Source organism: Betta splendens, chromosome 14 (genome assembly GCF_900634795.4).
Source record: "Betta splendens chromosome 14, fBetSpl5.4, whole genome shotgun sequence".
Lineage (NCBI taxonomy): Eukaryota > Metazoa > Chordata > Actinopteri > Anabantiformes > Osphronemidae > Betta > Betta splendens.
Genome location: NC_040894.2, coordinates 14,468,427 through 14,612,605, shown reverse-complemented (window position 1 = coordinate 14,612,605; position 144,179 = coordinate 14,468,427). Strand labels below are relative to the sequence as shown.

The 144,179-nt window shown below is 42.8% G+C and overlaps 3 protein-coding genes and 2 long non-coding RNA genes across 5 annotated transcripts; 3 read left to right on the top strand and 2 right to left on the bottom strand.

The window, feature by feature from the left end:
* Positions 1-2,850: 2,850 nt before the first annotated feature.
* sptbn4a (spectrin, beta, non-erythrocytic 4a) lies at positions 2,851-19,771 on the bottom strand. The gene is made up of 20 exons (XM_029173808.3): positions 19,113-19,771; positions 18,751-18,905; positions 13,207-13,470; positions 12,686-12,919; positions 12,512-12,601; positions 12,142-12,420; positions 11,932-12,062; positions 11,598-11,802; positions 11,258-11,503; positions 11,016-11,150; positions 10,641-10,882; positions 9,560-9,698; positions 9,376-9,460; positions 8,908-9,119; positions 7,225-8,606; positions 7,007-7,067; positions 6,650-6,918; positions 6,030-6,200; positions 5,828-5,870; positions 2,851-5,675 (listed from the first exon to the last, which is right to left on the bottom strand). The coding sequence occupies exons 2-20, from the start codon at positions 18,871-18,873 to the stop codon at positions 5,385-5,387; spliced, it is 4,602 nt and encodes a 1,533-aa protein (XP_029029641.1). The 5' UTR covers positions 18,874-18,905; positions 19,113-19,771; the 3' UTR covers positions 2,851-5,384.
* Positions 19,772-34,327: 14,556 nt separating this feature from the next.
* bhlha9 (basic helix-loop-helix family, member a9) lies at positions 34,328-35,597 on the top strand. The gene has a single exon (XM_029173834.3). It carries the CDS (start codon positions 34,474-34,476, stop codon positions 35,320-35,322), a length of 849 nt encoding a protein of 282 aa, XP_029029667.1. The 5' UTR covers positions 34,328-34,473; the 3' UTR covers positions 35,323-35,597.
* A 32,330-nt stretch (positions 35,598-67,927) lies between these two features.
* Positions 67,928-76,583, bottom strand: LOC114869631 (uncharacterized). Its single transcript, XR_003788182.3, has 5 exons — positions 76,349-76,583; positions 76,108-76,251; positions 75,166-75,334; positions 74,985-75,059; positions 67,928-74,877 (listed from the first exon to the last, which is right to left on the bottom strand). It is a non-coding gene; the product is annotated as an uncharacterized LOC114869631 (long non-coding RNA).
* Positions 76,584-76,670: 87 nt separating this feature from the next.
* Positions 76,671-87,210, top strand: wscd1b (WSC domain containing 1b). Its single transcript, XM_029174014.3, has 9 exons — positions 76,671-76,941; positions 78,155-78,773; positions 82,756-82,870; positions 83,762-83,946; positions 84,304-84,425; positions 85,154-85,358; positions 85,734-85,898; positions 85,974-86,174; positions 86,279-87,210. The coding sequence occupies exons 2-9, from the start codon at positions 78,383-78,385 to the stop codon at positions 86,629-86,631; spliced, it is 1,737 nt and encodes a 578-aa protein (XP_029029847.1). The 5' UTR covers positions 76,671-76,941; positions 78,155-78,382; the 3' UTR covers positions 86,632-87,210.
* A 24,097-nt stretch (positions 87,211-111,307) lies between these two features.
* LOC129605120 (uncharacterized) lies at positions 111,308-116,953 on the top strand. The gene is made up of 2 exons (XR_008696654.1): positions 111,308-111,444; positions 115,678-116,953. It is a non-coding gene; the product is annotated as an uncharacterized LOC129605120 (long non-coding RNA).
* Positions 116,954-144,179: the final 27,226 nt, after the last annotated feature.

The following is a 144,179-nucleotide window of genomic DNA, read 5'->3' as shown; positions in this document are numbered from 1 at the left end:
AACACTGGCCACCACAGTCTCAGAACATCCTCAGCATGGAGCTGCAAACGTTTTTGAATTTGAGCCTCCTCAGAAAGTACATTCTGCTCTGAGCCTTCTTTTACACAGCTAAGGAGTTAATTTTCCAGTCCAGGTAATTGTCCAAGTACACTGCCAGGTATTTGTACTCAGTAACGACCTCCCCTTCTTCCTTTTTGAGAGGGGTGATAGCACTCCCAGATTTCCTAAAGTCTATCACCAGCCCCTTTGTTTTACTGATGTTCAGTTGGAGGTGATTCTGTCCACACCAGCCCACAAAGCTGTTCACTACTCCAGAGAACTTGTGGACTCTGAGTTGTACCTGAAGTCAGAGGTGCACAGGGTAAAGAGGAAGGGAGACAGGACTGTCCCCTGTGGAGCACATGTGCTACAGACCACGGTGTCAGACACACAGTTCTGCAGGCAGATGTACTGGTAGTGGTTGGTGAGGTGGTCCATGATCCATGAGATCGGGGGGGGGGGGGGCTCAACTTGTATGTCCTTCAATTTCTCTCCCAGCAGCGCAGGCTGGATGCTGTTGAATGCACAGGAGAAATCAAAGAACGCGATTCCCACTAAGGTGCCAGGCTGGTCCAGGTAGTTGTAGGTGTGATGGAGCAGATGTATGATGGCGTCATCCACTCCTAGTTGTGGTTGATATGCAAACTGGAGGGGGTCAACTGAGGGTTTGACCAGAGAACACTTGGACACCACATAGCTGGGGAGCACAGACTTTCAGCACCCTTGGGCTGATTACATCAGGTCCTTTGTTGGATGAAGCTTGTTCAGCTCCTTTCTCACCTGACCTGCTGTGATTGTGTGTGAGGTGGGGGTGGATGTGTGTAATGTGAAGGGGGGTCTATCATGGGCAGCGGGGGGCTTAGAGGCCCAACCTGTAATCTGTTAAAGAAGTTATTAAGTTCATTGGCCCTGTCCACAGACCCCTCAGTCACTGGCTGCTGGACTCGTAGCCGGTGATGGTCCTTATGCCTCTCTACCTGGTGTTCTGTGTTCCAGTTTCTTTCTGGAAGCCTTCTTCCCCTCCCTAATTTTGACTGAATAAAATGTCAAATCTATAAATAAATTAAAAAATAATTTCACGAATCTATAAAATTGTAACCTCACTGTATTATGCACCACAACAATTTCTGCTGAGACTTAACAGTGCTGGTAATTCTGCTCCTCCTGAAGTCACATGGATGTCACCCTGGACCAGCAGATCCATCCGCAAAGAACTGAGCTGATACTGTGCTGCTTGACATACTATACATTCGCATGTAGGTTTCCTCTGGAAACACTTCAATGTATCGATAATACATCACACTCATGAACAATTGCTTAGGGGCTACACCACAAAAGAAAATGTTCACATTTTGGGTAGGTAGAATTTACTGTATATAGGGGATAGACAAGAATGAAATGTCATGCCTTCATAAGCTAAAAGACAAGCAAGTTCAGAGTTTTTGCCAGTTGAAAAGTGAGACACCAGTGGTTAGATTGTTCGAGGCTTTGTTGACCCCAGTGTGGTTGCTCTGGTTAGCATAGTGAGTAGGAACAGATACCCTGTGTAGGATATCAAACCTGAAATAAAATAGAAACGTGCCTTGACTTTAATACTGGAAACAAGAAGCCATAAACACATACTGATTAACACTGTTTTGCCCACTATCCTAATCAGCAAAGGGGTTTAAAGTAAGTATTTAAGGGATACCTTTTGGTGTATTTTGAATGTGTGAGCCCTTATATAATGAGGGACTCCTATATTGTATCTATCTTTCTACTTCAGTATATACATTTTATTTTATTTATTAATAGCCTTATAAAAAATACTCGTTTCCTCAATTACATGGTGCTTTAAATCTACATACAAAGGAAAAAAGACAATGCCAAAATTAAAGGAGGAACAGATTTTATGAAATCATAGCATCCTTTCCCATTCTTTGTACAGACTCAATTTAATAAACATAATATAAATGCAATGTACAGAACATTCCTAAAAGATATTTCAAGTTTTGAAGAGTTACTGATAAAATAGACCCTGTGTCACCCCTGCTTTAAACTATGCACAGTTTTTACTATGCAAAACAAGCCTTGCATGAACCTTTTTCTGGTGCTTACATGAATAATTCACACATCCACTGTCATTTTATTTAAAAGTACATAGCCTGGGTGAAATTCAGCAGTTTTAGCAGTTGCTGAAGAGGCCTGGAAATTCCAAGTTCTAAGAGTTTCTGCATGTACACAAGCAAACACAACAGATGTGAAGGGTCCAGATGACCAATAGATTCAAACACAGCAGTTTGGAAAACATCAGCCCTAAGGTTTGTCTTCGTCAGTGGCAAAGGCTTGGTTAGCTTGACTATGCTGTATTTATTTATATACTTCACTATATATTCTGTTATGTAACATAACAGCTGATCACATACAGTTCATGCTCATTAGTGCTGCTGCATCAGGACGATGATCATGCTGTCTCTTTTCAGATGATGCCCTCAATTCCGTTTAGGAAAGCTGAATGAGCTGCAGCACCCGTTGGCCTCAAGCTTCAGGAAACTGAGTGGAGAACAAATTGTTGGTGTGTGTGTGTGTGTGTGTGTGTGTGTGTGTGTGTGTGTGTGTGTGTGTGTGTGTGTGTGTGTGTGTGTGTGTGTGTGTGTGTTTGCTTGCATCGATGCATCGATATGAGGACCAAAAAACATGTCCTAACAAAGTGAGTACATTTTGACAGATGTAATGTGTTTTGTGTGTGTGTGCGTGTGTGCGTGTGTGTGTGTGTGTGTGTGTGTGTGTGTGTGTAAGAGAGAGAGACAGACCAGCACGTGTCTACATCAATTCCACATCAAGTTTGCATCGGCAAGTTTGGAGATTTATTTAATGTCATAGCAGCAAGTTGTAATGTAAAGTAACAAAGACATACACACAGCTAAGACCATCAATGAAGGAAAGTACATTTGCACAATATATTGTTTTCTTTTGTCAAGATTTTTGTTGCCAATTTAACTTCGAGTCTTGTTGTCAAAACATAGCGAAGAGAAAAAATCCCTTGCTTCATATAAGTGACGAGCAAACACTTCAAACATACATGGTGATGCGAGCTAAATATCAGCCATGAGCAACCGATCAGAACAATCACAGTCACATGAAAATACTAGAATTCCTATTTCAGTGTTAAAAATGCGTATTGCAACATCAGGCTCAATGTCAGACGAGTTGGATAAAATGTTCTCACAACCAATTCGCTTTCTCTTCTGAATCGCTCCTCCAAACTGCGCATCATGGCACATGTGTAAAGACAAATAATGACGTACAAATAGAGTTAACAGTTGCACGATTACACAGCAGCTCGTGTGTAGCTCGCTTGAAGGCTACAAAGCCCAGCCACTCAAACAGTGCCGCATGTAGAACACGCGAGAATAGAAAGGAAGACTGTTTGTTACAAGTGGAGCTCCACAGGATGGAAAACAGAAAGAAAATGTTCTCACAGAGACTGAGCTGCTCCTGCTTCACCACGTCGCCCTCTTTGTCTTTAATGGAAGCACATTGTCAAAATGGCCACAATTCACTGACAGGGAGGGAAGTTATACTTGTAAAAATTAAACAACACACAAAACAAAGAATGAAGAATTCATCTGTGCTAGCAACTGGGTTATTCAGAGGAGCATGTAGTGAACTGCACACACTATTTTTTTTGTGGGTAATATATAAATTTAGCACACCTCTCACAGGCACACTGACTACTCAATCAGCTAATATTACAACTTAATGGGACTCCTGATCTGATAAGAATAAATATATGCATATAAAAATACAGCAAGTATGTCCTGTTGCTCTCTCCTGGTAAAAGTGTTTAATATAACTACATACTGGTGTACTTATATACACTATGATAATTAATAGTGACTCCTAATTTGCATATATTTTTCACAATATTGTATTGGAGTGATGATTGATTTAATTTGTGGATTAATACAAATGTTTTAATTTTCTATTTCAGTAGTTCAGAGTATGGTTTTATTAGAGCACAGGATTTATTGGTATACATACAAAGGTAGGTATATACAGTTCATGACTGAAACCATGACAGTTTTACATTTGACTTTTGCCTTTGGTGCAGAGATTCCAATCGGTGTTAAACACGACGCAGAGAGGTTTAACTCTCAGCAGAGTTGTTTGAGAGTTTAACATTTTATGGGGCCATCGCAAACTGTGTGGTCATCAAACGTTTCGTAGCTGAAGCCGTTACATTCGTTGAAAGAAAAATGCTTTAAGTACCGTACAAACAGCTGATGGGCCATTTGGCTAATTCCTGTCACCCCCCTCTCATGCTTGCCGTGAATAAAAGTCATCCTACTTAGTCAAACTTACCTCTGGGCTTTAGACATGGAACATGGTAGCAAAATAAATTGTTTTCCTCCATTCACATTGTTATTGCAATTCCAGTACTGCCCAGCAACAAAAAATAAAAGGCAAGTTTAACAGGTACACTAAGACTATTTTCATGCAATGATCTGATTCTGGTCATGTATACAAAGGCATTGTGTCCCATAGGTTTTAGAATGACGCTGACCATCGCCACTTTAAACACACCTTGGAATTAGCGAAGAGGTCTGATGATAGGCTCTTTTCTGTGGATAAATACAATGACAATAGAAAGAAAAAAACTCTAGAAATCTGTATTTATTGGCACCACTGACGACAGGTGTGTAACACTGGCATTCCATTAACGTAGGATGATCAAAAGCTAGTCGTGTGACAGGATTAGATGTAATGGTTTCTATACAGACATGTCCAGTGTCTAAGGTGCACGACTCCCTAAAGTAAGCACGTGAATGTGACAAATCATAAAAGGACTCTGTTGTCTTTCCTTCTCCCCTTCTCTCTTGAGCAACGAGAAGAAATAAAAAAGTATATTGCTTCAAAAACATATGCTCTTTTTTCATAATACTGTGAACATTTCATTTACCACGTTTAGGGTTTGTCTAGATAAATTATCAGTCAGAGATACATACAGAAAGATGCTGTAAATCCAAAAGATTAAACGATCGATGATGGGATGTGACAGTGACTATTGGTACCACTTGTTGGAGTTGTGTCTGTAGGTTCGTCTGTCTGTATGGGTCAACCTCCTACCTACCAGCAGGTGGCACGAAGCAAGCACTGATGTATTACCTGGGTGAAGGGGAGGGGCTGGGAGATTAGTCTGTCACAGTTACAGTAGTCGATCCAAGGACCGTGGCCTCCGAGTCTTCCAGCTCTGTGACTGAGGATCAGCTAGCCTAGCTGCACATGCTCTCCAGCTGTCCCTCCCTCCCACTGCCTCCTACCCCGTTTGTCAGGAAGTAACATGAAATTACAAAGGGGGCTCCTCATTTGCTTCTTCCAGACGTGCTGGAGCCCCCTGCTCCACCTTCCAGCTTATCTGCTATTTCTGACGTGTCTAATTTCTCTGAACCGTCTCCCTTTTCTGACCTTTCCCTTTCTTCCCCTTCAACCAGCTCGGACCTCTCTGACCTCCCGTCCGCATCCCCTTCGGATTTCTCCTTCCTCTCTGAGCGGTCGGGGTCCATGGATGAGGTGCCTGGCTTGTCCCACTTGGCCATGGCCTCGTACTCATCTATACAGGTGGTAATATTTGAAGTCCAAGCCTTCAGGTCGTCCTGCAGAGACAAGTAGAAGACAAGTACTGTGTGTTCTAATTGATGTCAGGGGGCAGTGCAAAGTGGCAGCTAGGATGGACTTTCATCATCAGGCTGAGGTATATTCTAAGGAGAAGTTGTTATGGCTGAATCTCAAACATAAATGTTCTTACCTCATCTTTAGCATGGAAAACAAAGTTGTTTCCATCATTTATTCTGTTGAAAAGATAAAAGAACACACATGGTCAGGAGACATGCCCAGTGTCTTCTAGCCTTCAAGAGATGTTTAAATTTTGCTCTCTTTAATCTGGAGTAGCAGACTCTATTCTCCATCCCTCACAGTCTGTGGAAAGACCAGAGTTAAACAGTTCTTACTGAAGAATAAAGACGTTTTTCTTCTTCTTGTATCCCAACGAGGGATCAAACGAGCAGTTACTAAGCTCCACAGGAGGTTCTCCGTTGTATGTTGTGTTGTGGTTTCTAGCATCCTTGTAGAAGGTGAGCTTCCCCTCTTTCAGCACACAGTATACATTCACCCAGGACTTGCTGAAAAATAAAAATGACATGTCTAGTTGATTTTAATCAGATTACATTTTACACTGTGGTACTGTAACATTTTAACCATTTTAGTAACCACACAGATTTCATTAGATGAAACCACCATTGTATGATCTGGTGTCTGGTGAAATACTATCAAGCTAATGAAGTGAACGTAACAAACATTATAATGTTACTGACCTGCTCTAGAAACACAATCAGTTGTAACTGTTAGATAGCAAAATCTTTAATATCCCTCTCACAATGAAAGTGAAAGTGCAATGAAGTGCAATGAAAATGAAAATACTTCTGTTAGGTCTATTGTATTAACAAGTAAAGAAGAATATAACATCTATCCCTTAGATGTTAGGTATTGCTCTTATTAGATCCCTGTGCATACAGTACTGTACTGATGATCTCTGTACTGAATTCTGTTTGATGCATTACTAAAGTTGCACCTGTTGGGGCTCCTCTGCTGAGCTTCTAGGTCAGAGCTGGTGGCCTTTTTGCGGTAGAGGAAGCCTTCGTTATGGGCAGTGTGAGAAGGCGGCTGAGGTGTTGTGGGAGCACCAGTGGCTGGGGCTGAACGAGAACGTCGCGTCTCCTCAGGTTCTTTTGGACGGGGCCTCCTCCTTGGCTTAGGACGGTCTCTGGCACGTGGACGTCCATCGTAACGAGTCACGGGTGCAGAGAGGCTGCTGGGAGGGCGATAAGGCTCCCCTCTTGCCTGATAAAACCCAGAATTAAATGTAACACAAGGAAAGATGAAATTTGCAAATTGTCATAGTGATATATCCACTTCTGAGCTAACTCACATGTGCTGCCTCTCTCTCCTGGGCCTGTTCTACAATTTCTGCCATTGTAGATCTCTTCTCTCTGCATTGACAACAGATATGAGTCACACAAACAGCTTATACTGTACAACCTTAAAAATAATTAGGATCACACTAGACAATGACGACCAGGCACTAACTGTAAAGGCAACATTTTTAAAGATTACTTGAATTTTACATTGCTATGCCATGGCGCATACCCTGAGCGTTTGTCTGAGCCTTCCTTAGCAGAGCCCTCCAGGTCACTTGAGTCCTGTCTCTGCAGCCTCTGCTTGCCACTCCCTTCCTGTTCACTGGAGGACTGCCTCTCTAGGCGCCTTCGGTAGCGCTCCTGGCGCACTATCATCGGCAACTCATTTAGCCGGGCCTGGATCTCCTGTTCGCTGGACGTCTGTCTACCCAGCTTGTACTCCCTCTCGCGCCTTAGATGGTCCATTTGAGGGTCCGAACGGCTGCCACGGGGATCCCTCTGGAGACGGCCATGAAGGAGCTCCAGTCCAGACTCTGGGCCCATCATGTCGGCCATTGGGATGTCGCCATACTGTTCCCGTTGCATTCGACTAGCTTCCAAGAGGGGGTTTACAGCTTTGTGAATGTGATTGATCCTAGGCTGCATGAAGTCAGCTTTTAGTTGTTGCCATGCATATGCCATTTTAGGGTCTATGATGCCACCACTCTGTGCTAGGTAACCCGAACTTCCCAGACTTCCACTGCTGTAATGATTTTGTGCCAAAAAGCCTGAGCTACCCAACCCCCCACTGCTCTGATAATTCTGTGCTAGGTATCCAGAACTACCCATATTAGGCTGCTGTGCCAAATACCCAGAACTCCCCATATTAGGCTGTTGTGCCAAATACCCAGAACTTCCCATATTAGGCTGTTGTGCCAAATACCCAGAACTACCCATATTAGGCTGTTGCGCCAAAAACCCTGAACCCTCTTCATTAGGTTGCTGTCCCAAGTATCCTAAACTTCCCACATTTTGAGTCTGGGCCAAAAATCCAGAGCTGCTAGTATTCTGTTGCGATGGAAAACCGGTGCTTACCATACTGCCACTTGGCTGTTGAGCTAAATTACCCAAACTTCCTAATCGGCCACTGCTCAAATGGTTTTGCGCACCACTGACACAACCAGCAGTTAATCCAAAGTACCCAGAACTTTCTGCACAGCCAGCAGTTTGATGGTTTATCCCAAAGTATGCAGAGGTTTCTGCTCCCCCACTCTGGGAAGTCATTGCTGAGAAAGCAGAGTCCCTTCCAACTCCAGACACCTGATTGTTCATCCCAAGGTAAGAGGAGCCCATCAACTTGCCACTACACTGCTGTTCCAGTCCTTGGTAGCCCGATCCATTGAGAACCGGGTTGTAACTGGCTAGTGTTGAAAACAATCTCTGGGTTGCAGGGGTGGCACCCAGACCTAGGTTGGTCCGCAGGGGTTTGGGTTGTACATGTGCCTGGACTGTCTGCCTCAAGAAAGACGAGGTAGCACCGGAAGAAACACTGGGAGTCAGACAAGATAATGGGAACATCCTACGACTCGAGAGTGGCGTTGTCTTTTTCTCCTCCTCTTTCTTTTTCTCAGCCTAAGAAAGATATTTAACATATTTAGCACCAGATAGACGTAAAATAATTAAAAGCAGAACTCAAAGGTAGGATGGAGCCAATCAAATGAGGGTCATAACATTTTTTTTACAAACACTATTTTAGGCTTTTCAAAAAATTAACAATTAAAACAGGTAGTGAGAGTTTACAGCATGTACTGAAGCCCATTTCATGCATGTGCCAATGTCTTCCAAGTCGACACAACATCCCACTTCTCCCCCCGTAGCGGCAAAAACTGTTGCACCACCAAACAGATTAAACCTTATCCACAGTCAAACTTACAGCCGAAAGCTGTCGGAGGGAGCTGAAGCGTTCCTTCCAGGTTACAGCCGCCTTGCGGAAGGCCTCATGGCGAAGGATGAGCTGCTCGGCCTCGTCTGTTTGGGCGTGAGCGCCTCCTCCCTCTGGCTGCTTGGAGGTTATCAGTGGCTCCTTGGCCTTTAGCCAGGCTTCTGCCTTCACTGTTTCCTGGGTAAACTGGAAATGTTCCTGCTCTAAAGGTGACAAAAGACAAACAGTACCGTCACCATCACACCACATATCTTCTGCATATAATACATTATTGTCTGCTGTTAAATGCATTGATCATCGCTTGCTTATCTTATTTAAAGTTGCGTTCTGAGTGTGTATGTAATGTTAAATAAAATGATTCATGATATTTTGACTGCATAGAAAAAGCTTTTGCAGACTGGGTCCATTTGATTTTTGATGTGGTTTTGCTCTGCTCTGATCAGTGCATAAGCTACTTACTGCGCTGTAACCTGTCCTGGTGCTGGTCCCATTTTTCAACAAGATCCTTCTGCTTGGACAGAAGGCTGTCCAATTTCTCTTTTATCTGTGGTGACACACAGATTGATTTCATGACTACATCTTAATTAGGTGTCGAATGCTTTTATTGTAGTATTTGTTGGAGTAATTTGAGTATTGGCCTGACCTCTTCTGATGCAGGGTTGCCTGCAGCTATCAGTATCTTGCCAAGATCTGCACACTGCTGTATGGTCTTGCTGCGACCATCTATTTTGCATTTAAGTTCCTGGTGTTGTTTCATCATCATCTCCAGAGCCACCAAATCCCTGAGGATGGATAAAACAGATTATTCAGATAAAATATAGCAACAAATCCTATGAATGGAACCCTGGTAATTAAGCATCATATGCATTATTACAGTAGATTGTTGTTCACAAAATGTGTCTCAGTTTTGATTTAGTTTCAAAAGCAGTTCTTGGTAAGTGACCATTGTTTTCGGCTTCTCAATACATTCTGGGTAATGATTTCAAATGGTTGTTCTCTGTGGAAAAAGAATTTAATCATTTGGGCTTTTTGTTTTGAAATAGAGCAGATAGAGAGCAATAGAGAGAATTAGCAGGGATGAAAGGAATCACAATCAGTGAACACCTTCATTCACCGGCCAATTCAAAATAAGAGCAATCAGAAAGTCTCTTGGACCTTTTCTAAAATTAAAGAAATTAAATGACTGTCTTTAGACTTTAATCTTTTGGAAGGTTATTCAATTAATAGCTTTTTCAGTAGATTTTTATATTTGTTTTACAGCTACAGTATTAGTTCATTGTTTCACAAAAGACACAAACACAGAAATTGTACACTGTATACTGGAAAATCTGAAAAAAAAAACTAGCTAGCTAGTGTTCACTTTAACATCTTAGCTTTAAAATAAGAAAACTATTGCAACCCTACAATAAAATACATGCACATACTGTTTGTTTGGACATCTGTGCCCCATCTCCATAACTGCAACATGTTGATATGTCAACATCTCTAAAGGATTTAAAACCACGTTACAAATGCTGCAGCTTTTTGCACAATGGAGGAGAGAAGGATGGTAAATAATGGCAGCCATTACTGTGTAAAATGATAGCCTGCAGTTACATCATGTGAAAAGCTAAACAGTAATCAATGTCTACAGGGACCACACAAGACCAGAGAATAAACATTTAACACAAAATAAAGCAGATACTGAACTCAGCTTTTATTAATATCTCTGGCTGATGTCTTACCTGGGCTCATCCCATCTTATTTGACCCATGATGCCTTCCATCCACATCAGGTTTTCACGCACCACTGAGAAGAATTGCACCTTGTCGGTTACTGAAGTGACCTGGACACGACTGGCCTCGCAAGAGCTCAGTAGGTCCCTCCATGCCTCCGTCACTTCCTGTTCTTTGACCATGATGGCTTCAGCCTTCTCACCGGCATAGATGGTTCTCAGCTGAGCGGCGTTCTCCTGCAAGTGCCTCACCTGCACCAGGACAGGATAAGGGCAATTACTGAAATAGTCTCATCCCGTTCAAATCAGCATTAGTGCGTGTTTGTGTGGTTGAAATGCCTTTTCAGGCACCTTGTGTTCAGAGAGAAGTCATTACAGTTCGTACCTGTGCAACTAGCAGTTGAAGGGCATGCTCAAAGGAGTGCATGAGTCTCTGCAGGGTCGCTGGATTGGTGATGTTGGCTTGGCATGCCCTCACCTCTGGCAGCTGCTTCATCTTCCCCGTGATCTGAGCCAAGACCTAAAACGCAGGACAGTGGCATCATCGTAAAAATAGAAAGTTTGTCACGGCTGGACTGTCTATCAAACCAAGTATTGCGGTTTATCCCACTGTTGGTTTGGTTGTACCTCTTTGCAGTCAGTAAAGAATTTGTGCAGCTGGTGCGACGCCGCCAGCATCTGCCTTCGCGTCTCCATCAGCTCCAGGAGGTCGGCCCACGATTCGTTCAGGCCGTCCTTCCACTCGGCGATAGTGGCTGCGTCCGAGTGGCCACAGTCAATCATCTCGTTCACCATTTTGTTCACTTGCTCCATGCGCTGCTGACCAATGCTGTTGGTTTCTGAAGCGAACTTGGTGAACTTCTCCTGAAGCACCTGAAACACAAAATACAAATTGGGACTGGCCTCAATTATACACTATGAAAAATTTTTTTGGTTCGTCATTAGCCAAATTGTTTGACGGACTTACCGTGACGTCTCCAAGGTCTTGGCCCAACTCAGTGGAACTGGCCACAGCCTCATGCTCAGTGATCCATTTCTCTAACTCCTCCACCTCTTTGTTTAGCTGATAGAGCCAGTACTGCTGCTCCAACTTGGTCTTTCTGTGCTCCACCATGTCCTTCAGAGACACGTACAGCCGGTCTATGTGGGACTGCTGCTTGGTGATCTGCTCACTATTCAAGACATTCCAACAAGAACTATTACTAAGAACAGACTGTATTTACTACTCAGATTAAACACAGAGCTTCAAAGATTGCCTGTGCTGTGTATATGATAGTGTATATGAGTGAATCATGCCACACCTTTCTGGGTGTCCTACTTCCAGTAGATGCTGGCATTGCTGGGACAACATGCCCACTGTCTCTGCGTATGTTTCCACCGTTTGTTCGAGAGCTAGATGAGCCTTCAGCAACTGCAGAGTGCTCGCCTCATCCTGAAAGATATGAAGCATCATATATTCATGTAGGATTTATTCCCTCTAATGCCTGACTGAGTCTGAGGAATGTCCTTACTGTGCCTCTTTCTTCATTGGCCACATTCAGTTTCTGACCCGAAAGCCAGGATTCTACTTTAGCTGCTTCACTGTAGTACTGCTGAGCCTGCAGTGCCGCGTCCAGCATCACAGACCTCCTCTCTGCCTCCAGCTGCAGAACCTCCCACAGCTGTCTCACATGCCCTGCCCCTTCACGTATGAACTCCACCTCTGGAGTTCTGAGTGAGGCGATGATCCCCGCCCGGTCCAGAACTTCTTCAACACGTGCCCGTCTCCCTGCAAGCTCCCTCTGGAGTGTCTGATGGACCGATTAGTGGTAAGTTCTCAGTCTCAGCAGGTTTAGGCTACAGATCATTCGCCAATACCAAACCATTATAAAAGACCCCTACCTGGTTCTTTTTTGCATGCTGTTGGACGCCTTGGAGGTTATTCCCATAATCTTTACATGAGGCCAGCGGAAGCCTTTCCTGAATCCACAGCTATCAAGTAACAAAGGACAGGTTAATTCAAAATCACCCCTGAAAGAAGTGGGACACAGAAAGAAAAAAGAAAGCATCACTCACTAGCTCATCCTCCAGGTCCTGGGCGACTTGGTGCATCTCTTTGGAAGCCAGTAGGATGCGGCGTCTCTCCTTCAGCGGCTCGATGAGGCGGACGATGCGGGTCTCCACCACACCTGACTGCTCGCCACCTTCCTTTTCACCTGCCATCAGCCCGCGCTGGGGTAAGCAGACTCCCTGCAAGCTGCCCAGCTCTCCCACATCTTTGTAAAAGTCCCCGATCTGAGACTCCATAGCCTGCATGGGAGGGAGGAGGAAGGTCATATTACAGCCACCAACGAACGGACACATCAGCTGTCAGACACATTTTGGGATTACACAATGGGTTGCATCACTTTGTCTTAGGTTTAAGAAGTACACATCCTGTCAAAACAAGACAAATGTTCTTCAAGGAGAGAAATCATCTATTATTTATATAAATACAAATAGACTAATTAAAATTTGATACATTATTAATGTTAGTATAACGTATGAAAGATGGAGAATTTAGTAAAAGCTTGAGTGAGAGCCTGGAAAACACTGGCCTGGAATTTCTGGAGCTGCTCATTGAAGGTGGGCAAATGATGAACCTGCTCCAGCTGAGGGGGCTGCTGCTCCAGATGCGAGAGCTGGTTGTCCAGATCTGAGTAGCTCTTCACCGCCGGCTCGGGCTTGTTGTTTTCAAACAGCTGACGGGCCTTGGCCTTGGTCGTGCTCTCCAGGTCAGCCCAGCACTCCCTGATCTCCTCCAGCTTCTGCTGCACCACTGAGTACAGCTCTGGCTTCTCCTGGATCAGCTCCTGACCTTCCTGTGTTTAGAAAGTGATTTATTAACATTTAAACAGTTAAGATTGATTGAAGTCACGGCTCTCTTGACTGTAAGTCACGATTTATTGTTCCTATTTACAGTACAAACTTTATTTGCTGGTTGAGTGACTTTTTACTCTTGACTTGAGTTACTCTTGACTCATACTCTGCTTTAATGTCAGCCCTAGCTTTAAGGGATGTTTACATGAGCTCAGATGGTTAATACCTTGCTTGGTACTTGGGCGGCAACCATGTTTAAATTTGAGAAAAACAAAAGAATCCAACAAATGTATTGATTTTACTTTTCCTAACGTATTCAATTATTTTTAATTATTTTTTAAATATTGACAAAGAAAATAAATGAGAGAACAAAGGATTGTACACACACCCGAGCACATCACAGCATTCTACACTATAGATATGCCCAATAGTTACTGGGTGGCTAAACTCGGTCGTGTCCCCAAAATGACACGACCGGAGCCCCTGCCTGCACAAAGGCAGGTGTGTGGGCAAACTTTGTCCTCAGGCTGACCTAAAAACCAAGCACGCTAAATCATCAAGGCTCATTTTGTCCGTATCTGTGGAGTCTTGCTTTGCTGGAAGATGCAGACACGTCAAAAATAAATCATTCTCTCAAACAACTAAGATGCTAATTGACCTTTAAAAACAAGCGTATGATAGTGGTTGGTGTATTTACTCACTAGCTTGTATTGTACTGACAACTGTGCCTATGATGGATTGTATCTACTAAATCCTGCCTCTGTCCTTTCTCTTTCACAGGGAGCACTGGACCCATATCCTATGGCTTTCATAATGCAGCGTTGCGTTCCTCCTTTTGGCACAGGCTCACTGCTTAACTGCTGCTAGCACTCACTCGCCCGCTCGCTCGCATCCCTCTCCCCCTTCCTCTCTCTCGCTATCTTTCCTCAGCCATGCTCTCGCTCACATAATGCAGAGCCAGCAGAAAGCAGGTCCCTCTCCGTCTCTGCCTCCCTCCCTCCCCTCGCCTGGCTTTACTGACACACAGCGTGAAGCACAGGGTGAGGGAATCAGAGAGGAGAGGAGAAAGGCAGAGTAAAGAACCCAAACAAAGGTTTGTGGATCTTCTTTGGGCTGTTTGACCCAAAGGGCATCTATGAAGTGAGTTTCGGTCATGCCTGATATTTTCACCGCTGCCACATATGAGTTGTGCTATTATAGCAGCACTGTGTTGCCAGACCCTGCAGACTTTCATGTAGTGCTGATGCAGCATAGTGAAACAGTGGGTGGTATTCCACGGCTCGCTTTAAAGCACTAGCAGAAACAGTTTACTCACACCTACTGTATGAATAAAAGGTAACAAGGCAAAATATGCTGGGATCTGCAGGACAAAACACAAAGCAGTGATGTAGCTCATTAGTGACTCATCTTTCCATCAGGATTTTCACATGATATTTTTGGCATCTTGCATTTATTGAGTTCCTTGAGGTCGGGCAGAGAAGACACAGGAGAAGGTGGAGAGACATCAAAAACAAAACATAGTTGTTATATAAGATGCACTGCAACCATTCAGCCATACCCTCTTCAACCCAAAGCACAATACAAAACAATACTATTAATGTCATTAACAAATAGAGAATATCCAAGTCTTACCTCCACAATATTTACAATTTCTTTGCCCATTTCTTGTTTGAATTGGATAGAAAGCTGTTCATGGACGTACAGTGTGAACACTGTACTGTAATAATATCTTCTGTCCAAAGCCTTTTAGAACATATTCATTGTAAGTGATCAGGTGCAAAAAGGCATCAAATGTGCAAAAACAAAAGTGATTCGTGCTGGAGTTTAGAAGTTAAACAGTAGATTTATATCAAAAGAGATGATTGTGTGTAAATGATAACATAATATTATTAAGGCCTGGTTATATGTAAAGGCATTTTCAGACATAATGCTGCTAGAGTCCAGGAACCTACAAAATATAACCTTTAATGATGTAAACTTTTCTCATTTTTATAACTGTTTCTAAATTGTTGACATGTTTTAAAGAGTCTTTGTATGAAAGCAGGAGCTTCTTTTCTTCCTGTTCTTTTACTCATGCTGTAATGTTCTTGAGCATGCTGGGTAAGGAGGGGGGGGGGGGGGGGGGGGGGGGGTCACAAATCTATCACACAAACCTTTCACTCGCATCCAACACTCAACAACCTGACTGCATGTCTGTGGACTGTGGGAGGAGCCTGGAGAAAAAGCACACATACACAGGAAGAGAAAACTCTTCCTTCTGTGACCACTAACCACTACACCACTGTCATTCCCCCTGTTCTTTATACGTACTTTAAAATTTTGTGAAACTTAATGCCCTTCATCAAACAAATCAAACTTCCTATTCTGCATGAGCTGGTTATTGGATGTTGATGTTGGATGATGAATTTAAACGAACAATAATTCTAAGCTAATAAAAAACAATTGCCATTTTTCATGTCTTTATTTAGCAGTAATTATTAATGGGTAGAAAGGGTAAAGGCATTAGTCGGTGGAGACACTTTTGGCAGAAATATTCCCAAACTGTGCATAGAAGTTTTGGACTTTTCTTCCTTAGAGATCTGCTTTAGTTTTGCCACATGGAGGTCCAGGCAAACAAGCTCTCTTCAGATCATTCTGAAGTAAAATGAAGCCGTCTTCCTTTTTTACTTAGAAACTGGGGCTTTTTGTAGTTGTTTTAGCTCCGCAACCTTTTGCAGAGGAGCAAAGGAAGGCTTTGCGAGTGTGTCCGTGTTGTCTGCCATACAATTATCTTTATAATTTACCACATAATATATAGCTAATTAGAATATAGAAGCCATTAGTGTCGACATAGTGTCCATATCTTAATGTGTAGGTGGTGTGAGCCAGACACGACTGTAGTCTGTCCCTGTGCATCTAAAGCTCTGACCCCTGAGTTCATGGTGAGCCCCAGCACAAGGTCAGCTGTGAGTCCCCTCCCTGTAACAGAGAAGAGCTGAAGGCCTGGCATCATGTGCTGAGCAAGCCCTGAGACAGAACAAAGGACACGCTATAATCTTTTCTCTTTCTGAAGACTGAAATGAGGAAGATTAGAGGATGTCAGTAGGTCTAAATGTGCATTCTACTGGACACGAAAACAGGGCAGCCATCTTCTTCCCGACCCTTTTCTATTTACTCTTTTATCCATTTTTCCTGAAAGGATGTATAAATTTCATTTAAATTTAAGTTCATGTGTCATTCTAGCGACAGAGTTCATCTACAGTAATAAGTGGCTTTAATTATGACAGAGATTAACTGTTTTTCTTCTTTTCCCAAATTAAATCAGTTGATGTGACACTGTACAGGGAACATTTGTATCACTGGCGCTGAGTATATTTGACTTGAGCATGGTACCATATGGTAACCAGTCATTTTATGAACTAAAGTTATTTTACCAGTAAAAGAAATAAATCGTAGGATCACACACTGACAATGACAAGTTCTAACTAGTCCAGTTGATTTTGATACAACACACAATGTTTGATACAAAATACAGAAATACATCTATGTTTGCACTGTGATGTACAAATCCAGATGGTCACTGGAGTCAGCATAGCGTGAGGAACAGTACAGTATTTGGCATCCAACACTAGCATGATAACATAATGAATAAATACTTACATTAAACATGAATGCCATAATAATGCACAATACCAAACCTATAGCAATATTTGATTGTTAACCTTTTCATAAACTAGCATCAGTGCTTTCGTAACAGCACCTCCCATGATCCCACCATGCACAACAAAGTTGGTAACGTTTACCTGGCAGCACTAGCACAGCACGGGTTTTACTGTCGTCCACAACACTAATGACAGCTGCATAGACGCAGCCACTATAGCCCAGAACTTTCACAAGCTGCATGTAGGTACGTAATAATAAACAAGCTGCCATCTGCCGAGAGCACAGGTGTGTCACAGCAAGTTGTGGCAATGCAGCAGATGCAATGTATCAGAAATCATCTTTTAAACCTCCTATCGTGACTCAACTGATTGCAACAATACGTGTGACACATGGGCAGACAATATGGCTCAGGCGGAATCCTTCAATACGTGACATATGGCAGCTGAGCTCGTCTTAATAAGAAGTTACTCTTACTCTTATGAATATTTCATAATCACACACACACTACAAAAACTGATGTGTTACAATCTATACAGTCTAATGAATTTCTAAATGTACTCAAGAGATATAAATAATTAAAACACAAAATATCAATAATACCACTCAGGATATTATTATAAGAGGTAAATACCTCTCGTAGGGTCAAAGAGACATGTCCCCAACACACAGAAATGACTTGTTACTACAGACTAGTACTGCAAATATACATGAGTCTGACTCGTGTAGGCCACATGATTAGCTTCACACATGCGTTCTGCTTGACATTTCGCTGAAGCTCACATGGAATTTGGGGCTGAATTGTAAAGAGCACATTCTGGCCCAACCACATCAATTTCAGTACAATTGTTATGCATCATTCCTCAATTACTATTGAATCTTAAAGCCAGTAAGACTGTTAAAATAGTTTGGAGCTTTACTGTCTATGAAGTACGTAGGATTATGTTCAACAAATGCACACAAACAATGCAGTAAACGTTTAATAATACGTTTCATGCGATGTGAGGTCCCTGTGGCAGAAATGAGAAAAGAACAGAAAAGAACACTGGCTAATTTGCATCTCAAAAGCCCACCTGAGCTTCACTGAAGCAGAGAGGGCACGGAGAACATGTCTGTGTGGATGGGAAATTCCTCCGTCAGGTTGGTGAAGCACGATGGCCAAAATAATAAAAAAAAAAAGTGAACCCAAAAATGTCCTCGTGACGCGAGCTCCCATCAGCACCATGTTACTAACAAATAGCACCGGTGCACACATCCTGTGTTAGGCCTTCGCTGCTGCAACGGGTTACAGTACATGTCTAACTGTGGCATGATAATCTTTATAACTTGGCAGATAAAATCATGTGATCTGATCTGTAAACGCCAAGAACAGCAGTGATGTGAACCTGTAAATAACGCGGCCGCCACAATATAACCTTGAAAATGTAATTCAGTATGTCCCCGAGTGAAGTGATGAAATGAAAGCTGACTGATGACATGCCTCCCACTTTCACCTATTCCGTCCTGCTGGCACCACACCCACATCCAGCACTGTTTCTCAACCATGTGTTCTCTTTGGCAACTTCTCCTCTCTCTGACTCACCTGCTGTGCTCTCTGTCCTCCACACACATCCCTCACCCATGCCCTGCTCAAATGCACTCACCTGTTCTATCTTGGCCAGCCATTCTTTATTCCGGGCCAGCTCGGCCATGAAGGCCTGATGCTTCAGCCACTTCCTGTGCAGCTTTTGAGCCTCATCGCGCGCCGTGTCTCGGGCCATCAGCATCTTCTCTTCTGCCCGCTGTCCCAATCACTCAGCTAGGGGAGACAAAAATAGCCACCATCAGGAGCCCAATGATAGAGCCAGCCCTTTTTCCCCCGTTTCCCACAGGACGTCCTGCCTGCCGCCTCTACACAAGAGCCACCCGCTCTGCTCTGCAGGGGCCTGGGTACCTGTGCTGTCAACACCCACCCCAACCCCCACCAGACGCCGTTTTGTGGGAAAAAAATGATCTAGATAAGCACCTCAGTAGCAGTGGTAGCAATTGAAGCACTCAAGCCCTTCCTTTGGGTTGCCCCTGGGTCCTCATGCCCTACTACTTCATGGGTCTTGCGGTCCTGATGCTGCAGTGCCTGCTAGCCAGTCTCACACAAGGCAAAAACAACCAGCCAAATAGAGGAAATGCGCCAATGACAACACTGGTAAAGAATGACACACACATCCAATAGCCGGCAGAGGATGATCTTCTAGGTCCGAATGTCGATTACAATCCAAACGTCAGCAGAGGTACAGATGTAGCATTGCTAAAGAAGAACCTTGCGGCCGAGGTAAAACCTGAGCATCCACGACACGCCAGTCCCAGGCAATCCGTAGTCCTGTCTAACGATACTGTAGACAGGAGGAGGAGGGAGAGTTGGAGTGGGAGGAGCAGGGTGAATGGGATGCAGAGACAGTGCAGAGGAGGCTGGATAACACAAGCTATCTGCTCTTCAAATGCATCATTCCCATGGCTGAAAAGATGTACACGCAGGTTGGTGTGTGAGCACACATTATACATTATTTTCCCTTCTCAGTTTCCTCTCCTCATGTCCCCGAACAGCTCAGCCGTGGTTGGTGCATGCTGCTGCAGTCCTTGCCTCTCGGCTATGCTCCTGTGTGTGTGTGTGTGTGTGTGTGTGTGTGTGTGTGTGTGCGTGCGCGCTTGTGTGAGCTTGCGTGAGTGTGTGTGCAATCACAATCAGCACTGCAGTGCCGGTGAGGGAGAGAGAGAGAGAGAAGGATGGGAGCGGGGAGGGAGCGAGCAAGAGGAGAGGAGGAGAGAGAGAGACAGGAAGAGCAAATGGAGAATCGCCAAAGCAAAAAGAAGCGAAGAGCGAGTTAAGAGAGGGAAATTATGGTGTTAGTTGTGGTAGTGAGATTGAGAAAGGAAGAGAGCGCCTGCGTCATCCCTCTGTGTCACCAGGGACATTTCCCTGTAACAGAAATGACTGCACTTAGAGTGAGAGCAGGATTTTGGGAAGAGGGAGGAATGATGAGGGCTGTTTTAAAGCAGCTGAACCAGGGGAGACATGTGCACATGGTCCACAATCCGCTGACTAGCTGGGAGCACATGGGAACCTGGTCCTGCATCGAACGCTGTACCTTCACTGACATCACTCTATTAGCTCTCTGTTATACAGACAACTTGAAGTTTTAAAAAAAGGTTGAGTTCTAATTTTTGGCTACATTAGAATTTTTTTTTCCTTTTATACAATGTTCTAGAAAATTCTAATTGAAGCATCATGAACTGAAGTGGAGCTGAATTCCAAACACTGTTGTATCTTTGCAGTTTATTGCCTGATCAGGTACACATCACATCACCCAGCACAAAGGACATGCATGCATTTGAGCTTCAGTATGAGTGCACAAATATGCCACAGAGTGCCGCCAGAGCCTCTCTGGAGAGTGTGACACCCGGGCACCGGCATTCCCCAGTTATCCCACCAGGTGTCACTCATGCACTAAGACTTTGCCTGTTACTGTCAAAACACGTCACAGGCTAAGTATTTTGTGTTTGTGTTTAAGTTCGCAATTGCAACCGGGGTTTAGTTCCGCCCCGTTTGAGGGATCCGGGGTGGGGGTTCTGTGTCACTGTGCCAACAGCGCGTGATTCAGGTTAAACAATATAAAAGATGTATTTATACCGTACCTGAGTTACAGACCACTTGCTTGTGTGTTGCAGTAATTACGAAGGAGGGTTCTCTGTTCACCTCTATTAGTAAGTTGGAGCAGTGGTTTTACCTGTGATTGTTGGTGCCCCTGGGACCAGTTTCCTAAGCCACGTTTTGTAACAAAGAGAGGTCCCTCGGAGCCGGCAGAACCCACTTAGGGAGCAAACACCAACCCCAAGTAAGTCTGATGAGGCAAAGCCCAAAGCCCACAAGTGGACATACCCACATTGATGGGGAAGACCATTTGCTGACTGGAAGCCTGTAGCTGCCGTCCCCCACCCCCCGGCAGGGCGGGAGAGAGTGAGAAGTGTGGGATGTGGGAGATGTCAGGGAGAACCCCCGCTGGCCGACAGCCAGTGTCTCCCTGGCTCTACAGTAGGTGTCTGCTCTGCAGTTCAAATCTGAGTGGGGATCATCAGTACCAGGACCACCAGGCAAAGCAGAGGTTTAGGTGGAGCTAACTGTAAGTCACTCCTCATTGCTTTACTGTATGGGTCAGAGACCACCACCTGCACAACACAGTCTACTGTAGCATTGTTTCACATGTGAACACACCGTGACCAGTAAAACTGTGGCCACACTTCTTTCTTTCTACAGGTTCCAAACCTGGCTGTGCACAGACTTCAGGCGCCGACTCAATGTCCCGGCAAAGCGAGGATCTTGGGATCCCTGATGAGCCCCCAATTATTTTAGGGAAATTGTTAGTTCCCTTTATAAAATAAAGCAGACGCAATCAGTTGAGACCTTCTTCAGGATTTTACTTGCAAGGAGTGAGCAGTTTACAGCAAAGGCAACTTCCTCTCACTGAAGAGAAGACAAGGATTTAGCTCATAATATGTATTGCATTCTGGGAGGTGCATTGTCACAGTACGTGGCAAATATTTCCTGCACAAAGCACGCATTGGGCACATCAGATAAGGATACTCCCACCGGTACTCCCTATTTCTTGCAGCGCAGAAGGGAGAAAACTTCAAAGCTATAGCACAGCTAACAAGGCTTCAGCAAAATATGTTTCAATGATTAAATGCAGCATTTGTCCAACATTTTCCATTTCTGTGGCTGCATTGAGGCAGCCAGGGATTTCCAACCACTGGATGAAAGTACACACTTGGTGTGAAAGGAGCAACAATGTGGATAAACATATGTTGTTCTGGTTTTGTTGTTCCTCATTAGAACCCACCAAGCCAAGCGTCGCCTTCTCCACTAGACGTCTTCTGTGACCATCTCCATGTACCATCACTGCCACACACGCTGTCCGGCGACCATCAACCGCTGCCGTCCTGCTTGTCACATGGCTCCCAGCTCTGTCCTCATGTGTCTCATGTGAAGCACCAGGAGATCACCAAAGTCGAAAGGATGCATTTACAGGAAGGGCATGAATATCAATACAACTCATTGGCTCAAAATGGTGGAATGACTGATCCGAAACCCCCACACGGCACACTCATTGCCCAAGAGCAAGGCTGGCGGAGTCCGGGAGGGCAGAGCCAAGTCCAGCCTCCTCCCGACGGAGGTGATCCGAGGACCCCAGAGTCGTGGCGGACGATGACGGCAGAGACCACGCCATCGTCGCGGCAGGAGGGGACGTTCCCCAGGTGAGCGGCCCCGACGACGCCGGAGCCGAGGAGGACGTCGCCGCAGCAGGCAGCGCCACCCAACCGGCAGGAGGTGACAAGGGCGAGGCCACCAGTACGGCAGACGAACCAGAGACGAGGCCAGATGTGGAGACGAGGCCAGAACCAGAGACGAGGCCGGGACCAGAGATGAGGACAGACGTGGAGACGTGGCCGGAACCGGACCCCCAGGGACCGGTGCAGGCGCGGTCGGAGCCGAGCCACCAGGAGCTGAGACGAGCGTGGTCGGAGCCGAACCACCAGGAGCTGAGACGAGCGTGGCCGGGACCGAGCCACCAGGAGCTGAGACGATCGTGGCCGGGACCGAGCCACCAGGAGCTGAGACGAGCGTGGTCGGAGCCGAGCCACCAGGAGCTGAGACGAGCGTGGTCGGAGCCGAGCCACCAGGAGCTGAGACGAGCGTGGCCGGGACCGAGCCACCAGGAGCTGAGACGAGCGTGGCCGATGCAGATGCGGTTGAAGCCGAGCCGCCAGGAACCGATGCAGATGCGGTCGGAGCCGAGCTGCCAGGAACCGATGCAGATGCGGTCGGAGCCGAGCTGCCAGGAACCGATTTAGATGCGGCCGGGACCGAGCCGCCAGGAACCGATGCAGATGCGGCCGGAGCCGAGCCGCCAGGAACCGATGCAGATGCGGCCGGAGCCGAGCCGCCAGGAACCGATGGAGATGCGGCCGGAGCCGGGCCACCAGGAACCGATGCTGGAGCAGAGACGAACGGGGCCGGAGCCGGGCCACCAGGAACCAATGCTGGAGCAGAGATGAACGTGGCCGGAGCCGGAGCGTCCTCGTGGGAGCCGACAGGAACGGGAACTAGAACGGCATCCTAGTGGGAGCCGACAGGAACGGTAACTAGAACGGCATCCTTGCGGGAGCCGGCAGGAACGGGAACTAGAACGGCATCCTTGCGGGAGCCGACAGGAACAGGAACTAGAACGGCATCCTTGCGGGAGCCGACAGGAACACGAATAGCGTCCTTGCGGGAGCCGACAGGAACGGGAACTAGGCAGAAACTCCATCTGGCGCGACCTCCTCCTGGAGGTCGGCGGGGCCTGCGGCAGAAACTCCAGCTGGCGCGACCTCCTCCTGGAGCCGGCAGGAACGGGAACTAGAACGGCATCCTTGCGGGAGCCGACAGGAACAGGAACTAGAACGGCGTCCTCGCGGGAGCCAACAGGAACAGGAACTGGAACGACCTCTACAGGGCCGACAGGAACTGGAACGACCTCTACGGGGCCGACAGGAACTGGAACGAGAACGGCTTTCTCGCAGGAGCCGACAGGAACAGGAACGAGGACGGCGTCCTCGCAGGAGCCGACAGGAACAGGAACTAGAGCTGGAACGACCGAGTCGGGCCCGCCAAGGGCCAGACAGGTCTCTCCTGGACCAGCGATGGGCAACGCGACCGCCTTCCCAGGACCGACAGGGACAGGGACGGTCTCCTCTCTGGAGCCGGCAGGGCTGCTTGCGGTCTCCTCTCTGGAGCCGGCAGGGCTGCTTGCGGTCTCCTCTCTGGAGTCGGCAGGGCTGCTTGCGGTCTCCTCTCTGGAGCCGGCAGGGCTGCTTGCGACCTTCGCGCTTGTCGGGACGGGCGCTGAACCCGACTGGGCTAGAGACTGTGGGGGGCACGACTGGACTGGAGACTGTGCGGGACACGACTGGACTGGAACCTGAGCGGGGCTAGAGGACGGGGGACCGCACGAGTGCAGGAAATCCTCCCAGCGGAGTAAACATGGGGTTGGGTAGGCTGGTGCAGCCACGACGGTCAGACGGGGCTGGGAAGAGGAAACTGAAACCGGGACCATCGGCGGTGCGACCGGGGCTGACGTAATCCGAGCGGACGGCATGGGAGCTGGTGTGGTGCGGAGCGCGCTGTTTAACTCCCCGAGTCACGTGCACATCCGCTCGTAGAGGCGACGGACACTGGGGCGTTCTAGCACGCTGTCCTCGTCCTCCAAGGTCCACACCGCCACCTCCACGGCGCTTCGCTGGGCCGCCGGGTCGGGCGCCCTCCGATAATCCTCCGCAAGGATCTTAAAATAATTTCGGAGGTTGCTGGGTAAATCGGCACATGAAAGATCCATGGCTTACGGCAAAAACGGGAAAAGCAAAAGAGCGGAGAGAAAAAAAAACGAACTGGGAAATTAACTAGAAGCCGGCTGGGTCCAATTCTGGCCAGATTGTTCTGTCAGAACGTCAAGGCGGCGGACCCACATGCACGGCACGGACAGGCTGGGATATGAATAGCAATAGAAATTTATTCCAACTCGGTGTCGATATCAGGCAGGGTCATACACGGACAGTTCATACAGCGTATACAGGAGCAGGCAGAATCGGTGTCAGGGACAGGCAAGGTTTGTACATGAGAGACTGATTTACAATACCAGATCGTCAGGCGTAGAATCGTGGTCAGGCAGGCAGACAAGGTCGGTAACAGGCCAGAGCAGAAGACCAGGGCTGACAAGGCAGGCAGGGACTAGGCAGGCTCGGAATCAGAGGTCAAAAACAAGATACACGGTGCACGATGGGTCTAGAACAATGAACGCTGAAAACGGTGATAACACGAGCTAACTATCTGGCAACTGGCTATGGTGAATACTGGCGCTTAAATCCACAGGTGAGTAATGACTGATGCAAGACAGGTGTGCGTAACCGGGACGTGAAGCGGGAGCTGACATAATGCGGTAAACAGGAAGTCCTTTCAAACTAAAACAGGAAATGAAGCTGGAGCAAAACATGGGTGACAACAAAGTCCTTTCAAAACAATACCAGAAACAAGAAACCAGATTGTGACAATCCATAAATCAATCTATTAGTAAATTCACACTATAAATTAGAGACTTAAGAGAGCTGAGCTGATCCCTGCAGACTTTGGACAAAGGACAAGTCATATCTGTACATATCTATGCTTATGTGCTGGACAAAGACAGGATAAGGTTTTGCACAGAAATGGGAAGCTTGTTCTGCAGACACATCCTTATTAAACCATGGCATCCACATAAATGTACTGGGCTTCTGCTGAGTAGTTACTGAGCACAATATTACAGTCTGCAGATGTTTGGAAATACTGTAGAGTGAAACACGGTCCATGTCTGCCACCTACAGGGAAAGTGGGGATTATCACCAGCTGGACACTAAGGAATCTGATGAATCTCCTGAATGAATATAAGTCTAAACATGTAACAAAGTTGCAAATCAGTTAAGATTTTATGTAGCCAAAGAGACTAAAGTTAACTTAAGTTAAATCATTACCAGCACATATTAACATGTGTCTTAGATCAGATCTTCTCATCACTATAAGCATATTCTGCTATGACAACAAACACAGACAGTAAACACAGGCAGAAATCTATTTTTTAGAACTGGGTATTTATAGAAACTTCTATAAACCAAAGTACGTGAGTGATTGTGTGATTGCCTGTGTATATACAAGTCCCTGTGATGGACAGGCGACCTCTGCGAAAAACCCTGTCTCTTGTCTGAATGATAGCTGGGAAAGATTCAAGAGAGGACCTGAAGTCTGTTTTTCCTCAAAGCAAAAAAATATTATTTTATTAACTTAAAGTAAGATAAAAAGTAGATGTCGGTCTGTTCAAAATATGGAAAACTACGAAACAAAATATTGCATATATAGAAAAACTGTCGCCTAATAAAGATCTGTGTACCTTTACTGTAAAATTAAACATTTATTAGTATTAAAAAATACCATGTCATACTGTTAAACCTTTATAATTAATAACTTAACTTTGGTGCATAGTTCCAGGCTCAGACCACTTTCCCCCTGATCTACTAGAGGTGTACTATCACCCCACAAAGATTCAGGTATTTTTAACTGTATAGTTTAGGATTTAGCAGTACTTGAAAGTACTATGTCATACTGTAATACAGTCAACTTTGATGATTAATAACCTGACTTTGGTGCATAGTTCCAGGCCCAAACCACTTTCCCCCTGATCTACTAGAGGTGTACTATCACCACACAAAGATCTGTGTATTTTTACTGTATACTTTAGGATTTATTAGTATTCAAAACTACCATGTAATACTGTAACTGTATGGGCTGTATAGTCAACTTTAATGATCAATAACTAGACTTTGGTGCATAGTTCCAGGCCCAGACCACATTCCCCTTGTTCTACTAGAGGTGTACTATCACCACACAAAGATCTGTGTATTTTTACTGTATAGTTTAGGATTTAGCAGTACTTGAAAGTACTATGTCATACTGTAATACAGTCAACTTTGATAATTAATAACTAGACTTTGGTGCATAGTTCCAGGCCCAAACCACTTTCCCCCTGATCTACTAGAGGTGTACTATCACCACACAAAGATCTGTGTATTTTTACTGTATACTTTAGGATTTATTAGTATTCAAAACTACCATGTAATACTGTAACTGTATGGGCTGTATAGTCAACTTTAATGATCAATAACTAGACTTTGGTGCATAGTTCCAGGCCCAGACCACATTCCCCTTGTTCTACTAGAGGTGTACTATCACCACACAAAGATCTGTGTATTTTTACTGTATAGTTTAGGATTTAGCAGTACTTGAAAGTACTATGTCATACTGTAATACAGTCAACTTTGATAATTAATAACTAGACTTTGGTGCATAGTTCCAGGCCCAAACCACTTTCCCCCTGATCTACTAGAGGTGTACTATCACCACACAAAGATCTGTGTATTTTTACTGTATACTTTAGGATTTATTAGTATTCAAAACTACCATGTAATACTGTAACTGTATGGGCTGTATAGTCAACTTTAATGATCAATAACTAGACTTTGGTGCATAGTTCCAGGCCCAGACCACATTCCCCTTGTTCTACTAGAGGTGTACTATCACCACACAAAGATCTGTGTATTTTTACTGTATAGTTTAGGATTTAGCAGTACTTGAAAGTACTATGTCATACTGTAATACAGTCAACTTTGATAATTAATAACTAGACTTTGGTGCATAGTTCCAGGCTCAGACCACTTTCCCCTTCTTCTACTAGAGATGCACTATCACCCCACAAAGATTCGTGCACTTTTACTGTATAGTTTAGGATTTATTAGTATTCAAAACTTCCAGGTCATGCTGTAATACTCTATGGGCCTTATATTCAACTATGATGATGAATAACTTGACTTTAGTGCATAATGCCAGGCCCAGATTATCTCACTTTTCATATAAAAAACTGTAAGTGAGGCTAAGCACACACACATTAAATCCTTTTATTACCATCTGTTAGGACTCCAAAGTGTGACTTTTAATATTGAAACTAAATGTTTAATGTTTAATATAAAGTCATGGAACAGTCAATAACTGAATATTTATGTGTGAAACATACATTACCGTGGTGGAGGAGTTTGTGTGCCTGAATGACCCCGCGAGCTATGTTGTCGGGGGCCAAATGCGGGGGCTGGGCTGAACTGGAGGAAGTGTCCGGAGAGAGGGAAGTTTGGAGTTTGCTTAGACTGTTGCCCCCGCGACCCGCCCCCAGAAAAAGCGGTTGAAAATGGATGGATAGACATAGAAATACAGTTTTGTGCCAAAATGAACAAAACTGTAAGACAAATAGGATATATCCTGTAACTGTTTTATGGTTGAGGAATTATTTACAAAGACAGCAATTCCAGTCCAGTATTCAGCTGTTGCTTTCTTAAGCGTGTTTTTATTTATTAGTAAGCACTGTGCATGAAACCACCTGCAACAGCCATCACACTGTATCTGTAAAAGGGCACATGAATGACCATTTTATAGCACCTGAATGAAATCGTTATTTGTTCTCATCAAACCATTTCCCATGTCTGGAGTTTGTTTTATCAAAGTTATTGCCGTTTCTGTTCTTGCACATTGTAATATCTAGTTTTGAATATTAAAATGTAAATACAAAATGTATATAACCAAATACTCAGGATTAGATTTAATGCAATTATTCTCTCTTCACAGTACAGACTTAAAACAATAAAAAAGAAAGTTACACACTACACTGTTTGTAGTGCAGTACTTATTGGTTTTGTGCTTGACTGTAAGGGCCATATTACAGCATAACATGGTACTACTAAAATCCTAAACTATACAGTAAAAGTACACAGATCTTTGTGGGGCGATAGTACACCTCTAGCAGAACAAGGGGAAAGTGGTCTGGGCCTGGAACTATGCACCAAAGTCTAGTTATTAATCATCAAAGTTGACTATACGACCCATTCAGTAATACAGTATAACCTGGTAGATTTGAATACTAATGAATCCTAAACTATACAGTAAAAATACACGAATCGTTGTGGGGTGATAGTACATTCCTAGTAGAACAAGGGAAAGTGGTCTGAGCCTGGAACTATGCACCAAAGTTAAGTTATTAATTATAAAGGTTTAACAGTATGACATGGTATTTTTAAATACTAATAAATGCTTAATTTTACAGTAAAAGTACACAGATCTTTATTAGGCGACAGTTTTTCTATATATGCAATATTTTGTTTCGTTGTTTTCCATATTTTGAACAGACCGACGTCTCGCTATGAAAAGAGGAAGTCGCGACGAGCGCGTTTTGTGCTCTGCTGTAAAGCGCGTAATACGGGCGCAAGACGTTTTTGAAGCGCGGCTGGCTGAACGACGGATGAACGAACGACGGCTCACTGGACCGCAGTTGTGGCCACTAGGGGGCAACCATTCTACAAACGTTTCCCTGCCCCCAGTAACCTGACAACTGAAAGACATTAAGGTTTGGCAGTGATAGAGAGTTCTGCTTGTTGCTTTATGTAAACACCAAAAGACACAAGGTATTGTCATGTTTAGTTAAAGTGCAAATAAGAATAAATTGTACGGTATTGCAGAACACAGCAGGTGAGTTGGCCTGGGAAACAGGATGTCCATGGTTTGATCACAGCCTCTGCCGCCATATTTTGCCAGTTTGAGCTTAATTTGTGGGTGATTTCTTGATCTGGCATCCTTTTCCCAGGACAAACGTGTCCTAAAAAGCCCCGCCCACCGTGGTTCTACGGTTCCACCAGCGGTGTCTTCATAGTGACGCTGCGGCGCATCGTTGCCAGTTGTGTGGTCAGAGGGCACCGCTTTAACGGCCGTGGTCGTCTGGGAACCAGCCTACAGACACTTAACCTTGACCACATGTTGCGGCTCCGCAAATAGACCCTTTAATGACAACCCAGCATAATAACGGAGTCCTCTTTGACAGGAATGCGCCATGAACACACCGCCGCCGCTCTCTGCACATTTCTTTCTGTCATGAAAACGCATTACATCAGCGCCAGCATTCACACGGAACGACATAAAAGTTGATTTAAGCGAACAGCCGTGATGTCTGCCTGCTCCTCTGTGCAATAAATACACTCGCCTCCGCTTCGAGTCGTGCAGGATCCTGCAGTGAATGTGGAGCAGGTAGGGAGCGCGCTCGCATTCCTACGCGGAGGAAACCGCTCGACATGTTATGACATCAGTACTGTCAGATATGCCACGAAGGTATAAATCACCGAGAGAGAGCAGAGGCTGGAGTAAATGATCCGCTTATGGCTAAATTAGAGAGCACGGGATTTTTAGTGACCCAAACATTATACGTGTTGTTTTTCCCTACATGGCAACCAGCCTGCTTTCATGGCCTGAGCCAAGCAAAACTGTCTCATTAATCAATTAGTTGCCGTGTTTCCTCTGGTGGATAAACACAGGGTTAACATTCAACTACTACTGTGTATAAACCTTCAGCGCACACAACATTGACATATTTATAGACCTTAATCACAATATCCTTTCCTTTATAAGCAACTACTTGACTGTTGTCTTATCACCTCGATTTCAGGTTTTCCGAGGGATAAACCACTGGAAACAGCTTTAATGTAGAATAAAGCTCAACACGCCTCTATGATTAATAGTCCACGGCGTGGCAGATATTGTGTGAATAACACTTTCTATGCTATACGACCCGGGGCACTGTTGCAACTCGACGGCTGCACTTTTATAGCTGCCCTGCTGTGTGAGAGGGATTACGGCAGCCAGCTCCACGTAATTGCCAGTAATCTCAGACTGAATGATTCACAATTATTGTGTCAGTGGGACGCTTTTTCATTTTGTTTTTGACACGTTGGACGACATCTCAGATGCAGACGCTCTCTCAGCGTGTCACAAACCCGATGCGTGTATCGCTCAAGTATGTTCATAGGCCGCGTGTTGACAGACAAGAGCAGCCACTCACATGAAACCCAGCTAGACGTGGGATCGCTGTGACACCTCTGCAGGCTGTTGATAGTTCTGTGAATGCGTCTTCGGAGATTTGATGCCTGGCTTTGATCGCACACCACAGAGGAAAGTGTGACTCACAGAGGTGGTGTCTTATCATCAACAGTGGCGACCTGAAACGAGCGGCCATGACAGACAGCCTGCTGCTTCAGTTCAGTGAAGATGAACGGCTGGACCCACTCTCAGAGCATCAGTATAGTTAACTATTTATTTACATCTTTTATTTGCCATTAGTTTAAAGACAGATCATGACTATTTTTGTAAGCTGAGCACCTCTTGAATGCTCCCATAATGTAATATATGCAGCTCTATATAACACTCTGAAACCCGTTCTACTCTCATTTTACGTTGATACATGTTCTTATACTTTGTTGCACTAGATTTCATAGCATGTGAACATTTCCAAATGGGTTTTTATCTTCTCCTTTTTTATCTTCTTTTTATCTTATCTTAGGTCAGACGTTGGTAACAGTGCAAGGTCTGGTTGGTTCCCTCAGTTGAAAGGAATTTGGTAAATTGTTCTGTCCAGAACAGTAAAAAACTAAGGCAGGAAACCACGGAACTCTGAAAGACGGGTGGGTTCGGGGCAATCTGAGTCTTCCCCACCGGACAGCAGCATTGCAAAATGAATGAGGCGTAATTATGGTCACGAGTGCGTTTCATGTCTTCATGAGTGGGTCTCAAGAAGGTGGATCACTCACAGGGTGGAGCAGTGGGCAATGTCGCCTCACACAATGTCCTGGGTTTGATTCCCGGGGCGGACAGGGTGCCTTTCTGTGTGGAGTTTGCATGTTCTCTTTGTGTTCCCGTGGGTTCTCTGGTTCTCTCCAGCTTTCTCCCAAAATTAGTTGCCCATAGGTGTGAATGGTTGTTTCTCTATGTGATGCCACAGCTGGATTGGCTTCAGCCCCCTGCGACCCCATGTACAGGGTTAAGCGGAATAGAAGATGGATGGATGGATCACTCACAGTGTGAAAGACATACGTGCTTTAACACTGTAAAAGGGAGAGACTGAAATGTCTTGTATTTGGTTGAAGCATTGAATTTGAATTACAGACACTAAACATTGTCATTAAACATAAACTAAACATTTAATTGGTATGAGTGGTTAAGAAATGATGGGTTTGAATGCTGATTAAAAGGTGAGATCATGGGGTAGGACTAGATAAGTCTAACTTCTTCCTACTTCGTTCAAGCATGTACCAGGTCAATTAAAAGCTGAAATGCATTTACTTGTATATGTGCAAACTTATGTGTGTTGGTAGATCAACTGCTTTTTATGTTTAAAAGAATAAAAAATAATAATAATAATAAAAAATTAGCTTCTGCATGTTTTTTAAGTGAGCCTTGCCTTTCTTACTGGTTAGAAGATTGGTAAATGATTTAATCATTAATAGATGAAGGGCTGTAAAGACTGGAGCACAGCAGAGGAGTAGAAGAGCACAGGCCCTGGAGCAGTTCCACCAATCAACCCCAACATTAACACTGTCTGCTGCTTAGAGGGGAACAGGCATTGTCATGGGCTCCTGTGCAGCTTCACCGTCTCAGATGCAGAAAGCTGCAATGACACCTGTCCCTAACCTGCATTAAAATCTCCTCATGCTGATCACACATACAGTACCACATATGTAGAGCAGTGGGAGGGTTGATGCTGTTTAAAAGCAATTTTCTTATTGCAAATAGCAAAGTGTGTGTATGGGTGATAACATGAATCCTTAATGTGACTGATACCGGAGGGACAAAGTAACTGCAGAGTCCTTCATCTGACTGGAGGCTTTTTATTGATGTGAGAAAATTCCATTTCAGACACCAAAAACAAGCATTAACATACCACGGCAAAGCCAAGGTTAGCGAACCTGGACCTTACTCACTTATTATTCCTAACTATCCCCTTGAAAATATACATCTATAACGTTTGGCACTCAGACCTCTAATAACAAACGGTTAACAACCCGTCATTATGGGGGCTTGAGCAGGAGATTTACAAATCTCAGGTTCAGCCGCATTGGACAGGTCCCCCTCGCTGCAAAATGGTTATTCTATCAAGGGCACGGCGAGCTGCAGGTTAAATCTGCTGATTTATTCCTGGCGGCTGATAATTACTGGTGTCTTGTCACCTGTCAAAAATCGAACGGACGGGGAGAGTCCGAGGCTGCAGTCTTCATACTCTTTACACCCAAGCAGTAAATCTGACATGTTTGTGAAGCCGTAAATCACAGATCGTGATAAAGCCTACACTCTCCTTGGAGCGCGGTGGGGGCCGAAGGCGTGTTAAGTAAAGTCAGCTTCACAAACGGACCAATGGTTTAATGCCAACAACAAAGATCGTCAGTGTGTTTGACTGGTTGTTGCTTTAGCTGTAAGAAAATAAATGCATGGAGACGCTGATGTTGTGCACATTGATCGCACCATGCAATGATTCTGACTTAAGGATGCATCAGAAGGAAACACTGTGAACATTTTACAGTATATCATAGTTTGTCAGTGAGAAACATTTGCAGAAAATCAAATGAATGAGTGTTAAACAACTTTATAACTGCAGTGCTTCAGCTTTCAGGTTCTTCAGGCACCAAAGCATGTGTGTTTATTCACAAACCTTTATAATAATCTCCCACACACAATTGTTTCAAAAGTTCCCGGCTCTGAGTCACAGCATATACAACAAAATGAAAAAGGCAGCAAGGAAGCAATGCTTCTCAGTGAACCCCCCAGTTCACGATGTGAGGCCGCTGCACTCGACCAGTGTCCCGCTGTAGCTCAAGCTAAGGTCAGATGTTTCATGTATGCTTTCTGTGTCACGAGGACTCATGGTACCACATGCTCACTAGCAAAAGACCAGGCAAGATCGATGGTCTGAGCAAGCAGCAATTGCAGGTTCTATTTGTAAAGTATTTGCCCTTGCTTTGTTTCGCTCTTTGAAGTCTAAGGCTTCACTCTGCTCCTGTCCTCAGGTGCTGCCCAGGCCTGATTTATGGGGACGGGTTCGAGGGATGCTCCTCTAAATTACATGGCCCTTAAACCTGGGCAGTGACAGAGAGAGGGAGAGAGAAGGGGTGAGAGACAGAATCGCCACTCTAGAAACAGCTACGTACTTACCAGGACAAACGGAGCTGGATAAGAAGCTTCCTCTTTTCCCAGACTTGGGAAAAGGGCAAATGCATAGATTAGCACTCAGATAAACTTGCGTTAACACGTAAATGGACATCACATTGACTAATGAGATGCACACGGGTCACTGTGTGGTTTTGTCAGACAGTTCACACTAGATGACAGTTCTTCATAAAGGATTAAACTGTCAGTGTATTGCATCCTTCACTGAAAATGTAATTACTACTATAGTTTTTAAGAGTTTTCATGCAGCTGGAGTCAGAGAATAAACAAGCATGAGTTGGTGCTTTACTTCCAAAAATAAGTATGTTTTGTTTTGCCTGTCTTGTTACGTTGAAGTAGAGTGTTGACTATTATGTGAGCTCCTTCAGGGGAATGGAAGGAGAGTCAGAGGAGGAGGAGGAGGAGGAGGAGGTGACAGTGCCATTTGCCTGGAGGACACCTATAAACCTGAAGAGAGAGAGAGAGAGAAAGAGAGAGAGTGCACCATTCCTCACAGGTGACTGTACCACGTGACCTGAGCTTTAAAAAGCAGGCCCACCTGGTCTGCAAGGTACAAGCAATCACGAAGCACCAGAGGAGTCAGAGGAGGAGAATATCTGGGCTGTCGGCACAGCGGCAAACACCGACAGCCCCGCGGAAACGGGCCAAGGAGGAACCCAGCACGCAACCCGCGACGCCGAGCGGCAGGATGAGCTGCAGCAGTGTCGCAAGTTCCGAGTTCTCTGAGGAGGAGCTGGACCTGGGTGTGCCGGGCCAGGGTGAGGACGGGAGGAGCCCAAAGCTGTCCTTCCAAGACAGCGAGAGCTGCACCAGCAGCCCGAGCGACCCGGAGGAAAGCCACGGCAAGAAACGAAGCCGACCCGTGCGCTCGAAGGCCCGACGCATGGCCGCCAACGTCCGGGAGCGCAAGCGCATCATGGACTACAACCAGGCCTTCAACGCCCTGCGCGTGGCCCTGAACCACGACCTCAGCGGCAAGCGCCTCTCCAAGATCGCCACGCTCCAGAGGGCCATCAACCGCATCTCTGCTCTGTCAGTGTTCCTCAGCTCCAACCCCGCCGGCAACGCCTGCAGCCACCGCGAGTGCAGCAGGGCTCCCGTGGGGCCGGGGGCGCCGGGAGCCAGGCTGGAGCAGAGCAAGGTGACGGTTCCACGCCTGGAGCACCAGAGCTACGTCCTGTGGCACGCGTCCCTCTCTCATCAGATGCAGCCGCAGCAAGGGCCTTTCGTGCACAGCAGGTCCACAGAACCTCACGTCTACATGGAGACCTCCATGCCCTCATGCCCACCGTCACCACACTACCCCTGTTACCCAAGCGAGGGCCAGGTCTACTTGTCGCACGGACACTGCAGCAGCCCCCTGCGGTACCCGCAGGTGGGAGAGGGCTTCGAGTACCAGCCGGGAATGTGGGCCTCCTGCACTCAGGGACAAATGGACACTTTGGCCGAGTCGCCTCTGGCTCTGGGGCTCCCCTGGCAGGTGAGCTACCTGCAGGAGCCTGAGCACAGCCTCAGCCTGTGCTCTGATATGCAGTGATAGGCCGCTGCTTGTGGACTGTTGGTGCTCCTCTGCTCAGTATTGCAACATTATGTCTAAAGGTTACTTTAGAAAACTGCAAATAATAGAACATGTACAGTATTTTATTCTTAGTGCTATCATTGTCTTGTGTTTTGCAAGTGCTGAGTCATTGGTCTCTGTCTTGTTCATACAGTTTTAATGTGAACTTAGATTTTAACATTTGTATTTATTCCTTTCCATGTCTGTTTCTAAACGTTTTGGAATTTTTCAAATTAAATGTTAAACTAATGTCACTTCTATAATGGTTCCTTCCTGTTCATTTGATGCAAACGCTGCTAAACATGCTTCACAACAGAATGTCTGCTTGTGGTGTGTGTCTGATAACAGCCTCAGGTCACAAGCTTTGCTGTTTTGAGTGTGAGAGAGATGATTGAGGTCCTTCACTCAGTTGAGAAATGTTCTTGCAAGTCCATTCTTGTTATTTTCCTGTGAGAAGAAACGTGCCCCCCCCACACACACACACATGCACACACACACACACACACACACACACACACACGCACACGCACACACACACACACACACTACAATAAAATGCAGGCTCGCAAGAGGGACAACACTTACTGTAAGAGGTTCCTACTATAACAGTTAATGGCTTTTCTGCTTGTTTTCTGTGCTTCAGTAGATTTTGCCTAAAACTGTAAAACTGCTGCTGCAGAAACTGCTCCTTGACATCATTACTAGCGATAGTTTGAAGATCAACAGGTTCTCCGCTTAGCGCTACAAACCCACGTTAGTCAATAACAGCTTTCTCTCCCCTGCTGAGCAGCATGTCATGGAAAACAGCTTAATTATTAGACTATAGCATCGAGCCCATCGACAGATTTATGTGGGCTCAGGAAGGAAGAGTGCGCCCCGTCATCAACATGGTGAAATCCCCTGTCGGCCTTTATTGGCCCGCAGCAGGATTTGGGTGTGTGAGTTTTTTGAACATCCTGGAGGTCGTCCAACACGGGCCTCAAGAAGCTGCTGAAAAGAGTTGGCCCGGGGAGAAGAACTGCAGGCTTAGCAGAGAAGTAAATGATGTGGTACGACACCAATTAGCAGGCAGGAAGCAAAGGGGGTACGGACAAAGAGATGAATGGAGAGGTGGGGTGGAATAATAGGAAGAGGATGATGCAGGTGGCGAGGAGGAGAGACGGAGCTCCTGCACCTTGAGCCTGTCGCTCAGCTCCTGCACAGACGTGAATCACTGGAAAAGCTTGACTCACCAGTGAGAGATAAATGTGGGTGGCAACACTCAGTGACGGCATGTCTCTTTCTCCTCCCTTTCTGGCACAGAAGCAGAGCTGAACCCACAATGCAGCCAGTTTGTCGACTTGTCTGGGATCTAGAGTGAAAGTGGACGGAAAGGTGGATCTATTACTAGTCACCATGGACATAAATGGAGAGAAAATGTCTGTATGGTTTAACAGTTTTTAGAGTATAATGTAATATAGTGATCAAACACTGTATACATTATCATACATACAATATCAATAGACAACAATTAATTTTTAAAATGTAAGCAGTTTTGAAAGAGGTCACAGAGAATATTGTATAAGTATAGAGAATATGCTTAGGCAGCTGACTCAGTCAGAGGAAATGTAAGCAGCCTCACAGTCTCACATCCGGAAATCAAGGCAGAGCAACAAAACTTCCTTTATGATTTGAAAAAAGCGTATATATAAGTTAGGACTGAAGAAAAGTAAAACACAATAAACAGGCAGAAAGGCAGAAAACAATGAACCAAATGACTAGGTACTATGGCTCAACAGTGGGAGAGTGATGGAACTTTGGATGGGGACAGGCCTATGGCCCTATGGGAAAACAAAGCTGAATCCTGGCAGAACCAGGTCAACATGACCAGTTTTATATGTTTTACATTGCGTGACGAACTTGGCTGAACAAGGTTAACATGTCTGTACAAGGTGATCGAGGCTGGAAATGGCTAATACTAGGCCAAACACAACAACTGACAGAAAACATGAAACTGTCATTTCTCCAGAAACGGAACAGGTCAATGGTCCGCAAAGTGTGACTGGCTGGGTGTGGTATATGGCTACAGGTCCATAGGACTAGCTCACGACCAAGTGATTGGGGATAGAGCAGACATGAGGGAGTGGGCGTGGTCCAGACAGGGGGCGTGGCTTATCGAGAGCAAAGCAAAAGAGAGAATGGTGGCCCAGAGATCCTGAGAGGTACAGGTCTGGATGCCCGGGTTTCCCACAAGGCAGCACTGCCTCTTGGTACCACACACAGTACAGTAGGTGTCGCACACATGCTCGTCTGTGGACCACGTCTTTTAGAAACTGACCACTGCTTATTTCTGTCTTTAGGTTTGTCCATTTTTCCTGCCTCCAACAAACTGCTGACGATTTTCTGCATAATATCTACCACCATGAAGAAGCGATTGCTTGAACTTTATCTGTCAGTGTTCGTCATGTTATGCCTGATCAGCATCAAGTGACATTTTGGAGCATGTAGCTTAGCTGCCTCAAAATGCATGACTGAAGTAAAAACGGCAAAGTGTAGACACCATCAGCCTAAACACGGAACAATAAGAAAAGCTTTGTGGCTCGGCCTAAATAAACAAACAGACCAGGACAAAACACTCATCAAGCAAGCTCATTTTGCAATTTGCAAAGAAGTGCCTTACGACAGAGAAAACAACAGATGGCGAGACATACTGTACTGTAAGAAACACTCTCAGTGATTACGCTGCAGAAGACACTCTGCCAATCTGAGCAGCGGCTCGTAAACAGTTTAAAATGCATTGAATCAGCCACAAACCCAACCACGTTACACTGTGGGGTTCATGTTGAACAGTCTGGTCAAAATGAGATCATCCAACTTAGTGAAAACCTCTACCAGGTCAACGGTTTCATGTAGAGGTGTGACTCACTGAGGATTCACCTCACTGGTCTGACATGTGAGCCTGTCAGTGACGAATCCTTTCTCAGACTGTCCCGCCTCCTCGACACCATCCGCTGCCAAGCTGATGGAAAAGAAAACAAGCAAACATCAGGGGAGTGATGCCAGGATGCGGGGTGTGTTTGAGTGATATATGGGGATGCGTCAGCCTGTGGAGCAAAGAGGCACGGGTACGGTGTTCATGCAGAGCACGCAGTCACACAGGCACGATGTTAAACATCCACTTTATTTCCATCTTCTACTCTGAATCTAAACTCTACTGCTAAAATTCCTTGCGGTTACATCAAACTGTACCAACACTGACGCCTGAATTTTCACTGTGTCATTTTGCTGTTTCCAGTGAGGTTCATTTTATGTTTCTCGTCTGTGTTAATGTTTGCTTTGACCTCCGGAGAAAGAAAGCAAACATCGCTGCCCATTTCCCCACAATTAACAGGCTGAACCTCAAAAAAACACGTACTGTACCAGATCGTTTTGCTTTTTTAGGCACTTGTGTGATCTCACTTAACTTTCACACTTGATTACATTATAGTAAAAGTTCCGGATTCTACTTTTACTAGACTTGTATCCCTAAATGAAAATCTCCTGCCTCTTTCTTTCAACAAGTGTTACTTTTGCCCCTTAGTCTTGACAAATCAGACATGCCACTGCTTGTTTTTTTGATTTTCTTTTTATTCAGAGATAAACTTGCAGTGTCACACCTTACCACTAGATGGAACCAAGACAATACAGCTCTGCTGTGTTATACTGTAGCTAGTGAAGGGACCTAAAATGAATCTCTGGATATAACTGGTACTATAGCTGCATCCTATATTGATCCAAATCAGAAGATGTAACACAGAAGAAGAACACTTTTTAATTATAAAGTTCTGGCACTCGGGTACAAACAACGCTTCAGTTTGACAGTTTAGGGTTGCAGAATGTTTAATGTGTCTCTTAAATTTGCAAAGCATCATGTTGACAGTAGGTGATGCAACAGTTGTTCTGTTGTGGGTCTCTTTTTGTGTTAGATCTCTATATGTTGTGTCTTTGGGGTTATTTTGTTCATCTTATCAACAACACCTACCCAGAAGGGTTCCTGATAGAAGATGAAACCTCAACAACATAATAAGAATATAATGACCTGAAAAATGAGGGGAAAGGCTGACAAATGATATTAAGCAAGATTTTCCATGGGTATAGATGATTGCAGATCGCTTTGTTTTCCCAAATAAAAGTAAGGACAAAGTTGAAGGACGAGAGGCAGTTCAAAGTAGAGGTACCTGGATGTGGTGAAGAGGTTGGCGTGACAGAGATGGAGCCAGACAACCTGCTCTGACGATCCTGATGGGCCAGAGGCAATCGGAGAGATATTTACAATTTTTAAGTATTATATAAATGAAAAATAGGATTTCAAAAGGCTGTCTGTTTTTTTTAAAGAAACATAATGCAAAAATGCTCAAACATATACTACTGTATATGTTAGAATTGAATAGAATAGAGAAGAGAACGCAATTTCCCCAAGAAAATCAGTGAGGTATGCCTTTTCTTATTTTATGTAATTATTTCACACAAACATAAAGTTTATGTGTAAAATTTCATTAACTTTATATAATCTTTTATAAAATGACACTCTAACCTGACTGAAAGACTTTACAGTAAATGTCATTTCTTACCTATATTTATTTGATAAAATTACATGGAAAATTTAAATGTAATTAAATTACATAATGTTTTAGGCCTGATTTGTTTTTGGGCGCACTTGGCTTTAATGATTTCAGTAATGAGTGTGGTAGACAGGCTAGGTTACAAAAGGCTGCAAAAATATACAGTTGTGTTTTTTTCTGTTCCTAATTTTTTATTTATTTATTATAAATAACTAATGCAGCTATGAAGAAAAGAATGAAAAGTTTTCCCTAATAATAACATAAAAAAGAGGACGAGTCAACACTTATCATTTGGAATTAAACCTTCATCAAATCTGATTGTGTGACTAGGGAATGATGACATATCTCCACAACCCAATGAGCTAATGAAGCCTAGCCTCTTTGTGCCTTGACATTAAACAAAACGCTGATCGTAAGTTAAGAAAGAAACTATGCAGTTGAGCGCTAGCCCAAGTAACGAAGGGTGACACTATGACAGGATGACACTCGCCTCCCTGTCTGCACTGCATAACCTGCTTGGCTGAAGCTGAGGTCATATAGATGCAGGGATGAGCTGCAGTTTTAATATAGTTTTTTAGATTAGATTTTCTCCATATCCTGCTTCTTCATTTAGTCCAGGCTCTTTATTTAGCATATTAATACAAGCTTTTGCTTTGTGCTTTGGGAAGTTATTTAGCCATTTGCTGATGTGCAGCAGGAAATAGGCAGCGCTGGAAAACTTGATGGCATTTACTATTTTGGCCTGTTATTCACCTGGAAAAGCACTTTGTGTTACAGTTGCTTTATTTATTCGCCGCTGCCAACGTAAAAATGTAAACAACTATTTTGTATTGTCATTCACTCTTGTCTTTATTCTGCACCTTCTCCAGCTTTCCCACTGATTCCTCTTCAAACCCAGCTCTGAGGAAAGTCTGTTCCAATTAGGGCTGCATTCTAAATGCATGGAGCGAGGCTGACAAAAACAACAGTGAAAAAGATCTAGCGTGCCTTTCAAACTGTCTGCAGTCACCCTGGAACAACTTGGCTTGCTCCCAGCCAACGCTGGAACTGCTTACACTGTATAAAATATGTGTTATTCATATCTGTCAGCTGTGTTTGTCACTTGGAATTGGCTGAGGGGACAAAAACAAATCCTAGGAACTGATGGAAACTCGTCAATTTGCCACTTTTTCTCACATGCATGAAATACATTTGCATAGTAAATAGGTGAAGACCTGTTCTTTTCTTTGATAGTGTTTTTTTCAGTGCTCTGGGGTATACCATAAAACACAGCACTGAGCATTTTGCTATGTAGAAATGCTGTATTTCTAGATATTTGCATATTTGAATCTGATCTAGTTGTTCTGGTTGGAAGCTCTTTTGCAAATATGAAGTACAATTGTGCAGCAGTAAAAGAATTTCCCATTCCTAGGATGTGAGACTGTGGGGCTGCTTACATGCTGTTTGGCCAAATCAGCCTGTGCTGTGTTAATTTGTGCAACAGCTGTCTGCTTGAACTCTGGTAACTTGGCTTCAATTGGCATTACTTCTAATGCCACTGAACATAATATGCTGTATAACAAGTATTTAGTGCAATAGTTAAAATATCCAGTTTTTTATCAATCTGTCAATCATCAATCAACCAATAGTTTTTGTTTTTTAGATGCTGACCTGCAAAATAAACCCCAGGCAAGACTCTAGTGCCCTCTGAGCACCAGCCTCCAACAGGCCATTGTTAAAGGCAGATTAGCTGGCGACCTCTTGCTGTATGACTTGAACAGTACATTCAATATAATAATAATTCAATCACCATGGTTATTCGTTTACCTATGCATACAAATCAAAATTTTGAGTCCACTAATGTCACCTGGATGAAATCTGCAGTAATCAGAGTAGTACAAGAAGATGACTGAGAGACTGGCGGCGTTGCCACTCTGGCGTCATGATCCACAAGAAAGCAAGATTTGAGATCTGTCCTAATTAACTACTGTAAAAAAGGTCAAGATGGAAGTTATTCCTCTGGGTGGATGCTGTGGTTTACCTTTAATTGACTTGTGCCCTGACAAAAATTGAAGAACAACACCTTCCATGTGAGAGATGAGACTGTGTTATTATAGTGGTAGCAGGGCACAGCAGAGACATAATTTACTACAGTTTCACTTGTAGGCTTGTAACACACAACCACAACAAAGGCTTTCTGAGAAGCTGTCAGTCATTGGCATTTCCAACAAAGTACTCTCAATCTAATCAATTAGCTGAAATAAAACCATGTCAGAGCCCAGTGTTGCTGCGTATGCATTTTCTTCCCTCTTCATTTTCTTGTAATTATTGAATATTTTGTGAGAAGCCTTTTGCCAGAAACCATCCATTTCTTCTCTACTGTACGTTGCCTTTGGGTTCTACTCATTGGCATGCTGCATGGCACTTAGCCTTAAAACCCTAGTAGGTAGAACCGAGTCTAGGACGTCTAGAACTGGCCGTTTCGTTAATAGATTGAGTCTAAAGAATTGGAAAAAGTAAATTGGTCTATTCAAAGGTTATCTGTTTTCGACCGCCTCTCAGGAATATAAAACGACACCTTGTTAAGTGATTGGACAGGTTCGTTTTGGCAACGATTTTCACCGCTGCACCCTTTTTAATTATTTAATTTTCTCTCCTCCATGGGACAGTGCTCTAATGGATGGATTTTTTATAGCAACAGTGAGTGGGAAGGGCAGTGGGCTTGAGTCAGATGAGAGAAAAATGAGCTGGAAATACAGTGGCCCTGTATCAAATCACAAACAAACAACAAGAAAACACAATGACAATAAGAGAAAACACAACAACATTAACAGGAAACACAACATTAACAGAAAACACAAGAACATTAACAGGAAAGACAATGAAATTAACAGAAAACACAACAACATCAACAGGAAACACAACGACATTTAAAGAACACAACATTTAAACATTACGGAAAAGGTAGGGACCAGTTCTTGTTTCTAAATGGTCACAAGCTAAGTCAGTCTAACTTTCCTTTCTTGTGTTTCCCTGAGAGCTAAAAACGTGGCTATGCTGCGCTAATTAAAATATTATGTGCTGCCATTAATTAAAAATAAAACAATTTAGACTTGTGTCTATGCCAAGTTACCCTGCATTTGGTTGCAGAAAACAATTTTAATAGGAACGGGTACATAAACTGACAAAATAGGAACATACAGTAGTAGTTCAGAAGTCAGCTCTGCCCTGGGCTGTGCTCAAGACAGGAGGTGGGTGACAGAAGGGTCCTTACTGCTCTACCCTTGCTGTGTGAAGGAGATGTTTGCTGCATTTAGACTGTACAATAAGCAATGTTAACTCACCTACCACCTACCTTGTTTTTGCTAATCTACAGCATTATTATGGAAGTTTTTTAGACCCAAAATCCAATTCACAATATATTTGGCAATTGAATATGCAATATCGTCGTTCAATTTGAAAATGCATTTTACATTTTGCAATTCAATATTAAACATGGAAAGTCAATACTCAGTTTAATTTATTAAAAGTATGAATAAAACTTAATAAACTGCATTTCGTATTGTCATGGTTTTTTGTAGTCAGCAGACTGATCTCTTCCCCCGCTTCAGACAGACTGAAGTCGAGGACTCTGCGACCATCACACTCAGGGGTTGAGGCCCCCTTGTGGCGAAAACTTGTAACCATTCCGGCACAATACACCAGCTTGATTGCAGTTAAATGTACTGTATATATGTACTGTAGTTGACAATATCGTCCTTGGCATAGTAAAGTACAACAGGTCAAAAATACATTTTTATCTTCCACACAAGAAGTGCAGGAGAGACCCTGCAGCTCCAGCTGTTTGACTACAGTTGAACATTGTATTTGGCTGTTTTACAGTTGTTATCACTGTCACTTTGACGCAGCCGTCCAGTGAAACAACACATTCTCCTAACAGTTCACACACAGGTCTAAACAGTGGTTCCAATGTCACAGTGACACGCTTTGTTTGCAAAAGGCTCTAACCGTGTAAAAACACTGGAAATATGCAGCAAAAACTAATTTTGCCTTCAAACTTACTTGCAACCAAGTACATGAACACGTCCAATCAGTCATAACACAGTGGACAGCAAAATACAAACCACTGATCTCAGTGTGAATTAGTGCATTGTTGATTGTCATTGGAGCCTGTTGCTATTTTTTGACTTTGTAATTTATGTCAAATTTACCTTTATGCAAAGAAGAAATGCTTTGATTTATTGAATCCATGACATTCATTTTTCAAACTGTGGCAGGAAACTGAAATATTGTAAATATTACAGGAAAGAAAGAAAATGTACATTCAAATCAAATGGAAGATAAGACACAGCCTTAAGTAGCCCTTAATATTTAAATTAGCGCAGCATAGCCACGCTTTTAGCTGGCAGGGAAAAACAGGAAACGAAAGTTAAACTGACTGTGTTTCGTGTTAATGTCGTGTTTTGTGTTAATGTTGTTGTATTTCCTGTTAATGTTGTTGTTTTTATGGTTAATGCCGCTGTGTTTCCTGTTAATGTTGTTGTATTTTCTGTTAATGTTGTTGTGTTTTCTGTTAAGGTTGTTGTGATTTTTGTTAATGTCGTTGTCTTTTTCTCTTATTGTCGTTGTGTTTCGTATTTTTGTTTGTTTGTAATTTGCACTTCAGGGCCACTGTAGGGAAAGAAGGAGTGAAGACATGAGGGAAGGCGCTGCCTTTATGTCCAATTCCACAAACTTAAAGAAAAATACCATTATTGCTTGTTTTTTTAAATTAGTGCATGAGAAAACCAAAAAAGTTGGTTCCTCAGTCACACATTAAGATACAAACCTGTATAAGCCACACTTACTTGGAGTCTGGGGCTTTTTTTGAATGAGGTTTTTTATTTTCTGCCTTTTGCTGCAGAGACTTGCCTTTTAATCAATTCCCCCCTTTCTTTGCCCGAGAAACAGAAAGAAAAGGCAATTACAGCAGAGAGAAAATTTGATAGAAGTGAAGGATTGAAGTCCTGCTGTCAAAGGAAGATGGATTACTTTTGTTCACTTAGGTAAGACAAACACGCTTCATATTTACTGTGAGGTTAAAGAAAATGAAAGGCAAACATAATAACCTGAGTTAAATGCACGGGGCTGTACCCTGAGGTGGATTAATCGATGACTGTGTGAGGTAGAGAACTCAGCAACGCGTTGTAACACACACTGATAATGACACACCACTGCTTTAACCACTTCACTTTCATTGCAGTATTAAGCTAATAATAGCACAAAAGTTAAAAAATAGAAGAAAGAAGAAATGGCTGTATTTACACGTACAGGTAGCAGCAAATTGGGTCAGTGACCTAATGAGTCAATCAACCAACCAAATGTAGGTCACACTAATATTACAGCTAATGCTATGCTTGTGGTGTCATACATTCATAGAGGGTTTATGAATATATAATTAAATATATTTTTAAAACAACAATGGTTGATATATTTGTTCTTTTTGTTTTTTGTTGAGCTCTGTTCTGCATCCATTTCATCCAATTCAAACTCCTACAGCACATTAATATAGATTCAAATTTCATAGTAATACATTTAGGATAAGAAAAAACAATCAAAGTAATAAACAAATTTCTTTTCAGCGTCATTGTTTGTGTTAAAACCATGAAGACAAAGACTATTTACATTACAGTTTGAGCCTCAAGCCTTTTTGCTCTCCCCTCTAGGATCTATACTGCAAAATAACTTCTAATGTATATTACAGTACATTGGCCTTTGTTGGACATAATGTGAGTTGCAACCCCAAAAGATTTCTGATCTCTAATTTATTTTCAATAAGGCTTATTTGAAAATCTTCCCCTTCAGCATCTAAACAATATTATTGCAATATGCAATGTACTGTAATATTCCTGCTTAATTTGAATATATGTTGGTTTAATTGTATTCCACATACAGTACTCAGTAACAAGCCAGTTCACAGTATGTATATAGACTATTTTCTTCATATACACCCTGTTTTTATGATATTTATTACTATTGTAAAATCGCCTCATTTCCATGTTCTTGGTTATTTTTCTGTCTATATATAGTGGTGGTATTTTTTTAGATATATTTTTTTCCACAACTGACATTTTCAAGTATTATTAAGGACAGTTGTTATTAAAAACATTTCTGATGACTTAGGTCGACAAGCAGGAGCAAGGAAACTTTAACAATAGACCTTTTTCACACTGGATGTTTTGACAAATTTTACTGTGACCAGCCCAGGTGGTACTGACGTTGTACATAACCAGTGTCTTCCATTAGACGTTAACCACTGTAACTATTATTAGGGGTGGCAATCCCAGTTATTGTTATTGTTAAGTTATTGTGTGTTTTTCTCTTCCATGTCTTATGAAAGTCTGTTTCTGGACATCTTAAGTCATCAATCATCACATGTGCCTGTTCCAGCATCCTTGTGTTGTGCATCCTGGTTTACTGGGACATGCAAATGGAACAGAGCCATCATTAAAGGAATTAATAGCACCCAGGTACAGTAGCTGTAGTTTGCGAGGTGGAGCAGGTCATTGTTTTAAGGTGCTTTATAAATAAAGCTGAATGATTAGACCCTAGGCTAGGGTGTGGGGTTAATGTACAGTATGAAGAACTACACCTTTAGCTGCACTAACTGCTGGTCTTCATGGGAGAGATGAGCAATGTTAAGCTCCAGTGAGTTTCCCCATAAGGTCACATAAAATGCTGCCATGTCTAACAAAAGTGAAATCACCGGTTCTTCACTCAGTAAAACAGCAACAATCTCTCAAGTGGCTGAACAGTCAGGCCTCAACAATACTTACTGTAATGCGCTATATTTAGCATTTCACAAAGGCGAGATTTCTGGCTTTGTCACTTTAATTTTCACCTCTGTTGTTCTGTAATTGCCTTTGAAAAGTGAACATGCAGCAGAACTAATGTGCTTTACTTGCTTTATGCTATTGAAATGTCAAATTGTTTTCTTGAGAACAACTGAGCTTGGTCAATGATCCAGAAAGACAGCTCTTATGGATTGCTTAATCAAACAACAGCTTCGGGCTTTTATCTGGGAAAGAAATCCAGGATGTTCAAATAAACACCAAGCCTTGTGTCTAAAATGCGGACTTTTTATATGATAGTTGGTGTTAAACCAACACAAATCTAAAAAATATTAGGTATTTTAGAATGTACAAATAAAATTAAAAATGTGCTCATATTGCAGTATAAACAAATAATGTGGCCTGCAGTCACACAACACATTCATCATTATGTGAACACTACTGTAGCTGCTCAACATAATGCCTTGCTGAGCCTGTGATAACAATTAGGCAAGGGGATAATTATGCTGAAACATTACCAGAGCATTGTCCAGCACTCACCCAGAGGGCAATTAGCCCCAAATAACCCTCACATACAGTACATTACTTAAGTGAACAAAATAAAGGCAGATATTCACAAGAGGTCAGAGGTCCGAGCTTAGCCGTGGAGCTATCCACGCAGTATTCACCCCAACCAGCACGTTTGTACAGTCAATAAATTTTAGAACACTTTAAAACCAACAAAATGTTTGGTTTTAAAGTAAAATACTTTGGCAGCGGGTGGCTGAAGTAACTTCTAATGCCTTTATGACGATGTCATTGTTCTTAAAAAAAGTGACGTTTAGAAATGAAGTAAAAGTGGCTCCATCAACTGAACAAAACCTGTATGATAAATTGTCCATGACAAAATAATGAATCGGCGGCTCATTAGGACGAGGACGATTTACTGTGTTATCAGCAGCGCTGCAAGCTTCATCTAGCTCAAAATAGCATATTAACTCACGTCAGCAGAGTGAAACCTTGATCAATGTCTAAAAGGAGAACAAACTGAAACATGGCGAAAGAGTCATTAGCTCCTGTCAAATTACAGTAGCTGAAACAAGATACTGGATAAATTTAAGAATATGTTATATACGTCCGGAAATAACACTGTAGGCTGGTAAGGAAAGTGTTGTTGAGGTGTTGTCAAGCTACTGTAACATGTAACAGCAAGTTACAATTGATTGTCGAATCAGTATCAGCCAGATTTTACAGTTTTTATTGGTCGCTTTTACCTATTTTGGAACCTACCACTTATTTTCATCATCACTATTCCAACAGTGCATCAGCAAATGTACAGTACTGTAGCTAATATGTAAACCTGTTCTCATTGGATTGACACAATTTCCCCTTGTCATGATCCTGGGCTGGCTCCACCAGCCATTCTGTTTCCCTCACCAGGCCACGCCTCTGCTTTGGACCACGCCCACTTCCTCTCCTTCCCTCAGTAAACTCTTGGCAATCAGTTCAATTTCTCACACCTGTGCCTGCCCTCTGCTCCCTTTATACTGTATACCTCCCCAGCCCGCCACTCCGTGCTGGGTCAATGTCATTCCACATCACTCCATGACTACTGGCTGCCCTTGACTTTGTTTATCACGGTCGCTAAGCTTACGAAAAGGGTTTGAGCTCTAGCCATGTTTGTTCATGCCATGCCTTAGCCACGTTGCACATGCTAGCTCTAGCCACGCTGATAGCTTTGCCTTAGCTCGATGTGTTAGCTTTGTTTTGGTTGTGTTTATTAGTCGTTTTGTGCCTCCTGTTCATTTAGAATACATGTTTCGTTGAGTATGTTTCTTGTTTTCACCCTGTTTTATTTAGGTTATGTAGTTGATTAAAAGACCAAAAGAAAAGGGTTCTCCAGTGTAAGCCAGCTCATGGACTGGTTGGACTGCTCCCAGACTGCTGCAGATTCATAGATTTCTCCTCTTTCCGCTGCACTGTTTCATGCCCCACTGCAGCCCCAGTTTACATTGGTTCCACGTCATGCTGCTGCATTGGATCCATGTCCTGCTTGTCCTGACTTCCTTTCCAGGGATCACTGATCTGTTTGGCGAGCTGGAGTCTACCTGCCTTTCGTCATTTGGTCCCACACCTGTTTGTCTGGGTGCAGAGGGTCTGGCACCCACCCCTGCTGCAGTTGTCAATCAGTGCTCAAGCCTCGTCTCATCTGTGCTGTCTGATGCTGGAGCCTATAAAGATTACGTCTTCGCCTCTGTTTCTGTTTTCTGTGGCAGTCCGGAGGGGACCACGCACGCCTCGTGTCCTCGTGGTCCAGAGGGGACCACGCACGTTCGGCCGCCTCGATGGTCCCGCCTCTGATGACGTCGACTGCCATGGTGGGTCCAAGTGGACGGGGAACCTAGTCCACGTTTCCAGGTGACTCCCTGGGAAACAATCCAGTTTCTCAGTGTAAAACATGTTTATCTCTAAACATAAAAATGTGTTTCTTTGTGTTAAATAGTGATTTTACAACTGCGTCAAATGAATCATGGATAAAGAAAATTAGATCATTCGAAGTTACTGATTCTGGTCTCATCTGTGGATGAACAAATTTGCCCTGTGCAGCTTTGAGAAAATTAATTTCGTAGTTGAACAGATGAACAGACTTTATCAGTAGTGACAGAAGTAAAAATACGTTTACTAAATGAGCCAACAAATAAATATGATCATAAGTGCTTAATTACGATTTCCAGCTCAAGGAAAATTCTCTGATGGTGATAGGTGTGACAAGCAACTTTAGGTGCAGTACACATAATGAATGACCCGTACAGTTCATCACTGTTTAAAGTAAACAGTAATGAGAAACTTAGGAATGTCTAGGCAATATCTAATGGCTTTACCGGTTTTATCAGTCGCTTCTAACTGTTTTGCATAACTAGGTTCCAACATCTTTTATCATCACTATTCCAGCAGAGCATCAGACACATGTAGCAAATGTGTAAACCTGCTCTCATTGGATTGACACATTTTCTCCTCCCTTTTGTAAAACAGTTAACGCTGACATTGTTAAAACAGTCTAAACTCTATTGTTTTAGCTTTGTAACCAAAGAGAAACTATTTGTTCCTAACTATTAGTAAACAGTAAGACCAGTATTAACTCATCATAGCACCTGTTCGACACTCCTCAACAAAAATATTTAATTTACTATCAGTCTTTAGACCTCAAAAATGGTACCAGGTTTGTGTTGTTCTTTACCAACATAAATGGAGGAGGTCTAAAGCAGAGAGAGAGTATCAACAGTGGCTGTTTCTCATCCTTCATTAGATTTGACTGTAGTTTAGTTTACATGTATTTCCTGTAATATTTTCAATTTTTCAGTTTTCTGCCACAGTTTGAAAAATGAATGTCATGGATTCAATAAATCAAAGCATTTCTTATTTGCAAAAATATTACTTTACAAGTCAACCAACTGTCTTAATCCAGAAGAAGACATTGCTTCATAAAATCATCTGACCTGGTTATGTGTATAAATCACAGAACAGAGATGACCAACATTCTCTACTATCTCTGATCACACTGTATCACACCTACAGCTAACAGATCATGTAACGATACCTTCTGTCTCATTCACACCCCTAATGAAATCTGGTTCCTGTGGCGTCCTTGATTCAAAAACAAACCAGCTAATGTTCTGAAAAAATTTACTTTTAGCAGCGATACATATAAATACTTCTTTATCGACATTTTGTGGATTATATCAAACCCCAAATCCAACTACACAAAAAAGATGTGAGGTATAAGATGCGTAACATTTGAATAAATCTAATTACAAATTTCAGTACATGCAAATACCAAGACCACTGTGGGTATGTTTATTTCTAATGAAGAACTATGATGCATTTTGAAATACTGTAGATTTATTTAATAATAAATAATAATAAATTATTTGGAAACAGACTAAATTTTGATTTTGAAAGCAACAAAGCCAAATGTTAGCAAGCTGCAAGTCAAACTGCAAATGTCCTGGTTGCAGGATATCCTTACAGTTACTCCCCAAGGAACCATCCCATTTCAAGGATGTTATCCAAAGTGGTGCACACAGCACCCACAGGAGTGAAAAAGGATTGGTTGTCTTTTTGGGCAGCTAAGAGTCAACCTTCAAGCAAGAAAGTCTGTAAGGCTAAACAGCTGCCAGAGGGTGAAGTTGGCCTCTGTGAAATCCCCTCTGTCGCAGAGCCCTGCGACAGCTTGCGCAGTGGAGTTTAGAAAAGCTGCTACAGGAGCAACAGTGGGATCTGTTCTTCTTCATAGATCAACGGAGAACCCAAGAAGAAGGTACTACAGTACATTATTGCTGCTTAGAATGCAGACAGGAAAGCTGCAGGCTAGTGTGGCACATCAGTTAGAAACGGCAGACAGAGAAGTCACTGCAGTCAATCGGGGCCCTGAAGGGGAAGGACCACAAAGATCCACTTGCCCACACGCCTAAAATAACAGATGCCCTGAAGTCCTGCAACACTTAAAGCAATATTTCAGGAGAGAGGAGAGAGACATGTGATGCTGTGAGAGAATGCAAGACTCTGCGAGAGTTTCATGACTTTAAGCAGAAGGAACTGGTTAAGAGCCGGGGCAGACAGCTGAAGGGAACCGACTACAGCGTCAACGATAAGTTCCCCAAGGAGATCCTTGACCGCCAACGCCGACTGTTCCCCATCCGTAAAAAGTTCATGGCAGAAGGCTGCAGGGCTGTCATCAGCGTCGACAACTTTTGGCTGTACTAGCAGGTGGTGTGTAAAAATGGTTTAATATAAAAGGTTTGTTACAAAAAAAAAATAGATGCAAAGGTAACTGTTATAACTTTACTTTTTTTGAAACTATGTCTCTCTCTTTCAGTAAAATGTTTGTCATTTTAATGTCACTCACTCCACAGTTTGCAAAGGGCTCATCGAGCTCATCACCTTTCTTCCACTTTAATTTTCCTTTCCTTTACTCTTTTTCTATCACCTACTTTTACTCCACACTGTGTATATCCCTCTCTTCTCTATTCTTCTCTCACGTAGTCAACCAGCTATGTAGCCTTGCAGCAGCCACACAAAAACATCTACTGCACAGGGGAAACATGTAAAAATGTACAATCATTAATATCCTGATAGGAAACACTGAATTTTTCATAGCTAATGTGTATGATCCAAATGTTGACGACCCTTCTGTCTTTCACAGCTTCTTCACATCACTGTCACCTAAGGAATCTAAAGCTGAAATTAAATATTGGAATTAAGATCACAAACTCAGTTTCAGATATATCAGTTACGCTGGGAGAACTTTGACCTGACAAATGGGGTAAATTTTTAGCCAACCAATTAAAAAATAATAAAGAAAAACAAATTATCCATTCAATAACTAATAAGAAAGGGAATATTACTCATGATCCCCATGAAATTAATTATACCTTTAAAAACTTTTACCAAGAGTTATATACATCTCAAATATATCCATTCATCTCAGCCATAGAGGCGTTTCTGAATAAACTAGAACTGCTAAAGTTAAAGGAAGAACAAACCACAACTCTAGACCCATTGTTGTCATTGACAAAACTACATGAAGCTCTGCAAGAGATGCCAAATAAAAAATCTCCAGGGCCAGATGGATTCCCAACTTCTGGTCCATGCTGGCACTCAGCTTTTACAAAATGGTAGTGGAAGTTAAACAACAGCATTCAGCCTTCATAAGCCTGCTCCAAAATCCAGGAAAAGACCCTACGCTTCCTTTAAATTACAGACCAATTTCACTAATAAATGTAGATCTAAAAATACTTTGTAAAGCACGTGCTAGAAGATTAGAAAAAATCGCTCCACATACAGTGGCAGCCGTTAAAAGTGCCTACCCCCACCGTGCTTTGCCCCCGATTGCGACGCGTCAGCGCCTTATATGCACTGCGTGAAGAGTGTGTTACATCCTTTTGGCCTGTAGGTGGCGATTAAATCCCACCTTTTGTCCTAAAGCATCGTAGTTGACTATGACATATAGCCTCTTGTAGAACATCCACTTTTCAAGTGTCAGCTGGCCTAGTGGTTAAGAAGGGTGTCTGTAAAGTTTTTCGTCCCGGTTTCGAGTCTCAGTGGGAGCACTCTTTAAATTTTAATTTTTGGAAAAACAGCTTCTCATCCATAACATTTGACCCACGACATAACATTTTTGTAATATTTAGTCCATGGATCCCCAAGACTACGAATCGCTGGTCGCCTGTGGCAGACAATTATAGTATTTAGTATAGTTATGTACATAAGTTATGGCAAATTACGGCAGTTTAAAACCACAAAAAAACAGTTTTAAATCCAATTCTGTGTGTTTTTGTTAAAACTATTTTTGCTTGGTTTATTGGTTTGTAAGGCGGCTTTTATTCAAATCTGTTTGCCGCCCATAGCAAGAGAAAGGAGAAGCTGGTGAAGGTGAATGGATGGGCGGATGGGAAATCAAAGATGGACACATGACTCCGAAACACGTCATGTGTTTGTGAAACTTTTAAGAGTTTGATGTCTCCACCAAATTATAAGCAGAGGTAATGAGAGACTTTTTTGTTTTCCGTTTGTCTCTAAACAAAAACTCCATTCCGTGTCTTTTGGTAAAAAAAACTAATATTTTTGCCTGGTCTATTGGTTTGTAAGGCGGTGCTTTGAGTAAAATCCGTTTGCCCCTCATCGCAAGAGAAACGAAAAACACATGAAAATGTTGAAACGTACATGGCTGATTAAGATTGATTTCAGCCATTCAGTTACAATGACACGCACAGTCAAAACAAGTCAAACTGCAGTTCTGCAGACACAGAGTAAACACGTAGGAACAAACATGTTGCTGTAATGCGTCACTGTAGATCTGCTGATTTCTGGCATCTTGTCAAAATTACGATCGACAACTGCTGTAAAACAAATTTCTATGATTATTACGGTTATTTACGTAAAATCTACGATTATTGGAAAACATTCATTAACAAGTTGTAGAAGTTTAAAACCTAAATAGGCGGCTGTAGATGGACTGCACTCTACGTCTTTACTTGGCCATGCGCATTCAAATTAAACCGCAACGCATAATCATGGAATTATGTGGTATGTATGAGACATCTGCTATTTAAGACAAGAAAAAACGGAGGAGAATGTAAACAAAGTACAGAAGATCAAATAATTGCATAGTAAAAGCAATAAAAACGGAACAAAACAGTTATTCATCGTAACCACTGGACTAACGAGGGATATAGTAATGGCATTGCAGAATGACTAGTCATGGATAATGTTTCAATTTGATTGCGACGATATTTATTTGATGTAGCGTTTCATACCCCCCACATTTTAACACAACAGATACTTAACAATAAAATAAGTCTGGTGTAATATATGTGTTACAGGTAGAAATGAACAGCCGGACCCCAGTTACGCTGTAGTGCTTTGGAGGCTTCTAATCAACGCTGCGCCACCTAGTGGTTAAAACGAGACTAGCGTCCGGATTTTTCCGGCCGGCTGCAGGATTAAAAATCTTCAGTCAGCCACGCACTCACTGCACCATGGCGACGCGTCGGTACTGCAGTAAAAACGCTAGTCACTTTGAACCGCTACCACTGTATTATTCACTCTGATTAAACAGGCTTCATTAAAGGCAGACAGTCAACAAACAATGAGAACAGATTAATCAACTTAATTGATTATGTCACCACCCATTAACCAGAGTCAGCCATCGTCGCCTCAGATGCAGACAAACCTTTCGATAGAGTAAACTGGAAGTTTCTTTTAGCCACTCTGCATAAATTTGGCATTGGGAAATCATTCATAGCCTGGATCCAAATATTATACAGCTCAGCAAACGCCACAGTCAGAACAAATAACCAGACCTCACCAAGGTTTAATCTGCACAGAGGGACCAGACAGGGCTGCCTTTTCCATTACTATTTGCAATATTTATTGAACCTCTAGGACAGCATGGAGGAATTACTAGAATATCGACCACATCAGTAAATTATAAGATACGTTTATATGCTGACGATGTGTTACTGTTTCTCCTGGAGCCAAAGACGTCTCTTCCTACAACTATCAGCCTCATAGATGAATTTTCAGGACTTTCAGAATTAACTGGACAAAAATCTATAGTGCTACCACTTAACCTTAAGGTGAATAACATCTCTTCTACCACACTCCACTCAGGGAACATTAAATACTTGGGCATTGAACTGTCGTCTAGGCTATCAGAGCTTATTGATCTAAACTACAACTCAACAAATAGAAGCCAACCTCAAAAGATGGCAGTCATTTGACTTTTGGGAAGAATTGCCACCATAAAAATTATGATCCTGCCAAAAATTAATTACATATTCTCAATCGTTCTGACTCAGCCAGGCCAGTTGTGGTTTAAGACATTAGACTACTACATCTTACAGTTTCTGTGGAAAACCAGGCCACCACACATTAGATTAAAAACTCTGCTGCATCGGCCTAGAACTACCTAACTTCCACCACTGTTTTCTTGCCAACAGACTGAACCATATCCACAAATGAATAAAACCCATGCCCTCCTCATGGATAAACACTGAACAAATATTATTAAAGTTGCATAAAGTTAAATATTAAAGTTGCAGACCTACCATTTATCAGCACCAAAATCAAACACCATAGTTGTTACCAGAGCATTACCATAAGAGCACCTCTAACAACCTGGTGGGATTTTCTTAAAATTAATAGATCTTTGCTTACTCTTTGCCAAAACACACTCTCTGGAACAATCCAGACATCATACATAACAAAAAGGCAATACACTTTTCAACTTGGCTTATAAAAGGGATAACACATCTGAAACATGTTTTCACAAAAGACAATTTGACCTCTTTTGAAAAATTAGTGTCCCACTATGAAATCACTAGTGCCAATATCTTAGAATATCAACAACTAAAGTCAATACTTAATGCGAAACCTAAGAATACTCCTATCCAGATGCAACCACCGCCAGCAATAGAACGATTTATTGATATATCAGGGAAAAGGACAGTATCACAAATCTATATTTTATTTCTAATGTTGATCAGATAGTGTGCCTTCCCATCTATAAATGGGAAGCTGATCTTGACATCACCAATAATCACACGTTCTGGAATAATAAGAATAAGAATAAGAAAACCTTTAATAGTCCCGCAGTGGGGAAATTACTTCTCACAACAGCAGGACAGATGAGCGAGAACACAGGTACAGAACAGTATGTGTTGACACAGTACAAAGCAGTACAGTACAGTTAGAGTGAGTATGAGGTCATTGCAGGGTTATTGCACAGTAGTGGGTATAAGATTTGTACCGGTAACAATATACATGATTGTTCACAGATTTACACAAATATTGTGCAGAGCAGGTTGCTATATAAACCACTGATGCAGTGGGTGAGTGACTGTAGTGGGACGTGGTCAACAGTTCTGATTATACAGTCTGACAGCAGCAGGTAGGAAGGATCTACGATATCTCTCCTTCACACAGCGAGGGTGGATCAGTCTACTACTGAAGCTGCTCTCCAGAGCAGACAGTGACTCCCCCAGTAGGTGAGAGACCTGGTCCATGATGGATGTCAGTTTAGCCAGGACCCTTCTCTCACCCACCTCCTGCACCGTGTCCAGAGTGCAGCCCAGGACAGAGCTGGACTTCTTGATGATCCTGTCCAGTCTCTTCCTGTCCCTCACTGTGATCCTGCGGGACAGGAAGAGACTGGACAGGATCATCAAGAAGAAATTCTGCCCTTGCTCGGGCGGGGCGCTGCCTGCCCTAGTGGTCCGACGCCCTCTGGTAACTGCTTGGGCCTGTCGCGGGGGGTCTGGTGGGCTACTCAGGCTGCAGCCTTCATTGGGCCCTGGGCGGAGGTTGGCCCTCAATGCACAACCACTTGGTACATTTATGTGTGTAGGTTTGAGTGGAGAACTACGGGGGATGAGCATGAGCATATTTGAGCGAGGTCATGGTTCATGGTTCTGGCTGCACTGCGGGTGGTGCCTGGACAGTAGTACTGCGGTCCCTGGGTCTCATCTATCTCTTCGTGGCTGGGGATTGTGGGGGGCAGTGGGATTGAGAAGTTGAGAAGGTGTGGGTTGAGCCCTCTGGTGCCAAAAAGGAAGAACTTCCTTCAACAAAGGATCCTTCTCCTGCAAAGAAAGCACATCAGAGGCAGAGTGAGATGGAAGAACAGAAATCATTGATTGACAGGCTAACTTATGGAGATAGATCACATTAGATTTGTGAGTGCGTAAACTGATCCGTGCGTGTGAAAACTGATCTGTGCGTGCATGCGTAGCTAGACCCCTGCGTACGTAACCAGATATGTGCGTAATCAAATCTATGCGTTCGTAAACCGATCAGTGCGTGTAGACTTAGTGGGGCTATACCATGCTTACTCATAATTTTTGGGCGTTAAATTAAGCACAAATCATGGCTAAATTTACTAGTAAAATAATGTGACCTTAATTTACCTCCACGCTCTGATTGGCTAATGAACAAGGAAGTTGTTGCAGTCCTTTGACGTCGCACCGCTCTGACAAGACGCTCCTGATTGTTCACAAAAAACACGACACAAAACACAAGTTAAACACTATGCTCCGTTCATACATCACTTTGTCACAGATAGTGCACACTCTAACAGATAGTTAACGTAAACTAAGGCATTGACAAGAATATCACAACAAGATGTCACACCTGTAAAACAACTCACCGGAAACTAGTCGCCAGTTAACATGGTCACTCTTTCAAATGGAACACCTTTTTATGTTAGCCACCTGTTAGCGACAGAGTAATCTGGATGCAGTGCCTACTGTTACCTACCTACCTGTTAGTGGATTAGGGTTATGTAATGTAAACCAAGCGCTTCATCCACAGATTACTGTGGATGTGCAGTATAAGACAGGACAAGATGCTAAAGTTTCACATCGTTTGTTTTGATGTTTGATGATGATTACTGTAATAATCCTCTTTCATTTAGATGAAACCTACCTTTGTGTGTGCAAGTGTGTAAGCATACAGTAAGTGAACCTTAACATGCATATACAGTATTACTGTCTATAATAAAAAGACACTTGAAAATACGGTGTAATGCACAGATAAGATACATCTAAGGCCATCTAGAGGATCTGATGCTGGGCAGAAGACATGATAAAAATGTCATGCATGACATCAATCTTTACTGTAGCCATTGTCAAATTGTATTTCAAAAACCACTTCAGTCACTTAATCGTTTTAATTTGAACAGCACTGTGAATGCAATACATTTTTAGTTCAAAATATTAACAGGGTCAAGATCATTGTAACAAACTGCTGCTGCAGGGCATAGGGTCTGTCTTTTGTAGGTGATAGGAGTCACATGATAGCACTAACAGTACAGTGAGGTGGCCAAGGAGGTGCAGCGTGTGTAAGGAAGTTCCATGTACAGTACTAGTGCAGTGTCAGAAATCTGGAGTATACGGCAGAATCTGGCAGAATCTGGCAGACTGGAGCTGCAAACCAGAAGTGGAGTGTTGTGTAGTGTGGGGAGGGGAGGAGGTCTTGAGTCCTTTCTGGTAACGAGGCCAGACGTATCAGTCAGGTGAGAGTAGTAAAAAGGGCCAAACTGCAGGATGCATTGTAAACCAGTACAGTTAAAAATACCACATTACACCTGTTAATGGAACAGTACATAAGCTTGTAGAAAAGCTCTTGGCTCTCCAGCCTTTTGTCTGGCCACCGATTACAAACTTCAAAGCCTCATGATGCATCAAGTGTGTCAAAGAAGCAGAAAACAAAGTGCAGGCAGAATTCTTCACAGAATTAACAGCATTGATCACATCTGCAGAGAAAGAAATATCTGAGATTGATTTCCTGGAATAAGAGAGGTAGACAATGTTGCTTAGAGACAGGGCAGTTAATTAATGGTAGCAGTAAGCCCACTCAACGGCTGTATTTCTCCTGTTATCCTGCAGAATGCGGTGGCAGCCAAGGAGACCTACTGCTTTTGCACACTAACTAATGAGCAAAGTGGTCCACTAACAAGAGATTACAGTAGGTGCTATCGTCCCTTTCATAATGTAGCGGAGGAGCTTTCGTAACAAATACGTCAGGCCTCTTATTCTCAACACACTGTTAGAGCAACATGACAGTCGCTGATAGTAATAATCTGTGTGTATTTTAGATTTAGTTCAGTTTTTCAGTGGAGGAAAGTGGGCACATGTTCAGTTTCCACACAGTAACAGCTTGAAGACGCTGATTAATTTCACACCAGTGTCTGTTCCTCTTCTTACAGTGCTTGTCCAGTGGAAGGAACAGTGGGATTTATTGGAGGCTGCAGTTCAGTTAAACAAAAAGTGATTTAGACACAGTGATAACAGGTTAGTCTAATCATGCCGACTTTGTCCTATACTTGGTAGTCCATCAAGATAGGGGGGAAGAAAACCTGCGGAAAACGCCTTCCTCTGATAGGAGCTGGTATCTAAAGAAGAGGAGAACAGTCTGAGTGGGAGGCACATTGGAATTGGCATGTGGAAGAATAGAGCTTTAATAACCCCCCCGCACACACGCACACACACAGACACATAATCAGATGTGTTTTATTAAACAGCTCCTGGGACCCACTTGAGTTATTTACAAGTGTGGAGGCGACAGATTTGAGTATGTGCACTGAGGGCCTGAAGACGTGAGCTCAGCCTCTGCACTGCCTGTTTGCGTACTTACCCTGATGAAGGAGGCAACCACTGGCAGGAGCCAGTGGACGATGTGGTCCACTATTCATATCCCATCTATTAGTCCACTTCCACTTTAGCCTAATTAGAGGATGGGGTTCGAAATGCTCACTCCAAAGAAGCCCCCCCCCCCATTTATTTCCCTGTCTAGTGATTGTAATCATGCAGCTGTGGCAGACATAGCACATCCTCAGAATGGCACTAACAGCTATTCTGTTTAATTGCCTACTAATGCACATAATGACCAGCACAAACATTTGTTCAATGGCCCCAAACACCTGAGAGAGAACAATAAAATTATTGCATTTGGAGCCAGAGACTTACAGTATTAACCATCAAAAACCTGGGACAATCAGGGAACACAGTGCTTACAACAATTTTGTTTGGATGCAAAGAGGAACATATTCCATACATATATCCATACATATTCCACACCCCTGAAAGGACATGGATAAAAAAAATAGGTGAACTATCTCCGGATCCCTAGAAAGTCTTGCAAGATCCCAACAAAGTTTTGGGAGATCCAGAGAAACTTTTGAGAGATCCCGAGAAACTTTTGCAAGATCCTAAGAAACTTTTGGGAGATCCCGAGATAGTTTTAGGAGATCCAGAGAAAGTTTTGCTTCATGTGGACTCGATAGAGAAGCTACACAGTAGCTTCAGGATGCTCGGAAGAAACTGGAAAAACAGCCGGTTGAATGAGCAGAGTAAGTAATATATTCCACCGTTTAAGTTATGTGACGGTCCTCCTCGTTCACTCACTTGAGTGACAGCTGGAGATGATGGTGGAAGTGATAGGGGTTGAGTGCAGGTGCGTCTAAGTGCCGGTCCTTTCTTGCCATTCCTTCTGGCCACCCGGCTGGCAATGGGCAGTGTGAGCGTTTTAATCAAACGCTGCATAACCTGCTGCAGACCTTGCCACAATCACAAAAACACGACTGGGTTTCCTGTCTACCACAGGTGCTGTTTTGTTATAATACCACACCCTATCAAAGTACTGGAGAGTCTCCATACTATTTGATGTTTGGACAGGAACCAAGGCTCCCTATCGATTTTCTTTTGAGGAGGTGCAGAGTTGGGTGGCGGAGCACCAGGAAAGAGTGAGGATCGCTTTTAGCTGCGCTCTGGAGCAGCTGTCGGCTGCTGCAGCTTGATGAAAGAAGAGACATGACCAGCGAGTGCGTGTCCAGCCCCTGTTAGTCGGTTAGTTGGTCTACGTGAGGGACTGTGGGGTGTGGAGACACCACAAAATTCATCTAGGTTGAAGTGGGGAATCTGCTGATGAGAGAACGTGTGAGTTATGGATCATTAGTTCAAATAAGCAGCACTCAAACAAACATCAGAAGACCAAAGATAAACCAGAAAAAACAGCCGGAATAGAACGGTGGAATGAGCATCGATCACAACAATCAATAATTCTTAACGCAGGTTCATCAAATGCTCCAGTTGTAACAAAACTCTCTGGAACATAATTCAAAGCATCATGTAAACCTAAATAAAGCTGTGAGAGCTAGTTTGTAAAACTCTTCAATCTCTTAAATAATCACGATTAGCAGGACCAGAGCAAGTTGGCATTCAACAGCACATGGCTGAGCCTGGGTTGTGAGAACACTCTGACCTTGGCCACAAACACTTCTATTGGCAGGAAACCACCACAGTGGCTCAGTTGGTAACGAGCCAGCATTTAAGCTTAAATGTTTTTTTTTTGTTTTGTGCTGGTGCAACAAATGTTTCTTTTTGTATTGTGCATAGAAATGTTTGTGCTCTGTCCAACTAGCAACCTGGCAAAGCCTAACACAAGGGAAGCTGCTAAAGAACGATAGATAAGATGTTTAACCACAGTTATTCAATAATTACAGTATATTATTACACAGCACTGATTTAAATAACTAAAATGTGGAGTTTCACAGAAAGTCTTTTTTATCTTAATTCAGATTCATCCTAGTGTAATTTAACAATTCTGAACTTTTTAATGAAAAATAATAGACTTCATTTGTAATATCCTTTCACACCGTTAAATGTTATTTGATGGGCCATAGTTTCATTAGTATCTGCTGCTCTGCAATTACAAATTGAGTTGAAACTCCTTATTGCAGCCTGTTAGAGGAAAAGCAGCACAAATCGTATTCTGCCAGTTGTCGTCTGGGTGTTTCTTGGCCTCATGCCTTGGTTTTGTTTAATATAAGAGAACACAATTAAAGAAAAGGCTGGGACCACTTTGTCAAGCTGGTAGCGATTTACTGCCCCTGCAAACGATGAACTCACTGTATTTCTTTTCTCATTGGGGAATATAGTACATACAGTGTTTGGCTGCCTCATATGACAGCACAGACGGCAGGATGAGACAGAAAGCGATAAGCCCAATGTGTGATCTGGAAATGAAAGCCACCCGAACAGAAACGCTCACAGACTGAAGCCATTTCCAAAAACTGGTCCTCTGAGGCTCATCTTTGAAGCTGGCAGCTGTAGAGTCAGCTTCACTCGTTGCTATGCGTAGCCTTGAATGTCCAAGTACAGATGCAGGTGAGCCAACGAAACCGGAGCTAATACGTGCAGTTAATGAGTGTGGGTGGAGTAAATGTGGAGAAACTCAAAGACTTCCATGATGGAAGATCTGCTTTTGCCACCAGCAGTTTCTCTCCCACACTGGAACGTCGAGCACAAACTGGCAAAATGAGGTCCTGGACCTTGGAATCAAGCAAGTGTGTTGGATGTATCCCTCTCGAGCTAAGCTTGAGCAAGATGCTGACATCCGATCCGATCAGCGACTCGTGGTCAGCGTGGTTGAGTGTGTCTGTATAGCTGCATAGGGGACACACGCTGAGCCGGATTAAAAATTCCAACAGCTGTGAAATCTCTCTTCTGTGGCACCTAGGAGGACAGATGAGATATGTTGTCCTACCGTCTTTGCATTCTGATGAATGAGCGTGACACACAGTAAGGAAATGACCTTTGATGATGCTAGAAGGGACGGTGGATGGTGAGTCATTATGCTCGTGAATGACAAGTAATGCGCTGCGTTCGCATAGGCGCATTCAGCCTGAGGTTGACAAAAATGCTGGATGAACAGATAAAAGAACTAGCTGAGAATTTCATCAAGGCCCCTTCCTTCAAGGTTGTTCAGAGCAACTACTGTAGAATGTCTCTATTGTAATTCGAAATTAAATTCTTCAGCTTCCATATCGCTCTAATGAAACATGCATTCCCTTTGATGTCATCCCTGCATCAGCACAGCCTCTTCCTTCCACATGGCCTCTCAGCAGCTCCCAGCTCGTCTTCGATGCTCGGAAACCGCGGTGGAAGATGAGTTTAAACAGCGAGCGCTTCTTCGAGAGGTTTGAACACTGGAGCCTGACAGATTAATTGAAATATCTATTAGAAACTCCACACTCTAAAACCTGATTTAGAACCAGCTGCGATGTCGAGGGTAGGCCATGAAAATATGCTGTTGTCTCATTATGTAATTCATGCAAATGTTTGTTAATGAGAGAGCTATCGTTACTTTCAGTCAGCTTTAATTTACAGTATTTTTAATTACAGAATGTTCCAGTTGGCCCAAGTCAGAATTTTATATATATATATATATATATATATATATATATATATATATATATATATAATCCATCAGTGTTACCAGGTAGTCGTCAGTTCTCCTGGTCAATTCTGTCAATACTGTTCTCCGCCAGATTCAGTCTTGTGTTTTGGTCCGCCTGGTTTAGTATTTTGAGTTTGTGAGTTTTCCTGCGTTGCCATGTGCCTATAGCCATGCTTCCTTATGTACTTTTGAGTTTTCTGTGTTTATCCCTCCCTGTCTCTAAGTTATACAGTAGCTTTTGTTTGAAGGAGTGTTTTTGGTTATGCCTTGTTAATTTATTAAATCTGTTCCTGTGCCAGTGCTGGGTGTCCTTGGGTCCATTCAATTCAAGACTTGGTCTGCCATTTTGTGGTAACAGGTTTCTCCCAGTACAAGAGGAGTTCTGTCTGTGTAGTTCAGGCACAACACTCTACTGCATCATCAGATCAAATGATGGGGGTGGGGGGGGGGGGGGGGGGGGGGGGGGGGGGGGGGGCACTTGACAAATAATACAGGCAAATCAAAAAATAGCTGCATATTAAGAAGAGAGGTTGCAGGATGTATTTCTAATCTGCTCTATAGTTTGAAAGCTAAATCCTTGCTGCACGCTGAACTGGGCTCTGCTTTGAAGAGAACCCATTAGGTGCAGCTCTGAAGCACTTTAAAGCCAGGCACCTCCAGAGTATTTATTAGACCACGTGGCTGTTAGAGCAGGCTAATAGTCTGCTGGAGGAGGAGAAGGTTGAGGTAATTATTCTATGTCTTGTCTAATTACTGGGCACTTATGAAGTATATCAGGATCCGATTAATAAAAACATCCCTCACCTCATCTCCACTCATTAATATTGTAATATTGTAACACACACACACACACACACACACACACACACACACACACACACACACACACACACACACACACACACACACACACACACACACATGCATGCATGCACAGCTTTTCACACTGTACACTTTCATTTATTTTCTCAGTCATAAATGTAATATAAATCTATAACATATAGAGTTGAACCAAAATCCAATTCATCTCAAAAGCGTATTACAATGAATTTAAAACCTGTTGATTACTATATATAACACTCAGCAGCTACAGACGGATGCTTCTTGCAAAGCGTTACTAATTTTGCCATTAGAAATCTCATTACGCTCCCTGCAAGAGAGCCTGCAATTAATCAGTGTGTTTCCAAAACAGTAAACAAACATGTCAGATGTAACAGATATGGTCCTAAAACTCTTCAGATTGCTTTATAAGCAAAATTGCACTAAAGTCAGTGGGTTTTAGATGATGGTAGCAAAAGATAAGTATGTTACTGGATGTAAATTATGTACTGTCACATTTCTTAAATAATGCTACACAAAGCAGATAAATGAAAGATACTGGAAATAATGAGTAAGTCACACAAAAACTGAAGATCCAAAACTAATTTTTAAAGCTTCAAACTCTGGAAAAGCGACACCATACCCAGAATATCATCCCACCAAAGGTTGATCTCCGTTTCGCTCTCTCTCACGAAGCAACACACATCAGATACTTGTCATGATTTAGGGTTTTACTTTTCAAAAAATAAAAAAGTAAATCAATGTACTGACTTTAAAAAGACCAGTTGACCAGCTGTTACCATTTCCTGTTTCATTTTGTGCACATCTGGTCCTTCACACAAGCTTAGTTCTCTCTTTACTTCCGGTCATTAGTCACCGGCTGCCACCAATCCATAACCAGCCTCAGTATTTAGTCACCAGTACTCACACCAGTCCTCTGCCAGATCGTTACATTGTTGTACCTTGTTTCAGCGTTACCTTGATTGCTATCCTCATCATTGAAGCCCTAGTTTGTCTGTACCGTAGCCTTGTCTGACAGCCTGCTCCTCTCTGCTGTCGCCACTCCGCCTCCGTGTACCGACCTCCGCCTGTATCCTGACTCTGAAATTGTATTAAACCCTTATACTTACATGTACCTGCCTCCTGCGCTGTGCATGTGGGTTCGCCATCTTAGAACCGTCTCTGTGACAGTTGCACTTAAAAGTCCTTGTGATATTCAAAAATGTATCAAATAACCTCTTCATTACTTTAAAATGGTTTATAATGAACAGATGTAGATGAATGGGTTCACAGTGTATTTAAGGTGAATTCTACACAGTAAATTATTTTATATTCTAATATGGACAAATCAATCATAAAACACAGCAATAAACAAAGTCGATAAATATGCCTTAAATGTCCTATGTTTTGAGCAAAGACATATCGGGACTTATTTATACAACTGTATTTATGTATTTACCACATCAATGCATCCAAACTACAGATAGTGTGAGGGAGCTACTGTACTGTAGATGCAAGGCTCGCTGAATCCATCCTTTTCACTTCCACAGGGCCCAGAGGCCCCAAGGTTAGTCTGAACATCTGTGTCTGCAAGAAAACAAAAAAGGTTGGAGAAGACACAAAAGCTGAAGTGATGCAGACGACAAAAAGGCACGCACACGCGGTGGGAGTCCTGGATGGATGAAAAGCAGCTTCTTCATGCAGTGTGATGTGTAAACACTGGAGGCAATGGCTGTGACTTGAGAGAGCAGGAGGGATGGGCTGAGGGGCAAAGCAAGGCAAGGATGAAGCAGCAAAAGCCTCACAGAGACACATAACTTCTTCAAAATATGTCCTTCAGCGTTGACCCCAAGAGGTCGAGGCATGACAATGACTGAAACAGGACCCCTGTGGAAGTCAGTGTGAAAACAAAGCTGTTTACAACTTGACACGCATGTAAATGTCATGTTATTAACCTTTCGGTTTAATTGTTATGACTTGGCTTCTCTTTGTGGTATAATTGAACATAATATGTAGAGATTATCCAGTTTCCTGTAGGGCTGGCAAGCTCAAAATTCCTGCTACAAACAAATTTGCAACTTCATTACCATCTTTGTCTGTAGTACCAATTTTTTTTAATTACTATACAGTAAAAAACAATGTAAAGCTGGCAACGGGTTCCCAGGACATCAGTAATAATAAATAATAATAACCAGGACTTCACAGAAGAATGAAAATAAAAATAATACGCATGGCCATGGTGTGCAGCACGATGGTGCAGTGAGTAGGGCTGTTGCCTGTCTTGCATGTTCTCACCGTGTTTGGGTGGGGGTTCTTCGGCTTTGTCCCATGGTCCAAAGACATGCAGTTAGGTTGATTGGGTACTTTCCATTGCCCATAGTGTAAATGAGTGCATGGTTGTTTGTCTGTGTGGCCCGGCAATGGGCTGACGATCAGTTCAGGGTGTACCCTGCCTCCCGCCCTCAGCCTGTCCTCAACACCCCCCCCCCCCCCCCCCCCCCCCCCCCCCCCCCCCGCCGCCGCACCCTTGCATGGGATTCAGCAGTAGAAAATAAATAGATGGACATGGGCATAGTTTAAAGCGTTTCCTTCTGTATGTCTATATGTTAAGACATTTTTTACACTCGTGAGTAACAAGATAAAAAAATGGGTCAGCACATTTTCTTGGCACACATACAGTAAGACAAACAAGCCGTGGGGGCATCCTGAGGTTCCATGAGCATGGCTGCTTCCTACATACAGCTGGAGCAGAGAAGCTAATTAGATTTAACTCAACTTAGTTGAGAAGTAAAAGCATGTTTGCCCAAAAAACTGACGTAAACATCACAGCAGTGCATAAACGTAATCACTTTAAATGAACTTGGCCTCGAAACCATGAAATTTATGCAACATTCAGAGTACAGTTTCAAATTTCATACCAACCAAGTGTCATATTGTGATTGCTATGGTTTAACATACACATTTAGTGAGTGTAATCCTCCCAGGTGAAGGGAACAGATGTGAATCCTCCCACACGTGCACATGAAGCTCGTATGACACCTACTGTATTATAAGACTTGCATCGTCTGCTGTCGCATCTCTTTGCAAGGAGGACGGCAGTTTTTCCCTCCATACCATAATTGCTTGTGGATGATTAAAAGAATCAGCGCAAGTAGGGACAAGCTGATTGTGTTTGCCATCTATAAAGCTTTAACTGTGCAGCCCTCAAAATACCTTAATCCAGTTTATCCCTCTGAGGCAGAAACGACAAGCCCGCTCATAGCCAATCCCTTGATTGTTCCGTGACCTTGACCGAGCTAATATAGGCTGCTCAGTTAGCATAGGGCTATGTCAAAGAGATGGACACCAGAGGAAAAGTAAAGGAATCTCTTATTAAAAAGAAAAACATGCAGCTTAAATTAGGGACGAGGCAAAATAGGAGCCAGAGCCTGATTCACTCTGTTTTTACAGCGGAATCGTGTAGAAAGATGTACAACCAAATGCTGGAAAATTTCCAACTCGCAAGTGAGCATATTAGTGTATTAGCTTCTTGAGTTGAATGTAGCCTTGCAGAGTGGCGTTGTTTGTGAGTGAGCCTATTTTTAGCTGTGCTTGCAGCAAGCCTCTGGGGAAACTGTAGCAATGTCTGTGTGTTGGTGAGTCCACCACTTTGTTTCAGACTAAATTATATTAACAAGTGCTGCATCATTTGTAAGAGGTAAAAAAAAAAAAAGGTCCCCAGAGGATGAACCTCGGTCACTCTGACCGTGACGTTTGACAGATAGCTAAAGGACGCTATTGGATAGCTAGGGTCACCTGATGATTATTCCTCCATCTAGGAGTAATTGGCAAATATTAGCACACACCTTTGGTAAACCTGTATTAGCACTTTCACAGTGTTGACTTCAACCATAACTTACTTAACTAAGAACCACTTAAAAATAATACAGCTTTATTTACAGTGGCTGCAGTTTGCGATGATGTGTTCAGTAAAAAGCTGTGATTCATTCGGTATGATTACTCTTTTTAGTTTCCACAGAAAGCAAGGTCAAGGAGCTGCCCTGCTCGGCAAGGCGTGCTCGTTTAGTTGTTAAACAAAATGGAAAGAAAAGTCACACCGCATTCTTCATTCAGTGACTCATCCTCGGGCTGAGGGCAAAGGGATGGAAAAGCTTTTAGAGCGTTCGGTAACACAATGAACAGTGGGAAGATGGAGGAGCCATCTGCATGAAGAACTTGCCAACGCCGGTTTAGCTCCACGGAGGCGCATTCAACCCACGCACAGCAGCGCCAAAGCGAGTCGTGGAGCAGCTCGAGTGGTTCATTTGAACTGTTGGCACAGTAAATAAGTGGGAACATGAAATGCAGTGTTACTGTGTTTGATGCGTTAAAGTGCGCCGCACTCTAATAGGAGCTGCGAAGCAAATGAGACACATTGGTAGGCTACGGTGTCAATGTAACTTCCTGACACACGAATCAAAGCGTTTAACATGATATTTGATGGTGTGGAACCTTGCTCTTGCCAAAAACAACTGTACATGAAAATCTAGTCTGGCTGCTACTTCTGCTCCTACATTAAATTTAACGGTTCCCATTCCTGCTAATGAGCTGCTGCTAAGTTGTGTACTTTTCTACTTCCATTTCTAATATCATTTGTTGTCTGGTAGCGACTAAATAAAGGGTCATAGCATAGGCTTGTAACATGCTGCTAATGTCCTTGTGTTGTCTTTCCCTTGCTTGTAATGTTTCTCCTCTGCCTCCTTGAGAGATAACCCAGATTAGCCCATTAGCTGTACTCTAGCAGGTTCTGGTGGGTGATGGCTTGGTGTCTAGGCATTCACCCAAAGATCACTGCCAACCACACTTTGATAAGGTCATGAACGTGGAATTAGAGTCTCCAGCAGTCAGATATTTTCCAGGGTTTGTTTCGTTGTCTGCCACCCAGGCAAAGCCATTCTAATGGGCAACAGGGGGAGTGGTCTTTAACCAAGTGAGCCTAGGATGGAAGACGGTTAAATAATACATAAAAAAGCGCTTTGGGTTGCTAGATTCACAGATTATTCATCATTCATTGAGGAAAATAAAAACAACCCCGGGTTCTTTTCAGAACTGTAGCTGTGGTGGAAATTTTACATAAACAAGCAGATGAAAGAGTTATCTTTTGTGTGATTTATTATAAAAATACAGGCAAATAAAAATAATGGGGAAAGCAAATCAATAACATGGATGTTGATCGTGCGCATGAACAAACCAAAAACCAGCTGGGGAGATCAGTGCACACACCACGAAGGTGTGATGCAAAGAGGCCAAAACCCTCAAGTTGTCTCTGCCTTTTAACCCCTTTTTCTGGCTCTGGTGGAATGTCTCTCTGCACCAATAGAATAGTTTGCGCCACCTTATGTCTTGTGTCTTGTTATCAGAAAGCAAGGAAACACCAAGCTTCAAACACAAGATGCATTGGGTTTTACAGCCTTGGGTCTGGTGGGGAGTCAGATGGGATGGAGCCAGAGACCGGGTGTAAAAGACAAACATATATCATAAATTATTAGTCAGTCAAATGGAACATCAGATGTTTAGACTTGATGTACGACAGGGCGCAAGAGATTAGTTGTTTGTGTAGGAATGTTCAGTATTGCACCTAACCAGCACATGACAACTGTGTTGGATAAGAAAAAGCACAAAGGCACAATTTTTTCCTTTACAGAGCCAAGCTGACAAACAGACACGCTTCCGTTGAGCTTAGTATCTGCCTACTGTACATCTCAACGTCTTTGTACATTTTTGTTAAAAAGTAAAATTATAAAATTCCACAAACAACCATAGATTTCCTACAGTACAAATGGTGTAAATCAACTATCCATAATAGATCACAGCCTTCAACTAAGAACCTACTCTAGACCCAGAAAATTTAGTTTGTTGGACTGGGAGCCATTGTGGTGCCTGCCCCGGATACAGCTCTCAGCCCAGTGCTGAACTGCTCATGCTGGAAACAGCTGCTTTTTGTTTGGTCGTGTTGACTGACAGAGAGGGCTTTCATACTGTAGTTTATTTGTGAACGTAGGATATCTTCTCTCTGTATAGAGAAATCCCAGGTATGAGAAGCATCATTTGTCACAGTGATGCTGATGCAGCATCTTCTGAACTATTGTAACTCCTTTCTAATGACTAGTTAATTCTGAATGCTGCAGGCTGAGTTTGGACTGGACTTAGCATCGAGATTGTGTTTCTCCTACTGTACGTTGGCCTTTTTTTCCATGGCTCTCTCTAAATTTAGAATCAAATTCAAAATCCTTCTCCTATGTACATGCTAAAGCTCCATCATAATTTAAGACCTTGTGTGACCTTGTTCAATATCTTTCTGAATTAGAAATACGAAGCAGACCCTTCAGCTATTTTTTTCCACAGTTGTGCTTCTCACCCCTCCACAGGCGTCGTTGGACTCAAAGCTGCTTCCAAGGTTGTGTTGCCTGTTGTTGTTGGCTTTTGTCACCTGTTGTTCTTTTCTCTCCTCTCTGTCTTTGATATGGGTCTATATAATTCCATACAGTGCAAGTTGGGGACAAATCAACTTGCATTTAATCATTTTTGCCCTAAATATGACAACAAAATCTAATCCACATGACATTGAACTGATGGATGGTGGTAATTAAAGCTGCATGGGTGTATGATCATTTTGTCTTGTGTGACAGGGCGCAGCACCGTATAGCAACTAGTGCCCTAAATCCATCCTAATGTGCACGTTTACTTTCTATTTGGCTAAAAATACATTTACGTTTGACAGATGCAGTGTCAGTCATTTTAAATTAGCCATGCAAGACTCATGGATCAGATTATTTAAAGATCAAGAACTATAATAATTATATACGTTTTTCTTTGTACAGCCTCCATGTCTGGCAATGTTTTGAATGTAGCAGTTATTCCTTAAAAGCATCTTGTGGTGCTTTCAGCTATGATCTGATTCAGCGTAATCATTTTCTTATAGTGTGCTGAATATATTGGCAAGTCAATAATTGATTTCACATCCAATATGAAGCCAGACAGCTGAAAACCGCAGCTGCAGCCATGTTTCCTGTCACAGGTTCTTCCAGATGACCAAATTCTTCTTTCTGGATCTATTGACAAAGGTTCTACTGTATAAACGTACAGATCAGTAGATATCAACATAAATAGTTTGTCTTGTAGAGTGAAATGTAAAACAACATAGGGAATTAAATAAGGTCCAATTTTAAACGTACACTGGGTTTCTATTACTATTTCTCAAGGTTGCTGCAATAAGATTAGAGAGCTCTCACAGTAGTTTATTTACATTAAACATCAGAGTCCAGTCTAATATGTAGCCTCAATGCATTGAGGTGAAGGTGTAAGCTCCTAGATTTGTTATGCTTGAAAAGAGTGAATCAACTTACACACCGACATCCATGCAGAGCTACACTTAAGGTACAGAAAAACTGGAGGAAAAAAAAACAATAGTCATGCGTCAATAGTTTCTGAAGAGAAAGCAGTGACATCAGATGAAAACACAAAAGGAAGATAAGGGGAAATGTGGATGTGAAAGGTTCCGGCTGGAGAGAGCTTTTGAGATATGGAGCAACCATGTAGTCCTGTCAGGGGTGACTGAGGTCATCGCGCCTCTGGGAACACAGGAAGAGGAGGGTTGAGGGTTTGAATTTGAAATGAGGAACCAGAGCAGACAGTGAGGAGGGGGATGAAACGAAGGACTTTAGTGCTGATGGAAATCAGACGAGCGGCTGCTCTCAGTGTGAACGCTACGGGCTAGAGGAAGGTCTGCTGGGAGACCAGCCAGCAGAGAGTTAGAGTAGTGCAGACAGGCGATGACTAGAATTTGGACCAAGAGAGCGGAGTAAGAGGTAGTGGTGGTGGGTTTACTGTGAACGGATACGCATCCTGTTTCTTGGTAGGCTGAGCTGTTCTGGTGTTGTCAAGGAAATCAAGGGCTTCTACAGAATTCAGGATGAAGAAAAGAAAAAAATAAAACATGTAGACAATGCGTGTGACCCTTAAAGAGGTACTCTAGAAGTATTTCTTGGATTGCAGCTTTTACTGTAATGTATCTTCATTAGCATCTTTGTTTAATAGCTGTCTGTAATATAATTAAATAGAAGACACATTTTGCCATGTTCCAAGTAGTTATTCCTATAAAATCACTGTAAATGGGAATGTATAAAACTCACTGAATATGCAAAAACATTTCTAAGGTCAATCCTTGCTCCAAATTGTACAACATGTAGAGTTGCCAGAAGAAAGGAAGGGTTTGGCGCTGCTAGCATTAGCAGTGGAAGAAAAACATTCAAACATAACTGGGAGGAGGAGCCCCTGAAAAGTCTGAACTGTGTAACAATAAGGAGAATAATCACAGAATGGTCAATGATACATGAGTCAAAGCAAATGCATAAGTCTACAAAATTCAGACAGGGTGTTGTGCATGAGAACCAAAGTCTTACTTTCTCTAATCTGATAGTTACTTCACACAAATTAATGCAAGCCTCCAGGACCAGGATTTTTTCTAAACATATAAAAATATAGAATGGAATTTGTCCAGTTGCAAATATTTCTAAAAGGATTAACATCCATTGTTCCCTCTAGGCTGGTGTTACTGGAACATCTCACCACTAGGGCGACAGAGTAAGTCATTAAAAAGCCTCTGTTTAAGCAGGAGTTAGAGAAATCACATTACCCTACATCAGTTTCTTCTTCATTGACTGAAAATAAAATCCTGCCACATTTAAAGCACACATCAAAGCTCTTTGATTCACTGTGCTGTTTTCTATGATGTAAAATTCTGGGATGTCTCAGTGTGTGAAGGCCAGTGGTATGAATCATAGCTGAATGTGCGTGACCCTTAGCCCCCACAGCGCTGCATGCGGAAGTGATGAGTAAAGATCTTGCCATTAAAACTAACTTTGTCTTTGTACTTGGGTCCAAAGCTCTGGCGATGGAGACCTTTTTTGGCAGTTTCAAAATTCAGAAATTAAAGATTTCAAACGGCACAACTTTTTAACATGAAAAAAGGCTTTTGGAATTCATTTGGCAAGGTTTTCAGTCGGCCAAGTAGTAGAAAAAAATCATTAGAGCGAAGGTCAAAAGAAGCGAGGGAGAGGAGAGCAGAGTGGTCTGTGAAGATGGAGAGGAGCACGGCGGACTCTGCTGAGTAGTCACAGTGTGAAGTGAAACCAAACTACAAGAGTCAGTGGAGACAGGAAGAAGAAAGGACGGCCAGAAAGTGAGCCTAGCCAGCACGAATTAAGATGCAGAGAACATGAGCTTCCAAAGTCAAACAAGGATGAAAACGGAGGGCAACGTCTCTACTGATGATGACGTCATAAATAATACACCAGCTTTGCCGGAGGTCAGTAATGAAGAAGCTGTATTTTCTTCATAGATCCTCACGGGCAGTTTAAAAAAAAAACACTCCTAGACTTTGTCCTGCTAGAAGTACAGGCAGCACAGTTGCCATTATTTACCTGGAGACTAACAGCGGTTAGCTGAAATTTACAGTTTAGCATTGTTTTAGTAAATACAGCAAAAAGTTGTTATTTTGTACCATTAGCATTGTACAGTACCGGTACTGGCCAATATTTAGCAAATAATTACTGTTTATTTACACCTTTTGTACAAGATGTGCGTTTACAGATTTTTATTTTTAAATTAAATGCACTACTCTACTACTACAGACAATACAGTTGACACTACTTTTGCATGAGAAGTTAAATAATTAATTAATTGCTAGAAAACATGGCTGTATAGATTTTAATTTTTGCTAATGTATTATCAAATTTTTATCTAAGTTCTAACTCTTACTCTCTCCTACTGTACATTACACACAGTAAAATTGAGTCTCAAAATGTTTTTCAAAACATGTTTTTATATTAACTTTTCACAAAGCTACATACATGCAAGACCTCTGAGCGTTCTTAATTTTTTCAGCCATTAAAAATTCAGCCATATAAATTTAACCAGTGGTCTGTCTGTCCGGGGTCTAAAGACTGAAATAATGTAAAGTACTGTTTTCTATCCTCAAAGTATTAATACTGTATAAAATTCACAGCAAAGTTTAGGAGTGAATATCATCTGTGGCAGTAATGAAGTAGCGATATGTCAGTTTAACAGTAGATCTGAGTGGTGTTTCAAGTATCCAGCTTTGTTTCAGTCCATTGATATGTTTTATAATGACTTAATGTGATTAAGGAGTAATGCTTCATGTTCTTCAAACAAATGACTCACATCATTTACCCACTTCAACAGGGTTCTGCTAGATGTTCAGCTTCAAAAGTCATTCTCCTGTTGGGTTTGTGTGATGTCATCTCTCTACTGCTCATCCCTACATACTGAGAATATTAATCCTCCCAATGCTGAAGCAGACCGGTGCCACAGGGAGAAACCCAAGGGATCAGGCTTTCTCTCCAGAGCTGGAATGATGACTCTTTTTGATCGCCCATGTTCAAGTCTTCAGTATATTTTCATTTCATAACATTTGTCTTTAATTGAATCTTAGGTTATTAATATTTAACCTATAGCCTTTGTAACGTCAAAAAACAAGAACAGATTAAAACTAAAGATTCCTAAATGCTAATTCAATTAAACCAACCAGTAATGGTTGAATTAATAAGACTGAGATCCTCTCTTGTGTGTTTTTAAATATTTCTATAAATATCTGTATCTGTATGACAATTTCCTGAATAGCAAAAAGTCTGTCTTTCAAGTGTGGGACACTGAAGCAAGGACATGATAAGTCTGTTATGAGCCTGTCTCACCGCTGCTCTCCAGTTGAGAAAGAAGCCAGTGCTGTAGAGGAGCAGAAGCACAGAGCGGATGTGAGACTGAGGCATTGTGCTGCACAGAGACAGCAGCAAGTGTTTCTGTCTTGTCTGGGGTAATCAATGTCTGTGAGGCAGCACAGAAAGGCAGAGATGGGAGAGATGAGCTCTGCTGTTTGAACCGCTGACTGACAGCTCCAGCATCCTGTCACTACAACGGTCTGAGTGCAGGCTGACTTGAAGCAGTGAATAAGGTTAAGTTGCCTGCATTGTTGGGGACAGATGGCCCATGCAGTCCTATGAAAAGCAAACAGGGGAGAGAACTACAGTACATGAGGATTCTGTGAAGGAGAAAATAACACAAGCAAATAGTCAGACTGACATGGATGTAGTCTGCTTCTCACCATAGGCCTCCTGTGGCTGCGCTGCACTGCCCTGTTTGTGTTCATTCACAGAAGGTGAGTTGCACAAGTCTGCAACTGTAACCACAGGAGAAAAAGCCGAGGACAAGTGATGTGCTGATTAGAATAAAAACACAAGGGTGTCACACTTTACAAAGTGGATACGAAAGCTACAGCGATGTACCTGTCATTGGAGAGTAGCAGCGAGGTGACCACTGACTGCAGCTTACTCCCACAAGAAAGCACGTTGTTCAGGGCGTGTGCACAGGAAGATGTGATGTGTAGAAATTACATCAGCATCACTGTAAATGGAAAACTGACCCACAGGCTTGTAGCCTGCGCTGAGGTTTATTCTGTGAATAGAGTCATACGATCATTTCCTCGTAATGTTTCCTATTTTGTAGGGTTATATTTATGACTTTCAAAGTTCAGCATATACTCTGTTTGTTTTGTTTTTTTGCCTTAAGCATTTTTCACTAGACAATAAAATATTCCAATGTACCAGCTCACAAAATGTACAGACTTCTCTTATCTGCATATAATCAATATGGCAGGACTCTACATTAATAACTAACTAAATACTGTACAGTATGTGGGAGATCTAAACCTACAGGCGTTAACAATGTATTGTAGTACATGGAAAAACTGAAATAAACTGAAATGTTCCCCCAAAAACATGTCGTTGTTAAAAATGTAAATTAACTCAACAATGTGCTGAATTTTGGGAACTGTCATTCCCTTAACTTTCTTTAATCAGCTAATGCTTAAGGATAAACTAATCTTCACTTCACTGCTGATGCTGCCCATATACTGATATATGAGATATTCTGTCTGTAAGGGTATGAACATCAAACTTCCCAATCAGATGAAGATTACAGGCCTGTGATGTTTAATTTAGCAGCACAGAGGACAGAATAGGAATAAAAAAGTATTTCACTTCTACTGTACGTTTTGAAATGTTGATCATTTCCCTGAACATCTAGTTTCCTCCACATTTAAAAACTTCTTCAAAAAACTTAATTCACACTAGGAAAGAGAGACGCAGAATCAAAGATCTCCCAGACTCTTTAAGATGTTTTTAGGAGATTCCAGATCAAATGAACATTTTAACACTTTACACGCTCACCCTGGTTTTGCGCACTGTTGGCAGCCCTGCGCACTGCAGCGCTTGTTGGCTTGAAGGTCAGCCATGTTCATTTACGTCGTTTGCGGCGAGGAGGAGCTGTTCGTGGTCCTGAAAATGCTAAACTGGCTCAGACTCATGCATCATCTATGAAACGTGGACACAGATTGGTTTGGTTCTTTGAAAGATCCTAATACATGGGTTCTGGTTGGATTTAGTTAGTAGATTCAGGATTTAGTGTTACCTGTTTGTTTTCTTGGCTTTTTCTCTGTAGTTTGCATAAATTGTAGGTTTCTCAGAATAGGGTTTTGTTCAAGCTTGGGTGTCTTTACTGGTGTCTTCCCAATCGATAGTGACTATAAGGTCGTGCACGGTGCCTGTGGATATCTTGCAGCGGCTATTCCATGTAGTGACGTGAAGCCGACGTTTGTTATGAGGCCGTAAATCTACCGTTTGTACAGCGGAGGAGCCGTGACGCGTTTAGGATCACCAATGCAAATGATAATGTCTACCCCTCCTCCTCCTCCTCCTCCACTTCCTCACCTCCCCTCTCCCTCGCCGCACACTCGCGCGCGCGCAGACGCGCAACCACAGTGCTTTATATTGCCGTGCCAGTCTTTAAAAAAGCGCCTGAAAGCAGCACTGGCTGGCTGAGAGATAGAGATGGGAGAGAGAGAGAGGAGGAGAGAGAGGGGGAGCTTATATAACGGCCGCTCTGGGAAATACTGGCGAGCCGGAAGGTGAAGGGGGACCTTCGCTCCACAATACGTGGGGAAAGCAGCGGTCGCAACGACGGAAGGACACAAGGATGCCGCTCGCACCTCTCCACCGCTGAAGGTAAGCCGCATGCTCAACCACCCCCTACTGTAAATGGTGGAGGCACGGCAGCGCGGTGTAAGATGGAAGACCGCAGTTTCTTAAATAGGTGATGCGTGTTCACCGTCGCTGTTTCTTCCTTCCCTTGTCTCGTCCCATTCAAATCCAGGCGGACAGGTCTGGATGTGTCTGGTAGACGCGCCGGTGAGGTGAATTCGTTGCGTGGGATAAAATACGGGAGTTGAACACAACTTAGCCACTTGGACTTGATCGGAGACTGTTCATTGTGCAAACTGTTGCGTCCGCTGTGTCCTCGGCAGCACCACCGCACCCCTACTTTTATTTATTCGCTCGCACTTAAGACGAGAGGCCCGCGATGACAAGTAGCGCTGAAGGGCATCACGGCGCGCGACGACCAACGAGACGACGAGGCTTTAATAGTCACCGTAGGATGAGAGGGAAGACGGAGCCTGTAATGAGGAAATGTCCCTCTGTGGCTCCGAGCTGTGTCGAAGAGGGGGCAAACAGCAGAGCATCCTGCAAAAAGACACGGGAGCAGGTCAGGGTCTGCACTTCGCTGCTCCCCTCTTCAACCTTAGAACAGTGTGGAGCTCCAGGTGGTGATTATTCAGAAATCTCCAGCGTCTGCTCTTTGAACGCTGTTTTTCACCCACTTGTTTATCTCTCCACAGATGAGGCCAGAGATTGTCTGCATGCTGCTATGATAATCCCTCTTTCATAAGCGCTCATAAGATGAACACAAGCTTTGTTTTCATCACATGATGTCATTTCACTGTGATACTTGAGACTTATTGGTCGTAAAGCTGGAAGATATTGCTCGTATTACAATACTGCTAATCTAAAAGTGCAGGAATTAATGCAGGAGTTAAATGAAACCCCTGAAAGAGGATGTGTTTTAAAAAGCTGTATTAGTAAAGCTTTATACGTTTTAAAAAAAAACAGTTCATTGTGATATGAGAGCACAATCTGAAATTACTGGAACTGCAAGGCGAGATTTCAGGCATGATTTCAAATTCAAACAGCACCAATGGCATGAAAGAAAGCAACAAAGCAGCAGGGATGTGTTGCAAGATGCATCAAGACAGAAACACAAGCCCATATGTCAACATGCGCTGTGCATCTAATCTGCCAGGCACATAGTTCCCCTCGCTTTGATTGGCTCATACACTATGCTGTAAAGCTGCCTGTGTTTTTCTTGTTTTTTCTGATCCAGTGCCTCAGCGTTTCCCTCCAAGGATCATCCAGCAGTCAGTGACCACAGCTTCGGATATTAAATTCCTCTGAGTGGTAACACATTCATTGTTCTGCTCCTGCTGCTGGACTGAGCTGCGATGCAGGAACAAGAAACAATATCTACCCCAGTGCCAGATGTGGTGTTTCCAAGATTATGAAGTTGTTACAGATCAATCTGCTTGAGGTGAGAGGCAGTAAACACTGAGGGATGGTGGCGCCCCTCCACAAGCTGCACTGCCTCCTGAAGCGGGCCCAGATGCTGCTCCTCTGTCTAGGCATCGCCTATTTGATGGCGGGCAGCATCCTGCTCCTGCAGCGCTCCAGCATCAGGGTCCCCCAGTCGACTACGGCCGGCCTGCCACCCACGCTGTCGCTGGCTGCGCCCCCCACCGCCCTCAGGACGGCCGGCCTGGGCATGAGGGCGCGCTCCAGATGGGCCACCGTTCAGTCTGCGCCCGGTGGGGGAACCAAGGCGGGGCGGCACTGGCCCGCTTCTCGGAGCCTCGGGGTCCAAAACTTGCATCGCCGCTGGTTTCACAGCCTGGTGCCAGAAAGTCAAGAACAGAGAAGCTCCGTCCACACAAGCAGCACGCACAAAGGTAACACACACACACGCACACGCACACATATTGTCTGCACCATTACATCTCAGCACTGAGCAGCAGATCAAACAGGCCAGTCAGTCTCATGAGATACATCTGTCCACACAGTCCAATTAATTAATTAACTAGTCATCAGGGAAAAGGTGTTTGCAGGACTCAGAAATAAGCAACAAAGCCTGTTAATGACCTTAACTGTGAAAGATTTAAATATTTCATTCAGCTGCCTTTTCCAAAGGAGACGTGAACTGACCATGTACAGTTTAGTCCTAATTAGCTGCCTGTGTCTCGGCGTAGCCAGGGGTGCGCCCTGCTATTAGTCTGAGGCATTGTGAAATCTGTGAAACAGCCCTGAGCTTTAACACCATCACACCGCATTAGAAGCAAAATATGCAAATCTAATCAAACTAAAAAAAATCTTGATGCAGATGTGCTGAATGAGAACCAGTGAATAATATATGAAGGTTTATTTTCTCATTTTGGGCTTTGCCTCTGGAGCGAAGACAGCCTGGAGGCAAGGCAACATAATACAAGCTCCTCAAAGCGCTTCCAGAGCGCACGCACACAATCACGCCTTCTTCTTGCATTTAGAATTACATCATTGTGACCTTAGAAGATTGAGAGGGTCTTTATTATACATTTATGTGACATTTTCCATGTGGGTGCATCAGATCATGTAGATGAGGGGCAGCGCTCACTGATCCTCTCTAAACTAGAGAGGGAAAAGCAAGAAAGACACTAAAGCAGCTTCTAGAAAATAAATTAGTAATGGTGGAGATAAAAATCATAATTCCCTGCTTGCACCGTCGGTAAGGAGCCTTCACTAGCACACGAGTGCTCCGAGACGTCCCTGCAGGTCTGTTCCATTGTTTAACGGCGCCTGTCAGTGCCTTTGTCATTTTGTTGAAATGATAAATATAGTGAAATTACCCTCAGTGGGACATTTGTTCGTGCAGCTCGTTGTTGAAAATCATCTTCTACAGTCTTAATCCATTTTTTTAGAGACACTACACAAGCACTAAGCAGGGCAGCGCAGATGATTGAGATCAGTTTCTCCAACAGCCGCCTGGCAAAAGGTTGCCTTTAAAACACTATTATCCAGGACTCAAATGTTGTCTCGTGTCCTGAGGTTGAAACCGGCAGAAGGTTCTGGAGAAAAACACCATATCCTATTGTGTTCTACAGGACGCATGCAGTGAATATACAGTACAACAAGAATATGATCAGTTTCAGTTACATATATACAAAAACAATTTGAATTCAAAACAAATGATGCTGAGTGACGTATTCATCCAAGGTTTGCTGTCTTCACACACACTTGATATTCAGATATCACAGATGTTTGTACTGGAGCATGAAATTATTTATATTACAATATAAACACAATCTTTTCTTTCTGGTTCAGCAACACCTCTATATTACTTTTAATACATTAATTCAGTGACTTGGCAGATTGTGTTGCTTTTATGTCAGTTGCCAGACGAAAATCCAAATTTCCTTGTTATATGCAAAGAAAGTAATGACAAGGCGACACAAAAGGATCCTGCTGTTTGGATCCTTGACCCCACCTTGGCTCATCACATCTGTGAGACGAGCTGTGAACCTGACGCCTCCCACTTTGATGGACACGCGGCGCATCCTGCCCGTAGCGGTGAACATGCCTTCATCCTTGGCCGTCGTTAGCCTCTTCCATCCTGCGGAAAAGACATCAGCCCCAGTGAAGCCATCTGTCTTAGAGTCTAAGAACGTGACATTTTGTCTGAGCTGAGTGCAGCCGTTTCTATCATGTCTGGGAATTCAGGCTGCTTCCCTTCATTAACCCTCTGCTGCAGCTGCCTGGGGCCTCTCCTTCGCTTTGATTAAGACAATGACCTGCTCCGCTGGGGAAAATAGGGTGGAGACGGGTGGAGGAGGGGGGGCTCACCTTGGCAGGTATTTCTCGCCATGCTTCCTGACATGCCTCAGACTCTGGCATGCCTCGGAGTCTTCTTTTTAGGCGGCAGCTGCTGGTGATCTCCAGAGGTAGTCTCCTGAGGCCCAGACAGCTGGTGAGTCAGCCCTGCCCCGGCGCACCAGGCTGGGCAGAATTCAAAGGATCCCAGACTGATTGAATCACAAATTCTACTGTATATAGTGACTGGCTTAGCCTGCCAGAGATTTCACGGTCCATTGCTGGCCTCCATCCTATCAGTGAACCTTGATGCTGCGTCCTAAGACTTGGTACAGTAGCCTCTTCTGCCTCACTTTGGCAGGTCCTCTCTTTGACTCATTGTTTGCTTTTAGTATGTTATTGTCCCTCAAACATCAGATAAAACATCTTATGATGAAACATGATATGATGACATAAAGAAGAAGCTTTTTGAGGTTCCACACAAAAATGAAAACCCAGCAATTAGTTAATAAATCATCAAAATAATCCATCATATTTGCAGAAATCTTCCAGCGATTGAAGCATAGTAGGCAAAGAAAAGAAGTGCCCGCTGTATGCTTCGCTCCAAACTGAGCCTGGTATTTATAAAGAAGACTTTTATGTGTCAGCTGTGCTGAGTTTGATGTAGCAAAGACAACGATAACATCAAAGACTGAATTTGGATGTCATTCAATATGGAGCCTTACTCCTGTCAGCACATCCTAATAGTCTGTCATTGCATATTATACTGTATGTTACATTTTTTTTCTGTATGGGGGTGATTTTTATTCCAGTGTGAGTAAATAGACTCACAACAGTGCGAGACTGATCCCCAGTTGATGATAAAGAAGAGCTAGTTATGTGAAAAATTAGTTGGATCTTAAGATGCACAATACTCTCCAGTGCGATGATGCACGGTCTGCTTTGGCACCGCTAAAAGGACAGTGTGCCAGTCTGAAGCCTGGTGTGTCCAAATCAAGTTAGAGAGGAGTTTGTCAACAGCCAATCGTAATGAATATGCATGAAACATTGATTTGTAGGTATCTAACAGAACAAAATGTATATATACTAATATATATATATATATATATATATATATATATATATATATATATATATATATATAAACCACTCCCTTCTCTCCCCACGCGGGTGGTCTCATCCACTTTCCAAGCTCGGGTCCTCTACCAGAGGCCAGGGAGCTTGAGGGTTCTGCGCAGTATCCTTGCTGTTCCTAGGACTGCACTTTTCTGGACTGAGATTTCGGATGTTTTTCCAGGGATCTGTTGTAGCCACTCCTCCAGTTTGGGGGTCACAGCCCCCAGTGCTCCGATCACCACAGGCACCACTGTGGCCTTCACCTTCCAAGCCTTCTCCAGTTCTTCTCTGAGCCCTTGGTATTTCTCTAGTTTCTCATGTTCCTTTTTCCTGATGTTGCCATCGCTTGGTATTGCCACATCCACCACTACGGCTTTCCTCTGCTTTTTGTCCACCACCACAATGTCTGGTTGGTTCACCATTACCATTCTGTCTGTCTGTATCTGGAAGTCCCACAGGATCTTGGCTCGCTCGTTCTCTACCACCTTGGGAGGTGTTTCCCACTTTGACCTTGGGGTTTCCAGTCCATACTCCACGCAGATGTTCCTGTATACTATGCCAGCCACTTGGTTATGGCGTTCCATGTATGCTTTCCCTGCCAGCATCTTACACCCTGCAGTTATGTGCTGGACGTCTCAGGGGCATATATATATATATATATATATATATATATATATATATATATATATATATATATATATATATATATATATATATATATATATATATATATATATATATATATATATATTCTCCAGTGTCTTCCCACAGTTTAAAGACATGTCAGGTTGACTGGAGACTCTAAATACTGACTTTGTACCCCAGCGAGTAAATAAAGCCAATAGGAATATTCTTTAGACAGGGCAGCAACTTGCAGAAAGCCTTTCCCTTTTTGAACAGTAACACCATCATTTGTTGAACGTAACCTCCGATCACCCTAATCTCACTTTCTTTTCTGTTTCTGTTTCTTGACAGGAACGTATGTTGGCTGTTTTCTGCACAACGCCAGCGATCAAGCCTTGGGAGGAACTGTTCTCTACGACCTACGCAAAATGACCAGCGCTCTGTGTCAGGACACCTGCTCAGAAAGGTAACCTGTCCACAGCGTGCTACATGTGAAGGCATCACAGAAGGCCCGCTGTTTGGATAAATGCGGCGGATCTCAGCCTCCTACATGAATGGCTCCTGTGTTTGGGCCAGGTGGCTGGGTGACAGTAAAGAGGAGGGAGGGAGGGGGGGGTGGAGGACCTGGCCGGGACAGAAGACTTGATGTGTTGCAGGAGAAGGAAGGAGGAAGGTGTGCATGTGTTAGAATGTTTAATGAGGCCACTCCAGCAGTTGGTAAATTAGTCCGTGGTTTGATATGTGCTTCCTGTGGCCTCGTCAAGGAAACCCTCCAACTGGGTTAAGTTGAATTAGCCGCAATAAAATGCTTCTCCTCAAACCCAGACAATGTGAAGAAGCAGGTGGATTTGTTCAAAGCAGACTCAGGCCTTTTTGAATTATTCCTTTTCATATCTGAGCAGCGAGGAAACACTGTAGCTGCACTGAAACAGAGGGCAAATGGATGTGAGCCAGCGCTTGCATCTCAAACCCACGGAGTGTTCTTCCCTCTTTCCACCCATCCAGATGGAAAGCTGGCCGTGCTCATTACCTGAGTGGGCCAATTACCACGATGAGCAAAAAAGTAAAAAGTCAAGGCAATTTATGAGGAAGCTTCAAAGGACATATATGAAAAGGTCAACTTTGATGAGGTCTCTGTCTTTCTCAAGGGGCCGGAATAAAGAGCGAGGAAGAGGGATGAGTCACGGCCGCCTTGATATGTAAAGTACAGATCAGAGGTGACCATGGGGGTTTAAATCATATCCTGTGGGATGGCTGCACCAGAGGGCATTAGCTTAAGGTCACGGATTATTATTGGCTAGTTCAACACGTGTCTGTTTCTATTTCTGTGTGTGTATGTGTGTGTGTGTGTGGATAGTGGGTACCAGTTTGCAGGTCTGGAGTACGGAGCTGAATGCCACTGCGGGAACAGGATTAGTAGTCCACAGGCTCCCGAGGAGGATTGTAGCCTGGTGTGCCGGGGCGAGAGGGGGTCCCCTTGCGGCGGTGTGGGACGACTCTCCATTTACAAGGTGGAGGAGCAGCTGCCGGGTCACAGAAAATGTAAGTCAACTTCCCCTGGAGGGACGAAACAGGAGTGTGTCTGCTGTTTATTCTGCACACAGGCTGCACTTTGGATGAGGTTTGTTAGAGAAACTATTCCAAAACACAACACCGGGTCAGCAGTGCATCCATCATGGTGAATGCTGATGTTCTAGTTTTATAATCATAATCATCATGATCATAATCATCAAGTATAGACCATAATTCAAGATTAATAATAATTTACATATAACCATATTTGAACCTCGCAATTCATTTCACTTAAAGCTCTTCATCTGCCTTTGTGCGTGGATAAATGAAAACATTTTGGCCAGTGCAGATGGATCATGTCCTACTTATGGATTTTTCTCATTCCAGTCAGAAACATTCACCACCGTGGATGCTTCAAGGTCCCAAAGAGCGTCACCGGCAGCTTCCCCGTCTACGCCTTCCAGCCCAACCTGACGACACAGTCCTGCATTGAGACCTGCACAGACAAGGTTTGAACCAGCTCTCGGATCTCTGAAAACACTCCAAGTGGCACAAATACACCACTGTTATCTGTTATCTGCAGCTGACTGCAATGTGGTTCATTCTCCCAGTAGGTACAGTAGTAGTTTACTGTATGTGCAAATTATTTTTGTCACTAGTGTTTGTCCTTGTGCCTCCACATTGTGTGTGTCTGACCAGTAACTGGGACATTGACAAAATATAGTAAGCAAGAAAGAATGTAGGGAGGAAGGCAGAAAGGAAGAAAGAAAGGCAGGAACGCAGGAACGCAGGAACGCAGGAAGGAAGGAAGGAAGAAACGCAGGAACGCAGAAAGGAAGGAAGGAAGGAAGAAACGCAGGAACGAAGAAAGGAAGGAAGGAGGGAACGCAGGAAGGAAAGAAGGAAGGAATGCAGGAAAGAAGGAAGGAAGGAAGGAAAAAAGGAAGAAGGGAAGGAAGGGAGGAGGGCAGGACGGAAGGAGGGCAGGACAGAAGGAAGGAAGGAACGAAGGAAGGAAGGGAGGGACGAAAATAGGAAGGAAGGAACGAACGAAAATAGGAAGGAAGGAACGAACGAAAGTAGGAAGGAAGGAACCAAAAAGAAACATGGAGCAGGGCTGACATTTCTGCTGAACCGAGTTGACATGTTTCCATCAGATAGAGCAGGATTCTTTGGAAAGTGAAATGAGTGTGAGTTACAGTACATGTGGATGGATGTGGAGCATTTGCGCTTGCAGGAGCTCCCGCTGGCCGTGTTTAAGAGGCCCCGCTGCTTCTGCACGTGGACGTCATCGCTCTTCAGCCTCAGCCAGCAGTCCGACGAGCAGCACTGTGTGGGAGCTGCTGACGCCAACAGCACCGGCAACGGCACCGGCACCGGCACCACCGCGCCCACGGACCTTTACCACGACCACTTCCAGGTGTATCACACGCCGGTGCTTGGTAAGCTGTTTATTTTCCCACTACGAGCTCGTGTCGCTTCCCATCAAGTGGCTGTTAAGTCACATAAAGCCTCATTGTGACCGGTTCCACCACACGTCTTTAATTTATTTCTAGATTATTCTCATAGACAAGCTTGAAAAATGCCCCGTGAAAATAATTTATTCCCTGACACTGTGGAGATTGAATCACTGTCTCAGTGCACGATGAAGAAAATTGCACTTGAAAACACAGTGTTGATCTAAACTCAGCTTCCATTTCATTGCGCCACATATGCGTTTTCTGTCACCTTTGTTCTGAAAAATGAATCACTCCCGAGCTCCTTTTTCTTCAGCGATCCTGCTCTGTAACGGAAACTGACGCGAGCTGTCTTTCCAGACTCCAGGTGCAAGGAGAGGATGTTTCTACCTCATCGCTCCAGCTCCCTGGTGGCTCTTTCCAGTTTTCCCGGCGCAGGCAACACCTGGGTTCGGCACCTGATTGAGCTCGTGACCGGCTACTACACTGGCAGCTTCTATTTCGACGGCACGCTGTACAACCGAGGTGGGGAGGACGCGCTCGTCCTTCTTTGAGTGAGGCATTTGCTTGAAGTTTAAAAAGTAAATCGTTCCCCTCCAGGTTTTAAAGGAGAGAAAGACTACTGGAAGAGCGGCCGCAGCATCTGCATCAAGACTCACGAGAGCGGTCCGAAGGAGATTGAGATGTTTGATTCTGCCATCCTCCTGATTCGGAACCCCTACCGCTCCCTCATGGCTGAATTCAACCGCAAGTGTGCAGGACATTTAGGACACGCCACAGATGGACAGTGGAAGAGTAAAGGTAACAAGAGTGCAGTAAAAGCTATAAAATGTTGAATATTGTGACATCCTTCTTAAGTTTTTCGCTGTGACCTAAGAAGATGTTTTTTCACTTTCTTTCACAAGAATGGCCCGAATTTGTCTCTAGCTACGCCCCCTGGTGGGCATCCCATGCACTGAGCTGGCTGAAGTTTGGGCGCCGCCTGCTGGTGGTCCATTACGAGGAGCTGCAGAGAGCGCTGGTGCCACAGCTACATCTCATCACGTCTTTCCTCAACGTCACTGTGACTGACGAGCGGCTGCTTTGCGCCCAGAGCAACCAGGATGGGCATTTCAAGCGCTCAGGGGCGCAGCAGCCTGCCTTCGACCCATTCACTCCCAACATGACCCAGATGATTGACGGGTTCATTCACACCGTTGACCAGGCGCTGAGAGGCAGGAACTTTAGCAGGCTTCCAGAGGAATACCTCCCCAGATGATGATAAAAAGGACACACGTGTAGTTCTGGAAATTAGTGTTCTAGCAGTGGTTTTGAGGAGAAAATGTCTTTGCTGCTCTTTGAAAAGGTTTAAGATGACCAGGCCACAATTTGACAAAGCCAGACTCGCTGCACAGGACTGTGGAGTCACAGCAGAGCAGTGAAGGTCACTGGTCATTATAAAATGGGATGGCGAATAGCGATGAAAGCCTCAGGGGCTGGAGCCTGCCTCTCAGAGAAGCAAATATGACAAATACTCGAAAAGATTTGACATGATTTGTCGGCCTGTAGAGTTGGGATTGTCCTGCAAAGAGCCAGGATGGTTTCGTTTTGGCTAAGCATGGGTTTTATGGGAATCTTTCATTTGACTTGTACATACATACGCACTCAGATGGAGATGATTATTTGCTAACACGTCTGATACATTCACTGGTTGCTACAGATCTGCAGTCTGAGACTTTTTTACTGAACTAATGTGGCTGTAAATGCATTGAAAAGACTCTACGTTGATCTGAGTGATTGAAACTGTAAATAAAGCTGTTTCTACAAGCACTTTATTTCATTAAAAGCATTGAATTTGCATTGTGTCAGACTTGTTTTACTTGATGTTCTTCACTTTTATTGAACCAATTTGAAATACACAGCTACTATATATCTCCACTTAAATATTTACTGCAGATAAAGTCAGGTGATACCACTGAGGGCAGGGGTCTCTGAGGATCAGACCTTGGACTATACAGTATATAGAAAAAATTTTCCGAAGCCACACTGGTAGATTACTGCCACCTTGTGGCCGACTTTTTGCAACTGCACTGAGACATGTTATTTCTAAAATATAAATTAAAGCCATAACATTAACATGAAAGTCCATAGCGGTGCATCAAAACAGTATTCTTACATTTAAATGCAAGAATAAACCCAGAACCTACAATGTAGTTATGTTTGATAATGTTTATATTTCAAAAAGGTCAAATGTCTGTCACTTGATGAGGAAAACGCTCATTTTATTGCATCTAGTTACACAAAAAATATCAATCATCTCATCAAATATCATATCATCATCAAATATCAAATGTCATCAATGCCATACTTCAAACTCTGGCCTCAAAAGAAACAAACCACAGAGTTAAATCAAGCTATGGTTCTTGTTGTACGGTACTGTACATGGTGTTGTACTGTGTAGGCTGCTCACGGCTGGTTCCAGCACTGTGCGTCAAGGTTAAAGTCTTCCTTAGCTACACGTAGCATCACTGAATGTCACACCAGCATCCAATCCCTTGAAGCAGTCTCAATGACTGGATTTATGAGCTACTGCACGACTCTGCTCTGAATGAGCTCCTTATAACTCTGCCTCTGCTAGACCTCATCCATGCACACAGTCAAAAACATCCACAGCACTGATGTGAAGTGAAGGTTCTGTGTATAAACAGAGACATTGATCACATTACAAAACCAAAGGGTCAACAAGCCAAATAAAAGAAAAAAAGGTTCAACAATAAGGCGTCTATGCTCATTCCCTTTTAATGGGACAAACTGCTTTTAGTCATCTTATTTTTTAAATGGAGCTATGGACACACACACAACCCCATTCCCCTTACACTCATGGGTGATGTAGACTCTCCAGTGAACCTGAACATGTTATTTGGCTCTTGGTACCCACAGACAACCCCCGTACACATACGTTACAGTAGCAAGCCAACCCAAGGTCCTCCTTACCCACTTTTAACAAGCCAGGATGAAAGCTGGAAGCCAAAACACCTCATTCTTCCAAGTGATTCTGTAGATTTTATCTCTCATTTGTTCATCAGCTTTAAGTAATTTCAGCTAAAAACCAACACATTACTCCACCTTGAAAGGCCGGTTGAAAGGTACTGTATATAAACAAACTCATGTTAATTTTATGTTGCAGTTCTGTTATTCTAGGAGTTTATGGAAAAGCCCACAGTAATTAGTGCAGCAGAGTCATGAGGCCTCTCAGCCAGCTGTCTTTAATACACCTCAAATAGACTAAAGCCCAATTTATATTAAGATGCCGACTCCATCTACTTTAAACATACGTATGGTAACATATGGTAAAAACAATGACACAATGGGCATTGAGTAATAATAAATATTAGCACAAGTATAGAGTGAAAGAAGATTTCGACGGGAATGATCTGTACCTCCATTTTCATTTTTTCTGCCTTAGCAGCACATTAAAATGCAATTTGATTTTTTAATAGATTTGGTGAAAATAGACTCTGGGCCACCTAAAGGCATTTAATAGGAGCTAGTCACAAACCTGAGCTCGAAACATTACAATAATCCAAATTTGATGACACCAATGTGTGTGATGTGAGTTCAAACTTTTTCATAAAGAAATATTTTGCTACAGGTTTAGTGAACAAACCAGCCCCCATTTTATTTGTGGGACAATACATATATATAGTTTATATATTTTATAGAAGCCGAAGCATCTCCTTGCTTTTCTTGCTGCATAGTTCCTAAAGTAGTGAGTGTACAGCTTTCATTACAACAGTGAACATTTGCTGTGCCATCAAATAATTTAACACAGCCAGAAAAGTGAATAAACCTCTAATGTAAAATGTCCAAATTGGGCCCAGTGTCAATACTTTGTGTGGCCACCTTAATTTTTCACCACTGCTTTCAAGCCCCATTTTGTGCATTAGGAGTTAGGCTATTAGGCATTACTCAAAGTGAAATGGTTCTAGTTTCTAAATGGTACTGGGGCTATGGGCTACATTATTGACCTTGGTGTCATTAGAAAGAAAACTCCTTCTAGTATTCACAAAAACAAACAAAATATTTTAGAGTTATACTGAGATAAAATTACAGAGATAAATACTAATACGCCTGTATTTTTAACAAAAGAAATATCAGTGTATGTTGTAAAATATTAGTTTTTTTTGTCCTGTCTGGCAGTTCAACAAGCAACATGTATTAGGCTAAATGTCATATTGTAAATGACAGTTTTGCTCTTTCAAGAAGAGTATAAAATATATACTGTGTGCTGGGGGGAGTGCATAGAGAACGTACAACCAGCTGGTGAAAACAATTACATCAATGTAGCAAAAAAGAAAACATAAATAGGCAGAAATAAAATTAAGATACACCTTAGGTAAACAATTGACCCATTAATTAAATAACTGCACCAATGTTGTTAATGGTAAAATTAATATTAATAATAATAATGTTATAACATTACTGCAACTATCATACTGTGATAAAACAATATGAACACAACACCAACAACACCAGAACTGATAACTGTCAGTTCTGGTGTTGAGTGTCCGACTACAAGCAAAGCTGTAACATATCATTGTTCACCAAAAGGTTAGACAGACGTTGGTCTGTCTATGCCACTTGTGGAGGCCAGGGTGATGAGAGGAGCTGCTAAACGAGAGAAGGTACTGCATGGAACTGAACAAGTTGTTCACTGAGAGGACTCGTTCCTCCCGAGTCATTAAAAAGATTAGTTCATATTGAACAAATCGTTCACGAACGACACACCACTGGCATCTACGCAACCGCTGAGGGTAAGGTAGGATAAGCTTATGCTTATGGTGTCTCTGTACCAGTGGTAAAAACAGTGGTGTTCAAGCCTGCATTAAAGTAAAGGCTCCATTAGCATTTTATGTTCACTGCAAAGCACATTGTTTAAATTTAATTTTAGTTGACACTGTGAAAAACGTACCGGAAGCCTTCTGCTTCTTTCCACTTCTGCAGAAACTATGTTTTTGTCTCAGGGTTGTATGTGCACCAAAGATGACTGGAGATGTGTCCAGGGGAGCTCCAAGAGAGTTGCAAAGGTTGACAGAGACACGCTGGGCTTGTAAATACAAGTCTTGCAAGACAGCGAGGGACAGACCATTCCTTCATACAGCATTATGTTAACAGAGCCTTGATTTGAGTGGAACCTTTAAAGTTATGGATCCATGAAGAACTTTCTTTTTAAGCAGTTTACAAATATATCTGGTTTTCATGGCTCAGGTAAAGTTGTGTGGAAGTTGAGTCATGTCAACTCTTTCAGTCTGGTTTCCTTCTTGGGGGAGGGTTCATCACACCTACTCACTTTTGTGTCTTTTGTTCACGTAACGAGCCAGTTCTTTGCAAGTGTGAAGTGAAGCCAAACTGGAGGATAATATGGAACTTCCCTCAGACTGAGGAAGCTTTTGGTCTTTGTCAGTTGTCAAAAAATGCCAGTAAATTTAGAGCTAAACATTACAATACAGTAATACATACAATACAGTATAATTAAAACAAAATATTCATGTGGATGTTGACTGAATGTTTGACTAAAGGGCATTGTATTCATAACAGCTGTAATTTTCTACTTGCTTAGACATAAATAACTTTAAGTTTAGTTATAAACTACTTTACATTTGAGACGCTCATTTCTGCACTTCTAATCTGCCTGTGGGCCTGGATTACACATCACTGCTCCACCTGGTGCATGAATGTGCAATTGCAGGTCATTTCTTAAAAAAGGTTTAGGGGGCAACCACGCATTACATTACAAGTACATCACGGTGGGGGGTCATGACTGGTGTAGGGGGGCTTGGTGGAATGGTACCTAAGTCATGCTAATGTCATGACAAGATCAGTGTGAAATCCTGCAGCAACGAGGCAACGAAAATTTGCCGCTCCATCTGTAAACTACTGAAACATTTATTCGAAGACAGAAATGGTGACAGAGGCAAGGGGTTTATTAGCCCAAATAGATTTGAAGTTTCTTGGACTTTTTGAGTGAAGTAAACTTCCTTTCAGGTGTTTGACAATTACCACAACTTAATTTGGCAGCAGTAACAGCAGTAACAGCTGTTACTCTTATTGATTCTCTTGCTGACACATTGAGCAGTTTAAGAGGGGACCCTGATGAGATTTGGGGGAAAACTGTAACACAACATTGGTGCTGTGATTCCAGGTTGTCAAGTCACACCAAGCTCTAGTCTGGAAGGATTTTACATTTCCACAACCAAAAGTTCAAAAATAGGGCAACGTAGATGAGGAGTCATTTCATACTGTAAATGTTTGTTTATCCCAATTATCCATCTGGTTCTCTGAGGTAAAAAGAGGAGAACTGTGCCATAATGAAAGGCATACATGCTTTGAATCCATGTGGTCCAACATTTGTTGAGAAAAATACGGTGCCTGCATTTGCCTCACTATACAACTGCAACACTGGGGGTCTAGAATATGAGTTACCTCAGCTTAAACACATTCTGGAGAGAAAGAAAACTAGTGGTTTGGAAATCCCCCAGAATTTAATGGAGCTCATAGTCTTCCTTGAGCCACATAGTGAGGTGTTTTACACAATGTTTAAACTTTGCAAAATAGTACTTGCATTTAGCGTCTGAGCAACTTGGGTGTCTTGAGTAAATCAAAAAGAGCAAAGAGCGTAAATGTTGACGAGTTTGTAAATGTTTTTGCCCAGAGACCCGGCAACCATCGAAATTAACTGTTCTAAGAAGAATACTGTTAAAATATATCAGAAATGTCTATTTTTGTTGTTTTCAGTTCAAACAGCTACAGAAATAATAATTTAAAAATTATGAAAAAAAAAATTCAAAATGTTATGTTTCTCGAAATTAAGGTAAACGTTTATTGTCAATGTAATGAGAAGTTGAGTTGAGGAGCATTCATTGAAAGCCATGAGCTGAAATCAATCTGAGTTACCACATAGAAGCCCAGTCTGGTGTGCCACTCCAAGGTTAATTCCACTGCTAAGGGTTAACTTTTCAGAAGCATGTGGTGACACTATTGCGAACGTGCAGCACTACAGTAACTATACTCCTACCCAGCATGAAACAACACACGCAGAATTACCCACAGCACAGAGATGCTGTGGATGGTCAGACCTTGAGGGTGATGAGGCCTTAGTGAGGACATTTGCATGAAACAACTTCCAAACTTAGCTGCAGTGACGTGAAGAAAACGCTGTTTTGAGCCCTGTCAGTCTAAGACAGAGTGACAGTGTGACTGTCTGTGAAGCGTGTTCTTCTTCCAAGCTTGAAAACACAGTCGTTCCGCACATCAACCTCATTTACATCCTCAAGCCGCTGTGGCTGCTCAACATCAGTCCACAGCTGGTTTCGATCCCACTGTGTATGTTGTTCTCACTTTGCTACGTTTAGTGCGGACACGTGCTGCATATCTTGGGTGTAATAAATATGACATGGCATCAGAAGTTTAACAAAAACAAATTTTGCTGTTCATGGAAACCACAGTTTGTCTAAACGACACACACATGAGACTTTCATGAGTGCTACCTTGCACTTTTTAAGGCTAGCGGTTGTTCAATCCAAGTAAGAATCCAACCACTCCAACATTTTACTCCTGCCTGATTGAAACATTTTTTTATGTTTCAAGCTCAGACCTTTCATCTATAAACTTCCCAGATGGGCTCCATCAGGAAAAGTATAGTATATAGCAAAGTATTGCAGCTGTGCTTCTTATATTACTTCAATATGCTTCAAATTCCTGTTCATTTAGAAAAAAAATGCTGGCGATGCAGCTTCAATTCGATGATTTACTGCAGATGAGAGGACTCGAGTCCCTCACGTTTACAACTAGATGGCGCCAAAGCTCTCTGCTGCAAGTGGCGCTTTCATCCCATCACGTCATCTCATCATGACAGTGTGGCCTGCAATCAAACGGTCTCACTATTTGCTAACAGATAAATGTGAAAAGCGTGGAGAGGCCATGAACCAGATGGAAAAACGTTTTTAATATGTATTCTTAGAGGTTAATTATCAACAGTGTACCTTTTCCCAGTGTGTCTTTGCTTAGACCTAAAAAAGCCAAACAGACTTGAGCAGTAAAAGCACCACAAACACTGTCTGTCCCCCTCCAGTCACTCTCATCGCCGCAGTAAATCGTGGCCCAGCGTCTCTGCGCTGACAAATGTCTGTCTGACGGGCTGTTGCCTGAGCAGTTGCTCTGTGTGCGTTTTTTTCCGTCTTGTGTGCAGGCACCGCTGAGCCCGTGAGAGACAGAGACATCTGTATACGTAGGTTCTGAGCTCAGCGTGAGGACCCACGGAGGCGCCTGCTCACCTGGCTGCTCGGCCAAGCGCCGCTGCCATCGCTTTGTTAAACGCTGAGCGAAGATGAGTCAAGTGTAGGTAACATGGGATTTAAATATAAATATGTTCCAATGCTGTTAGTGGCCAGACTGTGGTGACTCTTCACAATTCATTATATTTACACTTTCCAAAATTAAGGTGTGAAAAAATTTGCACAAATTAAGATTAGATTTTTTTCACACCTCAAGGATGTAGGTGCATCAACTCTGAGAAGGTTATTTAGATGATCACACTGGACTTTAAGCCTAAAGGTCTAATTCTTATAACGCATCTGAGTGTTGTAGATTATGTAATTCAACAATTTCAGCAAAAATAATGTAGTTCTCGAGGGTCAAATTATTTCTGTCATTTTTTCTGTCCTTTGGTATTGATAAAGGTAATAACACAAGCCTCTGTAGAAGAGACACGTCATTATAGGAATCTTTTCCAAGAGCAGGTTTATTGACTTCAAAGCAAAATGTTCATTATCTGAAAATAGTAAATTTACGTAAGAGTTGGCTTTGACTGTCAAGTATGTTTCACCACCTTTATGTTGGTTTAGAAGCCACATGTAGAGTCTTTTTATTAACAATCATCAGGACTCATTTGTTGAAACACAAACTCTTTAATGCGGCACAAGCAGTCTATCTATGAGTCTGCAGTGGCTGAGTTTGTGTTTTAATGTGTTGTTTGCAACATTAGAGGTGAAAAAACAAGCAAGTGTTTGTGTGTCTGTCTGTTTTCTTCCTCTTCTTTCTCAGTGTGTGCGGTTTCTGGAGGCCACTTCCACAGTCAGCAGATTGTGATGAGCATGTACGAGCATGATGCTTATTCTGTTCATCACAAATCAGATTGGTCTTGGTTTCTGTCTAAGATCAGGCTGAGGCCGACTCAGTTACAGGGGTTTTAAAGTGACTGAAAAGTTCCGTCCAAACCCCTGGTGCAGCGCTGGCCCGGGACACTGAGCAAAGCTTAGAACGTGAAGGTGGAAAAAGCACATGTCTGATTTATAATCTCCTCAAAATGTGCATGGACACAGACATTTGCACATTTACTGCTGTGTGAGCGTATAATGCTTATGAAGCTGCTGTTAATGCTGCCTTTATGTCATGTGGGAGTAATTGAAATAACTTCTTGGTAAAAGAGTCATTCCCATTTAAAGCCATTCCGTCACACTGATCCGTAAACGCTTCGGTTTCTCCTCACATGTGCACTTGGTTATGAAGTCCATGTTTTACAGCAATCCAAACACAGACATGTAAACCACAAATGATAAATGCAGCAACTTATATTCGTGTCAGCAAAGAAGAGAAATCTGAAGTCAAATGATTCTTTGGGTTTCATAGGGTGAAGGTGACATTTTCAGGCAGAGAAGCTAAAGACAAATCTCCATGTCTGTAGCTAAATACCATAAATGTGTAAAATGACCACTTCAGTGCTAAAATTATGTTTATTGACATACTGTATATTTTACGACTAAGCTTATTATTGTGAACTATTAGTAATAAATTGTTGTTTACATGTTTTTACATTTTAAATCTGGTAAAAACCTGTTAAACTCAGTTTGATAGAAAATAAAAGCACCACGTAATCTCTCCTTGATCTTTACTGTAGGTTGGTGGTCTTCATCAGCAGATGGACTTTGTTAAGATGTTACACACGTCCTTTCTAGTGATTTATTCTCCACTTATTACATGTTTAAATAAAGTAATCTTGCTTACAAAAACAACCTTGTCAGTTTCTTAAACTTTGGCTGGACATGACAGAGTTCATCCCCACTTCACCTTCACATGTGTTCACTTCATATATCCAGAACATTGTAAGATGCCATAAATGTCCATGAGGTTTAGTGGATCCACTTTTGCTTGTTAACATAAGTGTGCAGAAAAATTACCTCCCACCCACCATGTGGATGGTTTGATCCCACCAGTGTGTCCTAGTGATTTGCTAACAATGATCAAAGCTCTGAAGGAAGCCTTGTCCTCGCAGCTTTGATCAAACATCCATGAGGTTTAAAGCCCTGACAGTGATTGTTCCTGTATCAGCCGTGATCTGAGACCAGCTAAAAACTGCCTGTTTTATGGGAGCAATGAAGAACAAATGTAAAACAATCTCAACACATCCTCAGCCTCAAAGGTACTTTATTACTTGATTTCTATTTACTTCAGTAGTATACCAAGTAAAATGCTCTAAAAGATGATGCAGCGGAAACGACCTGTCCTGCACGGCTTCATCATTTCAGGAAGCGAGATCTGTCTCCACATTGACAGAAAATGTGGAAAAGACTAAAACTAACTGTCTTAGTTGCTAACAATGGCTTTAATAAATAAAGAAACTATGGTCAGTTAATTGTATCAGTTTGGAGTAATATTGTAGTTAATCTAAATATAAATATATATCTATAAATCCATATGTATATACCAACATAGAAAATGGATATAATGTAACTGTAACAATTATTTGTATGAATTTGTTGAACAAAGAGAATTATACTGGATTTATTTTTTAAAGATTTACACAAACATTTCTGATTATATAACGAAATAAATCTATCGAACTCATCTTTATTTGGAAAAAATAAATCAGTATTTGAGAAAGTCCTCAACTGTAAATATTTTGGTGTAGATTGAGTTACATTTATCAGAGATGAATTTTATAAATAAAAGAAAAGAATAAAACATAAAAGAACATTTTAAATAATAAATACTAAGAATAGTTCTGTAATTTATACACCAAATATATATATAGTATACTATAGTATACTATATACTACAATATATTCCAGCAACTATATTATTTGTATTATAATGAAATAGGTGCTTACAAATCTATTGTGCATGACTGTGCGACCTGAAGCTTCTTCAATATTTTAATGTTTCCCTCTCATGTAAAACTACAATTCCCAAAAAACAAAAATCAGCAATAATTGAATTCTCATGCCGATATTTATCTGACACTTGAGTCCAGAGATGAGGAGCAGAAACTTCCAGTGAGATGAAATGAAAAGTGCCTGTGTATATAACAATGGCTATAGAATGTCTGACAACAGCCTTATAACACAATTAGCCATGGCTAACCAGGCAGCATGTAATCTGCTTATAGCAGCTATTTCCAGCGTAGTTTTGATTTGAAAAGAAAAAGCAAAGAAGACACCTCCCAAATGGAGCCACTGCAGTGTCATCAAGCACAGTGAGACAAGGTGACGTGTGCCGGTCATCAGGTGTTTTCCTGAAGTAGACTTCGAGCGTTGCGTCTCAGAGTCACGGCCGGCAGATGATGATCGTGGCGCTGACACTGCCTGCGACCAGTGCAGGCCCGAGCTGAGCCCTGCGCTTTGTTCTCAGATGCCGGGGTTAATGGTTTTCCGTAGTGGGTGGTGAGCGAGAGGCACGGTGCGTTTCTCAAGCATTCCGTGTCGGAAAATTAGGATGCAGCCTCTGTTGTCAGAGCAGAGGAGCTGTCTGCCACTTTCCCAGCAGCCCTTGGGCCAATGACAGGGAGATGGATGATATCTGCAGCCTGGCCGCACTGTTCCACCCCCCCAACACACACACACACACACACACACACACACACACACACACACACACACACACACACACACACACACACACACACACACACACACACGCACACACCAAACAGAAACGCACTAACACGCCAACGTTCTCCTCGTTTTCACTTTTGCTTTTACACACGTTGGCTCCTAAAGGCGGTGTGGGTGTTTGTCTAATAGCGCTCCCTCTTTGTTTTCTGCTTATCGGGGGAATGAAAACCTTGCGAATGAAAACAATGAAAATATTTTGTGGAGAACATACGGTTCACTTCTCTTGAATAAAACATCACATCTCTGAAGAACCAAACACACAAAGCATTTTCTGCGTAAGCCTTTATTAGAATCATTATTCGTCACATTAAAGGTAATAAGAGATACAGAAAATGTTTTTTTTCTAAGGTAAAATGTAATTAAAAATGTATGCATTTAAGAAATTACTCTTGTAAAATACAGAAAAGCAGAAATATTTATTATTACAATAGCTCAAGTAGCACATCTGAGCCAGTTTATTTTATTTAGATACGATGAAACACACTTGGGAAAGAAGCTGGACTTGAAAATATGTGTGTATGCAGCAAAGTAAAGTGTAAAAGTGTGTGCAAGGCCTCACAGAAGTGCCTCCTCTGCTGCGCTTGCCCTTCCCCCTCCCCTCCTTCACATCTCTCCCTCCCGTTCTTTTTGTCCTTACCTGCTACCCGCTGCTGATGCTCCTGCAGTCGGGACCGAATCCAGAGGCCGTGTCACCTGAGCAACAGCCGCCGCATACTAATGAGCAGCTGAAAGGAGAACGTGCAGCGCAGGGTGGTGGTTGTAGCTTGACTCGACTCAGCCCTACGAAGGCAGGAAATGCCTCCTCCACCTTACTTCAACCCCCCACCCCCCTCCATTTCCTTCGAGCCCCCTACCTTTCTTCTTCCTCTTCATCCGCATCACTCGGAAAGAACAGAGGGAATGTGAGGCTGTAAAAGGACGGGAGGAACACAAGCGGAGGAGATGGGACAAATAAGGCGAGGGTGGCGCTGAAGTGGTGCAGAGGACGGGGAAAAAGGGGGAAACGCGGTGGGAAGAGATGAGAGGGAGGGTGAGGAGCAAAGAAGGAGTGCTGCTCGGGAGCAGGGCGTTGAGGGAACCATCCATCACTGTTTTAAGTGACTGCAGTGGGACGGAGCTGAGTAAAAGGTCGTCTACTCTCGCTCTGTGCACAGTGGGTACCTGGGGCCGAGCCGAGCCGAGCCGCGCGGCCAAATGACTCCCTAGTAATTATTTCACGCAGGCCTTCTGTTATGGCAGCCTGACACTGTTACTGACTCACCCATCCTCTGCAACTGCGGAAGCAAAACAAGACAGTCACACGCCCAAAACACTGTCCCTCTGCTCGACGGCTGACAGAAGAGCTCAAATAGTCCAGGACCGGAGTTGGAGAGTCCTGGTTTTATTCTTGTGTTGCTGATGCATCTTACCTGTGACTGCAGAGAAAGAGACAATTGCCAGGGCTCCTAGGCAAAAAGAGATAATGGCAGCATTTTAGCAAAAGTGTGGGAAAATAGAAAATGCAGAAGGCTTGACATGTTTGACTCCCAACAAAAAAAAAAAAGAGCAACAAAAAAGAAATCAAACATTTCAGAATTTATCTTTGGAACATTGGCTCTTTTGTGGCGAAATATCAAAAATAATCTCTCCAGAAGCAGAGTCAACACCGTGATTATCCGCCCAGGAGCTGAACAGACACACTCCAGAACGCTCCAGGAATTTCTGCTCGGGAACAGTTTCGACTGAGACACAAAGAAAATCACCAGTATGTGACTAAGCTAGGCTGAACATGTGTCTGTGCAGGTGCATGCGAATTACACGCGGGGCGTTCAGACAGAAGTCACATCATTTCAACATGAATGTAGCACCCACTGTAGCAGACTGCGGCAGTCGGACAAGGCGTCCGACGCTGTGGTCGCTGAGGGGTTAAAAGCTTGTGCTCGTGGCAACAATGCTCCACCAGCTATAGGTCACATCAAAGTTCCAGCCGCCGGACAGCCAGCTTGCAAGACACAACGTAATTGTCCGAGCCAGTTACAGTTCAATAACTCCGAGAAGCAGCTAGCCAGATACCAGGTCTCCCTTGGCAACGCCTTCTCTGAAGTGAATCACAGATCAGAAGGAGAACGAGGACTAACGGTGGACTGGAGGGAGCGGGGCCAGAGGCCGAGAGTGGATACACCCTGAAATACTGTGGGCGTTCAGACAATGCAAACACATGTCTACACTGACACAAACACACACGGTCGGCAATGCTGTGACCTTTGTCCATCTGCTCCCTTTGAACTCTGTTGTTTGGTTTTCACTCATCACACCCACTTTCCAGACTCCTGCTCTGCGCCCACCGGCGTGTCATGGAGCCGCCCCGCCCGTCGCCTCCCACATCGCTTTCTGTAATCCAAAAAATAAAACTGAGTTTATCTCTCATCCCCGTCGTCCTGAGAATAATAAAAACCTTTGTGCGTCAGACGCACGAGGATGATTCTGCTCTGATTCGGACTCTTCATAATGCTGGAGGAGGCAGCGGCGCCTTGCACCCAGGTGCATGCATACGGTGCAGTCAGCACACTTACAGACGTCTGCGCATTCAGGCGACTGTCTGGCCTCCTGCCGCAGTGTCTGGAGCCTCAGACAACCTCCCCCCACCCCCATCTCATTCCACTTCTCCATCAAACATACCTGATGCCCACCCCCCCCCACCCTGCTGCGATAGGAGATTTACTGAGCTAAGCTGCTTCACTGGACGACACACCTGACAGTCCACACACACACACACACACACACACACACACACACACACACACACACACACACACACACACACACACACACACACACACACAAACAAGCCCTCTAATTCACTAAATTCATCTGATTTCCATGTCGGCTCTAAACCCAATCTAAATGTGTTGGATAAATGTTAATCTGTCCTTATTACTTTTATCACGGAGCATTGTGGTAGCGCGCCGTGTTACATGACCACCTCTGAACAATGGAGTGTAATCTCTCGCACACACTCGGGTGCATCAGCTGAAGCCTTTGGTTTATCTACACCTATTGAAGGTATGAATCAATCTGAGCTGGAGGACCAGCTGAGTAGAGAAACCTCACATTTATATTCTTGCATTGTTCCAAGGAGCCCATGCACAAAATGGAGCAAAATATTTCTGCCTTTTGAGAAATTGTCACAGACTTATCATGAGCACAGACCATAGATCCTTTTATTGGGAGACAATACTATACCCTGCTGTTGGCTAATCTTATCTTAGCAACCATTTCTGGGCCTTGACTGCACATTATAATGTAATTTACAGAAAATAAAATAAGAATTTTATGAATCAAGATGACAAGGATGAAGCCATTCTTGAAACTCACATTAGTCGACTGGATATTAACAAAGTCAATCACTATGCATTTTATATATGTGCGTGTATATATATGTATACATACTGTATATATATTATCATAATAATTTTAGAATAATTTTATACACACACCCACACACACACACACACACACACACACACACATATATATATACATAATTTGGAAAAGAAAGCACAACCTCAACATCAACGTGATTTGTAAATGTGATACTGTAAAGGTCAGCAACGCTCAACTACATTAATTTGTTTTTAATTAAAAGACACAAAGGTTTTACAGGGTTACCCTAAAGGAAATTTTCTCTTTGTGCTGCACAAACAAGATCAGTGCCGCAGCCGCTTGCCGAGAACTCGTTTGACTTTGAACAAAGTTTGTATTCCCCATTCGGTGAACTCGCTGGGAGCTGATTTTTATGGGGTGATATTTATTGGATCCTTGGCGGATTGCTCTGAGCATGCTGCTTTGTTACTGTTGGGGGGGAGCGCTGAGAATTTCATCAGTGGGCTCTGGTGCTGCCAGATTTTGTTGCATGTCAGACAGAGCCTAATAAAACTGTCTGGCTGTTTTGTAGGCACCGGCTCTGCTCTGGCTGTGCTGCGTCTGACTGCTCAGCACTTGTCGCACTGTGCCTGGCTGCTTGGTATTCACAGGACATGGCGCTGCTTCAGCTGTTGCTGGGGGCTCTGTGGCATGGGCACAGGCTGATTAGTTGGCATCGGTATTGTTCGCCATGAAATGGGAAAGAAGGAAAGAAGAAGAAAAAAAAACACATAATTAGGGAGAGAGAAAGAGAGAGAGAGAGAAAGAGAGAGAGAGAGAGAGAGAGAGACTGGAGACGAGGACAAAGATGGAGAAGAGGGTATTATAGTGGAAATCAATTGTTTTGAACTGCATTCCTAATATGGGTAATTTACCAGAAATTAGGTTTTCAGAAAAGCACGCTGCCTTGGGAAAAACTGAAAGTAAAAAAGAACCAGGTCAAGCCGTATGACTGAATGAATTCATACTTATCAACAGCAGAAAGGAAGAGTGGGCTCGTCTTGGCAGGCCTAATTTATTGTAATTGCACTTATGCAGTCGTCTTCATAACAGTCATACGAGTACGTCATTTTCATTGTGTTTCATTGTTTAGTGTTTGTCTTTCTGAATTTCACAGGCTGCCTTCACCTTGAATAATGTTTCATACCAGATTCAAATGGCTAATTTTGAGTAAAAGGATCAGATGAGGAAATGAGGAAATTCCATCGTTGATTTTCAAAGATCATAGTGTGATATATTATTATGCACAGAAAAGAACGCTGTCTTTGTTTTTCATACTCATAATTTCTGATATTTCCCAGTTATGAAAATAATATTATTAGGATCAAAACAACAGCTCTATAATTGTGATACACTAAAACATACGTGTTTGGTTACTTAGATTTGTAAAGTTGAATGTAAAGCTAGCATTAAAACCAGAAATCAAATAACTTTCCAAAACTCCAGAGCATCTGAAAACCTGAACCAGAAAGCAGCTGCACCTGATGTGACATTAGCATCAGACTGAACCAATCTGAACAACTGTCCTAGTAACCGAGGATCAGATTTATTGGCTTGGTGTCAGCTTTGCTGTGCTTTGTGGTGACGGGGGTTAATCAACACTAGTCTGGGGTGTGGTGGATTGGAGTGCTGTGTGTGTTCTGCCATTTCTGATCAGATCATCAGCAATGTTCAAACAAAGATGTCGACACAGAAAGCGATTACAGCGTTAGATGACAACGCAGGACATGGGGATTTTTTTGCTTTGCAGCTGTAATGTTGCTGCGATCCGTAGCACGTTTTTGGGACCGCTGAAATATTTAGCGACCTAAAACACACATACTGTAGCTTTTCATACTGATCTGTCAATGCTGTAGTTCAGTTGCTAAATGTTTAGATGGGTAACATAAAGAAGAAAACCCCTTCTAACATATACTCCTTCTATCTCATGTGTTTCCCTCTCATACCATGTACACGTCTTTTAACTGGAAATCAGTCGCCGCTTCCTTCCCACGCCAGCTCTGAAATGTTCAGCAGAAAGTTGATTGTGCCCTCCGCCCGCGTCCCAAGAGCCTAACCCGTGATTTTTCATCACGAGAGCTCACAAGTTAGGGTCTCAGGGAGCAGGTGAAGTACGACAGGGTCTACTGAGGAGCCGCAGTCGGCTGCAGGGCACAGAGTGACACTGACCACCCCCCCCCCCCCCTTCTCGCCAGCACACACACACACACACACACACACACACACACACACACACACACACACACACACACACACACACACACACACACACACACACACACACACTCTGTCTACTTCTCACTGTCCAGAGAACCAAGAATTTCCGCTCAAAGGTAACCAATAGCTTCAAAGTCTCACAAGCTGCAATGAAAAGACAAAACAGACCTGTGGCCTGGAAACAGGGGGAAAAAGCGGCTCCCATGTTTCTCCTTTCCCCCACTGCAGATAACTTGTTTTGTTCAGAGGACTCAGCTAGATTCCTGTGCAATACAACAACATGCAAAGGCAGGAACACTTTACAAAAAGAATCGTAGATGCACTAAATACTGCAACACACCGACGGTGGTAAGAAAAAAGAAAACAGGATAGAATCGATGTAACAAAGGAAGCCAACGCGGTGGATTTGTTGCAGACGCGAGCAGACTTCATCGCAGCATCCAGACAGAGGCAAAGGCTCAGCCTGCACAGTCTGCTCCGTGCTAACTAGCCTTTGTGCTGGAAAAGGAAAAGCCCCCCAGTCAAGCGGCCGGGTTGCCTCTTTGTCCTAAAGAGCGTCGGCGGATTATCAGCCTACATTTCTCTCCTGCAGGACGGCGGGACCCAGAGCCACATGTTAGCTCATCCGCCCGTCTGCGCTGACTGACGGAGGCACAGAGCCACCTACTGTAGCTGCCTCAGCCTCTGCTTTACCACAACGGGGCAGGCACACATAGCGTTTGATCAGATAATGAATAAAGAAAAACAAAGCTCAGCGGCTCTACTATCATCACTGACGAGAAGACAGGAAAGATCCCACTGTTTTTTGTTGTTTTTTACAATAGCAGCATCAGAGTCTAGATGATAAAACAGAATAGAGCTGGTTTGTCACCAAAAACACATCCAGGATTACAAGCTGTCTCCAAAACTTGCAGCCCCCTTTCCGCTTCCCCAACTTTAAGCCACGGACTGCAAACCCCCTTGACGCAAGACCTCGCCACCCACCAGCCGAACTCTGCCACCACGGCGGCAAGCTTGGCACACAATAAGTTGTCAATGTCAAAGGCAATGAGCCTCAGTCTGACGTAAAAAAAGGCTCCTGGCACCGATGGAGCCAAAGGATCAACACTGAAATTGCCATAAATACTAGAAGGTAATAAATGTAAACAAACTACTAATACTGGAAACCATGTCATTTTTTGCCTGTCATGTACCCAAACACACCACCGACTGCCCCCACCCCCTCCACCACGTCCCCCCCATCCTGACACCCACCTCACAACTCCTCCCCCTCAGACTAGAAAAAAAAGAAGCAGATAGATGTCTCTGACTGTCTCCTCTCTGGGGAACGCCGAGCACAGTGAAGGCTTCCGGAAATGAACGCTCCGTGCCACCCGACGCGTTGCCTCGCACACTCAGTCCCCTGTCTGCTGCCGACTACGCCTTTTGTTATCTGCCTCTGAGCTGAGGATGAGGAAGAGCGGAGGGAGGAGAAGAAGGCAGAAGTAGAAGAAGGGGAAACAAGATGGTGAAAGAAAGAGATGGATGAGGGGGTGGGGGCGGTCGAAGCCGAAGCGCCTGCGGGAAGCTGCAGCCAGACGCAGGTCAGTAAGGTGGGATGATCCCCCCACCCCCCGACACACTTGCGTTGTTAGCTCCATCTTAGCATTCATCCACCCCCCACCCCCACCTACACACACACCGCCACCAGAACTCTTCTTCCATCTCCTTCCTTCTCCAGACACTGGAATATCATCCATGTCGTGACACTGTCATCTACACCTTCTACTTTCTTTTATTTCTCCTCCTTCTTTCCCTGTCAGCACAGGTCCAACACGATGAGCTGTCTTTGCCGAAAAAAGAAAAAAAAATCTAAAAACATGTGAAAAACATTCCTGCTGCCACCACAACTCACTACCTTGCACTCAGCCACCCCCATTTGACCCATCCAGCCCCTTCCCAAAGCCCTGCCTCTCCAGCATTTACTGCCCTCTACCTCCACACACTCCACCACCCCCCATCACACCAGGTCTGTACCTGTCTGCATGTCTCGCTTGTCTGTTTCTCCCTGTCTGCAGCTGCTTGCCCAAAGTGAGACACTGCAGCAGCAGAGTCTGCAGCGACAGCCCTCGCTCTTTCTCTCCCTCTCTCTCTCGCTCTCTCTCTCACACACACCCTCCATCCAGCCTTTGCTGGTGAACACGTTCCTCCCTGTGCTGATCAATTTCTTCTTTTTTCCAGCAGCTCACACACACACACACACACACACACACACACACACACACACACACACACACACACACACACACACACACACACACACACACACACACACTGCAGAGAACTGGGTGGCCATGAAGGAAGATGCACAGAATTAATTCCACTATTTTTACATGGATGTAAACTAAGATAAACAAACAAATAAAAAGGACCCCAAATCAACAGATACAGCCTCTGAAACAAAACCAAATGCGAACAGATAAACAACAAGCAAACAGGGACCTGTACACTCGACCAAACATGCACAGGCAGAAGCAAACAAATAAACAACCAGCACAATATATATACTGTGTATATATATATATATATATATATATATATATATATATATATATATATATATATATATATATATATATATATATATATATATATATATATATATATATATATGTATACTAAAACCAACATAGCTATAGTAAAAAGACAATAGAGCAAGTTCTTCTCAGCTAACACACACAGCGTCACACAGGCAGCGACGTGGTCAGTGCCAGCGCGAACAAAAACAGTCACTGTCACAATATTGTGACTGAGACTTGAACAAGAGACACATGACTGCTCGCATCAGACAGGAAACAATCAAGCTTGTACGGTGCGTTGTTTGCGGATGCTTGTGTGCGCAAAGCAGCTTCCTCTAGTTACACAGGCAGCAGATAGTTGTGTATATAGAAAGTGATGCTTCTACCATGTGTTTCTCTGACAGCTTCAGGTGCTGGCCTTGACATACTGTACACAGAACTCAGGACTTTTTACTTTACAGTGAAATTGAAATTAAAATGTCTGCAACAAAAGATTTTACATTTCTTTTCCTTCATTGTTGTATATATGCTAAATATGAATGTATATTTTTGTGAGACACAGTAAATTATGTAAAAGTGTTGACTGAAGAAGAGATTTTTTTTTTCTTTCTGCTTTTGTTGAGTGAAATCTGCCCTTGATAACTTGTCCTAATCCCAGAGTCTAATCACCTTCCTCTCCCTTTATAAATTAGGGTTATGACCCTGTATGACACAGAGGGGGGCAGGGAAATAGATCTGCAGATGTTATCATTGATTGATTATGCCCTTTAATTCAAATGGAAAACAGCCGCCTTTTTAATTCTGCCGCAGCCCAGAAAACGGCTGAGCTGTAAAATGTTGCTGGCGAAGGCGCCGCTACCTTAGCGATACTACAGGTCCCCTAAAGGACAAGCCAGGGGAGGAAGAGCAGGTAAAAGGAAATCCGGCAGCCAATGTCAAAACCGTGGCCAGGTTGAAGTCTACGGGGGATGGTTCGTCTGCTTAGATTGGCTCCGAGGTAATGGTGGTGACGTAATGACTGGGGGGTTGGGAGCGTGGTGCATGTTGAAGTCAGCGGGGCCAGCAGGCGACCATATAAGTGATCAATCAGCTCTATTACAGGCGTGTCACTGCAGAGTCGGCTGCTGTCGCCACGTCCCGCCCATCAACCCTCTATGTGCAAACATACAAGCAAAAAACTCCTCATCATGGGCTAGACTGGAAATAAAATCCATCCAATGACACTGGCCCACGAAAGGAAAGAGCAGCCGGTGCTGGATGCACACTCCTGCAGCTGTTTTTAAAGCAGGTAGGTATGCAGGTATGTATGTATATTATTAGGGTGGGATTTGCCAGTCATCACAGAATACAGACTCAAGTTGTTGTGAGAGTTGAAGCAGATTGGGGGATGAGGAGCAGAAGGCAGGGAATATGCGATGCAGCGTCTCGCCAGCCAGCAAGTCAGACCGCCAGCCAACCAGCCAGCCAGCCAGCGGGACATTAATGACGATCATGTCTTGTCACACTAGCTGTCGGGCCAGTCAGCAGATCCTGCCCTTGTCCCTGCCCTTCTCCAATCAATGCCATTGATCGGTCCCAGGGGTCAAGGGACTAGAGCGTATCGATATGAGTAGAGTGGCTGATGCAGCAGGCAGAGAGGGGCTGACTCCAGACAGATCAATGACACCCCCCGTCTGCTTTGGGTGTGTTATGATTATTCATTTGCCATTAACCCGGCCACATTAAGGCAATATGTTTCCTTGAAAGAAATAATGCTTGAGGCTACTCACTTTTACAAGGAAGTGAGATTTTATGAGTTGGGGATGTAAAGCACTGGTATGTCCAGAGCGGTGCAGTGGTTGCAGATTGTTTGTTACTAAGGCCTCCACGCAACGGTGACGCAATTAACAAGTAGCCAATCACGTCCCTTGAAGTGGATACTAACGTAAGCAACCACTGGCTGACTTTACTAGCATTCTGCGCCTGAATCTGATGGATAAATTTAGCTCTGGAAACTTAACATATACAAGGTATTAAGGTAAGGTTCCCCTGTGCAGGTTGAATTCCTCTAATATAATAGTAATCACCAAGTACCCACCTTATGCACCTCACTGGCAATGAAGAAAATTTACTTTGGAGTTAATAGTTTTCAAACTAGATAGATCCTCATGTAGACACATAAGAAGAATCTTTCTCATCTTATCTGTACCGTCACAAGGCAAATTAGTCTTCTGCCTCAGGATTTAAAGGATTTCAAGGTTGAACAACGTATATAAAACTGTCCAAGGATGAAGAAATTCTTTTAAATATATGATTCAAGGTCTTTGTGTTTTGTCAACATTTGACAGTGTTAAAATGACAGAAATTTCGTTATTGCTTGTCTACAGCACACAGTCTTCTTTTTATTGCCACTAATAGAATCTGGTAAAGTGATGATCTTGATTCTCAACCTGCCCGCCACTGTCAACATTTGCTCATTAAATATTTTTTTTATTGTTTTTTTGATTTGCAGTCAGCTGTAGAACCTTGGGGTTTTCTGGCAGTGACTTCTCAGAGAGGCTGCTATAGCAGTGAGGGCTTAAAGACCACCCTTATCTAATCCCATAATTTATTTGTTCAACCATCCCATAAATGAAGGCCCAGCTGGAACCAATGACTTTTAGCCGTGCTGTGGCAGCTGGACACGGGAGTGCTGAAGCAGCACAATTCTCCACAGAGATGCTTTCCTACACATCTGGTGGAATGATTGGGTTTCAGAAGTGAGGAAAGATGAGAAATTCACAGTTCTTAAAATAAACTCAAGCAAAACTTCAGTACAGATAAAAGGGTGGAAAGACTTCCTTTTAACTAAACTGTAAAATGAATTGTCTGGTTTTGATTAAATACAGCAGGTAAATTTTCTTCCTGGCTGGAATAATTCTCAATTTCGAGCTGGATAACATGATACACACGACCCTCTGGACACAGTTTCAGCCATTAGTGGGTCAGATCAGTGGTGATGTCTGGTACAGTGAGTAGGTGTCATCATCCTGACACTGGGCTTGCAAAATAAGGTATAAGAACAGTTCTCAGATTTCCACGGATTCACTAGGATCATAATCCTGTCATCTGCATTATGACAACGGGTTGGTGATTGCCAAGCCGGTCAGAATCTCTTGGTCTCAACAGATTTGTTAGTATCTCTTCAGTTTAAATATACTGTAAAAATACTGTCATAATGATAAAGAAGTACAGCACAAATTACAACAACGAGCCACTACTCAAGCTGCAGACTAATACACTGTGGTAAGATCTGAGGAGATCTAAGTCATTTTTCTCCTTCATGGTGCTTTGGAGTCATTTTACAAGCTGTGGCTTAGAGCCAGACACAAACGAAGGCAGATGCACTGGAGTCAGTGGACGAAGCTACAGTAAACAGAGACTCCGGTGTCGCCGAGGCAAGCTTTGACCTGGAACTAAAGCCCAAACGGCTTATTATATGGAAAACAATATATCACAAGGCACGGAAAGCGTGTACATGAGAAAATAAACATCACATAGCTGGAGTCTTGCTGTGGTCGCAGTGGTGGTATGTGTGTTAGTGGAACATAAAGTCAGGGTGCCCAATTGCTTTTGGCTCCAAACAGAAAAAATGATGATAGACTACCACCCCTAACTTCTTTGTGATATACACTGTCCCAGTTGATCACAATCAGCCCCTGATCTAAATTATTCATTTAGATACAAACAGATATTAAAAATGCTTCTGCGAACAGCAATGGTGTGAAACTACAGGTCATGAGACATTTATTGTACCAGGAAGATAGTGATAAATAGAACAACTAACATCTACTGTTCGATGATAATTGTATTTGTGACATATATTTGCTGTGGCTTATTTCCCAACTACCCTTATGATGGTGATGGGCACTGTTATTGAGAACCACCCTCTTGTGTTAAACCTTCTGTGCAACCTAATGGTGACCGACTCCTACGATGCCACGGCCCCACTGGTTAAAGAGACAGAGGTGTAAAACAAGGCCAAGAAGATGGAACAACAGTTCTGAAAGTGAGGTCATCGCTTTGAGACAAAGCCAGAAAACCAAGTTTTGAGGACAAAGTAATGAAATGGATGCAGCGTCATTGCTCCAACTGACCACAGTGAATTTTCTCTAAAAATACAACATATGTCAAGCTAACAATAAGTAAAGGGCTCAAGGCCTGCTGATGATAGCTACAAGAACCTCTGGTGGGCAAAAACAAAATTATTAAGAAACCCAATATAATTCTGTAGAGGCTTTATAGAGTGATAAGCTATTGAGAAGTTCCATCACGTAAGGTTCCGAGCAAAGACACTCTCTGGACTGTGTTTTGTCCACCGGGTTGTTGTCATACGTGTACTCCAAGGAAAGCTAGAAGGTTGTACAGTTAACTCCCAGGATGTAACTCTAAACCATACAACCTACTACCTCAACCCGGATGCACACATTTTCAATAAGGATCCCTCACGTAGCAAACATATGAACCCAGATTACTAATCGAACACACACACACACACACACACACACACACACACACACACACACACACACACACACACACACACACACACACACACACACACACACGTGCAATGTAAGTCATCATAGCAAAAAGTTCTAAAAAATGACAAACACGACGTTCACACCACAATGACAAAGACCCACAGAGGCGAGCTTGTGCTGTCAGATTTGTCACAAGATCGGATCTACGGGTTTGTGCCAAATGGTTATGGCCAAAGTAGCAAAGTAATAATAATAATAACAATATTCATAAAAATAAAAGACTGAAATTCTGCTTAGAAACTGGTAACAGTCTCTGATTATTGTACGAAACACTATGTGTGTGAGACGTGCATCAAATTTGGGCCTCAAAATTCTTGTCCCTGAGCATAAATTTAAATTGTAGCTATTCTTTCATATTTTACATACAAGGACATGTGACAATACATGACAACTAAAAAAACTAAGCAAAGTAAAAGCTTTGGTTAGAATGATCAAAAACATGAAACTTGAACTCACCCTTTATACAGATCAGTCTGGGGGGGTCCTTGCTGAGGTCAGTTCTAGTTCCCCACTCTGTAAACAGGTAAAGGTGTTATTGTAAGGTGAGCAGTGCCTGTTACTGTGTTTGACACTGGATCAACAGTTACACTGTTTCATTTATTTTTTGCTCTGCTCTTCGACAGAATTTGAACCCACGTGGGAAAAAACACAGACAAACAAACAAACATTAACACATCTTGGTTTGAGGGCAACACAAACCTGCCAGACAGGAAATGAAGAAAATAATTATAATAATAATCAATGGAGTGCTTCGAGATGGAACTAGCCCATAGACGCGTTAGAGCGGTTCGGTTCCTGGCCGGCAGAACACAGCATGTGGCTGTGGTGAGAGGTTAGCTCAACTTAGCCAAGACCGCGATAGCAGCGAGCAGAGCGGAGCCGGGGAGGGATGCCAGTGTAATCAAGCATGCCATGGTCTGCTACCATTAACTGTGCCAGTGCCAGAGCGCCACAAACAACACAATATTCCTACGGCCGCAGTGCGACAAAGAAAAGTCTGAAGTGAGACGAGAGGAAAAAATGCCACTTACCCAGCTTTCTACTGCCCTGTCTGATTCGCCTCTAGCTTTCCCTGTGCACATGTTTGTGAAAAAAGCGGCCAGCGTTACCATTTTTTAAGCCAAAGAGGGAGATAAAGAAAAAGACAGAGGGACATTTCTAAACAGAGCACACTGACAAGCTACGGGTCCGGTTCAGCGCTGTGCCGTCCGCCATTTTCTCCGAAACAAACAAGAACCGGAGAAGAAAGAAGAGGACAAAAAAACATGATCTGCTGGCATCATTATTCAAAGTTTCCACTTTTCTTCCTCTGTGTGTCTTTCCCGCTTGCTCTTGCCTGGCACCATTACAAAATCTTGCCTGGAAAAATCACATGATTTCCTATGAGAAAGCCACAGCATTCCCAGTAAGTATTCTGACATTGTGAAGCCATCTTTTGTCTAAATCAAACGTCAGGCTGTCCGACTCGCTCCCAAAATTGGGCACCTTCTGGGGGGTTGGAGGGGTGTTAGGAGTCATGGCAACCTCTACCTGGCAGGCTGCCCAGCCCCCCCGAGGTGGGGAGAAGTAGGGGCTAATGTGGTGTTGAGCAGGAATGCTTGGTGCGTTCCAAAGTCAACTCCATGGGCGTGCTGGTTGCTTAAGATTTCAGCTCATATGCCAACATTTTTTTGACAGGGTAAATAAAAAAGGGCTGGATGCTTGACAAAGCTACACAGTACCTGATTCAAATGTGGCCAACGCAGCGCTCATCCCAACAATGTTAGACTGACATTAAACTAGCTTCACGCTCTCTCCCAGGAGTCAAGTCGTGTGAGTTGCTACTACAAAAACCGTGTAACATTGTGTATTGCACAACTACCTTGTTTGTATCAATAGATCAGATATCACTGGCAGGAGAGCGTGTGTTCACACACGTCTACACTAAATACAGTCAGAAACCCTAACATGTGTTGCCTGCTCAATTTAACAATGGGCGGTGGGATATTTGTGTTATTGGTCTATATATGTAACATTTTAGGACCTGATTACAATGGCTGAGCCACACATAGACAACACATTTTCACAACACACTGTAAATCAGAATGCAAATAATACTCCATCCAAAACTCCAAAACTCTTACATCTAAACAATTCAACTTTGTAGCTACTGCAGATTCAAGATTTCGTTGTACATATTGTGAAAAACAGTAAATATGCTTTACTATATTTAGACTATACAATATAAGCAAAAACCCACAGAATATGAATCCAAAGTCTAACTGGGCCAGTGTATTGTATCATATTCTGTTGCTTTTGTCCAGTGAATAGACAAAGGTGCAAAGCTCGATGGTTCCACAGGCAAATGAAACCAAGACAAACATGCACAACACTGAAACAAGAACACTGCAGTCAAACACTAATGAGGTACTCGTGCTAGCAGACACATTCAGATCTGCATCAAAGATACACATGTATTGTGTTTGTAATTCCGATAAAACAGCCTGGAATAGGCTCAAGATTGATGGTCGATTCCTGCGATTGTCTGTCAGTTGCCTTCAGCAACTGCTTGGAACCAAAATGGGACCTTTCGCTGATTAAGTCCCTAAAGCCGAACAAAGGCAGCAGGACACACGCCGCAGCAGATGACAATGACGTCTGACTGGAGACACGTTGATTGAATCTAATGCAGTCCACACTGCTACAAAAGCCCCACACGAACATCTGGGCTTTCCTGCTAAATTGTATTTCTATTTGCTGCAAATCAGCAGGTGCACAAACACAGTAACATCACTGGTTACTGGCACATCTGTTTATTCATCATGAGATGATTGCTATTAGTTTCTGAGGAGACATGGATTTACTCACACACTCTTTAAAAGTCACACACTACGTTCACTGACCTCTTTATCAAGCAGTCAAAGTCAAACTTTTGCCAATACAGCACCTCTGAAGGGAGTGTACTTTTACAAGGTTACATTTTTTTCTTATATGACTTATATTCTTATATTTCTTAAATATGACTGACGATTATTACATGAAAAACATTTTATCATCAACTCATCATGTAGTAAAAATATCATCTTTCTGGAAACTTCCAAACTGACCTAAATGACCTTGTACAAGTAATTAAAGGCAGATTTGGAGTCAATAACACTGTTACATCAACATGTATACAACAACATGTATCTATTATGCACACTTCATGACTACTTTGCAATCGGCTTTGTGACTAAAATGGTCAATTGGGCCATCTGAGCTCCTCATCTGCCCAGGCCTACGTTAAAAAGAGTTAACTAAAACAGTTCCAAAACATTCCCCCACTGCGAGGGTCATTTCATATCCTGAAAGGTAGGAGGCTGGGGTCAAAGTTCAAATGAGAGCGGGGAGGGAGGATTTCCCTGGGGGATAGGATATACCATTGTAAACCAGACAGGGGTGGAAAGTCAGACAGACCTGGAAACCTGATAATACATTAGATTTGATAAATGCATAGTCAGTGGGGGACAGATAAGAATTGTTTTGTTACAAAAAGCCCAGATGATAATGACAGACAGGAACATGCGTCTACAAAGTAAAAGAAACAGAACATTATTAGGCTCTGTCAACGTTTTAGGAGGAGGAAAAACCTTTGCAATCATCAGAATTTGCTCATTTTTAACACGTTACACCTTGTTTCTTTCTCTTTACCTTCACCCTGGATGCTGACAACCAAAAACTGTGAGGGAAGATACATTTGTGCAGTTTTATTCTCCACAGACAGGGCTTGGGTTATTTTTGGCTCAAAGCTTCTCTTACCAATAACTTCATTTTCCCTTAAGGAGAAAAACACTTAACGGGTCAATCCACACCAAGGTTCATACGGTTGGGTCAGACAACACGCCCATCCAGCCGTGCTGGAATGACTGAATGATGGTCAGGCCTGCCCTGATACAAGAACATCCTAAATGTTGATGACCTGCACTGTTTCCTGAGCTTTTGCGCATTCTGGAAAGAAACTCCAGTCTCTGACTGGTTGAGAGCCAGTCGAGAGCCAGAGCTCTAATTGGTTTCTCCCGTAGAGAGGCCTAGTCTGATCGGCCCCTGTTCCTCAGTGTTGCAAAGGCGAATCACAGAGGAATAATCATTCCTCAGTTTTCAAACAAGTGGGTTCACTCGATGTGAAAATTGAGGCGCAGTTTTGGAGACGTGCCTGTGATCTCTGCATCGCTCACACAATCACGGCAATGCTCCCTGGCGATCTGGATTTAGAGGACAGCTGCCAATGCTCCCAAATAACGACCAAACCGTTCTGAGATGACAGACACAGTGTTTCGCCACTGCCAAACCAGGGAGCGATGTTGCTTTAAAAGCTAAAGGAGCTTTGCCGCGCAGCCAACCGGGGCAATGACTTTGCCTGACCCACCTGTCTGTTGATCCTGCTGCCTAGCACCAGACTAAACACTGGGATTTTCCTTGCATCTCATTGGCTGTGGCCGATCAGCCGACGGCCAATCGGCACGCAGGATGGGGTGGATGGAGGACAGGAATCACAAAATAGAGGGAAGAAGAAGAAGAGGCTGTGCAGAGACAACCAAACCTCATGTGAAACCTGAAGGGGAAAGGATGCCGGGACATGAGGCAGACAAAGACGAATTCCATTATTTCCAGTTACTAAATGCAAATAATCTACTTTGGAGTATGTGGCTAACGAAATTCAGCATCTTATTTCAAAGTCACTTGGCGATAAAGACATAAGAGTTTGTCGTTGGGGAAGAAAATGTTAATGCACAACAATAACAAAGTACATGTAGACAGGCATCTGTTCCTGAATGGCACTGGATTGATTACCTGGCTTTGGACAAGGCTGCTATCAGAGTGTGCTTTTACTGTGGCTAAGCGAGATCAATACCTAATGAATTCCAAACGGCTGACTTTCACAAACATAAATGTATCCTACACACGAGCGCATAAAGTAACCCCTGCGGATCGATGAATATGACATTATACGCGGCCAGACGAATGCATCTTCTTAATTGACCTAAGCATTTTCAAATTAATTCAAACAACAATTAAAATGGATTCGGACTGAGCGGCACTTCTGTCCTGGAATCTGGAGTTGACTGCCTGACCTGGCCTTGTGTTTTAATTACCAGACGCTTTTATCAGGCAAAATGACAAAAACAATAGAGACATGAAAGGCCTGCTTTATATGATATAATGAGATAATAGCAATCATTATACCAAATGTAATGAATACAATAAAAAGCAGCTTCGAGAACAATACCTGAATCTTAACCAGAATTTATAATGTTATTAAAATGAGTATATAGAATTCAATCAGACGGAAAAGCAGTATGAGTAGAGTAAGTTGTGTAACATCCTTGGATTTGTAAACAATGATGACAGTGGAGAGAATTGTCAAATGTTCTTGACACTAAAAAGCCACAAAATATTTAATTTGCAATCTAAAAAAGAGGCGTATTTATTTTAAATAAATATGCCTCTTTTTCAGATTACTTATTTTAAATAAATACGCCTCTTTTTCAGATTGCAATTTAAATATTACAGTATGTATAATATTAAACACCAGTTGGCGGAATAGGTGCTCACAATGGAAACAGCACCAACGGTTGCTGATATTATTCTGTATAAATGTGCTTTTTTACATTTCTTACAGGAGGAAGCGCAACAGCACCTCACTACTTGTTCCACACAACCTGGGTGATGATGCCAAACAGTTTAACAGCTCAGATTTTATCAACGCATGTAAAGTATCTCAATATTAATTGGCACAAATCATTTCCCACTTCTGTCAAGTGGGACACAATCAACTTTAACAATGGCTTCTCATTGAGGAACGACACCGTTGCACCGCATCGTCCCAACCAAACGATTTTCCAAAGATTCTGCTCCTGAACAACGTCTCATTATCAAAGCAATCTTCCCACAATGGAGCAAGAATAAAGGAAATTACTTGATTTCATGTAAGACTGTGGAAAAATGACTGCGGATCCAAGGCTTTAATTAGGCAATTAGACACAATTAGGACGTACCAGTCAATGTGCTAAACTCATAAGTGGCCCTGAAGTCGGCTCGGATGCCTTTACTATCTGCTCAACACTAGTAAAACAGCTCTTGTTGCACCATAGCTTTAAAGGCAGGTAAAAGGCCATTGGCTTGTAATCATCTTGCTAAACACCATCCAAGTTCATCTTGGACACATACTCTTTAACATATCCATCCAAGGTTATGGAATACCTTATGCTGCAGATGTTACAGGAACACTGGCATCCATTCACTTTGAAATTAGAAATAAATCCAAACACAGTCACACTGATTTGTTTGAAGCCTTTTATACATCTTTGTATGTGAGTAAGGAATTTTCTATGTTGTTCTTGAATGAAATACAGCCCTAATCATGTTTTTATTGTAAGTATGTTTCGCAGAAGATGACTACACACGTTCTAGCCCAGGTTTTAATCAACCCTGTCTACACTAACTATAAGGCTTTTAAAGACATCACTCTAAATATGCACTTCTCTGACTCTATGTATATTCCTGCGGTTGATCACGGCATATCAGGGCGTTTAAAATGACAACGTTAAGCACGTTAGCTTTGTTGACGCTCGATATGCAAAGAAATGCACTTCGCTCGGTTCTATTTACGGGGACAAAAAGGGTTAAGTGTCAAAGCAGGAGATCAGTAACAGAGCCCTCCAAACATCTGGTAACGCACATGTCGGGCTGGCCCTCCCACAAATTTCATCAAATTATATTTTCTGCAAAATGTGCTTGAATTGCAGGAAAAAGTTTGTTAAAAATATGCATTTAAATAAACACTGCAGATGGAAATATTAACTATATGTTTAAAAAGTCACAAACATTATATATGTTTAAAAGGCTACATGATCTGAATCAATGAGATAAATAAATTTTTCTTTATTAGAAACAGATCTCTGGAGTCAACTGTGATCAAAGCACAAACTGTTTTGATTGTTTCCTAAAACTATGTAACAGTTTATTCAGACAAAATGGCTGCGATGTTACATAAGAGAATGTGCCAAACCAGACGGTGACGCCAGTTTAATGCTGACAAAAGATGGGCTGCCAACGCCAGTGACCTCACATGGGTGGAAGGTCTCAGGCATATATATGGCCATTTGTCTTTCATCATCATTTCTCCAGCAAACTTGAAGAGGAGTATTAAACCTCCTCACATGCCCTGAGAGTGGGGGGGGTGTATACGAGTCTATACATCCACGAGGACTTCTTCAGATATGCGCTGCGGCTACAACACGTGGCTCCTCTGGCTGCCGGGCCGTCAGTGAGCCGTGGCTGCAGACGAGACGGAGCAGGGATTATAAGGCAGTGTGGTGTTTCCATGGGGGCATCCCCTGCTGGGCTACATGGTCCCGACGCCCTTTGTCTGCCGTTAACCCATTAAATCCCGCGGAAGAGTCCATTCAGAAATGTGTCACACAACCTAGGGTGCATTTAGTTGGGAATAATCATGTCAAAGAGGTTACACATCGTTGCCACTTGGTGATTCTGACACACCACCATCACTTCACACGCTCACTTCACGCGCTCCATGAAGTTCTTGCAAACAACTTTTAACCAGAGGCTGTTATCAATACCAACACAGATGAAACCACCTTCAGTCCATGTCTTTTTATTTTTAGGAGGATAGAGCTCTGATTAGTCTCCCGCCTTTATTATAGTGAGTGACTGTATCATGACTTTGTGTATTAACGTTGCAGACATGCTGAGATAAAGCACACATGCGGGAAGTGTTGGCAGTTCACTGAGAAAAAGTGTAATTATACTGCAGTATTGCCCTACCTGATTAATGGTGTGGGCCTTTGCATCCAAACCATTGGGCCAATGGAAAATTATCACTATAAAACAAACTGATGTAAACAGGTCAGCGAGGCCACAGCACAAAATGTCTCCTTGTGTGTATTTAAACAAGTGTATGACTGAGGAATGAGCCCTAGTAACCCAATTAGTGCTGCTGGTCAGGGCCCACTCCATCCACACATCTGCAGTCATAGCAGAAAGGTGCATTGCCTTGTTGGTTGCAGGCGACGAGGCCGAAGTCGTCTCAAACCAGTGGCCGAATTAAGAATTAAGGCTGAGAGAGAACAACAAAAAATGACTGACGTCTAAATTAATTGCGTCATCATTTTCGCTCTGCGTCAAGAACGAGGTTCAAGTAAATGTCACATTCACAACTTTGTGACCTTGTCCTCATTGCAGCATCGTTGCCAGAAAGGAGACAGCTTTGGCAAACACACGAGGAGCACAAGATGTCTGAGGTGACTAGCTCAGGAACAAACCCCTTGACCCAGTGAAGCATAAAACACACACAACCACAGGACTCAGACTCAGTGTGGCCTCTGTTACAGTAAATGTTCGTTTTTTGTATTTTTTACAAAATCTCTAATAAGGCTCATTTTGACATAGAACAAAAAAATGACAATTCATTTATAAAAAGATATGTATTAATTCAGCCAGAACATCAAGTGGTTCAAGTCATGCTTTTGTGCCTTCACATTGTCTTTTTTTTTTTTGAGGGGAATCCTTCAATGATAAATAAACAGAAACCTGTCTGAACGTCATGCTCCGCTGATCTCCATCCCAGTTATGACAGTGATTTTTCTTTTTGTTTTGTTTCCGATAATTCATTTGTACGGTTTTAAAATGGCGTTTCACACTTGTCAGCGTAGCTTTAAGTGGCATCTTCATAAATCCCAACAAGCAGCTGTTAAGCGAAATGAGCGACGCACAGCATCGCATGCAGTAAATTATGCATCTGAGCCAGCTTCGCCTTCGAACTGATAATTAATGACCCGCTGGATGCACAGGGTCACAGTGTCTCGTGAGCATGAATCTGAGGCTTGCGTGCATTTTAGCATCAATGAAAACCAGAGCATACTTTTTTAATAATAATAAATCAAAGTGTGCACCTGGCCGTCTCCGTGAGACTGGGATAATCAGAAACAGAGAGCGAGAAGGCCAAACATCTTGTCTAATGTCCCAACGCTGTTTCCAATTAGGATTTAAAAAATAGAATGAACTCATCCACCTTTCTCTCTCCGCACACAGAAAAATGAATTGCTTTTCTTTAAAAATGGAGTATTATTTTTTAGCCATGTCTTGTTTAAAAGGAAACAAGACATGGCTAAATGCTCACACTTGCAGAAACGTTCATGCGTCGTGCTCCACCTTAAGTTTTCATTTCTTCACTGCTTGCTTTAATCCAGTCATATCGGCTCCCCAAGCAGGTGAAGTCAGCCAAAGACTTTCCCACGGTCTGAGAGCAAATCCACCGCCCCGAGCCCTTCCTGAGGGCCGGCCATCTGTCCGTTGTGTTTGGAGTGTGTTAGGGGGTAAAGCGTCAGCTGCATGACCAAATTCAACGTTCCAGCACACCCCTCCTTCGGGGAGAAAAGCCAAATGCGTCCATTCACGCCAGCACACACACTCACAGCTTGTGCTCAAACACAAACAGATCAACAAACAAACAGCCAGATGTGACTCCTCACAATGGTCAGAGGAGCAAATCCAAGACTCTCACACACACTCCCAGTTATTGGAACAATTATACACACTTGGCTGCGACTGATCTGCCTTTTACCAGGTTACGGTTTGTTATTAAAAACAATAAATGTCACAGAATAAATTCCATAATAGTGAAAATTAAAAAAGGGTTCAAGGCATTGTTTCCATATTCCTCCCGTTATCTTTTATGCTCTAAACATAAAAGCTGCAGGTTGGAAAAAATCCTCGTTAGGATGATATCTCTGCTTCCCAACAAAGGAGTTCACCACATAAACCTTGACCTTTGGTCCCTCCAGGAATAAATCATCTGAGCCACTGACTCCCAGGAACAATACGATTTCATCACAAAAGCAGCTCAAAGCCGAGTCCTAGCCATTTTCAAATCATAATTTTAGCTCCCCCCCCAAAAAATTACCTGCTATGAAACGGACACGATCAGATGACGCATTTGTTCCTCATTCAAGCACATGCTGCTGCCCCCCCATCCCAGAGTGCTCCCCCTACTTTCACACTGACGTGCTATCATTTTCATTCCCCTTTCTCTAAGGGCGTCTCTGTCGCTGGTGGATGTGCTCCTCGCCGTGGCCTGACGCATTTTTAAAATGCGTGACATTGCCTCTGTGGGAGCATGAGAACGGAGCTTCCTCAATAGTAGGGTCCCCATACCCGGCCCGTAACCATGGAAGCAGATGCCTGCCCTCCCGGCCCTCCTTACCTCCTGTCGATCGCGGGCTGTGAGCTGCTTCGGCAGTGAAAAGAGGCTGTGCCTGCCTTTCTCCTCGCTCTGACCGAACTTGCCCCGCTCCTCAAAAGAAGCCATTGAACAGGTCACTGGTCTAGACTTGTTTGCACGGTCCAGGGAGCAGCCTTGATGTAACCCTTGCTCTCCTCTCTCTCTCTTTCTCTCCGCCTGCCTCACCAGCCGCCCAGTGACTGCAGACTGTTGGAGGGGTGGCGGGGGGGACATTGGAGACGTGGATTTGAAAAGGGGCCCGTCTGATTTTGCCATTGTGCCTTTTCATTCATCGATCGAATGAATATCGAACCTTCTGTCCGTGTGTGTGTGAAACGGATAGCTTAGCAAGCATTTTTTTTCCTCTCTCCTCCCAGGTTTGCGTTGCGGCCCAGAGCTGTAATTCCTTTTCCCACTACTTGTAAGAATAGTGATTTTTAAATTTTTCTAATTACAAACACATTTTCCAAGTGAAGTGTGTATGTATAATATTTTAGTCCAGTTTTCATAAGTAAAGACAATTATTAGTCAACAATGTGTTTCAGTAAATCAACAATCAACAAATAGTGCATAAAAATTTGCTTGAATCAACTACAGATTAAATTTGAAATATTTCTCTCTATATATGTACTCTTTGAAATATGGTTATTTTTTTAAATGATCTTTTTTACCTTTTTGTTAAATACTGGAAATATTTTGCACAATGGATAAAAACTTTAAAATGAGGTTGAATCTTTGCCAGCTTCTCTTGCTACTGTTATTGTGGAATAGGGATATTTTTTTGAGCAACATCTAATAATGTTTTACAGACACAATAAAAATTTGCATTACTAGTTATATTGTATGATTTAAGCTAATGTTTAAATCATACAATACACACACACACACACACACACACACACACACACACACACACACACACACACACACACACACACACACACACACACACACACACACACACACACACACACACACACACACACACACACACACACACACACACACACTCACATATCGAGCTTCTTCAATTTCTCCATTTGTTTCAAGTCAAAATACACCTAAATTGTCAAGTTGGACCAATTACAGCCAGTAAAATCTAACAATTATTTCAGCAAAGCTAAAATGACATTGGTTTGTATTAATATTCAGTAAATGGTTACAGGTGAGTACAGGTGTATTTGACAAGCCGATGGAAAGGGAAGGCAGCGAAGAGCTGCGATGACAGCTTGAGTAAAAGGTGACACAATCAATGTCAAACTATCAATACTGTTGAAATAGAGACAAGACCTCAGATGAGGCAGCCAGTCTGTAATCTTTTTCATTAAGCAAAACTCATCTTGTTGGTAATTGAATTTTTTATGTATCACCGGTCCCAGATTTGTCTCTAATAAAAAATGCATCTTATGTATGAATTATATAGTAAAAGTACAGATCAGATTTCTAAAATGTTGATAATATATTTAATATTTTGAGAAAAAGATGGAATAAATGTAATGCATTACATTATATTTATATTTCAGTTTTGAGGTAAAGAATTGACTCTAAAGGCTGTAAATTAAAAAAGTAAAGCCAGCAAGGAGGAGCAGTTCTAACATCCACGCTCTGTAGGAGATGTTGCTGTGCAGAGGCCAAGCGAAGGGGACAGAGAGGGCAACAGAACAGGGCAGAAAAAGAGCAAATTCAAAGGCAGAGGAAGAACGCAAAGGAACCAGTCAAGCATCTGGTAGTAAGAAGTCAAAGGCATTGTGTCTGCTCAACAATCGAGGCTGCTCCCACAGTGATACTGAAAATACCCCCACGACCACCGTCCGCATTCACACAGCACAAACCCAAAGGCTTCTGGCAGGAGGTTCAGGAAAATGTGGCTGAATAAAAAAATGAGACAATTCAGAACAAAAGAAGAAAAATTTAAAAAACATGAATAACAAATATTCTACAAAACATGACTATAAATTATGATGGTGATTATAAAATCATGTACAGATTATTACAGACAGATTACAGATGAGATCTTTGTTGGAGGAAAAAATAAACAAATGCGAGATCATAACACAAGTGGAAAAATGGCAGTGCTGAGAGGTCGGAGTGACGATGGAGCACACACACACACACACACACACACACACACACACACACACACACACACACACACACACACACACACACACACACACACACAAAAAGTGATGCTTGACAGTGGGAAATAGGTTTAGAAAAGCCAAGATATTTTTTAAGCAATTCCAAAATGTCCAGCATGTTGGTAAAGTCCCACAAATAATACAATTATAAATATTGTTTTTATTGCCCCAATATATTCAAGAAATAACAGTCAGACAAAACCACATATTAAGCAGAGCATTAAGAGACAACAAAGAACGGAAAAAAAATTCTCTGCGCCTCACATACATACACACACACACACACACACACACACAGACATACACACAAATAATACATCTTTGGCAAATTTTTCCTGGGATATGAATGAGCCCATGTTTTATCATCATTCTGCCTGGAAACAGCGGAAGTCTCGTCTCAGCCCCGACACACACACACACACACACACACACACACACACACACACACACACACACACACACACACACACACACACACACACACACACACACACACACACACACAACCATCATCACAAGACGGTGGAGCCAACCAAATACAAGGGCAGCGTTTTGCAAGGGATGAGAATTTCCAGCTCCCACTCTGTGATTTGTGAATTTTTTATCCCCTCATCTATGAACTAATCCTATCCCAGCTTCCTCAACGCAGATGAAGCTCTCTGTGTGACTACAGCTTACACGTGACATGTCTGGACAGCTACTGTTCATCTGAATGTTAGCAAAGCATTTTGGAGCACACAGATAACACTTTTGTATTGTATTTGTATTTTGAGCAATACATTTTAGGGCTGTCCGGGACATTTAGGGTATTTTGACACTTTAAAACTAATTAACTTGCACATTTATTAACTCAACAGAATAAAATAAATTATTACAAAAGCAATGCAAATGTCAATGCTGCCTGTACAAATTGTTTTTATGTTACTGTAGCCAAGAAGCGACAGGCCAAAATCATATATTTCATAAGAAGGTAATTACCATCCAGTCTATGGCGACGCCAGCAGCCCCGTCTGATGCTGACACGGGCCCTTTGGAAACGAAACCCTGGCTCGAGCTAACTTCAACGCATTTACTCACGAGCTGTCGCACTATCTCAGGGGCCACAAAGGCATGTTTGTCTCCCTTCCTCAGGTCAAGCCCATAGGCTGCTGCACAAAGCACAGAGGGCAGCCTAATCTTCTAAAACCCCTGGAGTCAGCCCTGCTCAGAAGCCACCATGCTAAGTAGAGGCCAAACATCTTTACTAAATTATCCACTGCATACGCAGTTATTACAGCTGCATTCCAAATAAGAGAGACTGTGCATTTTAATCATAGCTACTTAGTTAATCTGAAAACAATAATGCAAAAGGTCAGTTTTGATAGTGACACGAGGCTCATCCTTTACTGTACCATTGTCCTGCACTGGGATGAAACCCAATACTGAGCATGTCTGCTGTGATCTGCTCCTGTATTCGTCACAGCCATGCCGTTCTCAGGCACGAACCATCACTCCCACCAAAGTCAAACATTAAGCTTTTGGAGGTGCTTTAAGAGGTGAATTGGAACAAAGGGCCCCTTCACCATAACCACTACTCAAAGCACTGTTTAATTAGGTGTAGAGCAACAAATCCTCCCCATTCAGACGCTGGACACTTGTGGTGTTGGAGTGGAGTGTATCGTCAGTGAAAGGCTCCCGTCATAACACCAAAGGAGCGTCCCCTCCCTCACAAAGACACACACTGATTCACTAATGCCTGTGTGTTAACAAGCCCATCGTCTGCTTCTCTAACTCATTGTCTCTTGAATGGCCGCTAATGGAGAGACAAAACAGCACACACACACGCTGAGGCCCTCCTACCATGCACTGCTCTTTTAACACACTCCAGATAGACACGTGTGTTTAAAAGTTAAAGGGCAACATAATACTACACTTCTTAAGGATAAACTGAAGAACTAAGAAAAGACAACAAAAAAATATCAGTGAAAAAGAAAGAAACAACTCACTTTAGCAGACATTTTTCCAAAGGTCAAGGTCAAATTTGTTGCCTAATATTTTTAATAGTAAATAAAACTTTGCAGGACAATTATAAATTAAAAAAGAACTTTTAGGATTTTTTAAATTCTAAAGGAAAAATTTGTATTTTGTAAATTTTACAAAATCTTCAGATCATCTTTGAGTTTGTTATATTATTTATAATCTTCAAACTGTTAATTTGTATGTACTTTTTAACATAATTAAATGTATTATATTTTATATTTGTAATTTTCTAAAACGTTTCATTCACCAAAATAAACAATAATTGTTGAGAAACCTATGAAAACATTTTAAAGCCCCTCTAAGAAATTTTTTTTCTTACAAAAATAGCTAAAACTCTACATCCACACTTTTTGGGAATTAGCCACATGCATTAAAAAAAGAGACCGGGGCTGAATATGGGTGGTGGGCTCTAATCCTGAAGGACAAAACCAGTATATCCACCGAGACAAATCTTGTCTGATGGTTCCCTGCTGGTAGATCCAACTGTAGCAGTCCGGTCTGGGAGGCCCATTGTGTGAGAAGTGCTCAAGAAGGAAACACTCTCACAATTTATTAGAAATGAAACTCCTCAAATACAATATTAATTCACAGACAGCACAGTAAAATCAAATTATCTTAATCCCACTGAGGCCGGTGGATTCTTGCAACATTTTTATAATTTTGTGAATAGTATTCAGATACATGAAATAACAAAAAGTTTGAATCCCAGTAAAAGAATTTCTTTTTCACATTTTTAGTTTGACGTTTTGAATTGTTGCCTTTTTTGAAACTATTCAACAAAAAAGGATATATATATATATATATATATATATATATATATATATATATATATATATATATATATATATATATATATATATATATATATATATATATATATCCTTTTGTTTATATATAGTATATATATTACAGTATATATATTACTTTCTGTGTGTGTAAAATAAATGTTTTAACTCAAATGCAGGTACAAAATAATTGTTAAATGTGTGTCTTCAACCTCAAGGACTTCATTTTCTGATATATAATTTCTTGGCCTGTTAAGAATAAAAATGCATTAAAAACAGAATAATGTCAATCTGAAATGTCAAATTCACCGCTGATTGTGATTTAAGGCAAACAGAGCAAAGATTTGGAAGGAAAATTAAAGCATATTGCAACACAGGCCTCTTGCTGGGATTTATTGTGGCTTTCTGTGCATTTGTATGACAGAGATAAATACAGAGAATAAGGCAGTACTTGCTGTTCCCAAATGTTCAAATATATCTAATTGTGTCAGGACAATTACGAGCGTCTGGTTTTTATCTCAGGTCAAAGCGTGCGTACGTGGGGGACTTGTGCACGTGCGTGTTTTAGTGTTGTAGTGTTTTAGTGGCTTGCTTCTCCCGGCCCCGTCGCCTGAGCAGAGACTGGCCAGAGCTCTGCCTCTGCTCCGGGTCAGTCCAAACACTGGTGGCTATTCATGACCAGATCAAGTTGATGTAAGATTCTGTCCCTCCTCTGCCCCCCATTTCCATATGAATGTGGAATATGCTAAAGGGAAAAAACACAAGCCGGATCCTTGTCCCACAGAGTCATCAGAGGGTGAGAAAACACTCCTTTGCAAGAAGAACTCTACATCTCTCCAGACACGTTTCTATGCAGCCAAGGTCAATGCTACCGTCAGCCTAGAAGCACCGCAACACAACTGCACACACATATGCAGATGTGCTTTATCATAAATGGATGCAAATATATAGTAAGCGCTCCCTGCAGGCTCCATCCCAGCCTAGTTCATAGAAAAGGGCTTTAGCCACACAAAGGGTTTGTCCTGAAAGACAAACAGCGGGAAGCAGAGGAACAGCAGTGGACGTGATGTGCTAGATACCCCCCACCCCCACCCCCCCAAAAAGATGCATTAACCCAGCGACAGACTCAAATGCATGAAAGTAAGAATAAAGAAATAGCGCAGCTCTGCATACCATGGACGTCCTGTGTCCTCTCTCTGGTGCCTGGCAGCACGACCACGTCGTCACATGTTTCTTCATGTGTTGGGGACAGACACAGGGCCTAACGTACACACTCACGCAGACAATGTCACACACTCCTATTGTTCCACTGCACAACCGGGCCGGGACAACCCCCCAGTCCTGTCTGGCTGTTTAAAGGTGGGCTCAAACCAAGAGCATCTATTACCAAGAGGCGAGACGTAGCACCCCCCACCCCCCACCCCCAAATGCTCGGGGAAAGCTCGGTCAGAGAGGTTCAGGAACCATTAGAAACACTAAGCACAATCGACAATAAAGCACCAAAAGAAAATCATCACTTGTTTTTAAGTAAGTGTTTGATATTTGACTATAGGTTAGTTATTAAATGTGGTTCCCCTATGAATGTTACAGATTAATTTTGTCTACACTGACTTCGGGTTAAAAAATTTAAAACAATTAAAAGGACAGATTTTTGTCCCCGGCCAGACGACAAACGTAACTTCATCTTATCTTCATCAGCCATTCCTTCTCCTTCTTCCTACCCTCTCTTTATTGAGGACCAACGCCAGACTGCAGCACGTGACCGCCAGAGTCCCAGGCATAGTTAATCACGCTCCCCATAAATATCTGTCACTGCTAATCACTGGGACGCAGCCACGTGTGCGCGGACGTGGTTTTCTTTATTGAAAAGGAGCCAATCAGACAACAGAGATTTAACTTCTCCTTGTGTGAGACACAGGTGATATTTGTTAGGACCAGTTAACTCACAGCATCTACATCCTGGTTGTATAAAAAGTTTGACTCTGTGGCTACACTGCAGCTGGCACGTTGCTCTGCAGTGGAACATACAGCACGTCTGCTCTACGTTTCACTGACCCTGACATAGTTTAAAAAATACATCCATGCTTCATGTGATATTACAGCAGTGATTTATTTATAGCACGCAGACATCAGTCTGGTCTGGCTACCATCAGCACAGCACCACAACCAGCCACCTGTGCTCCGGCCCTCCCTATTTATGCTGTGATAATCACAAAGGAAGATCCTGACTATAGCTTGCACGTCTTATCTACAAAGACTTAGTCTGCTGAGTCCCGCCGCGATCAAAAAGGTTACAAGAAACTTTATAAAGACGATTAAAAACAGTGTTTGTACAAGATTGTAAACCTTCATGTCAAAACATAGACATGGACATAAAAACAGAGTAAAATACTATAGATCATTGCGGCAGCAGGGTTAATTAAAGCTAAAAAAGCAAGGGACTCTGGCTTATCCCAGTATATTGGACAGTGTCCCAGTGGGCTGTACTGGTCTTGGTCTGAGTCATAGTGTGCGGCCGTCTCTGCCAGCTAAACAAACAGTGAGGGAGAACATGACATCACCCTTCTATCATCCACTAGATACACTCGAGGCTCACAGTTCAGCCGGTTCAAATGCTCCATGCAGATGAAGGCCGGTGGAGCAATCACAGCCGGGTTATGTTTAAACCTTCCCAAATCATTACCTGTTTAATACTGGAAACAATGTGTGTTACATTTTATTGTCCCTACACTCTCTGACCTGGGAACAAAAAGAGGCAGACATCAGTTCCGCCGATGGATGCTGATGTAAAGGTAATACAGTGTCAGCAGGCGTGTGGAGGATGTTACTTCTTCACTGTACCCACCGTAATTAGTAGTAACAGATTTCATTACACCCTTCGTGCCCTCATACCTTTCAGCGACTAACCTGCAGAAACAAATCTGGAGTTTTGTTTTTACCAACAAGACAATAAGGAAAAACACAGGTTTGACAGTTTGCATAGAGCAAATTGAAGTTTCGTGCAGGTCACTGTGAAAACGCGGTGTCATTATCATTTCATGAATCTGTCACTACAATGCAGTTCGTTTTTCAATTTGCCCCGAACATAAAACACGGATGCTGCTGGCAGGAGAAATAGAACCTTGTCTATGTGAAGAAGAGTGAAGGAAGGAGAAGGGCTGAAAAAATTGTAGGACCATGTGGCTCGCAATCTATTCATTACTCCCATTTAATTTCTTTTGGATGCATAATCCTTTCATTTTCAATGGCAAATTTAACAGTCCCCAAGGCCCAAGCACCAGACTGGTCAATACAAAACCAGACAACTAATTACTGAATGCACCACACTCCCTTCTGCCTCTCCTCCCTTCTGCTTCCCCATTTTCTCCCCCTGGTTCCACCCTCTCTCTCTCTCTCTCTCTCTCTCTCTCCCCGTCTCACTCGCTGTCTTACTCTCTCTCCAGCAGCTGTGCGGCTCATGTACACAAGAGGAGCAGTCGGCCAGTATTAGGTTTCCACTTCCCAGATCTCCCTTAAAAGCCTGTCCCATAATGGCCCTTCAGTCACACAAACACGCGTAGGGTTTCATGCAGAAAGCACACACACAGTTGGACCGCCATATGCGACTATACAGACACTCACCCGCGCCATTTTAAAACATTCCCAAAAGTGGACGTCTGCTCGTCTCCTCACCTTCGTTTGTTTTTCAACTTCTCCTCTTTCTCTCGATTTCCTAGGGACTAAACAACCCGCGCCTCTACTACGAGATGTTCGTCGTGTCCAGCAGCGAAGCAGTAGCTTTAAGAGGGTGTAATTACCGTGTAATTGACGCCTTGTTTTCACGTAATAAATTAAATGTCTGTTTAGCTAATAAAAATGCTACAGTACCACCAGTACCACACACGTGAGCCTTGAAGAGCTACAGAGCTCTTTTGCCCAACAACAGCAAATTATTATACTTTCAAAAAAAGCAAAAGCATAAGACTGAGTTGTTTTTTTCTCTTTTTATGTTGCTAGAACATCTTTATTTTTTGGACTATTTAGCGCTGAGGATCATTTTTCACTATATGGACACATGAGAGCAATGTGAGTCAGCCAAACGTGCACAGAAGGCTGCGTTTTGGCTCCTGCCACCACAGACACAGACGCATCTGGCGTCCGAAGCCTCAGCTGACCTGTGACATAAAGGGCGAATGCTGTTTTCCATATAGATGAGAGGGAACTTATCCTTTGCTTCCCATGACTAAACAGCCGGCCGTCGACATTGATAACACCGCCTTGATAGCATGCTCAGCGCTCGCCCAGCTCTGTTATGACTGCTGCCCCATGCTTTACAGCTTCCTCTACAAACAAACGCACTCTCAAGGCTTTGATCATGACCCAGTGCACGCCAGCGACTCAGCGCGGCCCTAATTCGTGGTGGATTCAAAAAGTCCCTCTGTTAAGATCACTTCCCTCTGATAATAGGAAGAGTTGCCCCCCTTGTGACCTAAGTGGAGCGTCCTTTGTCTCACTCCTAATGTTTGCCTTGGCCCATTGTGTCTGCATTATCCAGCCCATCCACCCCTCCCCAAGCCACAGCTTGGACGCGGCAACCCTGCTGCACCAGGCTGGACTGCCCTCAAAGAGGAAATACTAAATATATAGAAACCATTTCCCAGGGTGCCCCTGAACTCTGCAAGGACTCTCCTCCCCCACATCCACCAGCCGCCACATCCGTGTCACCGCCGAGGGCCTGGGCCGGCACGAGAAGCTGAGGTGTTAATAGATGTAATAGAGGTGAAAGGAGTCGTTGGCTCCTGCACACCTATCTGCATACATGTAGCTGCTCTCACTAAGACGTCCTGCATTGTGCTGTCAACTCAAAGACAAGCAGACAAGCTGCCTGTGATCTCATACCCAAGACATACTGTAGACAAACATGTCTAAGTGACATGCTCTGAAAATAAATAAAAGTTTGTATAGCAAAAACTTATTTTATTATGGAATGAGGAAGAGGAAAAATGTCCCCATTGTCCTTTTAGTTGTCGTTTTAGTCTTTCTGCTCTGTTTCAATAAGGAAAAACGACTGAGACCTTCACCACCTTTAGAACAAACTCATTGGGACTATTTGTGCTAAAATTTAGGGGTGACTGTGTACATATGCAAGCTGCATCTTGTCTTCCTTTGCATCATTTAATGAGGCCTTTAAATCAAATTATGTTCAACAACAGCTATTAACTACTAACTAAACATCTGTGTTGCTCTCTGCTACAGTATCAGAACCTAAGGCTTAGCTCAAGTCATTAGTAATTTAAGGTCATACAATGCGCCAAAGTGTTGAATGACATTTGCATCCATCTAACCTTAGTACCATTCTTTAAAAATAAGTCATCATATTCTTTCCCTCAAATACAGAAAGTTTTTACGGCTGTTTAAACTTACTCTCACACAGTAGCTCATTGTTTTCAGCAAAGATGATTTGACTGTAATAACAGCAGAATGCATCGGTCCACAGCGCTGTCAGACAGTTGACCCTCTCAGGACACTTGATCATGTGTTCTGATCTGGTTCTACTGTGAAAAATGGAACTCAGGGCTCACATAGTAAATTACAGTAGTGTAGTAAATGATCCTAGTATTGGTTGCACAGCATGGCAGCTACTCCTGCCTCGTGACGGATGAAGGTGAGTATGTATTTCGGGCTGAGCAACACAAAATGGAGCTGGACCTTGTGTTTGCGGTAACTTGGACTTCCAGCTTAATGCAGGATACTGTAAAAATATTGTAGGTATTGCCACCAAGTTTAACAAACTAAAAGGTCTTTCTAAAGCAGTAACGACCTGTGTGAGCACTGGCGCAGAGATAAGATATTGTCAATCAAGCTCTTGTTCCAGAGACATGAACTTGAAAAGTGATCTTGTTATAGGTTAAGACATATTTCTTACTGAAGTAGCACAGACCCCAGTCATATATGCTGAGATGGCAAAACTCAACAATGATGCACTGATGCTTCAGTCTGAAGAAGGTACTGATCGTTGGTTGAGTCTGATACATGAAATAAATGATCCCAAATGAAAAAGGTAATTTGGAGGTCATCATAGGATGAAGCACAATTTAGATGGATTCCTTTATTGATGTATTCTATTACTTGTAAAATACCTTGTTTTTTATATTTTACTCACTTAAGATTTCCTTAAAAAACTATGAAAGTACGTGTTGAAACCTGAAACATTGCCTTAAGGGGCAAAAGCAATTTCACATTCCTGTGCCTTTCTTTGCTATAGCTTTACTGATTCTTATGGGCGTGATAGTAATCATTAAATAAAGTTGTTACAGATGTTGTCATAATAAATTCAAATACGGCATTGTGGTACTTTCTGGCAGTTATATTCATTATAGAGAATACTGAGAGGAAGTGATGTCCTTCCTGGTTGTGAGATAGAAAGAAAAAAACAAATCTTGTTTCCTGTCTGCTGCCCAAGTTTCTGTTTAGATCCAGAACGGCACCTCTGTCATTCACACGGCAGCGGCAGGCTAGTATAATAAATCACTGCTGCTAAGTGAGCTGTTCCTTTCACTGCTGGGAAGCAACGACTGGGCTAATTTATAACCAGAGGAGGCATCAGGGAAAGGCTAAAACTGGCTGTGGAGGTCACGCAGGTTATCTGACGACATGTCTGCAGCTGATGGAAACTACAACAACCAGCGAAGATCATCTGTAGCCACACATCGAACGAGAAGCGATCCACCATCTGTAACGACAGGAGCAACTCTAGCACCTCAGCCGACACATGGAACTCACCTTCACATGCCTCAATATGACATTGTACACTACAATAGTGTTTATTAATATATAGAAATTAAACAGAAAAATGCGACCGCAGCAAAAGCCAATTCTGGCTGCTCAGGTTGACACACTATCATTGCACAATTGCTGCTATCAATCTGTTTCAGCTGATGAAAACGTTTGATCGTGAAAATATCTTCTAGTTCAATAGTTGATAATGTTAAAACAAATGCACAAAGCCTTTTATAAGCAGCTTGAGAAAAATCCAAAAAATCCATCCTCAATCTCCGTGCTGAGCAGGCAAGTATTTCTACACGCATCCACCTCCACCTCCCCTGCCAAGAATACAACCTTTTGACAGTAACTTTACGGGTCCTCATTAAGAAGACATTCGGCTACGCTGCTTCATTAGACTGTGACCCACATTCCCAAAATAGAGAACTAGATTCTGCTGCAGACACAATTATTGTGGGTTTATAAAAGAGCTGAAGCAGTTAGCGAGTTTGAAAAGCTGTGCGTGTTAAACACATACAAAGAGGGGAATAATAATAAATTCAAACAGGGACAACTAAACACGGTTTTCTTTTTCATCCTTTTTAAAGTTTTCTTTCAAAACCGATTGAGTCCATTAATGCCATCCAAGGCAGCTGATTCCCAGGATACTGAGATGCCTAACGAACAGAACAAGTCAGTCAACGGGTTGTGATTCTCCTCAAAGAGACGGGGGAGTGAGGTTGAAGCGTCCGACTGCCAATGAACCATCAAGGTGAGACGCATAAATCAGAGCTCTGAAGTTCAATTGCTCCATAAAAGGAGCTCACTCACTCACTTAACTCAGCTCAGACTCACACGCGTAAGTTCATTGGTTGGTGCAAATATGTTCCTTTTTTTTAGTAATGGTCACAAACTTGCAAACTTGCAAAGGTGCAATAAGTGGATTTTATGTTAAAGATTGTTAAAGTTTCTTTTATGTTTCACCTTTATCCCCAATGCAAACATAAACCAAACAAATACAACAATCCTTAGACAATAGCTGTTAAAATGCATTAATAAAAAATGTACTATATATTCTACAATAATAAAAAAAATCATATACTGTATGTCTATTTGCAAGTCCAGTGCTCAAGGTTTATCCTTCACATTCATCCTGTGTTGGAGATACTCCAGCAACAATGGTAATAAACCACAATCATCCTCCAAAGATGAAGGTCGTGATCTGGACCAAGCAGCCGCTGGTTAAAGGTGGTCTGCATTCAAATTTAGTATATAAAGTGCAAAGCAAACTCTGGAAGTGCCCTTCACCTGCACTCGTAGAAAAACTAAACCCACCGAGAAACTGATCAATTCTAGGAGCTGAACAAGTGGGATCCACGTCCAGCCAGTGCTCACACAACTGCTTCCCAGTGGTAACAATGATAACGATGAAAAAGTTTGTTAAAGCTGCTGCGTTGCCTGTGCTCAGGCCATTCTCTCTGACCCCCTCAAAATCCCTTCCCCCAGCCATCCTACGCTCCGCCGCCCTGCTCACTCTACCTTGACCATCAAAACTTGAACATTCACAAACGGATAATCACTAGAGCTTATTGATAGTACAGAAGAAAGGGACCAAATTAGACTTCAAAACTGAGCTACAACTCAACAAAGGGTTACAGCTGAGAACATGTTTCAAAGAGGCAATCAACAGACACAGCTGACAATTCAAGCATATGGGAAATCTTGGAAGCAAGGAACTTTAAAAAAGTGCTGAGAGAAGGAGAGGAGCACTTACCACATAGATCCCAACATCCGAGCCCCACAATGAAAGATTCCTCTCGTGTCGCTCTCCGATCCACTTCCATTTTTCTGAGCTACCATATGGCACCCCCACCTCTCCAAGAGGCAGAAGCAGAGAGTGCGACAGAGGGAGAGTCAAACACACAGGGGGCAAAGGAGAGAGAGAGAGAGAGCGAGAGAGGGTAGAGGGATAGAGAAAGGGGCGCATTAGTCCTGGTGTGGAGATTGAGGGGACTGTTGCAGCTGTGCTCCCCGTCAGTATCTCCTTAAATCCAATCCTCTCCTCAATGTGTATATGCAGCACCGTGGAAAAAGGCAACGGAAACAAAGTGATCCTCTTACACACAGCCCAGAGAAAGACAGAGAGCGAGCAAGAGAAAGGGGGGGGGGGAGAGAGAGAAACAGAAACAGAGAGAGAGCTAGGGAGGGAGAAATAGAAACGCGCAAAGGGAACGGCAGGAAAAGAAAACAAGTGAGCTTGTTAGAGAGGCCGAGGCAGCTGGTGAATAGCAAGTTCAAGTTTTCAGCGTTTCCTTCACTTTTGTCGGAGAACTCTGCCGGGTGAAAGGGAGGGAACAAGCGGGGGCTTCTAGGAAGGCAAGGAAATTGTCCATAATACCTTCCAGCTTCTTCCTACCCCCACTATTCCCTCCCTCCTGCTCTCTTTCGTTCCTCTCACTCTATCACTCTTTCTCTCTCTGGTAATAAGCCTGACTGCAACAACCCCCTCCTTTTCTGCGCTGGAATGCAAGGCAAGAGTTTCAAGAGGCCCAGTTAGACAACCCTGAAAGTCACTGCAGTGTGTGTGTGTGTGTGTGTTGCTTTTCTTGAGTCTGTGTATACTTACATTTGGGAGGCCAGTTTGCAGGATCATATATCCATCCCCGGACAGCCACTTGACACACATAATACTGCCGGACATTAACACCGCTGCAGTACGTCACAATCAATGTAACACTCGCTGCTGTTGCATTTACACAAAGGCTGCCTCGACACCCGGCTGCTTCTGTTAAACTGAACACTTTATTGTTTTTTGTTTCTAGTGTTTGAATCATTTGAGGCAAATATTGATTACTTGGTACTTACTTAGTTGGTAAAACATTCTAATGCTCTGTACGAGCTGTTGTATGTGTTTGTATGAGGGGGGCACTGTGCTGAAATAAGCGTTTAAATCTGTCCAATCAGGTAGTTTTGCATAATTTGAATTGGAGAAGGTGGCACCGCCGACCAGTCGGGGCCCAGCGTTGCAACTGCATAAAAACCCTATTCTTCAAACTCATTCGAGTGTCTCAGCTTGTACAGGTCCCTGCTGCCTGCTCTCTGTTTCTCTCCCTCCCTGAGTAACATTCAATTCGCTACCTAGGACATTAAAAGCATCTACTCAAATACACTGTTGCGGATGTTGTTGTTGCCAGATGTCGATCAGATGTTTGTTGATGTATAAAACAACTGTTTAAATATTATTTGTACTAATACTTCACACATACAAAATAGTAATGTTCTTAACCTTTCCAGTAATAATATCTCAAAGAAGGGACTTAAAAAGGGACATCTTCTGTTTTTGAAAATCATGTCACAGAAGGAGGAAATATCTCAGTTTCTTCCTCATTGTTTTACCTTCATTCATTCAGGGCACTTTCACTGAGAGGCAGATCAAATTCAAGCCTGGCAGGTGCCCAGTGCAACCACAGGCTGACCTGCTGCTGTCGCCTGGAGCAGTTAGAGCGAAAGTCCGATGAGGGAGGGGCCATCGCCATCTTTTCCAATTGTCCCGCACAGATTTAATTCTGGCGATTCAGGCATTGAACCACTTGATCCATCGGACATTTACGCTCACTCTGCTATTTTAATACTTACTTGGTATCTATCACTTGTCCAATTTGGTTTCTCTACCTGACCAGCTTTGAAAAGTTAAATTCAGAGAACTCCTTGACCAGCTCGGGCCTCTATTTTGGGCCGTGTCCTGACTTTAGCTATCTCCTCTAGGTTATTCTGCTCACAGAAACAGTGTCTTTCTAGCATTGTTCTGCTGACGTCTTTTTGCCTACAGTATAAACCGAAATGACAGCCATTAACCACAGACACTGAATGAAGGCTCAGATTCTCATAGCTTTACTAAACAAGAACAAAGCTTTTTGTTCTTTGCTGGTATGTGCTGTTTGCTTCAGAAGGAAAATGTTAGGTTTAGTCTTTGCTCTTCTGGAGAAAACTATCAGGGCATGTTGATGTTCAAGATGCAGTATCTTTGTACTCATGCCTTTGTATCTGCTGTAGCTGTCATAATCAAACACCCTGCAGATGAACAGACTTGATTATAATAGTTAGAAATAGTTTAAATATTGATAATTTATTATTTTACACAAATATCACAACAAAGAAAAAGTGTGTCCATCAATTTTGTTATTGACTAGGAAATAATCTCAATTAAAAAAACATACTGAACTCTCAAAGTGGGCTGTGAGAAGATCATGTCAATTCTATTATTGCAGACGAACAGCCTCTTAAAAGCCAGATGTGATTAATAACACCAGTAATGACCAAACTCCACTGGACTTCTGTATTCAGCTTTTTCCTGGGTCTATGACACGTCATGTGAATGATGGGCAAGATATCCTGTTATTCATTTTCCCAACCCGGCTGTTGCACATTAATTTGGATAATGTGTCCATGGAAAACATTCACTTTATTTAGTCAATTAAACTAACTATGACCATAAGCCAGCTGTATATCCAAACTAAGAATATTTTTTTAATCTCCTCATTCTGATACTGTTTCATGTCTATTCAGTAGAACTGCATGATTTATATTCTAATGGTGATTTTTATATATTCTAATGTCAAAAAGGTGGATGAGGACGCTGCTGGTTTACCAGCAAAGGGTACAGTGTAGTGTGTTATTGTGCTCCTTCCCACTCTTATTCTGTCTTTAACACTGGGCAGCCTTTATGGCTCCCAAGACAGCTGCTGCCCTCCACAGGTAAGAGCCAGTCACGCGTCTTCAACCTCCATTCAGTGCAGGTCCAGTTGTGACCACTCTGCTTCTGTTTGCAAGCATGTAATCCCATGGATATTATTTTTACTATGTGGAACATATTTCCTGCGATACAACGGACGAGGAAGGACTCGCAGCGCATGTTTATTTGCTTTATAATGTGCAACGCCATTGTTGTAAGATTTCACAGCAGATTAGAGATCTGTTAACCACTGATAACCCTTCTCCTCTTTCTGGGAAAGTGACATAGTAAATACACAACAAGGCTCTACTCAGAAGCCAGGAAAGTGGCATGAAGGGCTACTAACACACACAATCTGTGACAATCCTTTTGACTATATATATTTTTGAGAATATTTCAGTGTACTTACCAGTTTGTTGACTAACTGGTAAGTACAGTAAGAAAAAGTAAGAAAAAGATAAATTAAAACAGGATGTGCACATCACATCAGAGATAAGATTAAATAAATTCTAACTCATCCTTTATATCATTATTTTATTCATCTGTATTTAATTATTTGTGACGTATACTATTAAAATGTCAACTGTTTTAATACAGCACTTGGGAGCATGTTAAATTTGACTGAAAGAGACAAAAATAGCCACAGGTGGATTGAATTTGGGACTCACAACAAATTGGGATTAGTTTAATCACTTTAATTTAATAAGGTGGCCTAGAAGGGTATTCGATATGACATGAAAATGACTGATAACACCTGAGGTCAAACACGTGCGTCACTGTAGAAACCTCTGGTGGTAAACATTATTTTAATGTGTTTAGTGCTCTGTTAATGGTTCAGACCACAAGGGAACTTATCTTAGAAACAAACCTCATGGGTCGACAGACCTTAAAACAACCAGCCGGTTTTTGGATAACTTCACTCACAGACTGAATAAAATTGGCAAAGGTAGAAAGGATAAGAAATGAAGTAATGTTTCAGCGTTTTGTGAACCTAACTTAGCCTCAAGAATGATACAGCAGAAATGAGTGGTCGTCACTCATTCCTCACTCAACAATGACCTAATGAGCTAGAACAGTAACAATGTTAACATATTGTACCAATGAATAGTTAACTACCTAGCTTACAAGATACATTAGCCAATGTGTCACCTAAATATCCCAATTAAGGCTGGAAGAAATAATGTAATCTAATGTTACACCTACATCAATAGTCTTAGTTAGTCTGGGTTATGTGCAACCCATAACTTTCAGCAAACTTCTTAGCTTATAGCATCACAGCAGGCTAGCAACTCTTTATTGTTAAGAGATTCTAACTAAACTAAACTCATTGACTCTTATTACAAACTATACATTTTTAAGTGATTCATAATCTCCTCCCTAGTATGATAAATGAATGCTGCAGCTTTCACTAGGCATTAGCAAAACTAATTATGACAGAGTATGATGGTGGCTTATTATAGTATAGTTTGCAAAGTGTTTAATTTATAAATAAATACATTTTAATTTAATGAAAAAAATCAACAAACGTCCAGCAGAACCAGGCTCAAGGTGGGTTTCAGGTTGGCCACTTGCTGCTGATAAATATTACAAGACAGAGCACTTATATTTAGGCAGCACCATCACAATAACTGTACTAATATTAATAAGGCCATGTAGCTAGAGCTCAAACATAGTATCTTTCAGTGAAATCAATCTGTTTAAAAGCTACTATAATTAATACATGTTGGTTTGGCAGCTACTGCTACCAACATTAGTCATGCAGACAACTTCTTCATAGTTGCTGCCAACATTGAGTTTACTGTCACATGCATTAGTCAAACTGTTGATATAAAGAAAGGTTCTTTGAGGACAGCCTCATAAATACCTTTAACACTGCTTATTTCCTATTTTTGCCAAACAGCCGGAGGGTTCCAATTAAACCGTGATATGCCAAGGGAGCTGGCAGCAGGAACAATGCTCTTAGTGAGCTGCTCAGTGATCTGGGCCATGGGGTGGAGGTGGCGGGGTGAAATAAAGAATATAACAGACTGAAAAGGTGTAAGGTAATGATATATGGCCCTGGGTTGCAGGGACTGTTTTTTATACATTAAATGCATCTGTCCTCTTTCCCGTTGACTGGGAGCCAAAGAACTCTTTTCGCTGATTGTGACTTTCCCTACAGTACAGTAAATGGAACCTTGGAGGCAGCATGAAATGCTTTTTTGGGGTGTACCAGTTCCTGCTTTGGTGCCTTAACTTTGTGTTTATGACTTCATCTCATATTGGCTGCTTGTAAAAAGGAAAAGTATTCAATAGCAGGAGTAGCCCCTAAGAAGTTATGAAAAAATAGCTGCCAAAAATACACTTTGAGGAACATGAGGCAGAAGAACAGTTAGATGTTTTTTTTAATAAATGTAGTGCTTCTCGCCACAAGTTTTTATCCTCAATACCTCATTTGCTGATCTGAATGTAAGCAGACTTTGTTGCTACAGAGTTCAGGTCTGTTTCAGCGTCAAAGCCACATTTTCACTTTGTTTGTCTTTGTTTGTGTCACATGTGCACCTGCTGTTAAAAATGCTCATCAATGCTGATGATTTACTACAATCCCATAATCCCCCTGTGACTGTCTTGTGATGTAAGGGCTTCCTCCGGTTGCAGTCTTATGAAGGCAAACACATGTCAGGCCACTTCCACGTGGCCTGATTGATTATGGATCATGAACACAGTGCAACTCTTTGTGGTAGAGACTTCAGCCAGCACTATGAGAGAGGACAGAGAGCTAGGAGAGGTGGTCAAGTATGAGATGACCTCACTGTTTTTTTTATTCCCCTTGTGTGTGAATTTGCCAGAGGAAGTGCAAGTTTAAAGTTAATTTAAATTTTAAAAAATGAATTTAGGGAAAAACGACAAGCTGCTGCCTGCAGTGAGATACTTATTTCCTATGCAACTGAGCCAGAAGCACTGACACAGCCGATCCCACGAGAAAATATTTATGCTCAGCATCACGCATTACCAAAAGACGTTGATTAGCGTTGCCCTCGCAGACGCCCCAGAGAAGCAAATCTTAGCAGTCTGGTGGTTGCTGCTGGGCTCCTACTAATGAGGCAGTTAGACAACTACTTCACCTTTTGTTTGTCCAATGATGGAAGTCTTGTTTGACCCAGCTGCGTCTCCATGGAAGTGGCACCTTGAGAGAGCACTCCCTCCCCCCACCTCAATCACTCGTTCCCACCAAGTATCTCACCACATCTTGGTGTGAGGCACTAGCTGCTGTAAAACACCAGCCTCTGGCACTGAGCCCAGATGGCATTTTTCTCCCTACACAACTATTATCTCCACCAACAAGGTCAGGCCCCTCAGAAACCACCATTAAGTGAACAGGCAGCAGTCTGAAATACCTTCCTTACCACCGTATTTTTTCTCAAACCTGAATATAAAGAAGTTCTTGTTAATTGATCTTCAATTCAACGAGGATCAAAGACTGACACGAACAAATGTTAAATGTGTGTTCAGAAAGGTTCTGTGAAGAATGTGATCCTAGAACTTTTCGGTGAATCAAGCACTGCAGCTGCATTTACTCTGCTGGAAGTTTCTGAAGTGCAGAGTCTTTGACAAACACAAAATGCTGACTCGAGTGATAAGTAAAAGGGAATAAAAGATTGTCTGACACATATTAGCTGAAACATTGTGTGCTTCTCCCTCTGCTACCTATCAGCTCCATTGTGACATGTAAATCCTTGGATCACTTTTTAAAAACTCACTGATGTTCAGAACTTATTCCTTAATCCTCAAAAACTGCTCATGTGGATCAAAGAGGATCCACCTCTATTATGCGTTACCATATTTATCAACTTCTTTTTTTTTCTCTAACTGGATATGCAAGATGCCCTCCAGAAAGAGCTGCAACAGCCATGGCAGTTTGCCGTTGGACCTGGAGAAGGCAGGAGGCAGTTCTGCTGCACAAGGGAGGCATTAACGAGATTTGGAGGAAGTTACTGACAGCAGGACTGTGCATCCAAAGCTATTCCTTTAGTTAATCTAAAATAACTCAAAGCTGTTGCACTCTCTTAAATCCAGAGGACATCACCTTGCAACACAGCCTTAAAACAAAATGGCGCCATCCAACCAGCTGCTGAAACCAAGCAAATCAGTTAAGCAAACAATCAGTGCAAAATAAATACGTAGGGATCTATCTTAGGCTAACACATTAATGACTAAACAACTGCTGTACTGTGGTTTACATTTTAAATTAATATTAATACCAATAATGGTGTTAAGGTAGAAACATATACATATATCATATACATACACATATGCATTCTTATACATAATCTCATACTACTTAATAATAGCCATGACATAAACTTACATACATACATACAACTTCCATATTTACACATTATTGATATTGGTAGTGATCAGTAATACCTACAGCTAGATTTAGAAAGCCTGTTTATCAGCTCAGGACTTGAGTTTCCCACTACAAGGTTAATAAAGCTATAACTTTGTTCAGCCAAAGGGTGAGGCAGACGTTGGTGTATAAACAATGAGAGGAGCTCGGCTGCTACCTCCAGCCAAGTGGAGGAAAGAATCCTAGCAGCCAGAGAGCCCACACACCTTCAGTTCCAGGAGGGCAGGTGTTGCGACCCAAGCCGCCCACGCAGAACCCCCAGGCAGAGCTGCAGCAGCCACAGAGACAGCACCCGAGGTCAGAGTGGGCCACCGTGGGTCAACGCTGTCCGCCCCATGGGAACCAGGGGCAAACACTCCCCCCAGTGGCAGGGTCAGCCTGAGAGAGTGGAGCCAGAGGACCCATAGGGAGCCCACCAGCAGATACCCCTGCGCCCAGATTGGGGTCCACCATCCCTACACGAGCGGAGCGGGGCCTACCCCATTGGCCCGACCACATCCCCTGGCACCACATCAGGCCGGCAGCACAAGGCCAGCAAGGGGTGGGGGTCAGCAGAAAAGAGACCACCGAAGCAGCGGATCCACTGGGCGGAAAATGGGACCCCCAACAAACCAACCACACCACACGCATACGTACTTCACACAGACGCACACCCACACCTGCATCCACACACAAACCACAAACTCTCTCACAAAGAACTAATCAGTCATAAGTGAACTCATGCAGTCTCAGATACATTCTCACACCCACACCATTCGCTTAATCTCATTCTTGGGGAGGGTAGGTCTCCCATGTAGCCCCAGACAGGGACCGCAGCACCACCGCAGCACCACCCGAGCCCCGCCCACCAAGCCCAACCCACACGAGAAGCAGGGGGCAGCGGAAAAGGCACCCCGGAACCCTGCAACCCAGCTTGAAAGTGTGTGTGGAACTAGAGTGCACTGAAAGTGGGGGACACCTTCGGGATCACGACCACTGGCTGACGGTGTGATCCTCAGACAGTGTCATTCAACCATCTATTATCTGAAGCATTTGTCCAAGGTAGCAAGGCACTAGAGACTATCCTTTGTCATTTGACCAAAAGGCCTTGGGCAGGTGCCCATTCGTCTCAGGGCCACTCACACCCTTTCATAGCCTTTGGAGTGTGGGACGATCCTAGAGAAGCTGGACAAAACCCATACAGACATAGGGAGAACATGCAAACTCTTCACAGAAAGCTGCCTGCCTGTCCTGGAACCAAGCCCAAATGCAAAGTTGCATATGCGCATAGACATTCTGAATAACTGTTTTCCCCAAATAATCACTATGTTCATTGATAGATGGATGGATGTGGCAGAGGTGTGAGCATTATTGCAGCTAACCCCTCCCCCGCAGCTCGCTACTGCAGGTCATGGAATGGGTCTGTAGAACTTGAATTTGTATGCTGCTGTAAAACTCTGTTCAGACCACTAATTAAACCTGTCCATCAGTATCATGAGCTGTATAGGCTGCCACTGTTTCGACTCTATAATCATCACAGAGCTTGGCTTCATGCCCTCGCTTCAAGTAAATAGGAATAATGAGCAAAATTAGGGGATGTCGCTGCCAATAATGATAATGATGTCCCATAAACATTTGCAACCCTACAAGGCCTCCTTGGATAGACTATCAAAAGGCCAACTGGAGGATGGCTGCACACAAACAACACAGCAATATACAGTAGGTGATACTCTAGTGTTTCTAAAATGAAGGTAAAACAAGGACAGTTCCACATACACTAGATCTTGGGCTCAAATTACCTGTTGGGCTGTAGTTAAATACTCATACAGGGAGGAAGCTTATTGATCTTCAGACTGATAGCAGTGAGACAGTGGATAGGGTGTCACAGAGAATCTACAGGGTCAGACAATGAAGTGCCTGTATGGATACAAGAGGATTCTTGTCTGGCTGAGCGGGTTAACACATTCTCACTGGCATTTGAAAAGCACCTCATTTCAGGAAAAGCCCTACAAAGGGATTAAAATACAATAGTTTATTTGTCAGAGTGACTTGGATTTAAGAAAACAACTTTAGGTTTATGTGAATGTGTGTGTGTGTTTTGAGGCTTTACCACACTCAATGGACAAGACACCAACCACCCGCTGGCTTGGATATAAAAAAAGATTGGCGGGAGTGAATGTTTTCTTATTAGGTTTTGTTTGCTGAATCTGCCACAGGCTGATCCACTGAAAGGACGGGCCAACGGATTCGGAGGCCTTCATTCACACTGTGGGAGAGTTTCAGAAGCTGAAAAGAGACTTACAGCGACATGTTACTCATCAAATAGAGAGAAGTCTTTGGGAAACTTTCCAGGTTGTTTCTTTAATGCAAAAGGCAATTTAAGAGGTATGAGCAGTTAAATGTTAACTATTCAGTTATTGTTAAAGGTGCTGTACTATACATACACCTAACCCTAAACCTCACCCCATTCAGTTACCCCTGCATCTTACTTCTTTGTTTTTTCTTCTCACATGGTTTTATTTAAACAACTGTTCCATGCCTGAAGAGTCTAATGTCCAAATAATGTCCAAAAAATATAAACAGATATTGTATTTTTTTCTTCTTTCCTCCTCCATTAATCATGTCGTGACTTGTCAGATTTTTTCCATAACCACTTCCCTTAGGTTGCAAAACAGCAGAACTATACTAAACCAACAACATTAACTAAATTGACCAGTTGTCTTAACAACACTGCTTAAGTGCTTCTTGTACATCTACTGTACACCTACACATCCTGCATAAACTTTACTACTACTACTACTACTATTTAACGAATGCTTGCTCGTGAAAAATGCGGCTCTTGGACTAAATGCTATGAACCATTTGAGAGGGCAGAAAGCAGTTTGTCTGTGCGAACCAAGCTAATGAGTGCTCACAAGAACCTGGGTCACTGTTGAGATGTTTTAACTTCCTTCAGTAAACAGACACCCCATATTTTACATCATTTGGTGTGGGTGTTTCACAAATAGTGACTGCAAGCCTTAAAAAAAGTTACAGATCTAAAAAATTCATTTTACGATGAGAGTAAAACTATTGTAATATTATGTCACTAGCTG

Coding starts and splice junctions, on each gene's coding strand:
- sptbn4a (XM_029173808.3), bottom strand. CDS start 18,873: ATGCTGATGGCCCGAGACACGGCGCGCGATGAGGCTCAAAAGCTGCAC. Junction 11,803..11,931: donor GAAGTAGGACACCCAGAAAG/GTGTGGCATGAT, acceptor TGTCTTGAATAG/TGAGCAGATCACCAAGCAGC. Junction 11,151..11,257: donor TCTTTACTGACTGCAAAGAG/GTACAACCAAAC, acceptor CCTGCGTTTTAG/GTCTTGGCTCAGATCACGGG.
- bhlha9 (XM_029173834.3), top strand. CDS start 34,474: ATGAGCTGCAGCAGTGTCGCAAGTTCCGAGTTCTCTGAGGAGGAGCTG.
- wscd1b (XM_029174014.3), top strand. CDS start 78,383: ATGGTGGCGCCCCTCCACAAGCTGCACTGCCTCCTGAAGCGGGCCCAG. Junction 85,899..85,973: donor CGGCACGCTGTACAACCGAG/GTGGGGAGGACG, acceptor GTTCCCCTCCAG/GTTTTAAAGGAGAGAAAGAC. Junction 86,175..86,278: donor TGGACAGTGGAAGAGTAAAG/GTAACAAGAGTG, acceptor TTCTTTCACAAG/AATGGCCCGAATTTGTCTCT.